At 42.1% G+C, this 126,358-nt stretch overlaps 1 protein-coding gene and 1 long non-coding RNA gene across 9 annotated transcripts; one reads left to right on the top strand and one right to left on the bottom strand.

The window, feature by feature from the left end:
* Nucleotides 1–11,839: 11,839 nt before the first annotated feature.
* On the bottom strand, nt 11,840–24,965 carry LOC125320514. Of its 2 annotated transcripts, none has more exons than XR_007201144.1 (3): nt 24,715–24,965; nt 22,532–22,816; nt 11,840–13,889 (listed from the first exon to the last, which is right to left on the bottom strand). It is a non-coding gene; the product is annotated as an uncharacterized LOC125320514 (long non-coding RNA). The 2 variants fall into 2 exon arrangements; XR_007201143.1 differs by having other exon boundaries at nt 24,879–24,965.
* Nucleotides 24,966–25,357: 392 nt separating this feature from the next.
* Nucleotides 25,358–111,035, top strand: PIGG (phosphatidylinositol glycan anchor biosynthesis class G). Of its 7 annotated transcripts, XM_048290775.1 has the most exons (14): nt 25,360–25,586; nt 28,722–28,927; nt 29,927–30,136; nt 31,601–31,789; nt 33,278–33,416; nt 37,000–37,212; nt 46,227–46,444; nt 48,637–48,918; nt 56,344–56,801; nt 64,321–64,512; nt 71,417–71,726; nt 81,843–82,006; nt 82,883–82,914; nt 109,366–109,503. In XM_048290775.1, exons 1-14 carry the CDS (start codon nt 25,427–25,429, stop codon nt 109,407–109,409), a joined length of 2,817 nt encoding a protein of 938 aa, XP_048146732.1. In that variant the 5' UTR covers nt 25,360–25,426; the 3' UTR covers nt 109,410–109,503. The 7 variants fall into 7 exon arrangements, with proteins under 7 accessions (XP_048146738.1, XP_048146734.1, XP_048146735.1 ...); XM_048290774.1 differs by lacking the exon at nt 82,883–82,914 and having other exon boundaries at nt 109,366–111,035; XM_048290776.1 differs by lacking the exons at nt 81,843–82,006; nt 82,883–82,914 and having other exon boundaries at nt 109,366–111,035.
* Nucleotides 111,036–126,358: the final 15,323 nt, after the last annotated feature.

Genomic DNA, 126,358 nt, shown 5'->3' with positions numbered 1-126,358 from the left:
GTGGGTTCAGCACACTTCTAATGTGCAAGAGGAAACCTGAAGAAACAGCTCATCCAGCTTGCTCAGGAAGCTACTTTAAATTACAAGCCTTGGTTTGCCATTGGAGGGGTGTTGCTGTGTGTACTGTGAAACACTGAGTGTTCCATAGTTTAGTGTGTGAGTTTGGTGCTCCTGCTGGATCTGCTCCTCTCCTGACCCCTGCTAGCCCAGTCATTAATGTCAGTCTCATTAGAAAACTCAAAAATGCTGACAGCATTCCTAGAAGGTGTTAGTGGAGTGTCTGATCCAAAGACTTTCCTCTTGTCACCAGTTCCAAGATTTCACATTACTTTGGGCTTCTGAAGCTTTTAAAGCAACGGATTCACTAGACTTCATGTGGAAACTGACCTCCAGGGAAGCAGAACCAGAAACCGTCACCTACAGCAGTTAGCTACTGTGATATCTCATAGCTCTTCCTTTCTTGCTGCACACCTGCTCTGTCCACATCCTAGCTGTGGCTCACCTTAGAGGCAACTAAGGTGCCAGGTTCTGTTCTAGGCATGTATGAACCACAATAACTGGCCTCCTACATCTTTTTTCAATGGATTGAATTAAGGCTGTTGAATCCAGTGTATATGCTATGTAATTTCATGCTGAGACATTTTTATATAGTATGGCTACACTTGTCGGTCGTACCTTTACTGACTCATCGTGAAACCAGGGATGAATGCAGGAGTTTTATAATATTTGTTTTATTACCAACATTTTTTTTCCCCTCAACTATCTTCACTGCCCTCCCTTTTTCTTCCCCCACTCACTTCTCCTCACAAGGCTTTTCTGCTGCTCTTACCATGAGCCTAACACGTTATTGGACCTGGAAATTCCTCACCTGCTTCTGTGCGCCCACTGCAGCTGTTGCCCCATGTGTGCAAGGTACGAGCCTCTGTCAGACCTCTTTATTTCTTCCCTTGTGTGTGGGACCACATGAGGACCACATCTCCTGTGGAGAGTTGAACTGCAATTGTTTACCATCTTCAGATATATTAAAGGATGTTTGGGGGTTTCTTCAAAAATCTTCCTAGGAGTTCATCCAAGGGGGAGAGGCAGAAAGGATGTCAATCTGTGCTCTGCTTTTTCTAATGCAGGCAGCTCTTCTTGGCCTGTCCTTGGCCCACCAACCCTCCACCATGTATAACCCCTCGTGGTGGGTGGCAACTTCATTGCTCCCCTGAATAAAATGCACCTGACTTCATGTGGAATTATTGCTCGTCAGTAACCATGTTTCTTTGTTTTGATTGCCATCTGCTGGCAGAATGATGCGTTCATCACCATTTCACACACCACATAGATTTTTTTACTACTAAGCCTTTTAAATGTGTTTGTGCAGTTTGTATGTGAATGTTGCAAAAAAGGGCTGCTTTTGGACATCTGAATTCACAGGCTGACAATGCCTGAGGCAGAACTCACAGCTCTCTGGAGCTGGAAGAGCAGCAGAGGCACACAGCTGCTCTACCCGAGCTCGGCTGGGGACTGTGCGGTGCAGCTGCTCCTTTTTCCAGAGAGGGCACTGCTGTCTCCTTTAGCCCTCCAGGAGCACACAGCTCCTTTTAACTCCTACACCATGAGAACAGGTGCTCCATTCCAAGTGGACAGAAGCAAGTAATCTATGCTGGAGAATGAGGCAGAGGAGACATGCAGCACACGAGTCCCGGAACTTTGGGTGGGGGGTTGGACGCACGGACTGGAAACAGCACAGGAGAGCACGGGGCTGTGCAGTAAGCACCCAGGTAGATCCCAGGGCTGTGCACTGCATGTGCTCAGCCTGTGGTGAGCAGATGTGACCGCAGCACACACAGGGAATATTTAGAATGCAGGTACTCAGAGAGCTGCACTGGGAGGAGGAAGGATAGACCAAAGCTTCCTGGCAGTGCGAAATGCTGTACTGTCCCAGCACCTGCTCTGAGTAAATGAGGCTGCCCTGACTGTTTGGCCCAGGCTGCTTCACCCATGTGAGGTTGTTGAGGTGACTGGGGTGAGGTTCCTGGGTGACTGCAAAGGGTACCTGCCTGCACGGTCCAGCACTACAGCCAGGGTTAGCAGCCTTAACAAGTGCTCTCAGAGAAAGGCCAATCTCTCACCAGTGTTCCTGTGCCCTACCATGAATGCCAGAAAATTCATCTGGTGGGCATCTTGAATACTCAAACTCAGGTTTTGAATCAAGTTCTGTCCTGGAATATTTCCTGTATGAAAAAAAAAGTCCACAGTTTCAAAGGAAAATTGATATGCATTTATTCATCCTTGTACAGAATGGTATAAAACTCAGCCTAACTGACAGCAATTCAAAAGGATTTGATACTAACAAGACCTTAAAAATAAAGTTTGAGTTTTACCTGGATAAATGATTGGAAACTGCATTTTAATATGATCAAGCATCTTGTGTAAGGTAAATAAAATCAGATGAGCTTCAACTTTTAATTCCATTGCTGTCAAGTGTAATGTGTCTGCTTCAACTGAGACGTGATAAATGAAGTTCTTTAATTTCAGTGCTATGCAAATAATATTAGAAGATTACTCCTGATGCTGGAAAATCAGAATCTGCTGAATTTTTCAGCAGATCTTTAGCATAGGCTGGAATTCCTGTTGCTGTCATCTGTGGTGGCATTTAATACTTCATATCCTTTTCCACAGGCAGACTGAAATGCAAATACATTTCCCAAAGACATTTCTCCTAGCAGTGTTAGCAATTTCTGCAGAAGCATGCATGTTAGCAGACCATGCTCTTATCCAGAATTGTGAAATGAAGCTCCAGTTCTGCGGAGCAGTGGTGTACCTTTTTACCCCTTAACAGGACAAAGGCTGCATCAGTTTTAGTGATCCCCACTGGACAATGAACAGGAGAAGGCACACAGCTACCTACTGTGCCAACCGTGTCCTCCTGCCAGACCCACCCCTGAATTTTCTCCCAGGAAGTCACTTGAGTTCAAGATAAAGAAAACCAAACAATTTTTCCTCACCTTCCTCTTAGAAATGGTTTGAGTGTTACGCATTCTCCCTCCCTACGTTGCTCTTGTGAGATGCCACCTGAAGTACTGAGTCCATCTCTGTAGTCCCCTGCATAAGGATATGGACCCGTTGGAGTGAGTTCCAAGGGGGGCCACAGAGATCATCAGAGGGCTGAAGCAGCTCTCCTGTGAAGACCTGGGATCGTTCAGCATGGAAAGAGAAGGCTCTGAGATGACCTCATTGTGGCCTTCCAGCACCTAAAGGATGCTTACAAAAAGGAGGGAGAGGGACTTTTGGAAAAAGCAGGTAGTGACAGGATAAGGGGCAGGAGTTTTATTGAAGCTCAAGAACCTGGACATGTCCTGGCTTCATCTGGGGCACAGCATTGCTCCTGAGCTGGCCTCTCCAACATAAGAAAAGGAAAAGAGCAAAAAGTTTGTCCTAAAAGGGACAATGCTTTGCTTGTAGCACTGGTTATTTCACCAGTATCTTGCCTTATCCCTTCCTGTACATTGCTCATTGGCATTTCACAGCATTTTCCAGGAAAATGCTTTGTGGATAATGGTTACTATTTTTCTTCTTTTTCTTGGGTACATTTAGGGAGATCTTTGTATGTATCAACCTCGCACATACTGGTAAGTTATACTTCCTTGTCTCCTGTGGGTCCACAGGATTAATTATATCATGATTATTCAGATTTGCTGTTTCTTTGTGTAAGAAACAATTTCTTAGGAAAGAAGAGCAACACAATTGCATGAACTAAACAAAACTTACACTAAAAGACATTTGAGGCAATAGCTCAAAGAAAAAAAGCTCAAAGCCACAGGACAAGAGCAGGCACAATTTTGCTGTTGCAGCTAAGACAAGCTAGATGCAGGTGATGCATCTTAACAGATTTTGCAAAGGTGGCCAAAATCAAGCAAAGATACATTTAAGGCCTGACAACTTGAGGTCTAATAAAGCAATGTCACGAAGCCCAAGATCTGTTGTTAGTATGTGTCATGGTTTAGTATAGTCTGGGTTTTTAGTTAGAGGTCTCCATCAGCCACGGAAGTGATTCTTTGCAAAGAGGTGCTTACAGCTTCCTCTATGACCTGACAGAACCAATCAATTGGCCAGTTTGAATATTGGCAACTTTGTTAAGCCACTTGAGAAGCTTGACACGCCTCTGTGATCCACATTTAAGAATGAACAAAGCACGGGAAAGCTCTCTTGCTTCTGGCTTTCAGACAGGTAACTGGGGAGCCTGTGCAGCCCAGCGGGGCCGGGCCAGGCCCTGTTCGGCCCAGGCCGGCCAGGAGAGCCATCCTGGAGCCGTGCGGCCCTGCGCCACCCACAGCCCCTCAGTGCAGGCCAGGCCCGCGGCCCTGCTCCGTGCGGGCTCCGTGCGGGCGGCGTGGCCCGGCTCCCCCCTCCAGTGCGGCCCAAATTCATCTCAGGCCGCTGCCCGCAAAGAGCAGGTGACCAACAGCGATAAGGGAATTCCAGCTGCGGGGCCGGGTGACATTAACCCTTGTAGGGCTGTAAGCTCCCTCCAGAACAGATGACGCCTGCAGACATCAATCCTCTCCCAAGTCGGAGGAAGAAGAGAGGTGGAGGCAAGTGAAGAAAACACCATAGAGACACCAAAGTCAGTGAAGAAAGAAGAGCTGAAACTCTGAGAGAGGAGAAAGAGGAGATGCTTCAAGCCTAGAAGCTGAAATTCTGTTGTAAAGCTATGGTGATGGACTATGACACATCAGAGTACCTGTTGTAATTTCATGAAAGCATGGGGGGGTGGAGCGTTCAAACTGCAATTGTGAGCAAAAGTACCTGTGCTGAAACCAGCAAATGATGAAGTAGCTGTGATTTGATGAGAAGCTTGAACAGAGAGAGATGGAAGTGATGAAGACCCTTGCTCCCAGGGAAGAAGACCTCTGTTCCTAGAGATGAAGAAGCTCCCAGAAGAGAACCTTTGCTTCTGAACAGCTCAACCTTAAAATGGTACCCCATCAGCTCAAGCTTGAACCCTCGAAAGCAGTTGTGGGGAAAGCTGTAAGACAAGGGAAGGGACTCTCACATGTGAGCAGAGAACCAACCCGGGCGGCTGTGTGGCTGTGACATTGAAGCCATGAGAGAACTGTTTCTTGTGGAGATGTCTCCATGAGCAAGAGAGACTCCTCTCCCTAAGTGAACTGAACAAGGTTATTATAGAAGTGGTAAACTGACTGAAAGTCTCAAGGGTTGTCTTTTTACATTGTCAGTGGGAGAAGGGAGAAAGGTGGGGGGCAGAGAAGTGTTCTGAAGGTTTAGTCTGACTTTTTTTCCTTCTTTTAGGTCTGTTAATAAACTTCTTTATATTCTTTTAAGTGTTGTGCCTGCTTTGCTTTCTCCTAATTCTTATCTCACAGAAGGAAAATAAGTAAGTAATGGATATTTTGAACCAAACCACTACACTTAATTGGTGTTTCTGCCCAGTTTACAAACTGAACCCGCTACAGTATGACTGAGCTACAAGGTTACAATTTCTAGGTGAGAGAAGGCAAATCCGAGGCCTCTTTGATATGGAAGATACGAAATGTCAGAAATTCTGTTTTCAGTGATATATTTGTGGAGAACAAACAGGCACTTTACTCTGTCAGGAGTTTCCAAAAGTTACAAGGAATTAAGCCCTTAAAGCAACCTACAGTACTGTGGACTTTGCAATGGGAGGTCAATACTTCTGATAACTTAGGCAGCTTCCAAAAAATCTAAGGTTTTTAGATTTTCATGCCTTTAGTACAGGCCCTACAGGCCTATGTATTTTGTATTTTCTGATGTTTGACTGTGTCTGAAGTAATGTTTGCCCTTGTTTTACGCATCCAGTTATCAATGCTGAAGCTATTTATTTTTGGAGAAGTAAGCATGAACAAGAAAGCAGCCCAGCACCCTAGGCAAATATGTGCTGAGGCAGAGACTTGTTTTCAGATATGTGGCTTTTGCAGAACTATCTGCTTATCAATCTCTGAAACTCCAGCATCAGAGTCATCTGAAATAGTGGTGATTTATCTGTTTTTCTCACTATGGTATTTTTTGAATTCTGAAGTGGTTCCCCTGGCATTAAGCACTATGGCAGGCACGTCCCCACTTATCTTTTTAGCTACAACTCAGGTTTCCACAGCAGTGATTGGCCAGTGCTGTGGGGTCCCTGGCTTGGGCAGATGTCTCTTTGGTGACACATGGACACTGTGTTGCCTGCGCCACCTGGAATGTGTTCCCAAGCCAGGCCCAGGAGTGGGGTCACAAGACTTCATGGAGGATAGAGAGAACTTCTGTGGCATTAGGAAAGTGCAGCCTTCCCAGCAGGAGAGTTTAGTAAGAAAATTATGCTTTGCATTTCTGCTTCTTGCTAAAGGGCAGAATAAATATTGGTGTGCTAGTAAGGTCCAGCTGAGCTGTCTGAATAATCCTCTAATAAATTGTATAATAAGGAAGTGAATTCAGTGGGAGATCAGCTGTTTATACTGATCTGTAATTGATCTCTAGCAAATAACACATGCATTTAGAATCTTTCTTGCTTTTAATATGGACATTTCAGCCCTGGGGACACGGAAGATGAGATGGCACAAGCCATTTCCTGCCTCTCTACTTGTAATATCACAGTTTGCATTGTCATCAGGACCAGGAGCATCCTGTGCAGTGGGAGCCACTGCTGGCCAACTGAACCCTGAGGCTCTGCATGAGCAGCATGCAGCTACACAGACTGATGTCAGGCAGAAATACCTCACTAGGCAGAATTGGTTCTGCTCCTGCTGCTGCAGGCTCAATAGGAGCTGACAAGGGAGCTGGCTCTGCATTGCTGCTGGGGGACTGTTTGCAGGAGCTTGCTCCAGGGCCGACAGAGGCTGCTGCAGGAAGCAGGGCAGCTCTGGAGTTCTGGGTACCTGCTGTGGTCTTGGATCTCTGACTTCAGAGCAGACCTTTTTGAAGCAAGGCACGTGACAGTTGGGAATCTGCACACTGCTTCCCCAGGGACCCTGAACTAGATCCACCTGCCTTGTGTGGTCTGGACCCCTGGAAGAGAGTCTTTGTATGTTTACTCTTTTGGCTGTGGGGCTATCATATCCTGGGGTTTCTGGGAAGCTTGATACAGTGTCTGTGATGTTGTGAGCCTGAAGCAGTGGAACAGCTGACCATGCAAATGCAGATCTAACAGCTCAGCATCAGAGAAGGGTTCTTCCCTTCCCCAGGGGCTGGTGTCGTGGTAATGTACCCATTTGTGCCATGGGACAATGAACTGAATAAAAGGAATCGGGTTCCTTCAACCAGCCCTCCAGGCTCTCCTTCTCCTGCTGTTTCCCCCTGACATACCTCATGCTGGGGCAGGAGACCAGAGGAACCTGCCTGTTGTTGCATGTCCTGTAAATCCTGCCCCAGGTGTCTTGGAGAGGCCTGCCCCTGCTCCTCTTACTGTCACAGCAGCTAAAAAGCAAGGGACACAATGTTCTCCTTATGGTCCAAAGCTGCACTTCTTAAGTTTTTTATGTGCCCTTCTGCAACAGACACACCTCTGTGTCGTACAACAGCACAAGAGGCCCTGCTGCTCAGCCTGGTTTTCCTTGGTACCACAGAGGGACAGGCACTTCCCACAGGCCTCCCTCCTGCTGCCCTGCCTGTGACAGCCATGCTGAGCTGCAGGGCACGACACCTTTTAAAGCTTCCCACCCACCCTCTGCTGAGGAGCTGCCCTGACGCCGGGCTTGAGGCGGCAGGGTTTGTGCCTAGCAGCAAGCACGGAGCGTGCTTTGGCCCCAGAACAGGTTTTATGTGTGTACTTTGAAGCCCTGGTGCGTGTCCGGGTGAAAGGCTTGTTGGGCTGCAAACGATGCCGAGCCCTGGGTCGACGCAGCCTGTCAGTGGGACCCAGCTGACAGCACCGCCTTCCTGTCATGCACAGCACGATCTGCCTCCTCCCGAGGCCACAGGCTCCATCTGCCAGTGAGCAGACGCCTCGGGAATGCAGAGCACGTTGCCATACACATGGCCAGCTTCACTGCTAGGAAGGCTTTATTTAGTGCCTGTGAAATGAGATAAGCCAGACAGCGCTACGTTGGTATCAGTGGACAAAAGAATTGAAAGTAAGGGCTCTGCATAACAGCAACAACAACAAAAAAAGATGTACCAAGTCTGATGTTAGATGATTCATAAAATAATTGGCGTTTCTGAGCGTGTCCTAATTTCAGACAAAAGTGAAAATACAACAAGATGAGCAGAAAATGATGGGTTATGCTTTTGGAACAAGGCACTTTAATTGAGCCAGATGGGCCCAGATGTTTCCTCACACTCTGACTGAAATGATCACCTATTCTGAGAGATATGTTGTGGGAGAAACTGTAACAAAGATGCAAGAGGAAATTTTCCACAAGCAATGATTACATTAAGGAAACTTGAGGCAGCTCTTACTGCTCTAGTGAGGCTAATTGTGTATGAAAATAGGAACATTTCACATCTGACTTAAAGAGGTGCTTGCTGCCGCTAATGCTTCAGTTTGCATTTTGATCCAAGAAAGACTTTATAATCACTCTCCTCTCTCATCAGCTGGTTTTCACTCCAGGTTTCCTTTTGGTCCTCTGCTCTTTCTGTTCTTGGTTAATGCAAGCAAATCTCTCCTCTCCATGCTTCAGCTTTCCTGATGAGTTTGGTAACAGTGACTGTTTTTCTTCTAACCTGTTTTTAGAGTTTCAGTTTGAAGTTACACCTGAGAGAAATGGCTTTATATGATTGCAGCATTTGACACGATCAACCTAACCACAGATCTCTGAAGTGTCTCACACTGTGAAGGCCTCCCTTCTTCCCTGCAGATGCACTTGGAGTTGCCAAGGGATTATGCATGTGTGAGGAGCTGTTAAGCATGTGTGCATTAATGCAGTCCACACAAGAGAATGGAAATTTAAGACTATAACACTAGGAGGCTAGTTGGTGTTAGGAAGACAGTGAGGCCATCAGGTCTGGAATGGGTCTGGGGATGCTTGATCTGTCTGTCCTGAGTGCTCCCTTGCTCCCTGCACTCCACTTCACCCTCTTGGCTGCAGTCAGTCACATGTGGTATGAGAAAGAAGGTTCGGTTTATTTTTCTGCTCCAGATGGTGGTGCTCAGGTGCACAGCTGTCTAGAAGTTGTCCTTGGACAGCCCTGACTGCATACCTCAGTATCCTGTTACTTGATCCTCTGCTTTGCTGTCCTCATCCTTCCCTTTTGCAGCTCAATCCCCTCTCAGATAAACAGAACATACAAAAATGACACTACAGGGGTGTGGCTGGGAAAGTGAGGCAACCATCTTCATCATAATGAAAGTCTTCTAAAGGAAGCCTCACAAGTCTGTGAGGCAATTCTCTTCTTCTAAATGCTCTCAGAGTGAGGAAAAGGGGCCTCTCCCACCTGGCCTAATCTTCAAAGTGCTCCACTGTCAGCCTCTGCATTGGAGCTGTGGCTCTTAGAGCCCACCACACACCAAGAAGGAGCTGATGGGCCTTGGATAACATGGAGTAGGGCGTCTGTCTCTTCAGAGAAGTTCATTGGGAGCTGTGTACCCCTCCTCCACGGGCTGTATCTCAGTCCAGCTCAGCTGGACAGGAAGGCAGGGTATAGTTTTTTAATATTAATGCTAATTCACATTGCATAGCAGTGTTTCTTTCTCAGGTGCACCTGACCCAGCTCCTCCACTGTTTGGAACTAGTTCCTGCTACAGAGGTTTTCCTCAGGATGGCAGAGCAAAAACCTCCAATGAGATCCAACGCTTCCTTCTCCTCCTTGCTTGATGAAAACGTTTGTCCCAGGGACCTGGATTTGCTTTACAGCCAAACAGGAGACCAGTTCCTGAGACTAACTTGGGCCAGCATGTTTCTCACCACATGCCTCAAATGCCATTGCAGAACGGCAGAGGACTTACACAAACACAGTGTCTGAGATGGTGCTTGAGGCACGAGAAGCTGCTGCACCCATCAAACACAGCCAGGTTCTTCTTGGGAAGGGATTCCCTAAAGGAGGGCAGTGGAGAGCTGAACAGCAGTACCAACAAACATTTCTGTGGAGGCTTGCTCCTCCTCAGCTTGGCAGCTTTCCTCTGAGCCCCCGTTGAGCACAACTGGTGTTCTGATTCTTGCTGTGGAGGCTGTTTGCAGGTCTCAAATTGTCTAGAGCTGTACTGGTAGCATAATAGTCCCTGAGGTGAATTGTCTTATCGTTTCTATTCTTCATATAAGAAAAGCTTAAAGTCGTTAGTCAAATCTTTAGCTGAGCTCTGGATCCCTGTATTGTGGATTAACCACTGAGAGCCCCAGTGAGCAGAGCTCACACGCATGTTCATTTGTTTCAAGCAATGCTACAAGCACACAGCTGTTAAAAAAATAATCTTATGCAGGTAGTAACTCCTCACCGCCCCCTCACACCTGCTACTTAGTAGCTTACAAAATCTCCTTTCTGCTGATGGGAATAAAGAGGATTTGTTCTTTCCTCCCTTTTCAGTAGGTTTCTGGGTAGGAGTTAGTTGTGCAGAAACAAAAATTACACGAGCTCCTGGCCTGATCTTGGTGTAGGAAGCAGCACCCTCCCCACGCTCTCCCTGGGCAGCTGCAACGCAGAGTGGATCAGCAAACGCAGCTGGGAGAGAGGGAGGGAGAGAAGAGGGAGGCGCAAAGGCTCCCTGGGCATCCTCAGGCACTATAGCAGCACAGAGACATAAACCTGCCTTGAAATATGCCTTGGTAGATGGTTACCTGCAGCTATTGGTACCACTGGACCTCAGGAATGATGGATATTTATTTAGGACTGGGTAACCACCAATCTTTCCTTCTGTTACAATGCACAGAAGTGCGTGAACCACAACTCCCAAATGCAAAGTATTTTTTGCACGCAGTCTGGGATGTGGGAACATTGTTCCCTCTGCCTTGGCAACCCAAATGCAACACTACTGATGATCTGGACAACCTCTCCCTTGCGACTGCATCACAAGCTTTCCTCGGTTTTGGGTTTTTTTCCTTGGAAATAGAGGGCAGTGAGAAGATGAGATAAAGACAAACTGCAGTGCTGTGAGACACAGTGGTTCCTCAGCAGATTCACAGAAACTCTCCCAGGAGTGCAAGAGCTGGTCTCAGATCTCTGTTTTATGCTGGTGTTTGAGCACTTACCATATGAGATACTGCAGGAGGCACTGAATCCTAGTCAAAGCAACTTTCAAAAAGAGAGGAGCTGCTTGACAACGAATCTGGACACAAGGGGTTCAGGCATTTTGAACCTGGCATTCAGCAGCTGTTACCTGGAGGGACTCCTCTAGAGGATCTGGTATTTCAGAGAACTCCTTTCAAAGAGTCAGTTGTTAAACTAGGCACAGGGGAGTCTGAATATTTATTCAGCCTTAGCTCTGCCCCTTTGAGCGTGACACAGCAGTTTGCTATTGTGAACACCCGCCTGCTGTCAAATTAGCAGGACTGCAGCTTAGACAGGGGGTTGTGTTCACAGAAATCCTGGGAAGCAGCTTTTCGTATGCTGAAAACACTGCACTCTGCTTCCTGGAAGCACAGAAACAGGCAATAATGTATTTGGTCACTCTAGTTTCTTCCAAATATATGGTGCATCCCACCACTGGTGGTAGAGGAATTGGCTTGCCTCACGGGGTATAAATACAGGTTTTGGGGGTTATTTTTGGATGCGGACACAGAAATTCTTCAGCAGTTCTTAATTTCTAAAATCATTTTAGTTCATAATGAATTGTAGTATTATAAAATCTTCCAGTGAAAATCTTTGTTGCTGTCACTGCCAGTTTAGGACATGCCTTCTCACATGGGACAGGTGTCAGTAAAGGCAAAAAGAAACTTTAAAAAACCCAAACCAAACCAAAACACAAGGTCAAGTCACTTTTATTAATGTTACCTGGTTACCGGCAATACAGTGTTGAGCAAACACAAGCCACTGATCAATAAATGATGACTAGCTCTTGGCTGTGGTTCAGTCCTGGAGGACACGTACAGTACATGGGACACTACCAAAATGAAAATGTCATGGGTCCTCATCTCCACACACAGCTGCACTCCAGTCTGTCCTGGGCTCTGCAGAACACTGCAGCTGGGGCTGTTTACTGCTCCCAAAGTGTTGGTGAATCCTCTTCAGTGAGGGCACCCACACGACTAAAAGGCATGTTCTTGTACCACCTGAACCCCAGGTATGGACTGAGCCCTCTTGTCTCCAAAGCCCTTGGGAAGGAAATCGGCTTTAAATGGATGATCAAAGGCTGCCAAGCAGTTAGCAGAAGTGGTGTCCTCAAGTCATGCCCAGTGCACGCCTCCTGCACAGTGGGCTGGGAAAGCGACCGGCCTGTGTGCTGTCATGGGGTGCCTGTGTACCTGGTGTGAACTATGAGGGGGTCTGCATGTGCTCTCAAGGGGCTTTGCAGGGGCCAGGGTAAGTGAGAGGCTCTGCAATGTCTGGCCTGGAGCTGAGACCTCTCCCTGAGACAAAGTCCTCTGGCGGCAGCATATGTGAACCCCTCCCACTGTCCCACCATTGTGGGGACTTCCAGTGTCCAGGAGAAAACATGCCTGAGCACCTCTACCAGAAACACATTTCTGAGGGTCCCCCCGAGGAGAAACCCCCCCTGATTTGGGTCAATTCTGCTTCCTGCATTTTGCAAACAACTGTTGTAAAGATGTGACTTATTTCTGTATGCCACCTGAAACAAGTCAAATGCCCTCAAAAACATCAGAGAAACCTCTGCCACCCTGGATTATCTGTGCGACCAATCCCCAACAGATCCTGCTCTAACAACAGCATCCTGTCTTCCTCCTTTTTCCCAGTTAGTGTCAGGTCTAACATTTATTAGATTTGGGAGTTCTTCTGTTTCAACAATATGATAATCATTCTCTCTCTGGCCTACTTCTAGGCTTTTTGGCATTCAGAAAGGTCAATAGTTTAATTCCTAAAGGAGCTGAACATGTATTTCTTTTGTACCTGAAGAACTGAATAAAACAGAGGATGATTTATTTTTGGACACTGTATATTGGGGCAGCCTAAAACTTTCTTGTTAGTGTAGTTCCCCTGGTATACCTGCACTGCGTGGACTTTGCAACTCCAGCAAGCAAAGAAGCTCTACCAGCAAAAAGCACCTTTTGCCAGCTGGTGTACAGCATCTGTTTTGCCCGTGGTAACACACTTTTTAAACAACACTCTTTTGAGAAAACAGAGGATGTAGCATCAATGTGCTGCAGGGGAGGGGTGTCAAACTGTCCAGGGAGCTGGTGCAAGAAGGAGGAGCAGTGGAGAGTGCAAGAGAGCTCAAGCATAAGAGCCCCTGTGAACATACCCACAGCTGTGCCTTACAGAGGATGCTGAGAGGAACTTCCCCAAGGACCTACGGGGCCTCTGGCTGAGGCTGAAGGGAGTTACTGAGTGCTGGTATGACATGTGTGCCATGGAACTGCCTACCGTGCCTGGAAACTGCTGCAAGCTGGAGGGAATTCATTTACTATGCCTTGATTTCTATTCATCTCGAGCAGGTTGTCCAGTGCCTGTTCTGACAAAAATGTGTCCCCAGTAAGGTTCATGGTATCTTCATGCACCACGGTGAGTGTAGCCACAACACAGAGATGGTGAAAACATCACTTACGTTTGTTCAGACTGAGTAGGAAGGTGGAAAAGTGGGGGTCACTCCACCGTAGTGGTTGGATGACTTGTTATGCTTCCCTTGCATAGGTAAGAGGGAGAGAAGTTGGCGCCTACTGTCCTCACTGCAGTCTCAGCAGGCTTAACATCAACATGGTGGTGACCTTAAATGTCAGGCAGTTTCATGAGGATGCAGAGCATGTGCTGTTGTTTTAGCAGATTTCCCAGGTGGTGGTCTCTGGCTAAGAACTCAATTCCAGGGGTTAGCTCAAGAGAAAGCAGACTTTGCAATGAAACTGAAATTAGAAATTATGTATTAAAAACCAGCTGTGTATTGCAGCAGGTGAATAGAAATGAATGCATTATAAATAATAAATAGAATAAATAGCATGTGATTTAAATACTATAAATGTAACAGAAGAGAATACACAAGTATTGAACATTTTGAAATCTTGAAAATGTTAAAATAACACGGATGGGTAGCCAAACATTGCACAGACTTCTGATGCAGCCCAGTTTTGTTACTTTGGTTTTACAAGAAGTAGCCTGGTTTGTAGACAGTCTGAGGGTAAAAATAAAAAAAGAGTCTACATTATTTCCATAGCTTCTTACTGAAGACCACATTCTCTGGTTCCTCTTTCCTCTTTGATCCAGCTTAAACTGAAGGTCTTAACATAATACTCATAATCCTTCAAAGAAATCTAAGGCTCTGAAAGAAATGCAAAAATTTACTGCCTTTGCTACTTTCCTACTTCCCTTTTTGTATAGGCAGCTTGGGATTAAAAGCAGCTGCTCTTTGGTTTTGTTTGCACAACACCCAAATCAGCAGATTTGGTCCCTCTCTGAGTTTTCTATATTCTGCTGAAAAGTCTGCATTTTCCAGGCAGCCATCAAACTTGCATTCCTGCAGGAGCCCAGACTGAACCTGTCTGCCTGAAGGCAGTACCAGGTGCTTTGCTCTTGCACCCTCCTTTGCCTCATGCCACTTCTGAAAACGACACAGCTGTCCTTACAAGATATCTCTGCTTCCATTTGTATCATCTGCACCATCCTGGAAAGCAGCATATTCCCACTGCTTGTACAAACAGCTACATGGTAGTGCTCGCTGCATCCCACGGCAGGGGGGTTGGAGCTAGATGATCTCTCCTGTCTCTTTCAACCCAAACCATTCTGATGATATGATTCCCTGATTTCACTGCAGTCCTTAAGCAAAGTCTCAGGCACTCATTTGAAAATATTTGCTTTAAATGGGGGATCACTGTGCCCTGGAGGCTTTGTGAAATAAAATTCTTTTGCATAGCATAGTGAAACAAGAAGCTCTGAAATCATTTCTCCACCAGTGCTACATCATATTGTCCTTTCCTTATTTTTCATGTCATTTCCCGTTTCTACAAGCTTCAAATTAAGAAATTCTTTGTATCAGGAACATATAACAAAGCTGCTGCTTGGCTACAGCTCTTGAATTTAGAGATGTCGGCATTCCTTTCCTGGAGCAGTCCTGACTCTTAATAGAACATTGTGTGCCACTCAGTGCCTGACCCCAAGACTGGCCCCGTGCAAATAATCAAAACTTCCCATGGAATAAAGTTCTGCTCATTCCAAGTAAAAAAGCAGCTCTTTCATTAACTTTACTGCCATTTACCCATGCTATTCTTGTGAGAGTAGTCCCCAGATGGCACTGTTTGGCCATTTAATGTGATTTTTTCTTGTCTGCCTTTTTTTTTTTTTTAAGTTCACATGCAATGTAGTCTTTGAAGAAATACTATACATTCCCTTCATACAGAAGGAAAGGACTGCTTCCTAGGAGTTGTGGCTTGATGATGGGATTATTTATTTCTTCTTGTTCTTAGAGTCTCCTCCATTGAAATGGCTTAATTCTTTTTGAATGCCAGTGTTCCACAGTTCTCTGCTCTCCTGGAGTCCCTTTCTCCCATGATAGATCTTCTCTCTTGCCTTTGAATGTTCTTCAAGTATTGCAGGCAGCATGAAGCTGACAGCAAGGCCCTGCTGTACTTGGCTAGGTGGTAGATGCTGAAGCATCATACTCACAACCCGCCATCCTTCTTTGCAGCGTCAGATTCCCATACTTACACTGCCAAGGGTGTTTATGTTTCTTTACTTTTTTTTAATGTCTTTTTTTTATGACTGCTTCCATTGTTAAGTCACACTTCGGCTACTTATAAGAAAACCAAGGTGACTTTGATACATTTTTCTCCAGACTTTCAAGCTAATAAAGGACTTCTAAACTGTTAATAACTAGTAAGATTGGTACTTTTTTGAGAAAAAGCCAAAGTATAATTTTTCTTGTTGCATTCAGTACTCAGGAAGGGGACACAGAACTAGATAAAAACAGGGTAACACAATGGACAGAAATATTCAGGGAAGGAGGCATAGTGGCAGTGAAACCCGTTCTCAGGTGGAAAGAATTAAGTTCCTCATCTAGTAAGGGAAATGATGAGCTTCAGAAAGAAAGAGCATGTCTATTCAGTAAAGTCATGTTAACCCAACAAAATGAAGGAGACAGATTTATTGGTACTCAGCTTGGGATTCTGAGGAGCAGCTGATTATGAGAAGTCAAAGGTGGTAGGTGCTGACTGCAATAGCCTATTCAGAGACAGGATTGATTTGTGCTGTCCTGTGGATGGTAACTTATTTACATCTTTACTGGTGATTTTTGGCACAAGAACTAGAACTGGATTATTTAAGGAGATGAGAGCAATTATACAAACGTGAGTTTCAGTAACCTAAAGTGATAAGATTATGGTCTTGAGAACCAGTGGCTAGAATCTTTGTGATCAGCTGGAAATACATCAGAGGTCGTGTAGGAGGAACAAAATACATGACAGCATGGCAGTTACAAAATAATCAGAGTACTGGTGGGGCACAGCTGGGAGAAATCTTCAGATATATCATGGCCACAGCCAGCAGAGAGGAAAGAGACTCTCAGGGTCCCTCAGGACCTACTGAGGCCTTCTTCAAAACACTGTGGGCAACGCTGGTCACTTGCAATACTGAAATGAGGCCCGGTGTGACGAACTATAATCTTGGTGGGTGCAGCACAGCCAAAAGGGGTCAAAGTGCAGTGACAGTGTTCTCTACAAAGTTACCAGTGTAGGGGGATGAAAAACCTGGTGAGAGTGAGAGGAGCTAAGCTGGATGACATGAAGTTCTGGCATATGAACAAGGGATCACCAATATGCTGAAGGTGGAAATTCATAGCTTCCCAGCAATGGCAATTCATCTTCTTGGAACCGCCTAAAGGACCAAATAACAACAAGATGGAGTGTGACAGGTTTAAGGAAGCCAGCATGTAAGATGATAGGAAAATGATGGTTTCAGTGTCTAAGGTGTGCCCTCTTAATCTATTTCCCTGTGCCATTTTGCTTAAAAAAAGCAGATGTGATTTGTCACAGTTCATTCTTCCTTGTAGAGTTTTTGGGATTGATCTTAATCACTGTTACAAGTAAAATAAAATGAAAAAAATCCTCCAGAAACAAAACAGAGGGGGAAAAAACAACTAAAAGAAATCTTGACCTGCTGTTGTACCTATTACACTGTGTAGTTTTGGTGTTCAGCCTGTGTTCATAATTAAACTCACAGTAGAGTCCGTCACAGTTTAAAATGGAGTGGGTAAGGAAGGCTCCAATAAAAGAGGATACTCAGATACCTGTCCTAATAATACAGGCATTCAAGGAATTGAAAACCTTTCTTACAAAGGGCTATATAGAAATCTCATCCTCTTGACAGTTTTTGATTCTTGGTTATAGTAATTCTGGTGCTCATTGAAAGCTTTCAAAATTCATTAAAATGGACACAAAACAGTACATTTTTTTTTCTTTTTCTACTGTCAGGAACACTGGTGATCTTTGAACATCTTCCAAAAGCTCAGCCAATTCCAGTGTTGCTGAGACCCAAGTCTCATTCTCCATCTACCTCCTGAGAAAACAGGCACTGAGAAGAGCCTAAGTGAGGAAGAAATCCTGCTTAATATTTGTTTAATTTGAGGGATATGCCTGAAGCTGTTTTGGAAATGAAAAAAAAAAAGCTCAGACAAGGAAACTTTTTCAGTTTACTAGTGCAGATAAGATAAGGAGCCTGCAATCAGATGTACGGAGTTCTTGACTGATTTCCTCTTGAAATAGGATTTACAGGCTTATAATGTCTCTATATATCACTGTCAGTCCATCTCAACATTTTATTCCCCTTATCAAGTACAAAGAAACATGCAGAAAGGCAGCAATGTCGCATGACTTGAGGAGACGGGTGGGTGAATAAGGTAGCGAGAACCTATGAAAGGCTGGAAGTAATATTGAGTCCTTCAAGATTTGAACCTCTCAAAATCTTAATCAAACTTCACAAATTTTTTTGTTGCTGTCAGTCAGTAGATGTAGCTAGACAGTTATGATTAAGCAATTGCATTGTGAACATTACATGCTTGGCTAATGTTTGTTTTAAGGAAAAGGGAAGACAATCCCAAGATGAATGGGCTGTCTGGATGAGAGCCACCAGGAGTAAGGTCAGGACTGAGCAGTAACTGGGAGAAAGGTAATTCCAGCAGTGGGAGATCTCGACCACCAACTCAAGGATCACCTCCTCCAAACAGACCCCAGGGCCAGACGGAGGGAAGAACTGTGCCTGCAGACTGATTAGCACGAGGAGCAAGAGACATAATGAGCAAACAGGGTGTTGAGTACTAATTAATGAAAAAGTCATGTAATCTGTAAGCAATGAATGCTGGTGCCTTTGTTAGAATTTACAAATGGTGCAAAGTTTTGATGACTGGGGAGCCAGCCTTCTGTGGGCTACCACCCTGCTGCCTTCTTTGCACAAACCAGAATAAAAGGTAGGAATACCTCGCCTGGGTGTGTGAGTTGGCACTGTGCGTCAGGGAAGAAGTCCGTGGTCCAGACAAGAGAAGCACTAAAGCAAACTTACATCTTATTAGACCTTAGGAATCCATGAGACATAATAATTGGGTCAATTATGAGGCAGGGGAAGCAAGAGGTCCAGCCATATAAAGAAATGAAACTCTGAAAAACCGAGATGGTTTCATTTTTCTGCCTGGCTCTGTTTTCTTGGCTGCAGGAGTCAGATGTGAACACAGGGACAGGTGACTCAAATGTGGTAATGCAGATAGTCTGTCTCAGGATCCTACTTCCATTGGGTGACACTACACCAGGCTTGGCTCCCTGCTACCACTCAGGCAGGTTAAGTTCCCTCTGATCCCCTATGCTCCTTCACAAGGCATGCAACAACGACAGCTTCCCCTCAAGGAAAACACAGCACTCTGCCATTGCAGCAAGCTGGGAAAACCCCAAAATCAATGTTCTTGGAGAGCTAGTTGATTCAGGGTGTGGAGGGGAGAGGGCCCAGGTGGGATGACTCTGGCTCATGAAGGGGCAGCCAACCTTTTCCCCCAGGGAAGGAAATGGGTACATCTGCATGACAGGCTGCTCCTCCATGACAAAACTATCAGAGCAAGAAATTCTAGGTACACAGCACTGGAAGAAATTTATCCTGAAAATATAAACACTTGAAAACCTTTTTCAGAATTTACTGATGCCGGGGCTTGATGATGCTGATTAATTACCCTAGGTGACTAAAGACAGCTAAATTGCTGTTTCCTCCCCTCTCACAAACACTTTTGCTTTGGTTAATTTACCAGCTGATAAGTTCTTGTTTCCCTGACCTCTCTGCAGCCACTAACACATAGTATTAAGGCCCCTTGTATAGTTTCAGCTTCTCCTTTGGCGATGATTTGGCTATTCAGCGTGAAATTTGACAAAATACACACTTCAGTTAGCAAGCGCACCAACAGCCTGCACTCTCAACGCCTGCCAGCCTTCCTCACTCTCTGCTTTCTTAGCTGCTTGGACAGCTGAAGAGCATCTGAACATTAAGCTGAGTAGGCTTATGATGCTGACTTGGTAGAGCATGGCAATTCCCTGCAGTAAAAGCAACACATAAAGACCTCTCTCCTGGAAACAAGTGCAGTAAGAGGTGTCAGAGAAGAAGTTGGTTTCTATATCAAGAAGCTCTTACATTATGCATTGGTATTTTTTAACACAATGTAGTGTTTGGCTAGTAAAAAATATCTAGGCCTAAAGTAAATAAAGGCAGTGTTACTGAACATCTGATACCTGCAGGTGAATCACTTTAAAAAGAAGGCTTGGGCTTACAGAACAGAGAGATGTGAGGCAAGAAGCCTATGAAGATAAAAATAAGCTTTACTAGGTTATTTTAGGAAGGTTATTTAGTTATTTTAGTAAAGTCATATGTCATGGAAGAATGTAGCTACATTTCCTACTTCATCATTGTAATTGTTTATCACTATTGCTCATAGGGACGCAGGAAAAGAGGATTTCTGCACCATGAGAAATTCTCAGTAGGACAAAGACCATGTGACTAAAGAAAGCCCTATAGAACTAGGCAGATCAGGCAAGCAAGGAGAACTGGAGGGAGCTAAAGTCATCACCAGCATGCTGAGTACAATGTACTAACGTCATGGAGAAGCAGTAGCTAAGCAGGAAAAGGGACAGCCCAGTTTCTCTTGCAGTTGCAGGCTGGAGTGGCTGGATTCCCTGGTAACCAAGATGCAAACATTTGGGTTTTGCACATGTTTCTGGATGGGGTGTTTTGGCACCTGATAAGGAGTCATCTTACACAATAGACAGTTTCCTTGGTGGGGACATGGACAAAGTCTGATTGCTGTTTGCAGTTCTCATTAAATATGGAAAAACCTAGTATCACTGGGTTCCTTGTTCATCACCTCTCTAAAAAATAGCTAAGACTGTCAGGAAGAGCAAGAGAGAGACTGTCAAACATAAAGCATGACTGCAAAAGCTTTTACTTTAGGAAGAAGAAGCAGATTAGGAAAGAAAATGGGATCAAAGGAAGGAACAGCAAGATAAGTGGGTAAAATTGTAGGGAGGAGAGATTATGGTTAGTTTTCATGTGTAATGAAAAGATGTTGTTTCAGCTGAGCCCTGATTTGGCTCTCAATGCCTGCCCTGAAGTCTAGATGACTGGCATTATTCTAACTTGTAGAGCCTGCTGACATTTGGGGGGAGTTTCAGAGACTTGTACTGCCAGAATAAGTCCATCTACTTAAGTGGTTTTGGAAATTTTCCTTGAGCTTTTACTCTTTTTCATTCATGTTTTAACCAGTCCATTTAGACTGGATGAAAAACTAACCTTGGGTCAGCATCCCATGATCTTCTCTAATCAGCAGCACATATGGGGTTCATGCTCAGTGATCCCAATTTATGGCTGCAGCTCTGAGAGAACTGGCCTGGGTGAGCGCACAAATGCAGCTCTAAAGCCAGGGCTTTCCTAAGCAGGAATGACTATTTACATCTCTGTACAACCCTGCGAGGAGAAAGGGGGATGCAGATATGACTACTAAACTATGTAAGGTTTGAGTGCAAGGCCCTAGGCGAAACTAACAAGCAGCCTCTTTCTTCAATTAGTTCTTGCTCTGCAGCTTTGCTTTCCCTTCAAAACCAAGTCATCTCATACTGCAGCAAGTAACGAGTTTGCAGTCTACAGAAACAATCCAGGCTTTGGCTCCCTACAGCTCACCAGCTCAGGGGTTATCAGGGGTTATCGTCTTCAGTGATCCCTGGTTGCCTCAATCTCAAATCCCATAAACTCTGCAAGCATGGTTTCCAAAATAGCTAAATCTGAAGGTAGACTTCTGTGCATGTGTGCACATGTGCGTGTGTGCACAAAGATAGATAATCAATTATTTGATGTGGATGAAGCTATTGAATTATTTCTTAACATGTTTTTTTTCTATATGAAGAAATTCCTGTTCAGTCTTGGATTTCAGAAGCTGGGTTTACAATGCAGTGCTTCTGCTTTGTCTTTTGCCTCAGCAACTACAAATCTCTGGAGGCTTTGCAGTGCACCAGAATGGAGGAGGGAGAGTCACACTTCAGCAGACAGTCTTTTATAACCTTTTCTGATGTTTTACTGTGGCTTAAATACAGCAGAGACCTGACATACATTCGAATTGCCATGTATTGAAGAATGGAGAAATGATAAGAGAGAAAAAATTACTATGTGTCCTTCTGATTTTCTAACTATATCACAGTGCTTTTGGAGTATCAGACCACCTTGGGAAGTCTTGTTTTTTATTACAGCTTCACTCAATTTTGAATTAATTTTGCCTCACACCCCCTGTAGGTAAAAATGGTTGCTTTTACTTATACATGTCAATTTTGTCACTGTCCATATTCCTGCTCCACTTGCGTGTTCCCCAATACATTATTAAATGCATTAGAGACAAGTTTAAGAGGTTCCACTGATTACAGAAAAGAGATGTTTGTTTAAACCATTGGCATGGGATGTTCACATATCTGACATTGTCAGTGTCAGAAGAGATGTGCAGGTTTCAAATAAACACACATATTCAGATGTGAAATCCTGTTAAATTAGATCCAGAGAGGGAGAATAATCGAGGCAGTTCAAAAAGCAAGGTGGTGAGCTGCAGATCCCCATAACTTACGAACATCAGGCCTGAGAGCAAAACTGCAAAGGAATCAGTCAAAATAAAGCAAAGAAAGAGAATGAGAAAGATGAAAAGAAACCTGAGAATACTGGCTGCATATTGTCTGTGTTTGAAACTAGACGAAAAGGGAAGATAGGGCCTGTTTTTCTAGCCAAATTGTGAAACATAAGAAGTGAAAGAATCAGGAGAAAAGGAGCTGAAGAAGCAGACATGCTGACTGCTGACCAATGGGCAGTGTTTCATTAAGTGCTGGCAGAGGACACAGAGACTGTTTGAAGGGGGTTTGCTCCTCCCTCACGGGACACACCAAATTTTTACCGTATCTGCTTTTTACTAGTTGCCTCAGTAAAGAAAAGACCTGTGGGATGCCAGAGAGACTAACAATATCACCTGGCTGCTTTAAATGTCGGTTGCAAAGATACTCACCAAAACATGCTCCTACTGGTTTAGTGGAACCAGTGGTACATATGCCTGTAGAAGACAAGGCTTGGATGGCTTTCGGTCTGCTGATTTCTCAGATTTGGAACAATGCCTCTAGAGAGGACTTTGCACAGAGCCTTAAATTCCTTCTTCTTCCTCAACACACAGAGATGAAAGTTGCTTGAGGGGCTCTTCACAACAGCAGCAGTAGCAACGTGCTCTCTTGTTGCGAAAGATGCAAATTCATCTCCCACAGGGATGGGTTGTACTGTGCTCTAAAATGCTTGCTGGCTGCGATGAAACAAAAACCTTCTGTATCACATTAATTGCACTATATTGCACCTTTCCTGACACTCTGACATGAACCTTTAACCTTCCAAAAGCTCTTTAAGTCGGCCAGCACCCCTTGACATAAATTGATGCACGCAACACTGTTTGTGCGCTTACAAACTGGGAAGCACACAAACATTTCCTCTAAATGCTCACAAAATGACCAGCTCTCAGGGCATAAATGTGTTATGCACAAAAGAGGAGGTTATACCCAAGAGCTTGTAAAACGGCCACAGCAGTGCACAGCAGTGATTGTCAATATATTATGTTGTAACATGCTTGTAGACTCATAGACAGTCAGACTTAAAGTCTTGTACAATGCTCAAGATTCTTCCTGCATTTGACCCCTGCAGTTAAGTGCTACAGTAATGGACTTCAAAGCATGTTGCTGCAAGAACTTGCCAAATGGTGATGGTACTCAGTAAATACCCAGTGATAGGACCCAGGGAGTGTGAATCACACGCTAGACAGTGTTTTTATGTCTGTGGAGAAATCCTTTTGCCTGAACACAGAAATTCTGATCTTATGTGGGAATTTGAAGGTTTGAATGATGGGATAAAGATGCAGTTTGGGGAATTTTGACTTTCTGAAAGGAAAAGTAAAATTCATGCCTGAAATAAAAAGAAGACAGACATTTCTTAGATGCTGTTTTGTGATTCATAAACACTGCCTACATTACGGTGATTTGTATTTGTTAGGCAACCTTTCCTAGTTTCTGGTTGGAGAGACTCACTCACTAGTTCAAGGTTTAAAGGAGAGGAAAAACACCTCTAAAAAGCAACAAATACAGCTTTTCTTGGACATACAAATACTGTAACTTTAAGGCACATTACCTAAAGCCATTTTAAAGTTTGAATACAATGGCCCAAAGTTTCCTTCTGCCCTTTCCTACTGATTCAAGCAACATTCCTTGCATGTTTTTTCTGAATTTCATTACACTGCTCATAGTCAGCTGAAGTTAATTACTGAATACTAACTTTCATGGGCCTTGAGAGTCATGCTTCTGCAAAGAAACAAGTGAATTGCAAAAATGCAATTTCTTTTTAACATAATTGTTTTGGATCATCTTAAGAAATGAAAATGTTAACAGCATTCTGAGTAGAAGCATAAAGTGGTAAGAGTGGCCAGAAAAACCACTTAGGTAAGTGGTAAAGGTAGCATAGTGCTCAGAGATGCTGAAATGTAAACAGCATGAATCCACAGGACCCCGTCTCCTTGATTTTTTTCTCTGTATTTGGAGACTCTAGGAAAGGCCAAATACAGAACTTTTATCCTGAACCCACTCACACATGCTTCTCACATCACGGCAACTTTGCCTTGTGGCAGGTGTTGCAAAAGCCCAGAATTAACCGGGCTGGCCAGTGGAAATGGCAGTAAAATGCAACGGCTACAGTAAGCACAGCCGGCAGGGTGCTGTGCCTGTTGGCTCAGGGAAAATGTGCCGCTCACAAGTAAAGTTACAGACTCATGTATGCTGCAGAAACATGTGCCACATCTTTCCAGCACAGTGGTGGGCCATACAGAAACTGCCTGGGTAGAAATGAGGAGCAGTTTTGTTTGGGAGAATGACATTTTCAGGCTATCTTCCTGTTTCAGTGAACACAACGAGACTGGTATAAACTCTGCTTCACTTTGCAGAGCGTCTTTGGTTTCCTTTCTCAGAAAATTTAAGTTTTAAAACTTACTTCTCCTCATTCCTCTGTCATGATCTGCCTGCTACAGTTTATTTCCATTCCAATTGAAGGACTAAAAGCTATCACTATTCAGTTTTATTAATAAGTGTGTGTGCTTGTGCGGGGAAAGATTCTGCTTGTCAAACACCTGCAACAGCCACTGTCCAGGACTCCTCCCTCACCTACCAAGCACTCTGCTGCAACATTGCATCAAACCTCCTTTTCCCTCCCGCCGGGGAACGCGGGTCGGGACGCGGGGTGGGATGAGGGCTTGGAATGCGGGGCTGGGTTGCAGGTGTGGGACGCGGAACCGGGATGTGGGAGTGGCAAGCAGGGGCTGGAATGCAGACCTAAGATGCGCGGTGGAACGCGGGGCCCTTACGTGGGTCCAGGAAGCGGGAGGTGGGGCCGGGAGATGGGGCCGAGAGGCGAAACGCAGGGGCGGGACGCGGAGCCGGGAGGCGGGGGGCGGGGGAGGCGGGGGAGGCGGGAGGTGGGTCCGGAGGCAGGGCCGGGAGGCGGGATGTGGGTCCGGAGGCGGGTCCGGGATGCGGGGCCGGGAGGCGGGGCCGGAGGCGGGGGCGGGAGGTGGGATGCGGGGGAGACGGGAGGTGGGTCCGGAGGCGGGTCCGGGAGGTGGGATGCGGAGCCGGAGGCGGGGCCGGGAGGCGGGGTTGTACTTCCGGTTCGGTGCTGCCGCTACGCGCTCGCGGAGGGGCAGCCTGGCCGCTGGCCAATAGCGAGGCTTGGCGGAAGCGCGTAGTGGCCGCTGGTTGGCCAACGGCGTGCAGGGGCGGGGCGAGGCGGGAGGGGCGGGGCGCCTCAGGTGCCGCCCCTCAGAGCCGGCGTAGCGCCGGCCGGGTCGGGTGGGTGCTGCTGTCGCCGGGGCCGAGCCAGGATGCGGCTGCGCTCGGGGGTGTTCGCCTCCTCCTGCCTCCTTGTGCAGGCTTTGGGCGTCGCGCTGTTCCTCCGCGGCTTCTTCCCGGTGCCCGTCAGGTCCCTGCCCCGCAGAGAGGCCCGCGCGGACCCTCCCGCCGAGCCGGCCCCGCCCGGCGCAGGTAACGCGAGCAGCTGCCGGGCGCGCCCCGTCGCTCGGCGTCGCGGGTCACCTTTCTGTAGCGCCCTCGTGTTTCCAGACCAGTTTCCGGAGTAGTTTAGAACTTAACTGCTTTTCACGTAGTTACGGATCACAGCCAGGGGAATCTGCTCGCAGTCGCAAAAAGCCTCAAGTGTCAGCTGTCACTTTTTTGAAGGGTGCGCTTTCCTGTCGTTTTATTTCCCTTTCCCGGACTCTGATTGAGCCGGGATACCCGGTTTTGTTTAATGGCAAGTTGTTTGCATTAAGTGATGCCGCCTCAGCTAAAACGCCTCACGCGTTTCTTGTGATAATTCGCTGGGTGTGTTGTGCCCGAGATTCATTGTTTCTGTGATATTTCGGTGGTGTTTGAGTGTCTTAATGCCACCTCAGGGAGACTTTTAACACCTCACTACTGACAAATGCGGTAGTAATGCACGTTGCAATATGCACAGTATCGCCGTTTCCGTGAAATCACGGTCTTTACAGGTCCTGCTGTGTTCCATAGATGAATTTGCGAAACTAGAAATTTCAAGACTCTTTTTAAGGAGTCAGTAGAGGATGTGCTAATAATGTAGTTGTCTTATATGTCCACTCACAAATTGTATTAAAGTAATGTGGAGAGGACTGTGTACTTGAGGGAGTGTTCTCCACCAGTGTTTGGAGGTTGTGGGGTGAAACTTCAGATTCACTTGACAGCTGGATCAGGTAGTATTTTGCTCGTAGAAAGCTCTTGCTTGGGACACCTACTTGTGGTTAACTTTGTGGAACAGGACTGTAACTGCCAAACTGGGTCTTTAGCTGCTTGATATTTATTGTTAATTCTTCTGAAGTGTGTGACGTGATGCGTGTGGGGACACGCTTACTTAAATTGTGAGACACAGTGAAGAGAACAGAATGTTGTGTGGTTTTAGAGTGTGGTTTGCTGGTATTGTTTAAGCAGGAGCACTGAAAGAATCTAATCTGTTAACATACTGAGTGGTTTCTGCTGAATGGCAGGTTGATTTTTAGCTGGAGTTTACCAAGATTGTCACAGATATTTGATAGGCTGCTGTGAGTGAAGTATTGCATTCACATGTGATATTAGCAGGAGACTAATGTAGAAGGAGACGGTTAAGGTGGGAAGCAGATGTCAGACAATTTCATTTTGAAAGGACTGGTTTGTGTTGAAGAGTGTAAGTGTGCACCACAGGGCTCTATGAGCAGTTTAAATTTAGGCATGTCACTAGCAAGCCTAGGTGTAGTAGGCAAAAATGGAGTGACAGTGGAAGAATACTTACTTTCTGTAGTTCTTGGTTATGATTTGCTTGCAGAGTGATGTCTGGATGATAAGGTCTAAAGGCAGGGAATTGCCTACTAAACCATGATGTAGAAGGCTTTCAACCTATGTTAGACATATTCAGAAAATAATATTTCTCCAATTCTTCTGTAACTCCTGAATGTTTTACTTTGTGAGTCCTGACTGCCATTGAGTGCATGCTGTCTTGGCTGTGAGAAGGTTGTGATACTGAATGCTTGCAGCACATTGTTGTAATAAGTTCTTGGTAGAGAACTTACAGTTTTCTTCACAGAAGTCTAGGTTCATTTCAAGTAACTTTTCTAAGTAACCCTGGCAGAAGTAGATAAGCATGCTGCATGGCAAGACTTGGACAATGTGTTGCTTTAGCTGTCTTAATAGTAATTATTTTCACGGGGCTTGTAAATGACTCCAGATTCATTTGAACTTCTTAATACTTTTGACTTTCTGATAAATTACACTGCAGGAGGAAGTTAGGAGTAGGATGTATGTGTTTGTGATCTGAACATTTTTTGTGTCCAGCAAGCAAGTGGATAGGAGAAAGGTTTAACTAACAGAACATCCAGTGGTGCCTTCTTGTTTTTCATGGAGAGCCAAAGTATGCCTGCTAAGTTGATAATTCAAGTCCTGGAAAAACAAAATTATCAGTTTAATTAGGATTGTTTGCAGTTAGCATTTTGTTGTTGAGATTTCCTCCTTCTCCCTGCTGTGTCCTCCTCCCCGATTTCCTGATCTGGAAAATCAGTAGCAGTAACTAGTCTGTGAATGTCAGTTTGTTGTGCTTATCTATGTACCCCAAAATACGGTTTCTGAGGTCGTTTCTGAGATTGTTTTGTTAGACACACCATTATTTCCAAATTGTCAACCACTTAGGCAGTTTACTCTAAAGATGTGTAAAACCCTAACTTTATATAATGCATGCTTCAACAATGATGTCTGGATAGAGGTCTGTGGGTAGGATACATTTTGCTTCCATTTTGCCCTTCTGTATTTTTTCCTGAAAGAGAAATGAGACCTGTAAAGCCTGGGGCAAAAATGCTGCTGTAAGTGGACCAAGTTCGCTGCAGATGAAGAGTTGCTGTGGCCAGAATTAAGTCCATGCAAAAGGAAGAGGTTGGCTTGAAGGCATGACATTGCCTCCTACTTGATGCACAGCCGTGTTTTTGTGTACACCTATATACTCTATCCAGGGAATTCTGGATTTGTATTTTTGCCCTGCAGCTGTCATCACTGAACTAGCCTGGCATACAGTCTTCTGTCTTGAAGGGAGTGAATGTGCACAAATCTTTTTCATACAAGTTTCAGTGAAATTGTCTCTTTCTTTGTAATCTTCCTGTTATCCTGTGGTGAGATTTGATAAAGAGGCATTGTTTATGTTGTGATGTGCAAAATTGGGTATTAGCACAAGTGAATGCTATTTCTTTTTTCTAACAAAAGTTGTCTGTCAGATGCAATTAGTTCAGCTTTACTGAATTAAAAAGAGAGAAGGTAGCAGCTATCCCATCTTATTACTTTGAACACTCTCCATTTCAAAGATTTTCCTTAGTTTTCCCAATTTCACATCACATATTCCGTTCACATTTTGTTTTACTTCTAGAGGTGGTATTGGAGTTGTGTTATTCCTGTGCTGGATGGCTTGAAGAACTCATCTTCCTCAGATTACTTCTTGTGTTTGCTGTTTGCAGCTTCTCATTTCTGGGTGTAAAATTAATAAAGAAGTTGAAAACACTTATTTATGTGGTGAAGTTGTCCTTTAACTTCCATCTAGTCTTTGGTAAAATTTGTTGATGACTTTTATATACTCTTGTTTTTGTTGCTTAGGAGTGGTTTCTAACTGGACCAAGATTCCTCCACCGCTTTTCAAAAAAGTTGTCATTGTGCTGATAGATGCTTTGAGAGATGACTTTGTGTTTGGATCCAAAGGGAAACAGTTCATGCCATATACTACGCAAGTTGTAGAAAAAGGGACTTCCTACAGTTTCATTGCTGAAGCCAAGCCACCCACTGTGACTATGCCTCGAATTAAGGTAAGTGGGGTTCTTTTCTGTCGTTTTTTTGGAGAAGCTTTTGAAATATGAGTTGTTTCACATGCTTGAAGTTGGTATAAAGGGCAGGTTTGTGGTGTTAGTGCAATCTATGGGTGAATCTCTCTTTGCTGTAGTAGTGCATGTCATAGAGTCCTGATTTGCAATGGCCAAGAGGTTAAGGACAGATAAGGCCCTAGTGCAGGCTTAAATGACTGACGTAGCCTTTTTATTTGTAATCATGGGAAGGCAGTAGCCTCTTAGTTGTTGAGTTTTCCAGTTGTCTTCTATCCAGGAATATTTTTATTGTATTTCTCCGTGTTCTTGTAACTTCTGAGAGAAAATCCAGTTTAGTATAAAATGGTTTCGTCATAGGGATGTTTTTGAAGAGCTTAAAAAGGAAACTGTGCCAAGTTCCAGGTAACTAAAAGATGAGTTGTGGTGGTGTCGTCAAAATGCATGATTGTCCAGGCTTGTCAGTGGTAAATCTGAGTAACACTTTTGCTCTGAAGAAGCTGAGGGAGGGATCACTGGTAGGTCAACTAGCACGTGAGTGAGAGAGTGAGGGGGAGACAGTCTGGTAACTCTTTATAGGTGGACCTCATTGCTTTTTCTAGAAGTTTCTTACTTACTCTCTTGAAGGTACTGTCATTGTTAATGTTGAGTCAGTTTACTTAGACCTAAACTGTCTTTTGGTGGTTTAATGACCTGTAAATGAAGCAAATTTCAACTGTCATAGAAAGTCTTTTTTCTGTCAATTAATTAAGACAGTATTATTTTTATCTTTTGTAAAGCAGTTGGCTCTGACATCAACTAGCACTGTGTTGTGGCAGATGAGATTATGTGGCAAGGGAGCTTGTGTTCTTTTACTTTGTTATGTTTCCTTACCAAAAATATAATTTGTCTGCCATCTGGCTTATTGCTTCCTCCCACTTACATTGCTGCTGTCTTCTGAGCACTGGAAGTTTCGTGTTTAATGTGTCTCTTTTCTTGTTTCATTAGGCTTTGATGACAGGTAGCATACCTGGTTTCATCGATGTTGTTGTGAACCTAAATTCTCCAGCTCTGTTGGATGACAATTTGATATGGCAGGCAAAAACAGCTGGGAAAAGAATAATATTTTACGGCGATGATACTTGGGTCAAATTGTTCCCAAAGCACTTTGTGGAATATGATGGAACAACATCGTTTTTTGTGTCAGACTTCACAGAGGTGAGAGGCTTTGTATGATCCCAAGTTAAATAAAGTGAGTACAAACAAACAGTGTCAGTTTCTGAGAATGAATGAGTAAAGCTACCCTTGTTCTGAAATATGTACCTGGCAATTAAACAGAAATTGGATTTGTATGTCTTTTTAGTATGGGCACTGTGAAGCTAAGCATTTCAGTCCCTCATGCATATACTGTAAGAAGTGTTGGGAGGATACAGTAATCATCAATGTATTACTCTATAACTTTCCTAAACATACCATTTTCTCACAAAACTTGTTGTGGTTGGAAGTTAGACCAGTTGCTTTGTTGAAAAATTCCACTATCTACATTTTCCGTTTGCTGTCAGATTTTTATTAGTTAGTGCAATCTGTAAGAGGCCCATTGATATATTACCTTGATCTCTTAGAGGCATACTTTTATAGTATTGCATCACTTGTGTAATTGCAATGGGAGTAGTGTTTCTTTATGTTATCAAACAGGGAGCATAGAAAGTAAGTGAAACAAATTCTGAAAATTCTTGCTCTGGTCACATTAGAAAAGCAAATGTAAAACCTCGAGCCATTGGCCTGCTGCTGCTGACTGAAGTATTTTATTATCTGAGGAAGTTAGAAAGGTCTAATGTGAATTGGAAGACATGTTTAATTGGTTATGCTAATAAGACTTACAAAAGCTTCAACCTGGAGTGAAAAGGACAAATGTTCTATGGGATCTGTGGTTATGTGGCCCTCAAGCTCTTTATGCAGTCCTTATGCTTTCTTAATATGGTCTGTTAAAAACACAGCTTTTTATAGTGTTTTTTGGTAGTTATATGCGGACTCAACAAAGTAATGTCACATGTGAAGTATTGTAGGGATTTTTAATAACCAAAGAGAATATACACAACTAAAAATGTATTGTCAACCTAAGAAGGAAAACAGGTGAGTTAGGCCCCAAGTAGTACTTTTCAAATAGTTTTTCTTTATCACTATGTCATCAGTTCTTTTACTCATAGCAAGTACATTCCTCTTGTGTTTGCACACTAGCAAAAATTGAGTTGAAAGACCAGGGTTTGTTGTACCCCTGGGCTTCCCATTGCTAAACTGAGGCTTTTTATTGTACTTGTGATACTTGATGTATCACATGTGAAGTAATAATCTGGAGTGTGAAGGATGAAAGTGACTGAAAAGTTCTAGAAACAGATTTAAAAGGTTCTGTGGAAGCTTGGCAACCCATTTACCTTGTCTGTATGTAAGCTGATGCATTATTACCAGAAAAGATTAAATGGGGTGAAGAACCTATTTTGTAAGACAAATATATTCGGCTGCCTGACATTGAAGTAAACAATTTTTTTTTCTTATTAACATTATGAGTGACTGTAATTCTCATCAACTTCTGTAGAATTTTCATGGGTAGTGTAGTTGATTTTCTTGTGCTTTTTACATCAGAGAATTTTTTTTTACCTTATAGTTGTTTTCATTTTCTTTGAGGTTGATGATAATGTTACCAGACATTTGGATAGAGTGTTAAAGAGAGAAGACTGGGATCTCCTAATTCTACATTACCTGGGGTTGGACCATATTGGTCATATGACTGGGCCTAACAGCCCATTAGTGGGACCAAAACTTCGTGAAATGGATAACATAGTGAAGAAGATTCATATTTCTCTTCTTTCAAAGGTAATACAACTTCCTCTTGGGTCAGTGTTTGTTAGCTGGGGACTGACATTAAAATGCTTTCAGATTGTTGTTGGTAGCTTCTTTATTCCTAGACTAAAGTGTATATTCCATTCTTGGCCTTCCTGGGCCATTTCCTAGTGTAACATTTTTAAGGATTTGCTGGTTGACCTTAGTAACATCTGTCTCTTCTGGGCAGCTGTGGGAAATAACACCCCCCTGGCGTGTGGGAAGATGAGAGGAATGCCTGCCAAAATTCTCTCATCACTTGTGAATTAAAATGGTTGTTGGTGTGCTTTCTGGTAATGAAATTCAGCAGAAGGAGTAATAGGCATGTGTAGCTAATGGCTCTGATGTCCAGAATTGTGAAAGCATACCTAATTCTTAGATATTTGGTGAATTCAAATGGAAGTGGTGGTCTTAAACTGCAATTTTTTGATGGTAAATGTGGTACATCTGAATCTGGTTTTAGATTTGTAAATACTGGTTGTCACTTACCTAAGCAGCCTGGGTTTTGAAATACCAAGTCTTAGTTCCAAGTGGCCTGAAGCTTTTTTGTTATTTGTTTTTGGCTACTGCAATTCAGAATAGCTGATCATGAAATTTCAATAGTATTTTTAGTCAACTGGATACTATTACATGAAAAGAGAGGTTAAATCCTGTGTGTGGAAGTTCCATGAATGTTACAGTGGTTTTGCTGCTGTTTTTTAGTATGTTTGCTTTTGCCGTTTATATTCAAGCCTTCATCTCAGTTTTAGAATACAGACATAATAAAAGCACTTTACTTTTTGGATAGAACAGGTACTGGTAGTAACTAGAGATGGCAAAAAGCTACTCTGTTGCTGAATGACTGTTAATTTTCTGCCACTTCAATTTGTTAGCTCAAAATTCTTGGACAGGCCTCACTTAAGTTTCTGATTCTCTTTATTCAGAAGCATACACATTGTTTAACATCAGCCTTGATTGACTGTCAGATTTCAACCCCTAAATCCCTTGGGAAACTAGTGACTGTTAGAAATTTAGAAATAGGATTATTTTAAAATATTGAATTGATATTATGTTAATATTTACAATACTAGTAGTTCAGCATGTCATATTAAAACTTAGTGAAGCTGAAGAAATGAAGAGGGAGAATATTTCTCTGTTAATGTTGTGGGATTCTTGATTTTCTTCTCACAGTGGGATAGCCTTTATTTAATCTTCCAGAGAGTTTCTAGTGACTCCATAAATTCAGGGTTTTTTTAAAGCTTTTTTGTGCTTTTTTTTTTTTTTGGCTAAGGTACTGTTAGTGTGTTAGACGTATATGTCTTAACTTCTAAGTAACACTTAATTGCAGCCATCTCTTGTTATCTGCTCCAGGGTGTTGTGAGCAAGTTTTAAAAATGAAATTATTTTGAGACATATTCATGTTTGAAAATGATGAATATAGTGAAATTATATAAATGAATTGTGTTTGTATGATAACTTAGATTTTTTTCCTGTGATTTACAGGAGGAAGCTTCTCTGCCCAATTTGCTAGTTGTTTGTGGGGATCACGGGATGTCTGAAACAGGCAGTCATGGTGGTTCTTCAGAAGGAGAAGTGCGCACACCACTGCTGTTTATCAGCTCTGCTTTTGAAAAGAGAAGTGGTAAGGATCAAAGAAGCATGACCTTTTCTAGACCTATCTTAGTTTCAGCTGGAGTAGAGTTAATTTTCTTCCTAGTAGCTGGTACAGGGCTGTTTTTTGGATTCAGTATGACAATAATGTTGATAACACACAGGTACTTTACTCTGAATCAAGGACTTGTCTGTTTCCCATGCTCTGCCAGTGAGCAGGTGCAAAAGGAGCCCTTAAGGAGCATAGCTAGGACAGCTGACCTGAACTGGCCAGAGAGATATTGCATACCATGGAACATCATGCCTAGGGTATAAACTGGGGCTGCCAGTTGCTGCTCGGGGATGGACTGGACATCGGTCAGCAGGTGGTTAAAATTTTATTGTGAATCACTTGTTTCTATTGGGTTTTATTCTTCTCCCTGTCCCCTTTTTAATTATTATTATTTCATTTTGTTTCAATTCTTAAATTGTTCTAGTCTCAACCCATGAGCTTTACCTTTTCTTTCTGGTTCTCCTCCCCACCAGGATGGGGGATATGAGTGAGCGAGTGGCTGCATCGTACTTGTTGTAAGGCTCCAGTAGATACCAGTGCATAGTGTACTCTAATAGGATGAGAACACTACTGTCTATAACTAACAAGAACAGCAATAATAATTATAGGTAGATTGTAGTAGTCATTATTGTAATGGAAAGGGGAGAGAGAGAGGAATAAAACCTAAGAGGGAGAGGAATAAAACCCAAGAGAAACATGTGATGCACAGTACTATTGCTCACCACCTGCTGATCGGTGCCCAGCCCATCTTCAAGCAACAATCCACAGACCCCAGTCAACTCCCTCTAGTTTGTATATGGGCTATGATTCTCTCGGGTATAGACTATTCCATTAACCAGTTCTGGTGAGCTGCCCCAACTGCCTTCCCTCCCAGCTCCTCATGCATCTGCTCACTGGCAGAGTACAGGAGGTGGAAAAGTTCTTGATTTAGAGAAAGCCCTCCTTGCCAGGAGCTAAAACATCAGTGTTTTATCAACATTATTCTCACAGTGAATCCAAAACACAGCCCCTGTACCAGATAACTCGGAAGAAAAGTAACTCTGTCCAGTTGAAACCAGGACAAGAACACACTGGCAACTCTAATTTATGATATTCTAGAATTCTTTCTGAAAAGTGCTTTGGTTTGTTCTACAGCTATTTGGGAAAGCCCATTCCGTGTGACCCAAACCTCTGGTTTTAGCCGAAGTTAGCATCTGTTTCTTGGTGAAACCATGAATCAAGCTTTGTAACCACTGAGAGAATTGTGTATTTCTTAGATGATAATCTTTTACAGCACTGTCCCATCTGAGTTTTGAGAGTAATGAGATCTGTTGTCAGGATTCTGGGCTAATTGTAAATGAGTAGGTTTAGATGTAAAATCCTTTTTGAAGTGAGCTTGAATTTTGTCTTTCATGGCCAGAATATTTCCTTGGCCTCCATTTTTCCCTCTCACACAGCTAGTTTAGAGGAATAATGAATGACAATTTCTCACACAGAGTTAACCAGAAAGAGGAAGAAAGCCCTTGGGAGACTAAAGACTATTAAAAATAGCATTATTTTTTAATATTAAATTTATCTGACTCTTGTGAAAGTGTGAGAGGTGATGGCAGTGATAACATGACTATTAATCACTAAGTCTTAAGGACAGAATATGGAGCGTGAGGTGTGTTTACTGTATGGGCCAGTTAATTTTATATCACTGATGTGAGTTTACATGTTTCTGAAGCTGATTTTCTATTTGTAGATAATAATAAAAAATAAAAGCAAGGTAGTTAAAGGCAAGAGGCAATAAAGAAATGGAGTGGTAGAGAATCTTTGGTCTACTTTGTAGAATCGTGCTTAAATAAACTCCTTGACTGAGTGAATCGGTGGAATGTAATTATACCAAGAGTGAATATTTTCCCCAAAATAATGCTCCCTTCTGCCTTTCATTCTGCCACTTGCTCATTTCCATCTGATTTCTTTTCTTCTGAAGGCTGTGTGCAGAACCTTGATTTATTTATCTTGCTGGAGGTTCCTGCAGCACAGTGGAGGTAGATTTTTCTGTCTGTCATTTATAAAGCTGTTATCCAGCTGCAATAGGAAGCATTGCTTGAGGAGTCATTGATCTCTTCTCAGGTGTGAAAACAAAACAAAGTCAAGAATGGATCAAAGCTCTTGACTAAGTTTTTATTTTATGAATTTCACTGGCAGTTGTTGACAGTCAGACCACAAGAGTATAGATTCTGCAAATGCAGTCTCCTGCTCATTGGAATTAGTTTCTATGAGGTTTAAACTGAACAAGCAGTTTTTACAATACAGTGAAATAGACATATTTACCTGTCTTTTGGGATAGAGTTTGGGATTTCTGATGCCTTCGTAAATATCCAGCAGTTTACTTTTCATCGGTAAAGTAATCAGGATTCTATTGACTGCTCCTTATGATCCTCCTGTAAACAAAATGTTCTGTGGTTAATTTGGTAGACCTCAAAATAGTAATCCTGTGGGCTTTTTGCATTTAGTATGCTGTCAGAGTATTACTTGTATAGCCTTCTACAGAGATGTGTCACCCATGAATGGCTAAATGTGTTTGGTAGTTCGGCTTTTTTTTAACCAGTTAAGAACTTGCCTTTAACGATAAAATCTGAAAACTGCTGACATACAGGCACTCATGCAAAGAGGCTTTACGGATTATAGATGCTATTCTGTACAAGTATGGGATTAATCGGAGCTAGATGAGAAATGAGGGAAATTTTAATGCTCTTAAAGGGAGCCTTGAGAGGAATAAAGACTATATAGAGTTCTTTCTATACAGTATTTAAGTCAAAACACTGAATGCCTGAAGTTACAAAGAGGATGAAATAACAGCATAATAGAAAAACACTGCTACCTAACTAGTTCAACAGGAAAAGTGTGTAGATTTCTGTGGGACTGACAGCTAATCCTGATAACTGCAGTAAGTTAATGGAATCCTACACAGGACGCTTTAAAAATCACTGGGTTTGCCTGCATGTAGCCGTGGATTTTGAGCCTCAGCTTTCTTTATCTGATCTCTGATTCTGTTTGCCTAGCAACCTGATATTAATTAAATCTTGAGTTGTTGTCATTATATTGAGAAGCTTCTAGAATGCTGTCAGCATTATTTTAGATTCTAATTCTTTATTCATACATTAAATTAGCCTACTGTAGTGCTTTCTATTATTTCTAATGTAAAAGTTATGAAACTCTCTTAGGATGTAGGCTGCAACTTGATAGTAAGGTGATCTTGTGGACCATCTGTTTCCTTACTTGTACTTGTTTAACATTTATGTTGTGTTTACAGTAGTTGTTAGCATTGAAGAGTCATGCTGGCTAAGAATTTAATAAATTTTGGATTTACAGCAGCAGAGGATAGCAGCTGAAAAAGATCAGTCAGCTCTCTGCAGACCACTTAAAACAGCTGATCTAACACCAATGAAATAATTTTGAAACTAATAAGGTACCAGCTGTCTCTGGAGAAATAGAATGGGCCTGTTACTGAAATACTTCTTTTCCTCTCTCTTTTTCTTTCTTGTTTTTTTTTGTTTTGTTTTGTTTGTTTGTTGTTTTTTGTTGTTGACTCTAGGTCCTCTGGCCCAACCTGAACATGTGCAGCAAACAGATTTAGCTAGCACACTGGCAATAGGTCTTGGTCTACCAATTTCAAGAAACAGTGTTGGGAACCTCATATTGCCGGTTGTTGGAGGCAAGACAATGAGAGAACAGCTACGTTTTGTGCACTTGAATGGGTTCCAGCTTAGCAGATTGCTGCAACAGAATACACTTGCATACGAAAAAGGTAAATTAGCTAAAAAAAAAAAAAGTTACAGATATACTAAAAGGAGATTGTTTATAAAACAGTTTGGACTTTTAAATTCAATAGTATGGCATTGCACTGCAAATTAGCTATTCTTTTGAGAGCAGTATTCAGAGCAATTGTACCGAATTCAATCTTTACTGCAACCTACTTTGATACACTGCTTCTGAATACAGGTCTTTTTAATGACTAGTAATATTCCTAGTAGGCAAAAGAACAAAAGTAATGATGGAGTAAGATTAAAGTAAAACTGCCGGTGTAGTTAAATCTCAGTGGTTTCATAACTGCTCTTTGTGAGGTGTCCTACATAGGGCACTGACTCTGAGCTATTTGGAGACTTAACACAATGGAGTGAATTTTCTAGTTTAAGTAAAAAGGTGCTTCAAGTAAGGCTGGGAGATAATTTAGGGTAAGTTATCTTTTTACTTTTTATGTATGAATTTACTTGGAGTGAGAACCTAGAGAACTGCTTATTAAAAACGCGTGTGTATATATGTATATCTGGAGGAAAGAATAAAAAACAAGTAGAAAAAATACACCAAACCTAGCAAAATGTGATATGTCATTAGGAAACGTGATACAAACTGCAGTATAAATAATGAAGTTAATATGATAATTTTGTGAAAAAAATTGAGTCGGGGGTGAAGGAGAATATTTTACCATTGACATTAGAAGATGTTGTTGTCTTAAAATGACTGTGAAGCTTGTCAATTGATTTATAATCTGTTGAATTATTAAAATAACTAGATGAGAATGCAGAGTTGTTTTACAGCTAGGAATAATTAAAGTGGATAGCAACATAAATTTAAGCAAGATGATTGCTGTAGGTCAAGAATCAATTATCTTTCAACATCACTGCTTCTAATCGTAATTAAACCTTGTCCAGGAATCTCAACAGAACAAATTCTGCTTGTTGCAGCAACATGCATATAGCAGGACCCATGTTCCATCTCTTCTCATATTTTTTTCTGCACAGATTTCCTCACTTAACCCGGTTGTGTCAAGTGAGGAAACTTGCCCTGTTGGGTGGTATAGGACTGTGTTGCCGAAAATGCCATCACAAAACTCCATCTGACAGTATTTCTGCAAACACTGATGAAACAGACTGAAGTTTCTGCCAGCTTCTGGTTTATATCTTCATTTTCATTTTATTTTTTGTCTGGGAGCAGCTTAATTTTTAACTTGTAGCTTTCGTCTGAGAAATGAAAGTTAAAATTCTGAGGATAAAAAGGTGAGAATTTTTTATGTAGCTTGCTTGTGACTGCAAACTTAATAGAGGTGCTGCTTTACTGAGATGAGGTTGAGAGGTAAAGCATCCACAGTGACTTTCTCTCCTTTTCTGAAAGTCTCAGTAACGTGGTGCAAGTCTAGGTCCAAGTCATGGTAGCTTTTTTTTCAGAGTCTTAATGTCAATTTCCCCTGTTTCTATAGTAGTACTGCAATCCTAGGGTATATCAGCATGTCCCGCAGCCATAGGGAGGAGGAGAGAAGATCCAGCAGGCAGGAATTGTGCAGCAAGATTGATTTATTTAATTATTTTACAAACTCCTTTATAGACTTTTTTCTTAATAGTCTAATTGGACAAAGGATCAGCCACCCCCTGGGGTGACTGGCGAAAATCCTAAAACATCCATTGTCAAAATATTTTTCTACTATACCATAAACAAGACTTCTCAAGGTTGCGGGTGTTTGGTTGTTTACATAACTCTGCTACCTCTTCTGTGAGAGAGAAAAGTCTCTCACGGACTTAGAAAATAGCAAGAAAATCCTTGCTAGCAGCATTTTTATATCTACACTGTAGACTTCTTGGAGGGGCCTTGTTTTTCTTGGAGTGCTCTAGATGTGCAAGACTATAGGTTAATGCTTTGGTCTGTGCATTTAAGATTGGCAGGGAAACAGTATGTTCTGTTTGTTTAGCGTTGTTTGCTTGATGTGGATACTTCAGGTTTAGAAATACTAAAGAAAATGTCACTAACTCAGTGACTAATATATGTAACTTAAGAGCATGCATGAATGGCCATTTATTTTGCATGGTTTTTAAGTGAAGATAAATGCCATCCCACTACTCCACTACAGGCACATACACATCTGACAGGATTCCCCTAGAAAGAGGTTACCTTGCAGAGGAGTCATTATATTCAGTAATCTGATTCATGTTCAAGAAGGTTGCCCTCTTTTTAAGAAAGGTAAAAAGGAGGATCCTGGGAACTGCTTAACCAGTCAGCCTCACCTCTTTGCTTGGTAACATCACAAAACAGATCTTCCTGGAAGATATATCAAAACACATGGAGGACAAAAAGGTTATTAGAGATGCCTGACACTACTTTGCCAAGGGCACATTGTGCCTGACTAATTTAGTGTCCTTCTGTGATGGAGTAAATCCATCAGTGGACAAAAGAAGATGTGTCATCTACTTAGACTTCTGTAAGGCCTTTGGTAAGGCCTCCCTCAACATTCCTGCTGCTGTTGTTAGAGTGATATGGTTTGACAAATGGACTCTAATGAATAAGAAATTGACTTCATGTCTGTAAAGTCAGTGGCATAATGTCTAATTGGAAACCAGTAATGAGTGGTGATCTGGTGAAAGATGTCTCCGTTAACAGTGCTGCAGATGAATGAGATAATCTTTAAAGCCACCTTCCAGCCTGAACAATTCTACAATTCTAAGATTGTGCATTGGGAATCTGAGGAGGGAAAATTGATCTTTATGTGAGAGAGTGGTGACAGGCATGGAGCTCTGCCTGTGAGTGGATGGTGAAATAGTTGAGAACTTCTGGCTTAGGATTGGTGCACAGACCAACAAGGGCAATATTGTTATGGGTGTCTAGTGCAGACAGTCCGATTGTAAGGGATTCGTAGATTTTCAGACAACTAGAGGAAGTCCTGTGTTCACCATCCATGGTTCTCATAGGGTGCTTCAGCCATCCTGTTGCATTTCAGGCTAGATAACTGGACAGTGAGATGGACTGAAAAGCTGCTCAGCTGCTGGGTTCATGTGAATGTGATCAGCAGCACAAAGTTGACCTGAAGGCTACTCATTTGTGATCAATACAGGGCTTGACTTGGGACAGAACTGTTGAACATCTTCATCAATGATCTGGGCGGTGGGACAAAGTGACCGGTCAGCAAGGGAAGGACACAATAGAAATCTTGGAGAAGTGCTTGATGCAGTAGGTGGGTCTGCTGCCTCTCAGAGGCACCTTGACAGGTGGAGGAATGGGGTGACAGGAAGCTCTTATGGTTCAGCAAAGGGAAATGGCAAATTCTGCACCTGGGAAGAAGTAATCCCAACATACCAGTGCAGATTGGATATTGACTGACTGGAAACAGCTTGCTGAAGAACCACCAAGGGGTGACTGAGACACCAAGTTGAGCATCAGGCAGCAGAGCACTGTCGTGACAGAATGGCAGTAACATCCAAGGTGGCATTAGGAGGACAGTCATCAGCAGGTCAATCCTTCCTCTTGTATCAGCTGTGGTGAGCCGACATGAGGAGTCTTGGGTCTGGTTCTGGGCTTCTCAGTACCATAATTTAGTGAATATAATGTAGTGAGTGCAGTGCATGGCCATGAAGGTGATAAAGGGATTGGAACATCTATCATACAAGGAGGGGCTGAGGGTGCAAGGACTGTTCAGCAGGGATCTTATCAATGTAGGTAATATGTGATGGGAGGGAATAAAAAAGAGGGAACTGGGGTCTAATTGGTGGTCCCCACAAAAAATTTAGAGGAAACATTTTTAGGTGAGGTTTGTCAAACACTAGAATGAGTTGGCAAGAGAGGTTGTGGAGACTTCATACCTGGAAACATTCAAGACCTGACTGGACACAGATCTGAGCAATCTTCTTTAGCTCACCCTGCTCAGAGCCTTTTGGTCTTTATTTGTAGAACATTTGAACATTCATCAGAGTTGTGCTGACAGCTCTTGGGCTATATCATTCCTGAATTCCACAGACAAGGTCTGCTGCCAGGTTTTTTGAGGGAAAGAAACCCCAGAAGATAGTCACTTGGACATCACTCATATTTGCTGGTGTAGTTTCAAGCTTTTCAATGCAGATTCTCAACTAGTAACAACTAGTGGATCATAACATTTCAGTTGAATGCTAAGAGAAATGCCTATGACTGGAACTTCAGTTTAAAGTGAAAGATATACTTGAAGTTACTTGCAAAGATAGCATAAGCCTTTTTTTAAAAAAAATATATATATTTTTTCAGCTCCTGAGGTCAAAACCAATAAGCTCTGCTGAAGGGGAAAACATGTCATTCCTGTCCAGTGTTGTAATTTACACACAGGGGTTAGAGCACCAGCTGTTGGGACCATGAGGAGGATGACTGAGTCAGTCATAGGAGGAAAAGATTCACCCATTGTGAGCTATAGCATAACATACACATTCATTTTTGGTGCAGTATTAGTTTCCTTCTTAACACAGTGAGATGAAGTCAGATGTCAGTTGAGTTGAATTGCAATCAGATGGGAAGGCAGCATGACCTTTACAAGCTGTTTCATAACGAAGCCGTAGAGTTCCCTGGATTCAGCTGCTCCAATGTTAAGAACAAACCATAACAGTACACAAAAATTTGTTTTCATCTTCAAGTGTCTGTTAATGAAGTGCAGAATGAAGGCAGGTCAGTAATTTTTTCCCCCCCACTGTTTGTTCATACAAACATGCGTTTTCAAACTAAGAGGTGTACAACATTTAATGGGACTTGGGCTTTGCTCTGTTGAGGTACAAAACAATCCTCCCAGTTAAACCTATCTTCAAGTAAATTAAATTTTACATGAGAAACTAGAAGCTTGACTAAGGGCTTTATTATTTTAAACATATCTTTTTGAAACATGCTAATGAATTATAATGTGAAGCATGAAGTTTTGATAGATGTGGATACATGCAGCTAAAGAAAAAGTCTGAAAAACGAGGATAAAAATAGCTGACAAAAATTAAGAAGCTGAAAGAAGAAGTATCTAAAAACACACTTTGGGGTTTCGAGCAAATTCATACCTCAGTGTGAGATAGGCAGCTCTAGGTATCTAGCAATGCTTCCCTCAAGTTCTGAACTTCTGAACATTGAACAATTGAATGTTTGGAATAGTTCAGTAGTAGCTGAATGGTAAACTAGGACTGTTTGTTTGGAAGACGTTTTAAAGTGGAATGAAGAGTCATGCTTGAGAGCAAGTTGGGTGTTGTTATTAAAATGAGTGCAAGCTTATCAATTTGGGACTGATCCTGAATTTGTATTAGATTGAAATAATTTGACTTTTACTGGGACGTTTATATATTGAAACTGGAGAAGTCACTTTTACATTATTCATTCTTTTCTTATAACTCTTTTTAAATGATTGCTGTCTGTGACTGTGGAACGAAGTGAAATTTTTGTCAAACAGATGATTGCAAAGCTTATCCATCTGCTTGTGATAAGGTGGTAGTGATGCTGAAGCACAAATTGCTAATGTAGTATTATGTAAGTAAAACATTTCCAGTGCTTTGGGAAATGTGCATCTGAGGAAGCTCGCTTTGGATTTTGCTTTAATTTTGACTTTTCTTATGAGTATCCCATGTGGGAGTGACTTGCCAATATTACCTGCCTGTTACCAAAATGCTTCTCCAACAACTTAGTGCCCATGACTCTTCTTATTTTATACTTCCTGCATATAAATGTGCCACTGAACCAATATTACTGGAGTTCTCAAATGAAATTTGGCAGCCATGGTCCTTTATTCCTGTCTGCAAGGTCTTTAAATCATTCACTCATGAGGGTTTGACTAGAAGTCATCTTTCATAACATGGACACAATAGTTTTGGTGAGCAGTTAGCGTGGCAAGCAGTAGATGAGAATGAAATAAAATTGCTAAAAAGAATGAAGAGGGAGACTAGTCAGAAGCATGAAAAGGGAGCAGAAGAGGAGAAGATGTGAAGGAAATTTATTTATGTTTCAAAATATAGCTTGAACTCATTTCAGTGTTCTGTATAATGAAAAAGTGTCATGTCAAATCTCAGTTTGATTAAAGCTCATTTTAGGTGATCCTTTATGGATGTCCTCAAACGTATGAATATTTAACTCTTATTTCAAATATACTGGAAGAGTCACTTTACAGGAAAGTTCAAAGAATTACAGGAAGGAAATTAAATCCTCTGTGTGCACTGGCAAATATCTTGATATACAAGTGTTTGCTGCTGGCTGTATTGTACTTTCTAGAGATCCCTGCAAGCCCCCTGCATAGCAGGATCAGCATGCCTAGAAGTCTTGGGAGAACAGAGTGGACATTCTGAGTTAAACATTGCCTTTTAAAATTCTCACTTGGAATTCAGTCCACAGTAGATGACAAAGTGTCTTTTATGATAAGAGACTTAGAAATAGTAAGCATGATTCCTTCATGGCTATACAAGAATTGTGAATAGAAATACTTCATTCATCTTCATTCACTTGAAATAAAATTTAAAACATTTCTGGATTTAATAATGTACTTTTGCTGAAAAGGCTTAACAAAAAATAAAGACTTTTTTCCAAGTAGGATGTACTGTTCATCTATGAGGAGTGAAAAAGAACTGTAACTGAAATCTTTGTGACACCAGTGTTATTTCAGTCATTGTTGTAACCTTTCTTGTCTGAAACTTTATAGCAAATGTTTCACCCTACTTTCAGCTAAGAAGGGAAGAGCTGCAAGTTATATAAAGATTTCCAAATTGACCTTTTGTACTTAAGTTATCATTACCTTTCAAGTCAAATTGCAGGGAAATAGCAAGTACTATTAGTGTGAAGTGAAATTAAACATTTATTTTTTGAAAAAAAGGCAGATAAATGTGAATATTCATTCATAGCATAATGTCCAGTGAGATGCAAGTTTCTGAAAGTTATGTTCTTGCTTTCCACGTGTTATATGGAAAACTTAATTTGTGTTGTGACCGCATACTGTATTCAATGACCAATATTTGAAAAGCAGAACCACAGATTAGATAAAGCAGAAATGGATCACTGCAGGTTATCTAGTCCAACCTCCCTGCTCAAGCAGGGTCCCCCACAGCACATTACTCAGGAATGTGTTCAGACAACTTTTGCATATTTTGAGAGAAGGATTCTGTACCCTCTCCATACAACTGGTTCCAGTGCTTGGCCACCCACAGAGTAAATAAGTTCTTCCTCAGGTTTAGGTAAAACTTCCTGTGTTCCACTTTCTGCCTGTTGCCTCTTGTCAACGGGCAGACAGCTGCCTGTTGCTGGGCACCATTGGGAAGAGCCTGGCTCTATCCTCTTGACACCCTCCCTTCAGATACTGACAGACATTGATGAGATCCCCTCTCAGCCATCTCTTCTCGAGGCTGAGCAGGCCCGGGTCCCTCAGCCTTTCCTCGTAAGAGAGATGCTTCAGTCCCCTAATCATCTTTGTTGCCCTCTGCTGGCCCTGCTCCAGTGCATCACTAGATTATGATTTTTTGCCTTTTTTTAAATATACCTTTTATATATCCTCAGTGCTTTTAGCATGCATACTTGTAATTCCTTCAGTCCAATAACTTAGCATAGTCCTAATATTCTCTTAAGCCAGGAGACCAGACATCCTGGAGGGCTCGTGGTTGGAGGCCAGAAAGTCTTATGCTATCCTGAGAAACCAAGGTCTTCTCTAGAACACATCCTGTAAACTAAAATAGGCCCATCCAGGGGGGAATTCCTTGGGATGAGGGGGTATCACACTATTCATTTAAGCTTCTCATTGGGGAATCTTTGATAGATATGCTAATTTGCAAGGTCTATAAATTGTATATGCGATCTAGCATGTGGGTGCATTTCGGCACATTCCACCATGGCAAAGTGGTGCACCTTAAGGATCCTTATTAAATACCAAGGTAAAAACCCCTTTTTCCATTAACTGTGTCTGGCTCTTAATTTTAAGACCAGGGAAAGGCAACACCAGGAGCTCCATGTCTCTCTTGTACTGAGGAGCCCAGACCTGGACACAGCACTTGGGATGTGCCTCACCAGGGTTGAGTAGAGGGTCATGATCAGCTCACTCAGCCTCCTGGCAATGCTATTCCTAGTGTACCCTAGGATCCCATCGGCCTTCTTGGCCCCCAGGACAGATTGCTGGCTCACGGACAGCATGTTGTCCACCAGGACCCCCAGGTCCTTCTCCCCAGAGCTGCTTTCCAGCAGGTCAGCCCCCAGCCTGTGCTGGTGCCTGGGGTTTTTTCTCCTCAGGTGCAGGACCCTGCACTTGCCTTTGTTGAATTTCAGATGGTTCTTGCCGTCCTGTCCCTCCAGCCTGTCCAGTCCTTCTGAAGGGCTGCCCAGCCCTCTGGCATATTGGCCACTCCTCCCAGCTTTGTGTCATTGGGGAGCTTGCTGAGGAGGCCTCTGTTCCTTCATCCAAGTCATTGGTGAATAAATTGAACTACAGTGTACTCAGTGTTGACCCTTAGGGGACACTGCTACTAACAGGCCTCCAACTAGATAGATCTTACTTACACTGCTTATTAAAACCCTCTGAGCTCTGCCATTCATTCAGTTCTCAGTCCACCTCACCATCTGCTCATCCAGCCCTCACTACCAAGTGATGCAATGCATGTGTTGTCTCTGGTGTTTTCCCTAGACATCAGCTATTTGATAATTTCCCACTTAGCTTACACAATGTGTTCTGGATAATGAGTAGTTCCAGTGGAAAACATTGCTTCCTTTTTTTCCCCTCCCCCCATAGTATCTGAAGCATTTGAATTGCTTGTACTGGAAACCCTCTGTAAAAAAGAATGGTTATTTTAATAAGTTCGTCAATTGTTAGAGGTCTTGACCGTTTATTAGATTAGAATTAATTGCTTTTATTCCAAGTAAGTGGTATTGCTGCAGGAAGATAGTGTAATTTTGTACCTGTGAAAAAAGTTTCAACTGCCATAGCAATTATATATTTTTATACGCTATACAAGCAAATATAAAAATACGATCACATTTCCGAGTAATCTTTCTCTGTTCATGGATCCTCTTGCTTCTTTTCTTTTCTCCCCTTCTCTTCAGATCCTGGATATGAACATTTTAAGATAGCAGAAAAATCCCATGGTAATTGGATCAAACTGTATTTAGAGGGGAATAATTCAGAAATACTCTTAAATCTTGGCAAGAAGGTCCTGAAGCAATACTTGGAGGCTCTCAAGACTTTGAGTTCTTCATTAAGCAAACAAGTGGCACAATATGACATGTATTCGATGATGGTGGGGACTGTGATCATTATGGAGGTATGAAAATAGATCTTCCTGTGAAAAAGTTAAGTGCACAAAAGTAAAAGTATCTTGATTTCGGATATGTAATGTATACACTTACTGGTCTTTAAAATTACTGCGTATGGATTTTTAGGGTTGACTGACATTCTGCTTGGATGAGATTAATACTCTTTTAAAAGTAAAATCTGGCCTTTAAAATGATTCAGGAGTGCTTTTGATACGAATTACTTAAGTTTTAGTGTAGGTAGTTACAGTCGATATGCAGATGTGCTACAACTTAAATTACTCCCATATCAGTTAGTCTTCTATTTTTGAATAGCTTTATTGCATTAGGAAAAAAAAAAAGGTCTGGCAAATAAATTCCTGGCTGTTCCTCTTTATCTAACATTGAGAATAGCTGCTTCAAACAGGCAATACCTTATATGGAAAACTTTCACCGTTCCAGGAATTGTTCTTTGTACTGATAGATTTAGAGCCCTGAAATAAATGCTTGCTTTAGGGTCACCTCTTCATATCTCCTGTAGTTACAAGGATAAGAGGATCTCTCCAGCTGATGTTTTGGGCAAAACTCAAGCGCTGGAAATAGTCTCAAAAGCTTGGAAATATTAATGCTTTGAGAACTTTCAGAAGGGATGCCGTGATACCATGTCTGGACTCTGAAGTGCCAAAGTTTGTACTGACCTTTTAGATTACAGGATTGCCAGCTTTTCTAACACTGTTCTCTAGAATGGAAGTACCTACCAGAAGCTTAACTAAGTCCTTGAATGTGTGTAGTTCTGTACAAGACTCTACGTGCTATAGCTCTGTTCCTGTTCTGGGCTTAGAACTAATAACAAAGTGTGAGCAGCCAGCTGATATTTGAGTCTCCTTTGTCCTAGCAGGGCTCTGAGCCTTGTCTCCCATGCACTGGTCTCTGCATGCAGAGTGCTTCTGAAATGGCTTTCTGGTAGACTGCTCAGTGGGGTTTGTCACTCTGCTGATCGCTTCACCGGAATGAGTTCCACGGTGCCCTTGGGGAGATGAGACAGTGGGTTCTGTTCCTGCTCCAGAGCTGAAAGATCTGGAGGTGGATGAAGTTCGGCGCAAAGCTGAAGGTGCTTATCATTCTTCAGTCCTTTGTTTTCAGAACCTGTGCATTCAAGGTGTTTACAGTTACTTTAGACCTGAAGCACTGGATTTCTTTTTTTTCTGGAATGCAGTTGTAGATGGTTATATATAGCCATCTACATATATAGCCTTGAAATAATTTCTAGAAAACAAATCTTAGGTGTTATATGCAATCAGCCTTCATTTAAGAAATGCAGCCACTAATCACAGAAATTTCTATTGAGAAGTGTATGCTCAGCATCACTGTAAGACTCCAGCAAAATGGCTGGGGTTTTTTCTTTTCTCCAGTGCAATACTCAGGAAACTGCCTTGCTTTCTAAAATGTTTTGTCTTAATATCGATTTTCCACCTTCACTCAATAAGTAAGTGTACACATGTCACTTCAAACTATGCTATGCTATAAATGCCAATTATCCTGTATTTTACATGAGGACAATACCTCTGGGATATGAACTGATAACACTGCTTTTGCTCAAAAGACCTAAATTTAGTCTGGTAGATATCTACAGTTTGAGCGTTTTCCTGCCATGAGTGCTGTCTTAGTTTTAATTTTAAGTGCTGGGCTGAAATATAAGACTTAAGCCAGTATGATACTCAAAACTGCATATTTTCATAGTTAAATGAAATACAAAGTAGAATATAAAGAAGCAGCAGACTACTGCAAAGCATTTGACTTCTTTTGGTCTGCTTTACTATGTCTCACTGTAGTGTGAGGAAAATTTTAGGCATAGGTCATTGCAAGTGACAGTGAAAGATTACAGGTCGGCAGTGGTCTGATACAGTTGTTTTTATTTTGATTTGTTTTAATCTTGCCCTAGCACAAGCTGATGAGGTCCGTCTAGTCCTAGTTCCATCTCTGCAGCTTGCAAAGCATTTTAGCATGTGGCTGAGCTTTCCCATTTTTTTGTAAAGGTTTGTATACAAGTAGCAGAAAGTTTCATTGTATTGTTCATCTCTGTTGCAGCACTTACATAAGAGGAAGATTGGAGTTCTGCTTGGTCTATGTGAGACATGGATGACAACAGCATGATTTTTTTGTGTGAATTCTTACTGTATGTTTTAGCTAACTCCAATTTATTAATCCTCTGTTTTTTTCCTAGGTTCTGCTACTGCTTTTGCTCAGTGTTCCTAAAGCCCTGAGCAAGCGGGCAGAATTTGAAGTGCCCCTCTCCCCTCCGCTATTCTCTCTGCTGTTTTACTTGATGTGTCTGCTGCTGTGTGCTGTTCATGTCATTGTATGCACATCAGCAGAAAGTTTGTGCTATTTCTGCAGTATGTCCTGGTTAACAGCAGTTGGAGTGATGATGCTGATTTCTGCGCTCATGTGTGGTATTTTATCTGCTATTGCAAAGATCTTTGAGAATTCCAGACCTCCACCAAAGGTAAGAGCATGCATTAATTAGGGTTAAATAGGTTTTGTTTTTCATGGTATACTGTCAGTTAAAATTTTGTTTTCTCTGGGTATGCTTAAAGAAATTCTTGTTTGTAAAGTAGTTAGAATAGTGTAAAACTGTAATTGAAATGGGCTGCTTTCACTGTGGCATGATGCCTACTGATGAAGATCTAAGAAGTGCTTATTTTGACATAATTGAAGGAATGTTTTAAATACTGTACAATATTTTTCAGTTGACTTTGTGAGATTGGAAACAGTTATGCTGTGTACAAATCCTATGCTGTTACACAGTTACATTTCACAATTGTAATTAAAGCAAGATGTATAGTACTTTACAGCAATATGCACAAAGTACAGTGATGATCTGTCCTTTCCCATATTCAACAGACAGTAATGCTCTAAAAAGAATTTGTTCTGCCAGTATACCTTTTCTTATATTGGTATTATTAATGCTTGGGGTTTTTTTTTTTAATAGTTTTGAAAATGCAACAGCGGGAGCTAATTTGATCTGTCTTTTCTACTTTTTAAGTTTAAGAAATAGAGTTTGTTAAAACCTTTGGCATTGTCAAAGCGTTCTCAGTGCAAGGAGTTACCTTCTGTAAGTTACTTGATGAGTTTTATTGTTATGTTGAATAGAATACAGGTAATTCCAAGGAAATAGAATTTGCAATGTCCTTTCTTCCACTGTGAATGTTAGTGTGCCAAGAGCTGTCAGTCACACCATAAAATAAGCTTCTAGCTGTTTTTTCTACTGCTTGTTAGTCATAGTTTTCAAAGGTCTCTGATGTTCAATAGCTTCACTGCTCATAGTACTCCGTTGGATGGTGCAGCCTCTGTGTAGTACAGTCCTTCATCAACCTGTGTTTCTTAGAATCATGCTTGGGGGTTTAGTACCTTTTTTTAAAATGTGTGACAAAGTATGGCAAGTACATTGCTTTAATGATATGATGACATATTCCATCAGGATAAAAAGCAAACTTTCTGACTGGAAGAAACATTTAGAAACAGCTGTATTTCTTACAGTTCAGAAAATTCAGTATTCCTGAGTAAAGATTAATTTTTCACTCTGTGCAGATATGTGCTGTAATTTCTGAGTGTAGATTTAAATCTAAATTCTTAAAAGTAAGGTTGCTAATATTTTTTATCCAGACTATACCAGATTATAATTTTGTTTCTGTAATTTCTGATTCTTTTTCTTAGAAAAAGAAGACGAATACAGCCTTGAAATAATAATTAATGTCCCAGTGTATTCTGTAGAGATCTCACATGTACTTGGTGTGCAATGACAAACAAACACAACTAAGAAAGATAAACTTGTTTTTCATTGTGTTACCAGTTTTTCTAATTTTAGTAAACAGTAAAAATCTAGCTATGTTGAGTTTTGTAGACCTGCATAAAATTTACATACATTCCACTTCAAAAGCATGGAGAGCAATGACAACAGATTTCTTCTCCAGGTGGATAGTCTCAAAGAATCACAGAATGTTAGAATGGTCTGGATTGGAAGAGACCTGAAAGATTCTCCGCTTCCAGATCCCTTCCATGGGCAGGCACACCTTCTACTGGACCAGGTTGCTCAGACCTCTGTGTAGCCTGACCTTGAACACTTCCAGGGATGGGGCATCCACAGCTTCTCTGGGCAACCTGTTGTAGTGTCTCACCACACTGAGATAATCTGCTTCAAGTTGATAATACACAAATGAGATTTTCAGCAACATTTTCCAGATTTGTATGTGTGTTTGTTTTTTCAGGGCTGGGGCAGATAGAAATAAAAAATACTGGATTCTCCATCCCCGGTTGGTCCGTGATCATATTCCTGTCTGAGATATATCTGAAAATGTGGGAAGCTTAAGTATGTCTTATGAAGTATAGGCAATAGTAATTCTGATTGAGGCAGACATGACTTTGTATTCAGACCTGTAGAAACACATTTTTGTCATCCTGTCTTCACTCCTATTCCATAGGTGACTGAATTTCTGAATGTATGTCTCATCTCATCAGTCAGGGAGGCTTTGCTGTCTCTGTTCAAGTTCCAAAGAAAGCTTGAAATATTTCGTAGGTTTAGTTACTATGTAACTTAATTCCAGACATGTATAAAAGCAGTGTCTTGGTTCTCATTAATATTTTTACCAGTCTCAGGGCTGCTGTAGAATGTTATGGTGGGGTTGTTTTGGGTCACTGTTTAGACAGAAACGGAGTCTGGAGAAGGTGAAAGGAGCTGTGTATAAATCTGGTGCTGCTCGTAATGCAAATGTGTTCCAAACATTCATCTCTGCCTTTCATCACCTTTCCAGTAGAATGCCTAGATTTTGGGGGAGAAACAGATTGTTTTTATATGCTGTGTGTTGATCTCGAAGGGCCTGCGGTGTGAGTTATGAGTATCACTTATGCTAAAATATCTTTGAATCTAAGTGTTTTGTGACCTGTACACCTCCACATTGTGAATCTGTGTGTGGGGTTGACTTCTAAAAGAATTCTGAAGCCCTGGTCTTCTAATGGTGGGAGTAGAATCCTGAATCGTGGTCTTTCTGGTTAAAAAAAAAAAGCCTAAAAAGCCTTTTCTAAGCTGAAGCTCTACGATAAAATGTAGGTATTTTAAAAGTAATTAAGATAAGCTCTCCTGTTAATGGCTTCAGAGCTTTCTTCCTTCAAATTGTTTCCGTTCACATCTAGAGATTTCTCTGAAGTGCTTCTCATTTGTAATGCTTTTTTTTCCCCACTGTGGCTGAATATAGAAACTGATTACCAAGTTCATGAATTTTCTGAAGACCAGTGCAGGCAGTGTTAGCATCTGCTTCCTGACTGTTATTTATAGATTCTGATTGCTATGTTTCTAGCAGCACCAGTCCCTTCTTTTAATGATACTTCAGGCTTTAAATAGTTTTGCAGCCCTTTATGAATTCCAGAAAATGTTAAAAATTTTAACTTCTTGTTCATAGTTTCAGTGTAATTGCTTGGTAGTTGATTGAAGTGTGTTATTTACTACTACTAGTTGTGGTTTTTTTCCCCCCATTTCTGATAGAAATAAAAACGAACTTTTTTTTTGAAACTAGAACACAAAAGTTAAGGCTTATCAAGTAGAGGTCTTGAGAATTTTCATTATGCAGAATTTTAGTGGGTTTTTATTACATCTACAAAATGTCCTTCTTTCTGTTTATTTTAAAGCACCTGTTCATTTAACAGTATTTTTGGTTTTCCTCCTTTATTTGATATTCTTGATGAGTTGAACAATGTTACATTTTTATGCAATTGCACCTAAAATATTTTTGGCATTTTTTGACTTGGGGAGAAGAAAGCTGATTGGGTGGTGTCTTTACCAGATAGCTTTCAAAAATGATCCCAAACTACTGTGAAAATGTAGGAGCATCTGTGATCTGTAGTACTTTGTCATGGAAAAGTTACCGTCATGGAGAATCAAGACTGGGTTCTGGGAGCTCAAGTATCAGAAGGGAACATACTGATAAGTGTTTAAATTGTGAGCATGAAAAACAGAATGTTTCTCACCTGAAATGTAGTTGCAGAATTTCTCAGGCATTGACTGTGGATGGTTAACCAAAAAAAAAACCCCTGATAACTGGAATAAGACTCAGAACATAGACTACAGGAGGTCTTATTTCAAAGTGAAGAAGTTTCAAAATTTAATGGTCAAAGGTGCATATATTCCATCATTTATGTACTGGCACTTCTGCAAGCTAGCAAGGTATGTTCAAAGATAGGGCAGAGAGGTCAGTTTCTGTATTGCTTGAATACTAGTGCTACCAGTTGTTGAAGCTGCCTTAGTTTGGGAGATGATATGCTTACATCATTTGCAGCCTGGGATTTAAAAATTTCTAAACAAAAGATTCTGTATTGTTTGCCAAGATATCAAACAAGCTGAGAGTCATACAGGTTTTTTAGTATCTGGAGTGTCTGCTGAGTTCGTGAGGGTTGGACATGTTCAGCAGCTGGGAAAACAGAGCTGTGAGTATCAGAGTAAGACCTACGTTTCAGTGCCTTTAAACCAAATCTAAAAACTAGGTACAATCTAAGTAATCTAAGGTCAGACTGTATATGACACCATACTCATGGCATTCCTAATAAGGCGCAGTTCATATATAAGGGATTAGACATAAATTTAGAAAACTTTGATGGAGGTATTTCCAGAATTTCTTAAGATTATCAAGTCTCAGGAGATTATAATAGCATCATAATTTTTAATTTTGTGTAGTGATTTAACTCTGATCTGAAATGTGGTTTATCAGTAAATGTCATTCAATTTTAATCCTTTGATGTGAATGTAAGAGTCATTTTTTTTCTCTTTTCACTGAAGTTGTAAGAGACAAGCAGGCAAGAAATACGGATTTCTAATCCTGGGACATTTCACATTAGTGCCATCATTTTAATGAGGTTTTTGTATGTTCCCTATTGATAATGCATCACTTCTTCAGTTTTCATATCAGTTGCTGACAGCAACCAGGTACAAGATACCAATCCTTCTATAGATTTTATGTTTTGTCTTACAAAGAAGACAAATTATATCACAGACTTGTTCATTCTTATTTATTTAGGATCTCAGATTCCTTTGTCTCTGCAAGCAGATGGTGCTTACATGCTCATTTATTTAGTTAGCCAAGATCTTTAAGGTCAGCATGGTAGAATTATTGGAATTTAAACTTGCTGAAGATCAGTCATGTACTGTTCTTGTCTCAGCTTTGTGAATTTCATGCTCTTTGGTCTTTGCACAGACAACCTTGTCCTTTTGTTCCAAATACCAGCTTATGGTATTTACTTTTCAGAATAGCATACTAAACAAACCTGAGTGGTCTTTAGAACAGCAAAGAAATTTCAAATGCTAGTAAATTTAGATTGAAACAGGGCATTTTTTCAGATTATTAGTATTTTTTCCCCCATTATTGTTGTGTGTAACCTCATAGGGGCTTTTTTGGTTGTGTGGGGTTTTGTTTGTGTGTTTGTTTGTTTGTTTGTGTTGTTGGTTTCTTTTAAGTGAAATGACTTTGGTGTAATGTATTCTTTAACAGCACAAGAAATGAAGGAGATGTGAATAGTTTATATTTGTAACTATAGCTCCTGCATTCTTTCACATGTCTCATAAAATTTCGGTTTTGCAAAAGTTTTTTTCCCCTAAAGCAAAATTTCTAGTAATGTTAACTGTCTTCTTGCATTGTGTATTTGTTGTCTTCTCTGTATTACATACTCTTGGTTATTGAACAAAAATATGTATGCTGCTGTCAGTAAGTCATAAACACAAGTGAGATTTGCATCTAAGATGCTCAGAGATACTGGTATTGTTTATACCTGCTCTCTTGTTACCTGCTCAAACGTCAGTTTGTTTCAATTTTCTTTCAACATGATTTATACCGTGCAGGAATTTTAGTACACTGTGCATCTTTTAATGTAGCATGTTCTCTGTGAAATTTATCCCTGTGAATATTCAAGATTTTTTTTAAAGTTTGTTCATAGGTCAAATGTAGGAGGATGATGTGGTTAAAATACACAGTTAAAGAAATAAATGTGAAAGTAGTTTCAGAGATCTTTGTTCTGGAGTAAAAATGGCATGCAGTAATTTAGATCTGGCTTTTAAATTTTTGTTTTATTAGGTGCTTAAAATACCAGTTTAAGAGATGCTCTATGATATTCTCTAATAGAGCAAAAATAGAGAAAATTAAATAGTAATGTATGATTTTCGACAGTGTCTTTCCCAAAATTCTTCACAAGTATGTATATTATCCTATTTGTTAAGGTATGTTAGGAAGCTCCTGCTGTCCTCTAGGGCTGGGGTGTTTGTCTTGCCTTGCTGTTGGAGCACAGCTGTGCATGCCCATCCTGGGTCACTGTCCCCACCTCTGGCTCTGACTTTGAGGGGAGGTTAAACAGACAGGTGTTTCCAGTCAGTCGCCCTGTGACCGCCCACACATAGGTGTGTACTCTGGGCCCTCCAGTTAATAATGCTGTCCTACAAGCTTGGTGATCCACTGTCTCTTTTCCCGTTGCTGACACCCTTACCTGTCTTGTATGTACTCTGATCCCTCCAGCTGCTGGCACCTTGGGCTTATGGTCCTGGTGGCCAGTAGTACCCCCTCCAGTGACTCTGGCACATGCTGCAGTCATGGCACTGCAGATGTGTGGGTCCGGTGACCCATGATCACTCTGCAGCTGCTGGCACCTGCTTTTACTTGCTCTGGTCTCAGGTTGCTGACATGCAGGCTTGTCCCCAGCTGCTTGCAGTGGTGTCTCGCAACACCCACATTTGGGACAGGGTGTGGAGTTGCACAGAAAGATAGGAGAAGATTTAATAAGACAGGATAGGCCACAGAGACCAGGCACAGGGCTCAGTCAGAAAAGTGCACTGACTCCTGCTTATATGTAACTTTCCCCTTTCTCCTCTTACTTTGCCCCTGTTTCCAGCATGTTCCTCATTGCCTCCTCTTCTCCACCCTTGATGCTTTCTTGAAGCTTTGCTTTATGAGTTGGTACAGATCCACAGGTGCCATTGGATATCTGTAACACCCATGTACTGTCACTTCCCACTTACCTGTTACAGAGTCCAGACTGATGCTCTTCAGAGCTATGCCTGTGATTTCTTATTGCCCTGTCAGTTAATGGCTGAAGAGTTTTGGTCATCTTTTTGGTCTCCCTTAGTGCTTACTTATCATGGTTGTGTCTCTGTGTGGTCTTTTTATAGCTTTCTCTGTGTGCTGAAAAGGTTCTTTACCTGATAACATCAATGAACCAGGTGCTCTCAACTTCCTCATGCCTTTATGCTTTATCTTAAGCCCTGTCATTGAAGGTAGTGATGATAAGGCAATTCCAATTAGCTGCTGAGAACAGAAAATTGACCTAATGGAGGCATTAGACAAAAAATATTGTGGTTTTAGATAGGCATGGTGTGTGAATAAATAATAAAAAGGTAAAGATTTAAAGTAGATTTTATGATGAAAGACTCATTTCACGCTAAGCAAGGTCAAGGAGTGCCATCAGGCAGTAACTTTGTTAACTTGAGTAGTGAAGGCTGTCACTATATTGAGTTGAAGATATCACGGATTTGAACTACTAGAGAATTACCTATTATCTATATCTCAGGTTTGATTTCTGCAGGATTTCTATTTTTACTTCTACAAATATGCAACAGGGCATGAACTTACAGGGTGATAGGGAATCTTAATCTGTACAGTTGTGATGTTTATTCATAGAGAAGTTTTATTCCTTAAACAAAATGCAGTTTTAAAAATTACTACTATGTTGTAGTGCTAAGTATGCTTAACTGAAATGATTCTTCTATAAATTTTTGAGATTTCTTAAGATAGAAATGTTATCCTGCTGTATATTTTGTTTTCATTGCTGTAAGCACTCTATGAATACTTACAAATGAAATTTTTACTCCTTCACCATGGCTTTTTTGTTTGTTTGTTTACAGAATCCTACTGTGTCCAGTTCTAGCTGGTCAGAAATAGATGTGCTGATTCTGGCTGGAACTATTGGCCATGTTTTGAGCTTGGGGGCAAGCAGTTTTATAGAAGAGGAACATCAAACCTGGTATTTCCTTATCAATACTCTTTGTTTGGTGCTGTGTCAGGAACTTTGTAGAAATTATTTTCTTCTGAAAGAATGTGACCCTCAACATAGCACCAATGTGAAACAAAATTTTGATAGTATTGGGGAAACCTCTGAGTACAAGAATATAGACATTCCAGCAGCAAGTAATTCAAAACTGGGCAAGGCCACCTCTTCATCTGAATTCGTAAAAGGATCAGATAAGTGGATAAGTGTAGCAACTCCATGGATCATCCTTATTTGCTGTCGGCTGCTTCGATCCTTGAATCAGACAGGTGTCCAGTGGGCTCATCGGCCAGACTTTGGACACTGGTTGACAAGGTGGGTATCTGATTTATTGTCACACTTTCTGCCTCATTTAAAAATTAATGTGTGTTTCATTTGGTGAAATATGTATATATTTCTGTATGGTCTCTGACCAGAAAGTGCTGCAGACATACAAAACAGATAAACAGTGAAGTGACATAAGAAATTTTTCATTTCTATTTCACGCAGGAGTAATTCCTTGTGTGTTATCAATAGTTTATAATCTTTGCCCTGCACCATGACTTATCTAATTAATGCCAATTATACATGATAGGTTTATCAGAAGCAAAAAGTAAATATTTTCCTTACATAAGTCAACAGTGTCTGGTTTGAGAAATTTAAAAATCACTTAATAGAATTAAACTCTTGAAATTAAGACAGTAAGGTTCTGCATAATTCCAAACTTTATGAAGTCACAGGAGAAGATGCCACACATAGAATTCTTCCTTGTCTATCACATGCTTGTAATGTGTGAGTGAAAAGCTGAAGGAATTTTTTGAGTGTATGTAATATGATAAACTAGAAAAGGACTTTTTTATAACTGAAGGTACAGCGGAGAAGGGCTTCTGCTTTTTCTAATACTTTCAGTACTTTTGAGAACTACAGTTACTATTCAGTGATACTTGAACTGTCTCATGTAGTTCAGTTGGTACATGGAGAAGCAATACTTTCTGACTGTCTAGTCAGGGTTTTGGAAACAGCAGATGAAGAGGCTCTGCTGTGTAAGATAAATAGATTTCTTGCCAGTATCTTACAATACCTGGATGAAATGTCATTCGTCATTCATTAAAAATTACATGAGCAAATGGACTAATATGAGACTTGTTTTTTATTGGCAGCCTCACAGATGAAATGCTAATTGCAGTGACAGGCATGAGTGCTGAAAAACATGAGTTATGAGGGAATTTATTGTATTATAGCGATTGTTCTATACCAGAGTTTTTACCATGCATTTTTGCTCTTGAGGGGAGGAAATGAGGAAAAAATGTTGTGTTTCCTACATCAAGACTGTGTGATAGGTAACTCACTCCTTCATTGTGAGCTAAGCCAATGTGTGAGCAGTATGAGATGTAATTTGGTGTGACTGTGAGGATTTTTACAATTAATCCTGAGCATCTGTGAAAGATTTATTTGCCCAATAATGTCCTGAGCCAATTTTTTCTTCAGACTGTCAGTCCTTTTCTTTGGAGTGTGCTGGTGCTACAAAGCCATGAAACAAGGACCTTATAAAGCTGAAAAATTTGGTTTGTTTCAAATATATCAAATATATGCTTTTACTCATGTGGTCCCCCAGAGATGTTTATTGACTCTTGGAAATGTTACCAGACTTCTAATAATTGTGTGTGCATTTATGGACTTAACTTTCAAAGATCCTGTCTCACTTTAATACGCTCCCACCTCTGATTTTGTGGCGCTAAGTATGCCTATAGAGCAGTGAAACGTTTTACAGCCTTGGGCTGTGGGTGCCTCAGGGAGATAACACAGGTGGAGTGTAGACTGCAGGTAGACCAGGTGCTTCCTGATTTATAACAAAAGTGGGAAATCCTGTGTGCCCAGCTGTAACACTGTTGCCTGTCAGGAACGTAGAAGCAACCTGCTCAGGTAGACCCAAGGTTTTTTACACCTGTTCTGTCTTACTCTGTGTTTTTTTTTGTTGTTGTTGAGGAAGGAGGGGGGACAAGGAAGGGAGGAGGCTATTTTTGTGTTTGATTTTTGTCCCTGTGGATTGGAATTAATGTGGATTTGAATTATGTCCATATCTTTCTCTGTATTGGGTAATGCATAACTGGACCCCTGGCTGAACACAGAGTAAGAAATAACCTTTCTCTGTCTTCTGGTAATGTTCTTCATATGCAGCTCCAAATGCTGTTGGTTGCCTTTGCTACAAGGGCATGTTGTGTGCTGACTGTCGAGCTGGGGTCCACCCAGGCACTCAGAGTCACCTCTGAAAAGTTGGACAACCCCCAGTCTGTCCTGATGTGTGTAGCTATTTGTTCCAAGGTGCAGGACTTGCTTCTTGCCCTTGTTGAACTTCGTAAGATGCCTGGTGGTCCATTTCTCCAGCCTATCAAGGGGCCTTTGAGTTCTGTATTGTGTGCAGACTTGTGGAGGGAGCACTGCCCCATCGCCCAGGTCATTAGTGAAGACATCAAACAGTATAGGCCCCAGTGGGGGCCAACCCATATGTCCTGGGGTTGACAGATAGTGACTGGTCTCCAGGTGGACTTTGTGCTGCTTATGGCAACCCTGTGAATCCATCATTTGAGTACTTTCCAGTCCACCTAACTGTCCACTTTTCTAGCATGAGATTTCCTATGGGGATGTTACGGGAGCTGGTGTTAAAAGCCTTGTTAAAGCACAGAGAAACAACAATGCCTGCTTTATGCTCTTCCACTGAGTTTATCTCATCACAAAAATCTGTCAGGTTGATAAAGTATTGTCCTTTATAAAGCCATCACAACCCTATTATTAAAGCTGTCTGCCTCCCCCTTCAGTAAGGCTGAAGTACAGCAGCTAGATATCAAAACAAAAACATCAGAATTTTACAGGCGAATTTCTTCCTCTGTTCACTATCAAAGTGGCCTCACATTGAGTGTATTTGCTTGGGTCTTGAAGCAGGTAGAAGAGAGAAGATTCTACAGCTATACTCTTAGGCTATGACTGATTATTTGGCTAAAACAGTATACTGTAGGAGCTTTTGCCATACAACGCAAGGAACCTGCTCTCTTTCTACTTGCCTCACTTGCCCTGTATTTTATGTGTTCCCGTGTCAGTATGGTGAACTAAATCACTGAATAGACGTGTCTGGAAAAATAACTCAAGATGGCATGAGAAACTCTTGGCTTTCAGTTGGATCACTTCTCACTCTGATTTACCATCAGTCTTCACAGGCAAATGGGCTGGCTTGGTAACAGGAATGCAGGACGGGAAGAGTGTACAAGTCAGCAGTGCTGCTGTTGAGATTACTGTAAGAAGAGAATGTGGAAATATCTGGATCTTTTGAAGTGTTGCAGACAAAACAGATTTTTCTTTCTGCCACTGTCAAGCATTCCTTAAAAAAACCCCCTTGCCTTTCAAATCTAATTGAGAAAGAAGTAGTGATTCCCGACCCTGTACTTTGGGAGGCTTAAAAAGATTATGCAACAGTCCGGAGTGTTGTGCCATGGCAGGATAAGAGGATGTGTGATTAGGACTGTCACTGTCACAGTTCTGCCTTCTCCCTTCCATTGATGTGTACTAGTTTGAAAACAAGCCAGTGGGAGGCACCAAGTCAGAATAACAATTTAATGGGGAAATTTAAAAAAAGGGGGAAAAAAACTAAAAGAAAACACTGGTTCAAACTGACAGAGTCAAGATACAACCTGAGTCCCTGTTAGGCAGGGTGGTGGTAGCAGTCTGGGAGAAGTGATCCTGTAGAAAAAAGGGTCTGCTCTTCCTCAGAAGGTCTAGTGGTGGCTGTGTAGCTCCTGTCCTCTGGAAATCCAGTGGAAAGAGTTCCCTCGGGTGTTCAGAGTCCCAGATTATATCCACGATGGGATGCTTGGTTCCTCCCTCTGGGTGGAGCATCTCACAATGGGGTAATGAGTCATGAGGCCAAGTGTTGATTAGGCTCATTAACAGAAGATAGTCCAGAGGGAGTTATCTCTGAGTCAGGCGGCAGGACAATGATGGGCCATTAACAGAAAGATGGTCTGGGGGGAGGAGGCAAGGAAACACTGCCCCACCTGATTTCAACAGCTCATGAGGATGGTAATAGAGTACACTGCAACCCAGGACAGGTGTAACTACTTCTGCTGTGCCTAGGGAGCAGGTGAAAGAATGGAACCCTGGCAGCCCTGGCACAGGTTGGCTCATGCTGCTGTGGAGCTACATCCTGATTTAAAACAAAGGAGCAGTTTTCAGCCTAACAGGAGAATATTATGTATGTCTCCATGCTGACAGATACTTCAGTTGCAATATAGGGTTAAAAGATGAGTAGTATTTGAAGTATTACAGTTTTTGGACTTGAGTAATAGGATGTAGTTGAGTTCTTGTCTCTGTTATGGCTCACTGAACAAGCTTTAGAAAGATTAGTCAATGATGCAACTAAATCTTTACACATCCTGTGGTCTGTAAAGTGTCTAGGAATTCCTATTTGGCCAGCTTGCTTGCATTTTCTTTGGTTGCAGGTTTTAACATCTGTGTTCCTTTTCCTTCACACAATAACAGGGTTGTAGAAATGTCTGTTTCCCTAGTGATTTGATCAGGGTTGAGATTATGTGTTTTCCTTGTAGCATGAATTGAAAGTTGGTGATAAACTGAGTTGCATAAAGCACTTACTCCTCTTCCCAAAGTGCTTTGCTAGTCTGTAAGGTTGATAGTTATTCTATTTTTAGTATTAGTTTAATTGGCATAGTTATGTCTTAATAGCATGTTTTTTGCTAATAAGAATTTAGAACCTTACTTAGATCATTAGCCCTTACTTAGCCCTTGTTAGTTTGAGTTCAGGCTGCTTAGGCCTTTTCTAGCCAGCCTTGTCTCAAAGACAAACTAATGAACAAATGGCCCTCTTTTTTTATTCCCCTGTATTGATCTTTTGGACATCTGTGTTCATGCTCAGACTAGTATTTTGCTTAATTAGACAATGCTTAAGAGGCTCAACATTTGAGACAGAGGCCCTGTTGTTCAGGTTTTCCTGTTTGATGTAAGCATCAAAACACAGAAAATCAATCCTATCTATAGTGTGTTGAAATTGGGTACTAGGAATGTATTCAGCAGTGCTGAAATAAGGAAAGTGTTCTTTTGTTATTTGCAGACAGACTGTGAAACCTGAAAAATACTTTGTTGGGAAAAAGAGCAAAAGAAAATCAGACAGTAGATGAAGTGGAAGAAAACATGCAATCTAAATCTCACTGGAAATCAGGTTTTCTTTTTTATTGGTTGGTACTCAGCTTTATTTGGCTGTTAATCTTGGTCAGTGCTGATACTTGAAAGCTGTCAGAGCTGCTACATGGCAGTGTCAGCTTGAAGAGAAGTGACAAGAAGCATCAGCATGGGAAGATGATAACGTTTTCTTTTACTAATGTACTTAACCATCCCCAATGCCCTTCCCCTCAAAGCTAGCACACCTTGTGACTTCTCTGTATCCAGTTGTAAAATGAAAGAAACAATTTAAAAAGGCCATATATACCTAAGTTATTAATCATGCACATTTGTAATGCCTTTCACTCTACTTGTATTTACAGTAATGAGGTGAAGTCCAAGCAGTGGAAGAAAATGTCTTCAACCTTCATTCTATTACCAGAAGTATGAATGTAGACCACAAGCTGTTACAGTAGAAAGATAGAGCCAAAGTTATCTTTTTTCCTTCACTTCTCAACAGGTTTTCTTTCAGGAAGTTATTGGTTCTTCGCTTTCAATTTTGTGGTTTGTGCAAAACCCACTACATTGCAGCTGAGATCAGAGTAGCTTGTTTGTGCATGTGTTTGTGAGCAGACTATCAAAATCATTTAGGACTTTGCTAAATGACTGGACTCTGTGTTCAGCAGCTACCATCTCCTTTCAAAATATATGCTAATTACATATGCTTTTAGCTGCCTAAGTGTCAGAACCTTGGCTGGAAAACTTTGAAACTGTAGGTGATTTGTGCTGACCTGACTTTGCTTGCTGTAAATCCTTTTCTTGTTTCTTCAGCAAATGCTATGAAACACTCGGGTAGGGGTTTTTTAAACAACTTTGTATGGCTCAAAAAAATTCCAAATGGAGATCACGGAGGACTGTTACCAGAAAACCTGGACATGAGATGTGTATTAGTCCCTGTGCTAGGGGTCAAGTATGCAAACTCAAAGTGTATTGAATTTTTTAGATAAAGAGACAAAGATGATGATGATGAGGATGTACTGTTATTTATCCCTGATTTGTCTTGCTCTCATACAATGAATAGCCAAGGAGAATATGACCTGAAGACTTAAAATTTTCTGTAATGCTCATTTGAAAGGTTTAGTGTCTACTAGATTAGTTAATTATGTTTTGATCATAAAGGAAGTGGTGCTTGAGTTACCTTCACAGCTTGCTGCAGAAATCTATTCACTGCTTCTGCTGTCTCCTTCTGTAGAGGAATAACAATTGTGAGGAGAAACATCAAAACTACATTTTCTGTCTCATAGCATTCTAGATCTTATTCCTCTCACTTTTCACCCCTGGCTTTCAGAGAGCAGTGCATCTCTTGGGAATCTTGTTAAGGTGTACGAACTATGTGACTGGGTCCTGCATGCAGAACTGATGTGACAATTTATCTGCCCTGCAACCTTTCCTCTGTGACTTTTCAAGCACGATAGCTGGAACATACATTGATCAAGCTCCTGATAAAGTGTATACTAAGGAATAGGAAAGCAAACCTGTTTGAAGTACAATAATTTTTATTAAATCAGAGATAAAATTGGAATTTGGTGTGATTAGATTCAATGCAGGTAACAGCCCAGGCACACTGTTAGTTTCCTGAAGTTAGTGATCTTTTATCATGGGATTTTGAGTTGTGGAAAACAGAAGATGGAGCCCTTAGCTCTCAAAATCTACATGATGTTCTTAACTCAAAGCAAATGTAACAAAATTAGTGGTTTTATATCATTTGGGATACTGGGAGTATTTTCAGGAGGCATGGGTTGGCAATTCTTGTACTACAGTAGGCTTACTGAAACTACGTGTTAGGGGATGGTTGCAGATCTTTGTCTTACCCCTTACATTTTGCAGTGCTAATTCGTATTACTGAAGATTTAAATACATAACACTGGCAGCATGCTCAGTGAAATGCCCTTGATTCTGGAACGAGTGTTGCCTATTTAGGATGCAGGGGAACAAACAAACAAACTGTATCTGTAATCTTCTCTGCCAGTGATGCAGATTTTGTGTCTATCTCTTGTATGTATTGACACAGTACGAGGTGCCGTAGTTGCATAAGGGAATCATATTGTGCTAATGAGTTTGTGTGTGTGTTTTAAACTATGTAAGTATATTTTTGGTCATTTTGGGTAGGTAGTGTATTCTATAGGTAGTAGGGTAGCTAATGTGTCTAAAATTAAACAAATACATATGCAGTTATTTCAAAAGACAGAATAGTTCTAATCCTGTAGTGCAAAAATCTTTTCTGTTGTGCTAGAAAATGAAATGCTGTAGTATAAGCAAAACACACTTAAAAAAAAATGTATAAATAACAAACCCCTAGTTTAAAAGCAGTAGACTCTTTTCCATTATGCAATATGCATCTCAGTTTTTATATAATTAACAAAATAACTAGCATATGGTGGAACACAATAATTACACTTTTAAATATGCATGCTCGAATAGAAAACCTCATTAATAAAACTTTTCTAAAAATACTAAAATATTTTACCATACCTCTTAGAAAGTTCATAACAGGTACCACTGCAGTGATTAATTTGCTCCTGCATCAATTAATATGGTTTATTTAATACAGTGCTGTAGCTAAGCCTCTATCAAATGCGTTTGGCACTAATTACTGTTTTAAAAGGGGTTTTTTTTGTTTGTTTTTTCCCAGCTCTGAACATAAATCTGAACTCTCCTTCCTGGCTGCAGTCTCCCTACTTACGATCTTCTTTCTGGTTCAGAGAAGATGCTCCCTAGTTTCAAAAATTGCTATGGCACTCGGGCTCCTGGGAGTCTACAGTTACCGGGCAGCTATTGGAAATGTCATATTTCCATGGCAACATGGTGGCAGAGATATTTCCAAGTAAGTTAATCAACAGATAAGTAACTGTTTCTAGCGAGGTGTTGAACGCTTTGGCTATCAGGGGATGAGGTGGATGGGATGTTCTAGGTTGGAATTACATTCTTACGAATAGAACTGTAGTTTGTAGGTGACCAGCACTGAATTTTTGTGATGTGTGCCTAATTTTAAGCCCCATGAAGTGTCTTTTGACTGTGACAGATGAGAAGCCAGTCAGATAAGAATTAATATGAGGAAAATCTAGTATTTATACCCTATGTTTTTGCTACAAAGAAACTGTGCCATATCTTGTTGTTTTAGATGGACTTGCCACATCTAGCAGAGCACAAACCAAGCTCATGTAGCTGTTTCTTAGTTTCGAAAGTGCTTAGGCAGTAGTTCAGAGAGCTGCTTTTCCATACCTTGCTTTTGCAGTTGAGTATTCTATAACATGGGCTTTCAAGATGTAACCATGTGCTTCTCAAGGTTTCACCTGTGCAGCACACTGCATACTAGGATTTTTGGTTTGATGTTAAGTTTCCTAAAGAACTAGTCAGTAACTGTAAGGAAGTTATTAACTCTTTCACCAATGACTACTTCTGGAATGTAGATAAGTGGCTTTACACCTGGCTCTGCAGCCCCAAGGTTTACTAAATGTCAAAGAGTTGTGGAAAACTTCCAGAGTCGGAAAATTTGATGAGAAGTAGGAGATTATGGAAGAGAAGCTGTTGAAACCATTGTCTTCTGGATGTAATAAACTTTCTCTCACACTTGTTTTGAATTTTATATCAATACAAATGGTTTCTGTTGGAGCTTCTTAGTCAGAGGCCAGAGATTCACAAGATGTGTAGAGATGGAAAAAGGCCTGCAGGGTAAGATGTTAGGACATAAAGAAGATCAGGTTTGCTAGCATGGCATTTTTACAAGAAATATTTGTTTGTATGTGTATCTGGATATATTTACATACATTCCATCTCTCCAAATACTGAAGATAACAGAAGTATACAACTAGAATTAAGTTAACTTTGTGTGTTAGTCATGCTGCATGACAAAGTAATGATAATCTTTACTTAGTGTGCAGGATTTGGGTCTATGCTTGAAACATGCCTGATTTTTGAGTGTGATCTCTAGTTTTGCTTTGTGTTTGAGTAAAATCCTTGGAGAATAATACTGTCCTTGCAGCATGAGACAGAACATTAAATACAGAAATTGAGCCACAAATAAAATGCAATAAGAGAAATAAATGCTGTACTTAAATACTGAAGTCAAACATTTACTTGAAACTTGTTCATTCTATAGTCAGCATATTAATCTCAATTATTACAAGATACAAAGCTTTTTGTATTATTTCTATCATTAAATAAATAACGAACACAGTGATTTACTTAAGTTATGTCAGAGCTCTATATAAACCCCAAGTGAACCTTCCCATGGCACACTGTGGCACATGGGTCCCATCTGAAGAGAGGTTCTGCTTCCCTCCCATACCATGGTGCCTTTTATTTCACATAAAAATGAACCAGCAAACATTCCAAAATGAACTCATGTGTCTATGCCTGCCAGATCAGAACATTGTCTCTGCCATAATGCCTACCAGTGCACAGCACAGGCTGGCTTAGGGCTTCCAGCATGCTCCCTGGCAGTGGCCACTCATGTGCTAATATGTGGGCTTCTCAGGAGTAAAGTACAAGTCCTGATAAGGAGACATGGTTTGCCCAAGATCACTGACTCATCAAACATTATCTTCAGCAAGGCTCCCAGTCTTAGTCAAAAGAGATGGTAGGCAAATCTTAGTAGATTGATAGGTGACATGTTGACACAGTGATACTAGCTTGTCTTTTTTAGGTGGTTGATGTGATGTATGTGTTAAAAGCCTTTTAAAAATGCCCCCCAAAACCACAGAACTTTCCTTTAAATAGGTTTAGAGGTATCTTCAGTGTCTTCATGATCTGGAATAGCTCCAGATCCAGGTGCAAGGTAGAGGTATTTTTGTGTAATATGAGAAAAAGCTGTAGGCAGCCACTGTGTTTTCCATGCATAGTGAGTGCATTCTTCTCTAAGATGGAGAATCTTTGCTCTGAAGCTCTGTTCCCTCTCTGAAGATTTTCTCTGAACGTGACAACTGCTGGGAGGTGGATGAGGGAGAAGAGGCATTTTAAGAGTTCTGTGTTTTTTGTGGCTTACACTAAGAAAACCTGTAAATTAAAAAATGTGAAGAAGTGATTTGGCCTTCTTTTTACCTCAGTTATTTTTTTAAAAAAATGTAGTCTGTACAAAGAAAAAGATGAGTATGTAGTGTACTAAAACAAACAAAATAATAGTAGTGCGTTTGCTGAGGGATACTTTCTCTAGTTTGAATTAACCATCAACTGGTTAATTCCAGTTTTCACTCAACCTACTGAATAGGGAAATACCCCAAGCTATTTCCTAAAGTTTTACTTACAAAGTAAATATGTGGTAATAATGACATCAGACTTACCAGAGACACTGAAAAGGGGCACTGAATTTCTGCATTAGCCAGAAACACAGGAATTCTCTAAACTTCTCTAAAAGGCTTTTACCTTTATTTTTTTTTCTCTAAAGGAAAAATGCAATGGTCATTACAGGGTTTTTACAAAGGTTGCTATGTAAGGGAATAAAATAGTAAAGCCCTTTTGCATAGGCTGTTAAGTATAATTTTGAACCGTTGAAAGGTAAACAACAGAACAGTGTACTGTATTCAGGTTTAGGAAAATCACATTACTGTTGTGTCATGGTTTTGCCTTTTTTCTTGGTTCTATACATGCAAAAAGAAAATTGAATATGTAAATGCTCTTGTTTATTATTTCTCCTCTTGCTTTTTCTTTCCTGTATTTGAAAAGAAAGATTGAATTCATGCTTATTTTTTAATAATTGGTTGAGAAGGATCGTGACCTAAGACTGAAAAAAAAAATTATATTTATAAAACTTCTTTTAGAAATTTTGACTAGTGGCATCTTTTTGTGGTCAGTTGGTTACATTGGTTATGTGAGTATAACTATGCTTTTACTATTTTTAGAGTCCTGGTCTAATCCTCTACGTATTGCTGAGTGTAGATGACTCAGGAATCCTCACTTCTGAGTGAATTATATTAACTATGTAGGAGACCATGTTCACTCATTACTCAGGTATAGGGAAGACTGGTAATAAGAGATTGGCTGGTGGAGGCGCACTCTGCCGTGCCTCAGACAAACAGACCTGACATCCAATTCACAAGAAGCAATGGACCCCCCACCCTCTCACCACCAGCCAGAAGGAGCTTGGGGTGGAGGGGAATGAAAATGCGTTTCTGCTTTGGGTGGCAGGTGAAACCCCTCCTGACCTCTCTCACCTCCTCAGGTGTCCATATGCAATAGATACGAGGCCCTGGAATCTGAGAAGCAGGGAAATGAGGACCAGAGAAATGAGAATGTGGGTGACAGTCCATCCGGGTTGATGAGGCTGCCTATGGCACAGCAGCTTACCCCCCACATCACAGCCTCCTCAGCTAAGAAGAAGAAGAGTAGTCATTGGTGACTCCCTTTTGAGAGGAATGGAGGGCCTGATGTGCCAGCTGGATCCAATCCGTAGGGAGGTATGTTGCCTCTCTGGGGCCTAGGTAAGGGACATCACCAAGAAACTTCCCAGCCTGCTACAGCCCACTGATGATTACCCACTGCTGGTTTTCCAGGTGGGTAATGACCAAGTCCAAACAACAAGGATGAAGATGATCAAAAGGGACCTCAGGGGCTTGGGGACAGCTGGTCAAGGGCTCTGGAGCACCAGTTGTGTTCTCTTCTATCCTGCCAGTTTCAGGGATTGATGGAGCAAGAAACTGGAAAACCAGGCAGATGAACACCTGGCTTTGAAACTGGTATTACCAGCAGAGTTCTGAAGGTTTTTACCACAGGTCAGTTTATAAGATGCCAAGCCTGCTGATGATAAATGGGGTCCACCTGCCTTAAGGAGGCAATCTTAGCTCAGAATTTAGCAGGGCTCATTGAGAGAGCTTTAAACTAGATTTGAAGGCAGATGTGGACGTAGGCTTGGCAGAGATAAGGTTACAAAGACATGGTGGGGTACCTCGCATGACTGAAATATTGTCATGAAGGGCCACACGTTGCTTATCAAAGAGACCAGGAAGGTGCATTGGTGGAGCTTCCCTCTATGTGAGGAAACACTTGGAATATATCAAGCTCTATCTGGGGTGGATGTTGAGATAATCGAGAGCTTATGGGTCAGGATAAAAGAGCAGACTAGGATGATTTTGTTGTGGGTGTTTGCTACAGGCCACCTGATCAGGAAGAAGTGGATGAGGATTTCTACAGGCAGCTTGAAGCAGCCTCAAAGTCACAGGTTCTTGTGGGGGACTTTAACTACCCTGACATCTGCTGGATAAGCAACACAACAAAGCACAAACAGTTCAGGAGGTTTCTGGAAAGCACTGATGGCAACATTCTGACACAGGTAGTGGAGGATCCCACAAGGAATGGTGTGCTGCTCAACTTCCTAACAACAAACAGAGGAGGCCTTGTTGGAGATGTGAAAGTTGGGGGCAGCCTTAGCTGTAGTGATCATGAGATTGTGGAGTTCAGTGTTGGGCAAAGAGGAAGCAGGGCAACAAGCAATCATGGACTTCCGGAGAGCTAATGTTAGCCTCTTTAGAGATCTTCTTGGAAGTATCCCATGGGAACAGGCCATGCCAGGAAGAGAGGCCCAAGAGAGTTGGTTGATATTCAAGGGTTATGTCCTCCAGGCTTAAGAATGACACATCCTGATGAGCAAGAAATTGGGGAAATAGGGTAAGAGACCTGTGTGGATGATCAAGGAACTCCTGACGTTGCTGAAGTGTAAGCAGGAAATACACAGGAGGTGAAAGCAGGGTCAGACCACTTGGAATGAGTATAGAGAGGTTGTCAGAGAAGGTAGAAATGAGAAAGGAAGTCCAAGGCTCATCTGGAACTAAAACTGGCTGAGGACGTCAAAGAGAACAAAAAGGGCTTTTTCAAATACATGAAAAACAAAAGAAAAACCAGGGATAGTGTGGGCCATGTACTAGATGGAGCAGGGGCCCCTGTAACAGAGAACATAGAGAAATCAGAATTACTGAACGCCTTCTTTGTACTCGTCTTCGCTGACAAGACCAGCCAGGGATCTCTGACCCAGGAGACCATGGTAAAAGAATGTTGAAAGAAAGACTTTCCCTTGGTCAAGGAGGATTAGGTTAGAGAACGTGTAGGCAAACCTGACATCCGCAAACTCATGGGTCCTGATGGAAAGCATCCACAGGTGCTGAGGGAGCTGATGGACACAGTGAGGCTTTTAATGATCGTCTTTGAAAGGTCATAGCAATCAGGAGAGATGCCTCAGGACTGGAAGAAAGAAAATGTCACCCCCATCTTCAAAAAGGGCATGAAGGAGGATCCAGAAGTCAGCCTTACCGTAGTCCCTGGAAAGGTGATGGAGCACCTCATTCTGAAATGAGGCCAGCTCTATCCACATGAATGACAAGAACATGATCAGGAGTAGTCAGCCTGGATTCACTAAAGGGAAATCATGCTTGACCAACCTGCCTGCCTTCTGCAATGAAACAAATACCAGATTGAACAAGGGGAAAGCAGTGGTTGTTGTCTACCCTGACTTCAGCAGGGAATTGAACACTGTCTCTCACAATACTCTTACAGACAAACTCAAGAAGTGTGGACTGGATGAGTGGACGCTGAGGTCCTGGCTGAATGGCAGATCTGTGCAGCCCTTCAGAAGGACCTCGACAGGCTGGAGAGTTGGGCAGAGAAGTGTCCAAAGTTCAACAAAGGCAAGTGCAGAGTCCTGCATCTGGGGAGGAATAACCTCAGGCACCAGCACAGGCTGGGGGCTGACCTGCTGGAAAGCAGCTCTGGGGAGAAGGACCTGGGGGTCCTGGTGGACAACAAGCTGTCCATGAGCCAGCAGTGTCCTGGGGGCCAGGAAAGCCAATGGGATCCTGGGGAATAGGATGAGCATTGCCAGCAGGTTGAGGGAGGTGATCCTGCCCCTTCACTCAGCCCTGGTGAGGCACATCTGGAGTGCTGTGTCCAGGTCTGGGCTCCTCAGTACAAGAGAGACATGGAGGTCCTAGAGTGGGTCCAGAGCTGAACTCTGAAAGTGGTTAAGGGACTGGAGCATCTCTTTTATGAGGAAGCTGGGCCGGTTCAGCCTTGAGAAGAGAACGACTGAGAGACAACCTCAGTAATGTCTCTGAAGGAAGGCTGTCAGAGGATGGATCCAGGCTCTTCTTGGTAGTGCCAAGCAATGGGACAAGAGACAATGGGCAGAAACTGGTGCACAGGAAGTTCCACCTGAATATGAGGAAGAACTTCTTTACTGTGAGGGTGACCAGGCACTGGAAGAGATTGCATGGAGATGTTGTGGGATCTCCCTCACAGGTGATACTCAAGAACTGTCTGAACACAATCCTGTGCAATGTGCTCTAGGATGACCCTGCTTGAGCCTTGAGCAGGAAGATTGGACCAGGTAACTTGCTGTAGTCCATTTCAGTCTTAGTTTCTCAGACCCTTCACTTCTAGAATACGAGGTCACAGTGTTTAAGCTTACTGGTCCTTGTCCTTGTCAGCTTTTTTGGGCAATGTTTTGTGTTTCCTTCAGAAGCTTGCTTTCACGGGAAATGAAGAGGCAAATGAATTTATAGGTGGTTTGAAGATAATGTAACTGCTAATTACTCTTACAACTTAAAACATGGTTTGGTTTTTTTTTTTTTTTTGGTAATGGAATTGCTTAGGGATTTGAAAAATACTAGCCTTGGATTTTAACCTGTTAGGCAGAACTGGTTGGTTTTGACTTCTCTTGAAAGACTCTGAAATAGATATTAGTAAGTAACTAATTTTTCTGTTTTATTTATTAATTTTTTTTTTCAATTTTATTTTCTCTTTAGGGGGATTACTGAAGCTCGTTTTGTTTATGTCTTTGTTCTTGGCATAGTCTTCACTGGCACTAAAGATTTACTAAAGTCACAGGTTATTTCTACAGACTCCAGCATGAAGAGCACAGGATTATGGGAAGTGTATAGCGGATTGGTTCTACTAGCAGCTCTTCTATTTAGACCTCACAATTTACCAGTCTTGCTGTTTTGTCTGCTGATTCAGACAATGATGACAAAATATATTTGGAGACCTTTGAAATTTGATGCAGCACAGATTACTATCATGCACTACTGGTTTGGCCAAGCTTTCTTCTATTTTCAGGTAAGCTGAATGCTCTCTCTGCTGCCTAGGAGGGAAAGGGAATAGTTTTTCAAAAAAATATTGTCCATTGTAAATAAAATGCTAATTAAATATTACAGTGGAAACTTTACTGAGTTCTCAGAAGGGTTTAGTTTCTAAATGTTTTACTAATGTTTTGTTTTCAGAATCGGGGAAAGATGCATACCTTAGTGTCTTATCCTCTGTGTAGATTTCCAAAAGTGTTACAAGGATCAGGGACCTATACCAGGATGATTTTGGTCTGTTAACGGACCTTGTAAGTACTTTTCAGGTGATAATTAATTTAAAAATGTTGTCTGAACTGATTAATACCAGTAAAAGGCGGGTGGCTTTTGTCACTGGTTCTTGAGGCTTACAGTAGGTCTACATACTGTTTAAGACTGAAGGAAAGTTCTGTGGTATGTAATACCTCTTATGAGAACCAGAACCAATCTTCTTTCTTAGTATATCAAATGATACCTTCTTTCCTGAGAAGCCTTACTAGCTTCAATAACGTAGTTCTCTGCACTGCAAATAAGGTTGCAATTCCACAAAAATTTTACTTTGCATTGAAGCTGGAGAGGTTCTTTCTGCTTCTAGTATTGTTGGAACCTTACCATAGCAGGCTGTCTAAAGAGGGCATTTGTTGAGAATCAGGTTTAAGAGGTGGGGTTTGCAAAATTTCAGTGTGGGACCTGTGTTGACTTCACCTCTGAGGCATGGCTGGGGATGTTAAAACTCTGGTCAAGCTTAGGGCACTTCCTATTCTGTTTCTGATCCGGTAACTGCAGACTGAGGATTGGCTTGATTGAGAGTGTATGTCCAGATAGGGAATTGCTAATGCAGGTAAGATCATATGATTCATCCCTTCCTACCCACTTTTCCTGTTCAGGGGGCACAGCATGTCTTGGTTGAATGGCTTTTGCATGTTTTGAACGTTACTGTTCAGGCAGCCAGCTTTGATTATAGCCTTCTGAGAGCACTCCTTGGTGCAGTTGGCAAAATGCTGAAGATGGAGCCCTCTGTACTGAGGTACCAAATTAAAACAGCTGCCAGAAATTTAATGGTGGGGAGGCTGGCAAGAAAATCCTAGTTATGGAAAAGAGACTAATAAAGAATGGTTCAGATGTTTTCATAAAGCAGCAAATGGTTCATAAATGTTTTCAGAGATGCTGAATTCTTGGTACACTTGGCCGAGAATTTCACAGAACTCTGAAATTACTGGTGAGTTGAATTTGGAAGATGTCTCCGGAGATCATTCAATCCAAGCGGACCCCATGAAACAGCAGGTCAAACAGACCAGGTTGGTCTGAACTGTGTCTATTCCCTATTTTGAATACCTGAAAGGGTGAGGACTGCAAGATCTCTGGGCAGATGATCCCAGGGCTTGACCACCCTAGCTAGTAAAAAAAAAAAAAAAGCTTTTTCTAATTTTAATTAGAACTTCTTGTATTTCTGTTTCTGTGTGTTGCTTTTTATCCCTTTGCTAGTCACTATTGGGTGACCAAGGAAGTCACAGTCTGGTTACATTTTGTGTACTTCCCCATATCAGGTATTTATACATGTTGTTATGATCCCTGCTGAGCTTTCTCCTCTTGAGAGTAAACAGACCCAGAGAGTTGCTTGTATGACAGGTGCTTTGTTCCCATCATCATCTGTGGTGCTTCAGTGGATTTTTTCTGATGCACCCATGGGTTTTTTGTGGTGTCAAGCCCAGAACTGGACCCAGGCAGGCACCCAAATGGGGATCTCACCACTGCTTATTAGAGAGAATGGAGCATCTCCCTTAAACAGCTAGTAAGGCTCTCCCTAATGGAATCCCAGGTGCTGTTGGTCTTTGCACAAAAAGGACAGTGACTGGCTGATCTCTTCCAAGCAGCTTTTCATATGATTGATTTCTGGTGTGACCAAAGGCATGGTTTTATTCCTCCCCAAGTGCTGGATTTGACATTTCCCTTTGGTGCACTTTCTGAATGTCTTGTCATTTCATTTCTTCAGCCTGTTGAGGTGCCTCTGAGTGGCAGCAGACCCATCTGCTATATCAACCGCTCTTCTGTATTGTGTGCAGACTTCCTGAGAAGACTCTCGGTCCCATTGCTCACGTCATTGATAAAGATGTTAATATCAGCCCCAGTGTCAGTCCTTGTGGCTAATCACTAGTGATTGGCCTCCCGATGGGCTTCAAGCTGCTGATGGCAGCTTTGTGAGCTCAACAATTGAGCAGTTTCCAGTCCACGTGATTGTCCAGCTTCCTAGCCTGGACTGCATCCATTTGTTTGCCTGAGGAGATGCTTAAAAGTGCTTGTGAGGCGAAAGCGCGTTAGATAGATGTAGCCCATGTATCTTCAGCCAGTACAGCGTGATGCAATAGAAAATAAGAACTTCTTGAAGAAATAGTTTTGTCTTGGAAGTGTAATGTGGCAGGTTAAATGTGTTTTTTCTACTCTGAATGATGCCAAAAATGTGGTACTAAATTTTCTGGAAAAATTTAGGTGAACTTTGAAGCAGCTGTAAACGTTTTCCAGAAGTAAGCTATTAGAGCTGTCAAGAGCTTGATACATCTTTCTATTTGACTCTGCTGTGTCAAAGGGTTTTTTCTTACACCAATAAAAATGTATTTATGCAAGACCAATAGAAGGTAACAGGATCTGGTAACAACTGTTTTGGCTTTCTAGTTGTCTTAAACTGGTGTTATTGGAAAGACTTTCCTTTTTCATGACTAATGTTTTGCAGTTTCAACTACCCTTGCAATTGAGGATTTTTTTTGTTTTTAGAAGACTGGAAGAAGTGATTTCCATTTTACTTGGCTACAAATTGTGTTTTTGGATATCCTGCAGTTTCAGAGCATCTGGCTAGGCCCCATCACTCTGCTGGCAATTTTGACATTTCTTCTAGAAGTGCTTCCTTTGGAAATAATAACTTCCAGTATGATACAGATTTCAATAAACTTTAGGATATTTGAAAAATTAGTTCTGACAAGGGAATTTCTTCCGTGTAATGTGTTGCTAAGTCACAGCATCCAAACCTTGTAAATGAGAAATTTTCCATTGCTTTGTTATGAGCCAGATTTCTGCATCTTGTAAGACTGTAAGATCTGGAAAATGATCTGGGTGATAGTTATTTACCAGAACTATTGTTAGAAGCACAGCAAAGCTTTTTCCCCCATGTTGTCTCCCATGATGGTTTGTATGAAATAGAAAAGGTCCAGATAAGAAGCTGCCTTTTTTGTCCCATCACATGTCCCAAAGCTCCAGCTTTGAAAAGATTATTTTGAATTAGCAATGGCTTAGCAAAAATTCTGGGAAGTCATTTTAGCACAGGACCTTTAAAAATGTATCAGTTGTGGAAGAACATGCTAACAGTCTTCCAGAATTTTTTTGTGTGTTTCTCCACTTGAAAAATCAAGGTGTGTGCATGTTCACCATGCCCAAGACTGATTAAAATGACAAATGAATTATAATAGAACAGGAAGGATTTCTTCCATTTTCTCTCTTTATTTCTCTTTTTATTTTTCTATTTTCAGAATATCTTAGAAATGTTTCAGAAATAGAGAAGTCAATTCTACTAGTGAAAAAAGTGCTTTTAAGAGTTGACAGATGGAATTTTCTTTCACAATCCCTCCCCCCACTCCTTAGAGAACAAGTTTTTGATTCTCTTTTAAAATTATTGTAAGTACCTTCATATTAGATGCCTTTTTAGGATGGAGATTAAGAGTTTGACAAAAATACCTGTCTTTAGATGTTAGCTTGTTCTTTTATTCTCTGATGAAAAAACTGTTCTGAAGGTATGGAAAGAAACAAATCTAATCATACAAAGCTAGCACGGACCTCTTTTTTTTGCATTTCACAATTGAAAGCAGTTATCTGATATACAAAATATTAGCACAGAAAAGTAGAATGGCTGAGCTGATAATTCATAAATTACAGAGGCTACAGAGGTGCCTCAAAATCTAATTAATGCTCTCTCTTCAATTCATAAATTTCCCTCATTTTATTCTGAGAATAGCTTTTCCAGTCTGGGGTGGTGTTTCCAAGGGTTGAAGGAACTTCTTCCAGAAATGATGTGTAATTTCGTTCCTCTTTTATGTTGTTTTTCTCAGTATGTGGCATTCTGATCTGCATTATCTCGGAAAATCAAAAAGCTAACAATATACAAAACCGAATTCTTCATTATTGGTTTTTTAAAAATATATTTAAGTATCTCCTTCCCTTTCCTTTGAGTTCTGTCTGGGGTATGAACGACTTGTTGCAAAGGGAAAACTCAGTTTGTATAACTTAAAATCAGGATTGAAATGTTTCTTTGGTTTATTAGTAACACATAATTAACTGACAACTATATATTGATAATTAACTGTCAGTCACTGAACCATAGATGCAGGACCCATACCAGATAGAACTTTTTCACTACAGGTGAACTTTTACCAATGTGTACATGCACAAAAAAAACCCCTTTCCCCTGCACTGGGACACCCATCTCCCAAACACATGGAGGTAATCTCTCCCCTTGAGGTGTGTTTCAGTCTCTTCTCATGGCAGTGCAGATTTCCCTGTTTACTCACAGCTCCTGTGACAAGTGCAGGCACTCAAGCTTTAAGTCTTTATATATCTCAAGAGTACCATAGACAAGTGACTCAGGTGAAGCTATAGATGATTCTGCATGGTTGTGTACATTTTCCAGCTTTTCCTTAAGTGAGTGATGAATGGTGGAGCTCTGGATGTACCCATACTGGTTTAGTAACAGATATTAATTGTTTGAATAAGCCATTTAATCTTTTTCCTTTATGTTGTGGGAAAACCAGGAAGGTCTTTTCTTGATGACAGCTTCCAGATCCTCGCCTTACTTCTGTGCCTTCCAGTGAAGTGACACTGTGCTTACTGAGTAAAGTTCAGGTGTCCCAGGTTTAGCAACTACCTGTCCTGTCCATGACCATCAGTGCTGGGTGCTTACATTTTGACTGACTTAGGACAGGGTTGTGTTTCAGACAAAGCATGTATGATTTGTTCTGAGATACTGAATAAATATTAAGGAAGCACATCTGGGCTGTTTCTGCTGGAGCAGTCCATCAAATTCTCACCTTCATATTGACCTCTGTTCAGCTTGTCTTGGTAACAGATTGTCACTTGTTTACTTCCTCAGGAGCGAGCAATATCTATGCTAAAATTCTAGAGGAGAGATGTGAAGGAAGCACAACTGTATTATTAGGCATGATGTGTACTGGTGGCATAGATTTAATTGTCTTCCCTGACTTTGTTTCTTTAAGTTTTGTGGTCACTAGAGCTATCACTATTAAACTGCCTGGGTTCAGAGTGGTACTAGGGTTTTAATTTCCAGACAGGTGTAAAGCTCTAATGTAGCATTCAAAAAAATAGCAGGCTTATGGTTGAAATACAAAAATTGAAAACCAGTGAAATTTGTTGGTGATACAGATCACATTGGATGCTAAATTTAAACTGTGCTAGCTAAATGAGGCAAGAGAAGAGAAATATAAATGAAATGTGGAACACTTCCATCTGGAAATAGGAGAGAGGTTTGGAGAACTACTTTTTGCACATATCTAGGTGTGATTATGAAGAAAATGAGACTTGCCCATGTTGCTGAGCCTTTATTAAATCTTGGTAGACAATACGGTACATAATGATTAAACCAGTAACTCTGTCTTGCTGTGTGTGGCTTGTAAGTGATGGTCTTTTGAATAAGATAGTAAAAATAGCCTCGTTCAGGATAGCATATTTAATGAATGAGGCACTGTTCTTTCAAAAAAGTTTTGTAGGGTCCTTCAAGACTTTATGGAAGTAGATCTGTGAAAATCTTAAGTGTACAGAGTGAGCAAGGCTGATAGGAATGGATACTACTCTTCATTAGTCAGTTGCTGTAGCTGATGAACATGGGGAAAGAAATGAAGTGCCTGGGTGTGGAAGCTAATCTTTTGATTTTGAATGTAAGTATGAAAAAAAAAAAATTAAGGGTGGGTTGGAAACAAATGCCTTGATCTTACACTTGGTTTTGCATTCTACACTTCACTGTGCCAGAACCCTGAGTGCCTCTCCTGTCTCAGACTTTAGTTGGCAGACTTCAAGGTCATCTCCTTGACTGAGAGAGGAGCTGATGGGAGAAAAGCAGAGCGAGGGGCCTTGCCCTTCTTTCTGTTTGGTTCTGCTTTAATCCGATGCTTTACTGCCTGTGTTGTATCCCAGCTATGTAAGCAGGTATGTGTGTGCCTATCTTGTTGTTTCTTGATCCTGGCCTGGACCTGGACCTGGACCTGGTGGCTGGCCTTTCTGGCCTAGTCTTGGACTTGCCTTGTCACTACAGACTTGCAGTTCCTGGACTGTATCTAGCCCTGATCACTGTCTCTGGATCCAGCCCTGACCTGGACATGCCACTGAAGAATCCTGACTTAGTGCTCTCACCTGCCTTGTTCTCACACTCATTTCCCAGCTTACCTTCCTTGGCAGAACCAGCTGTCCCTTTCTGCTGACAATTTGAATCTAAAAGGCAAATTTATTAAACGGTTTTAACTTAAATGGGTAGACTGTGCATGATGTCATTTTTCCAGCATTTTAGCAAGATTTTTGTGAATAGTAAGCAGAGGAAAAGGTTGCTCACACAGGTTGTGCGGTCTTCATGCTTAGAGGTTTTTAGAGATTGTCTGGATAAAGTGCTGTGTTATTAATGTGGAAGCTGGGTAAACCCAATTTGTTTTCTAGTCTTGTTTTAGTAATTAAGGTCTTTGCTTTATTTATCACTTTGTGTAAATTGATGAAGAGAAGCAAAGTCTAAAATACTCCAGTATTGTCAAAAATAGATGAAATTAATACATTTAGTCAGAATGCTACTTATTTATCAGGATATTATTGCAAGCTTGAGAATCTCTTGATGAATTTTTCAATGAGCTTGAATAATTGATTGTCTTCTCCTAAGCCCTGAGTTGTCCGTGTCTCATAACTCAGCAGTCATTTCCCAAAAGTATGTTGTATCTTTATCATTACTATTTGTCCTTAAAATGCAGTGAGAATAGAAATAAATAACTTGGTGGTTCCTCTTTAATAAACCAGCTCTTAAAAAATTTATTTTGCAGTAAATATTGCTAAAAATATTTTCATTACCTTGCATGAAAACTCATAAATGAACAAAAATGCCATGTATTTATTTATTAGTCTTGTGGGGACTTGTTGCCATGCTTAGAGCAGTGTATCTGCAGAACGGGAGAAGGAAAATACAGTTCCAGTTTCTGGTGGTTTTTATCACTGGAGGAAACCAGAATAGATTTGTACATTTTTAGAATCATTTATATCTAATTCGTCTTGCCTTTAGGTAAAGAGATGGACTGAGTGACATTTTAAAGTGACGTTAACTTTTTCTTGTTATGATTTCAAAGCACTGTAGGATAATTTACATTGGAAAGGACTTCAGCAGGTTCACAGTTCAGTCCCATTTTCACAACAGCATCAGCTGTGAGGTCACAGGGTGTTGAAACCTCCAAGGTCTGTCCAGAGGCAGAGAACCTTTCTGGCCAACATTTTCTGAAATACTAGAGTGATATGTTAAAATAAAAGGAGGCACTCTGAATTGTCAGTTATTTATGCATTGTGTGGAGTATTAGAGTTTATAAGCTATGAAAATTTAGTGTAAATACACGGATTTGTCTTGGAGAAAGATACCTAATGTGAAGAAAAACTGCTTCTTACCACTTAGCAGGGCTCTTCCAGTATTGGTGGCAGTAGTATCCATCAGGCTTGGTAGATTCATGGTAGGAGTAAGATGTTTGGACACTTCTCAGTGTGACTGGAGTTGTAAGTTTGTGGATCCAAATGTGTGCATCCTTGTTCTACAGCTATGTCACTTTAAACAATGTCAAAGCCAGATGGAGTGAACCCTGTGGGGAAGCAACTCAGGGAGTTGGGAGAAGGGGGAAAGCACTGTTCCTTCCTCCAGGTTCCTTACTTTGTCCTGACGTGCTTCCAGAGAGGAGTACATCTTCTTGCCTGCACTTTTTCTGCAGGACCAGTGGCATGCACTGCAGTGCTATATTTATTCTTGCGTCTTCTCACATACAGTGTGATGGGGAGTTGCCTCAAGGTGCCAAAGATCAACCATGTGCATGTGCCCGTGGAGTAAACTGTAAAGACACCTTTCCGCTCTTCCTGACATGAGCAGGGAGGATCTCCTGATATCTCAGCTTTTCTACTCTGCACGCATCATGCAGAGGAGAAAGAGAGGAATGAAAAATAAATAGATATGATGGGCAAAAGGCCTGGTGCTGTGGACAGGGACTGGGGGAAAAGAGAGCAGGTTCCCTCCCTACCTGTCCCTGTCAAACTCTTGCTTGTTGAGAAGCAGCACCCTGCCCAGCACTCAATGCTACACTTAACTTTCTGTTCTTTCCCATGACCTCAGTTTGTTAAACCTGAGGAGTTGAACCTGAGGAGTAGCCTTATCTTACAGCTTTCTTTTCCAGTCCCATAGTATGGATTCTAGGGCGCAGATATGCTTTTATTTAGCTGCTTATCCTTAGTTGTGCTTTGCTTTGCTCCCCTGGCATTGCTGGACATTACATTAAGTGCTTAACAATATTTGGTTACACTGGTGCAGTGATTTACTACAGTGGTGCATGATGAAAGTCAAAGTGAGGAAGACTAATTGCCATAAGTCAAGATTCTTCTATTGTATGATATCTTTGTAAAATCCATGCCATATTGCCCTCTTACAGTTTCAGATTCGACTTAAATTCTGGGGATGCCTTCATGGTGGGATTCATGGGGACAGTAGCTGCCTGTAATGAGCTCTGAATGGTTCTGTCAACACAGATGGGTTTTTTTCTCTTGAGATTTTAGAGCTGTTTCAGGAACAGTTTTTTTGCTGGTGCCTAGTTAGCTGTGTAGCTGAAAAAGCTACCTATCTTTTGTGGTTCCCTGTGTGCTCTGGTCTTTGTGACAGAAGTGTGTATTTGATGATGGCACTTCCTTGCTAGGGTAACTTGCAGTTCAAGAGGACTGCTGCCACTAAGGTGAGCTGAGGTCAGGTTTGAAGAAAGTGGGGAGCCACCACACCTCATATGCTCTGCTGGGATTGAGTCTGAGGCAATTGGTGGTGACGGCCCTTACATTTGTGTTGTTCTGGAATTCTGTAGGTGGAAAAGGAGGGGTTTATGGCTGTTAGAATATCGGTGCTGCAGAAATTGATCAGTTTCTCACGGTACAGCAAGAATATCTGAGAGCTTTCTCACTAGTCTGAGGAAACCTGTCTGTTACCTGTTAATTTAAGAAATTTTATGCCTTCATAGGGTGTGTTTGCTACTTTAGATATTTGGGTAAAGTTAAATACTTTGGGATTTTCAGTGGAAGACACTTCCTTCAGTTTTACATTGTTCCTTGTTATTTAGTGGTCTTGGTCACTGGAAAAGAAAACTAGGTAAAACATACTGGACTTTGACAGCTCTTGATACTTTAATTGCTGTATGTTCCTTCTATTTTTCTCTTGGTAGGTTTAAATGCCTTTTATTTATGATTCAGGCTATCTAGACTGACTTCTGGTCTATTTCAATGCAACCTTATGTGGTATAGAGACTTGGGAAGGAGAAACCTCTCTAAATTTGCTTGTCTTAATCTGTGTACATGTGGGAACTTGTGCCGTGAGGCAGGCAGGTGGGCGATGTAGTGTTCCATTACAGCTCTAATTTAGAGTCCTGTTGTGTCTAAGGGCAAGAAATATTTATTTCCTGGTGTAATTTTAGGCAGCAGGCCTAAAATCTTGTATTTGAACATGGTGTGATGAAAAATGCATCCTTTTCATTAATGTGACTGAAGTGTAGCTGTTTATTTTTAATTCTTTTTTAAAATGTAACTTATTAAACAATGGACATGTTAGCTTGCAGACAAAATAAGGCAAGCAAAATAGCATGCTGTTTATGCCTTTGTTAATCTGTAAATCGTTACTAAAAGCACTGGTTTGGTAAGCTGTTTTATGGAAATTCAGATGTAAAGAATATCGGTCAGTGTACACTAAAGCAATTTAAAGAGTAAGTCATTAATGGGTGCAATAATTAATATTATATTCTAATGCATTCTAAATATATCTTTGGAGATATTTAGATATTTACTATTTTATCCCTATTTTCAGGGAAATTCAAATGGCATTGCTACGGTGGATGTTTCAGCAGGTTTTGTGGGACTAGACAGCTATGTGGAGATACCAGCTATCTTCCTCACAGCATTTGCAACATATGCGGGACCTTTGCTTTGGGCCATCCATCTGCTGTGCTACTTGAGTTCTGAAGTTAGCAGGTAATAATTTTTGAACTGAAGTAATACTTCTCTTATGTACTGCAGATATAAATACCATCCTTAAAATGTATACCTTTTCAAAGAAATTTTTGTTCACATAATCTTTTTCCCTGAAAGTTAGTTCTGTATTAAAAAAATGCATGTTCTTTTTTTCGGTATTTGTTTGTATCACCTAACTCTTCCAGTTTCATTTTATCTGCAGAAGTTTTGCTCTGGGAATTTACATGTATGTTTTACTAATTTTGTTTCTTAATGAGTTCTCAGTTTGCTGTGCTAAATTACTTAAAATTTTCTTATGCTTTTATGACAGCATGTTCTGCCTAAAAACATTTTTCTTGAAACCTTTTAAGTCAGAGACCTGAGAAGGACTTTTTAAAGTAATAGAATAGAATTCAAATTTAACTAACATGATGTTCTTTGAATGTCCCTCTTTGACAGAGTGACATGCAAGGTTTAATTAATAAAATGTACTAATATTATTGTATGTTACTGGTTATTGCAGTCATTTATAGCTAAAATATTTGTACTTCTGGGTGTCTTGTGTGGTGAATGAGTTAAAGTAAAATGAATTAATGCATTGGAATTTTAAGAAGACAGTTGTAAAATGCTAATGGAATTTAAGAGTATGCATATAAAATCCAATTTGACTCTCTAAAATTGCTTTTACCTCCTCATTCGGGGTATTTAAACTGAGTGATACAATATGTTAAAATAGAAGAGTTGTGAATTCCATATTGTATCGTATCAGTGCACAAATGCCAGAACTTGATGTATTTTCACAGAATTAACATTTGACAGTGACTAAATTCTTGCCATCTCAGAGTCTTTTCTCTATTATCTGTGGAATTTAAATCTACTTTTTTTTTTTTTTTTTAGTGATGAAAAGAATATTGCAGTAGGCTTGGCAGGTGGGATTTTAGACAGTATTTAGTTTATCACAACTTTTTGCTTTACACATTCTCATCCTCTCTAAACCTCTGACTTCTTTTTATCTACACAGTGTCATCTGGTCTCACCCTGTCAGTGACTTGTTTTCTGGCTTCTCTCTTCTCCTCTTGCTCGTTTGTTTTGGGCTATGCCTGCACTGTGTACTTGTGTTAGCTCGGTTGTGTTCATTAATGGTGTAAGGAGATGGGATCACCAGCTGCACAGACCAGTGGAGGTTTTTGAGCCAGGAGGCACCTGTTCTAACAGACTAATTCCTGCACAGTCACTGTGTCCACTTTCTGTATTAACAGGCTCATTTAACAGGTATTCACAGTGATTAACCTTTGTTTACTGATTTGCCTGTCTGCTACATGGCTCTCTAAAGATGTCTAGCGCTCTGCTTGGTTGCTGTGGATTTATGCAGCCTAGTGCTGGGCCATTGATCTACTCATGCACTCCTTAGTGTAAATTGAGATGCCCTGTAGAACTTTACCTCTTAGTCTGAGGCCAGTTACCCTGAAGTCATCTTTGGTCTTAAATAGATTGATACGGTCTAAGTACTTGTGTTTGAGTATAATACTTCTGAAAGCCAGACTTTACTCTGTTTTTTTGCTTCAGGAGGAGTAGATGTGGAGTACACTAGTTATTGATATCTTGATTTGTGTAATCTCAGAAAGCCCTTTCTTGAATTTTCCTTACTACCTGCTGACTTGACACCAAACTGAGTTTTAACTCTGTTTCTAATGCTTCCCAATTTAGCTTTAGTTACTGCTTTGCTCAGTCAATAAATTTTTCCAGTATCCAAACTCTTCAAGTTTTCTCCATTCTTTCTGCTCTATTTAAGAAAAGCGTGACCATGTACATACAAAAAGTGTTGCTACTTGTTTTCTGGTAAATATGTGACCCATGAATCTGGGTATTGCTTGCATTCTATGAATGTGCTGTTTTTCCCAATTCCTGTATACCTCTGCCATGATTTGTTTCAAATAGCACGGTGCCATTTAACTGTTTACATCAGTGTTTCTGCCGTGGTGGCTTTTTTTAGTGGTCCCCCTCTCTGTTCTTCATCATTACACTGTAGGTGCTTTGGAACTGACACTTTTTGCTTGAGCTTGGAGGCTTCTGAGCACTGTAGAGGACAATGCCTTGGTGGCATTGTATGGGGAAGGAGAAGAAAAAAAAAATGAGCTCCCGTAATTTAAAGAACTGCCGTTTTATTGTTGTTTAAAATCTAGACTGCATGAACACTAGTGATGAACACTACCATACAATGAAGAGAAAATTATAACATACAGCATGTTTTTGGAAAGCTCTTCTAACAAAATAATGAAAAAATTTCAGAGACAAAATCTTTGAGTATCTGTACTTGTTTAATAGTGCTTCAAATAATATGCCTCTACAGTAGTGCTGGTTGTTGTTCTGATGTTTTCCTGGTTGAATTTTTGCAGATTAAACCTCAGCTAGTAGTGTTGCCAGGTACAGTGCTGGCTTAACCTGCTCTCAAGTGGGTAGCTATGGCCTGTAACACCCACATCACTTATGTAAGTAGATTCCATCAAGCAGCTTGTGTCTGTAGCCATTTTAAGGTTCATTTGGGTCAAGTGGTTAGGCTGTTTCCTCAACAAAACTACGTAAATATGGACTGGAATCTCTAGCTGCTGGGACTTGCTTAAATTGGTATGTTAATCTGCTCAGAACTCTGTATGCTTTTTATTTTACTCTTGTGCTTTGCCATTGCTGTCCAAATAATTGTCTTATTACTTGGTTGTTACTTCTTGGAACCTAAGCTGAAACTGCAGAAGGCGGGGGGTCTGCTGCTTCATGTGTTTTGTTAAATATATGGGAGACTGAACTTTAAAAAAAAATGTGCTAGATGCTTTAGGATGTTCTTTATAAAAGCTTCTTATTAACTGTTTCATAGCAATGTGCCTTGGTCAGTGGAATTCAAACCCCTACTTTTTACTGTGGTCCTGAGAGCAAGATGAAGATGTGCCCAGAGCCACTCAGCAGTGTCACTCTTAGCAAAAAGCCTTGCATTCTGCAGCCTGTTTTAGAGCTGTTGCATCTGAGGAGGTTGGCCTGGATAGGAAGGCCTGGCTTCAGGGCTGTCTTTGTTAATTTCAGCCACTTGCAGAGCCCATGTAATTTACAGCTGCTTCAGTTGGGTTGGCTTACCAGAGCTTCTTGCTGAAATTCTTTAAAGCCACGTTGTATTGGGCATCACTGCCTAGGGGCAAGTATGCACTCATACCATTCCCCCTTTTGGCACTTTGCATTTATGCAGCCGCAGAATACTTGAGTCTGGAGTCCAACCCTCCTGTCCAAAGGAGGGTCAGCCAGAGCAAGCAGAGATACTCCAGGGTCTTCTTGAGCAACTTGTTCCAGCATATAGCAACACTTGGAGTTAACAGTTGTTCACTGGTGTTTAAGGGGAATGTGTTGTATATCATTCATCCTTTCACTGAGCACCAGTGAGAAGAGTCTGAGTACATCTTCTTTACTTCCGCCCATGAGACGTTTGTGAACATTGGTGAGAACCCTGCCAAACTTTCTCTGCTCAAATTAAACAATCCTGGCTTTCTCAGCCTCTCACTTTGTCAGATGCTCCAGTCCCTGAGACATCTTTGTGAGCTTTTGGATTTGCTCCAGGACACCCATGTCTGTCTCGTACTGGGGACCCCAAAACTGGATCCAGAACCCCGTATGTGATCTCACAACTGCTCAACAGAGAGGAAAGATCACCTCCTTCAACCTGCTGGCTCTGCCTTTTGCACTACAGCCCTAGGTTGGTTCATGGGAACATTGCTTGCTCGTGCTCAATTTGTTGTCCAGCAGGAGTGACGTATGTCCTTCTCTACTTACCTGCTTTCCAGATGGTCAACCCCAAGCCTGTTCTGGTGCAGGATTTGGTGTCTCCCTTTGTTAAACTTACTGAGTTTCTTGTTGGTCCATTTCTCCAGCCTGTCAAGATGCCCCTGAGCAGCAGCAGACCCATCTGCAGACCCAGTTCCTGCGCAAACTGCTCCTCCCAGTTCTGCATTGTGAGCAGACTTGCTGAGGGCGCACTGCCCCATTGCCTAGTTTATTAGTGAAGACATTAAGCAGTACTGGCCTCTGTGTGACATCCTGTGGTTGATCACCGGTGACTGGCCTTCAGATGGAATTTCTGCAGCATCTAAATAGTTTTTCAGTTCACCTGAATGTCCACTTTTCCTAGCCTGGATTGCATCCGTTTGCCTGTGATGGGATGAGAGACATTAAGAGCCTACTTGTGAGATGAAAGTGCATTAGGTACACGTAGCCCGTATGTATTTTGCCGGTATGGTAAGGTGGAATAGAACGTAAGGAGGTTTTTGGATAATACATTTGCTGTGGAAATGTAGTTTGGAAGTCCTTAAATAATTTGCTTTCATCTGAACAAATTTGTGAAACTATAAGATATTCTCCTCATATGGAAAGGTAAATGTGTTTCTAAAATAATTAAGTGGCATGTGATAGACACTAACATGGATATTACTGCCACTTTTAATCCTTCAGGCTCTCCTGAGAAACTTGGCAGCATAAATGTGAAGGGATTTTCACAGACAGAAATAGAAAGAACTCTTTGGGTTCAGTCTCCATGGAAACTTGCAATAACTCTTGAAACTATTTTTGAGATGGGGAGTACTGATTAAACTGATGCCTGAACTTAACCAAGTGTTCTGTGTGTGACTTGCATAAATTCCCGTGAGCACCTGGTTCATGTAGAAGGTAGTTTTTACAGTGACCACTCTATTGCTCTGGTCTGAAGTAGAATTTTGGATTTTTGGGTCCTTATGACTGGAAAAGGGCCATGTTGTTGGATAATTTGACCTATATTATATGACCTCACTGTGCGTACACTCCAGATGGATTCAGTTTCCAAGCTCCTACCCAAACAAAATTGTCATGTGGGTGATGTTCACAGTGTTGTGTAATTACCACTCTTCAGTTAGGCATCGTGATAGTTTTCAGGTTACCAGCACATTAAAATCTGTGTTTTAGTTGGTTTCGTTAGTTAGGTGTCAGGGTGAACTGGTGGGCGTTTCCTAGCACTAGAAGGCTGTGTGCCTGTTCGTTTTTCTTCTTCAGTTATCAAATGTTGTAACAGTGTTTTCACATTAGCAAGTGGCTTTCAGATACCGAAAATGAATGCACGCCCAACAGGAGGGTGTTAATAGTTGCATAACTTTATTGTTATGCCTTGACTTTGTTAATGTAGAACTCCAGCACAGCAAACTTAAATTTTGCTGTGAATTCTTTTATAATGCTAATCTAAACAGAATTAGGAAGGTGTGCTAGCTAAAGGAATTTCAGCAGTTAACGTCAGCTTTTGCCATCTTCAGCCTGATGTGTTTGATTGATCGAGTCCCCCATTCACTACCCATGTTAGTGCATTAATAATTGTTCTTTCTGATGTAAGCTGGACATGCAGTGAGTGTTTCAATATACCTTTCTTTTTGAGTCCTAGGTAGAAAGTGCAGCCTTCCTTAAATACAAAGGAACAATCCAAACATTTTCCACTGAACCCTTCAGTATTTTATACAAGTAGATTTTAATTCTTCTATTTAACTCCATTCTGTCTTACTTTGGTTAACTAAAGCTGAAAAAAATGTTTGCATCTAAGAGTGTATGCTGCTGCATTCTCTAGAATTGTAATCCTTGTTATCTGTTGTACTGCCAGCAGTCTCATTCTCTAAATAAATTTTAAAAAAAGATACAGAGGTCATCTACTTGTTTGTTGATATGCATGGAAATTTGGAAGTGATTGGCTAAAACTGGGCTGGGGTTTTATTGCCACCAGCTGGAAGAGTATTCTACTCACTTAGATTTTTCCTGAGATGCTGTCATTGTATAAATGGCTAAAGATTTCTCTTGGACTTTGTTACTGCTCTATGATGGATACCTGTTCATTCATTCCTTTTTCATGTTGTCAAGACCCTGACTTTTCCTATGAGACTTCCTCCAGGCAGCCATGACTCTCAGTATTGGAAAGTATTTTCTAATTGGAAAGTGATCCAGCAAAATAGGGTTGCCTCTGTTATAAATAAATAACAAATTGCTTCAAAGCCTTTTGCAACATAAATGTCATCGTTTTGCTCCATGGACCAATTTTAGGCACTGAAGCACTTTCTGTGTAAATATTAAGGAATGTTGTGTGTGCACAGAATTTATAAAAACACAGATTTGGGGTAGGTTAGGTTATTTTTGTTTTCTGTAGATGAAAGTAAGCATCCAAATAGATTTGGAACTTAAAAAATAATGATCTAATTTTCAGTAGAGTTAGCATATCCAGCATGAGGTTTGCTTTCCAGTAGTGACTGATGACCCTAATTGAGAACTTGTCCTCCAGCGTGCTAGCTACTGCCCAAGTTGTTGTAGAGTTATCCACTTGGCTTTTAAATGCTCTTACTGGTGCTATTTATTGCCATTGCTATGAGATTTATTCTCATTGGCAGAACTGCAATCTGAGGTAGAGACCACTTCGAGTAACATCAAAAAAGCTGTACTTTATAATTTAAGTAGTCTAACACTTATTCTTTGTGGATAATACTGATTTGAAAGGGTTCTGAAAATCTTTTTGATTTCTGCCCAAGCTCTGATTTGAGGTTGTCATGGTTACATTGTCTTCTTCCTCTTGTTCTTCTGGTTTTCATGTGACTTATGCTCAAGAGCACATAGCTGAGTTGTCAGTTCTCATTGCACCTGTAGAGCTGCAACTACCTAGAGTGCAGGTATGCAGTACCACTTTGCTCTGCAAAAGGATAGTATTTGTCCTTTATTTTCGTTTGGAACCTCTGTGTTGTGAGACAGTGTTTTTCTGCCATCCTGTATGGTTAGATTTCCAAATGTTGCTTACAAAGAGCAACATTTTAAAGAGTTCATAAAATGTTAATACATGCAGAGCGTACTGAATACATTAAGACAATCAGTATTAACAATGTTGGACATGGGTAACATAGAGGAAATTTTGTGTTCCAATGGTAAGCATACAGATTATCCTCAAAGAATAATGACAGTCCAGTCAGAAACTGTTAGCAGTACTCTAAAAAGACTTGAAAAGCTGAAAAGATAATAATGAAACATTGGTTAAGTTTTTTGTCTGTAAATAAACTTATGGCAGTCCTTCCTATTGTTACTGAACTATGGCTACTGAAACTTAACAAAGGAAAGCTAACTTTCATCAAAATTGCAGGATAATAGGTGGTAATGCAGCGTTTTATTTTCAAAAACCACATCATTCCACAATAAACAGAATTTTAGTAAATTATTATGAAAGGGCTTAGGTTTTTCTACACTGCCATGTAAGAAAATGTTGATTAGTCAGCCTAGCTGATAGTAGATGAAGGACTGTGAAGCTTGGTGCTGCTGTAAAATGAAGTTTCATTTTCCTGTGTGCTTTCCCACTGTCTCTGACTCACTGTTCTTCATTATCTCTTGCTTGCTATCTCTCCTCTCATTCCTCTCTATCCCTTTCTTTACCTTGATTTCCTATCCCTCTCTTGTTATCCTCTTGCCACCACCACACCATCCCTTTCCAAACTTCCCTTCTCTCTTGGACACACTTTGTACCTGTTTCTCTTTGTCTCACTTGCATGTGCATCACCTCTCTCCCTCTCACACTTGCATCAAGACAAGAGTGTTCCATGTAGACTGAGAGACCAAGGTGGAAGGCACAGAATTACAAGAGTAAATATTTAGTTATGCATATGAGGTGCCCCAGTCAAACTGAGGCACCTGGATGTGGTTTAACACCTTTGTTCATGCTCCTTTCTCACTGTCCCAGTCTCTCTCTCTCTCTCTCTCAGTCTAGTGCTACACCTGTCTTGTGTCCACCCCCCTCAATTGTTACTCCCTCTTGCTTTCCTACTGTGTCAGATGCTTGCCCTTCTTGTGCACTTTGCCTGTCTCTCCTGGCTGTGCTTTCATCACCCCTCATGGTTGGGTTTCCCACCTTTTTAATGTGCAGACTTTTCCCACTTGCCACATGCGTGTGCTTCTTGTCTCTTGTGCATGAACTTCCGGTCCTTGCCATGCTTACCTCTCTCTTATGGGCTTCCCCACTCTTGTGTTCTCCTCCTCTGTGCACTCCTGTCACTCTCATGCTTCTGACCCCTTGCAAGCATGCTTCTCCCCGTCTTGTGCATCTGCACGAGCTTTCCTCCCCGTGCTCTTCCTCACTCACACTTCATGGCTCCCTGACTCTCCATCATGGCTTTTCTCCCTTTCTCATGGTCACTTTCTCCACCTCCCATATATGCTTCTCACATATATGTTCTTCCTGCTTTATGTGCTTTTTCTACCTTCTCTCACATACCTTTCTCCCTCTCTCTCATCTGCTTCCCTCACCTTTATGCTCTTCCCCTGGCTGGCCCAGTTCTCTTCTCTTTTGTGTGTTCTCGTCTTGCAGCTCTCCCCTTATGTGCTTCCCTGTCTCGTGCATGCAACTCTCCTTGCTCATGCGCTTTCTCCCTTTTGCAGGCATGCAAATGCTCTCTCCCTCTCTCATTTCAATGTGCTTTGTTTTTCTCTTGCTTTCTTGTACATGTTTGGTCTCTTGTGTCTTTGTCTTGTGCATCCTTCTGTCTCTTGTTTTTCCTTTTTGTGTCTTCCTTTCCCTTCTGTGGCTTTTCTCCTTTCTTGCATGCTTTGCCATGTTTCACAGATTTTCCAGCTCTCACATGCACTCAAATACTTTCAAATGCAAATTGCTTGCACTCTCCCTCTCTGTCCAATGGTAAATATTTTACTTGGGTCCTCCTCTCCCACCCTTCTTCTTTTACATGCCTTTTCTTCCTGTAGCACTTCCCTCCCTCATTCCCTTTGCCTCTTTGTCTTCTACCTTCTCCTCTATATGCTTTCCAGTCTCTTGACAGACATACTTTCTTGCATGCACTCCGCCTCTTCTGAGCTTGCGCTTGTGCTTTCTCCTCCCCACTTGTTCTCTGTCCTTTCTATCTCTATAGTTCTTCTAAATCTGTAGAGCTTCCCCCAGCCATACGCTGCTTTCGGCTTGCGTTGAACCTGCTTTTCCTCCCTCTTAGATTTGCATTTATTCTCTCTTGGGGATTTCCTATTTGTCTTTCATCTTTCTTGAGTCCTTTCCAAAACAGAGTGGCTTCCTCTTCTCTGTTATTCCTTTCCCACATCTCTTCCCCCTCTCACTGTGAGGCTTCTTCTCTCTCTCTGCACGCATATTTCCCTCTCTCTGATAGGCTTTGCCTTTTTCTCATGTGCTTTGCTTTGCCTGTTCCTCATCTGTATCTTCAGTGATCTATACAAGGGGATCAAGTCACCTTTAGTCAATTTGGAGATGACACCAAGTTGGGCAGGAGTGTTGATCTGCTGGAGGGCAGGAAGGCTGTGCAGAAGGATCTGGACAGGCTGGATTGATGGGCCAAGGCCAGTGGTATGAGACTCAATAAGGCCAAGTGCTGGGTCCTGCCCTTTGGTCACAACAGCCCCATGCAGTGCTATAGGCTGGGGGCAGAGTGGCTGGAAAGCTGCCCGATGGAAAAGGACCTGGGGGTGCCGGTTGGCAGCAGCTGAACATGAACCATTGAGTGCTCAGGTGGCCAAGAAGGCCAATGGCATCCTGACCTGTATCAGCACTAGAGTGGCCAGCAGGACCAGGGCAGGGATTGTCCCAGTGTACTTGACACTGGTGAGACTGCACTGTGAGTTCTATGTCCAGGTCTGAGCCCTGCACTACAGGAAGGACATAGAGGTGCTGGAGCATGTCCTGAGAAGGGCAAGGGAGCTGGTGAAGGGTCTGGAGCACAAGTCCTATGAGGAGCAGCTGAGAGAATGGGATTATTTAGCCCAAAGGAAAGGAGGCTCTCTACAATTACCAGAAAGGAAGTTGTAACAAGGTGGGTGTCAGTCTCTACTCCCAAGTAGCAAGTCATAGGACAAAAGGAAGTGGCCTCAAGTTGTGCCAGGGGAAGTTTGGATTGGATATTAAGAAAAAGTTTCTTCACTGAAATGATTGTCAAGGATTGGAACAAGCTGCCCAGGGAAGTAGCTGAGTCACCACCCCTAGAGGTATTTAGATGTGCAGATGTGGCACTTTGGGACATGGTTTAGGGGTGGACTTGACAGTTCATTGTTGTACTCAAAGATCCTAAGAGTCTTTTCCGACCTAAGAGATTTTATATGCTTTTTGCTTAAATGTTCCCTCTCATGCTTTCCCTGCTATCCAGTGCTTGCTTTCTCCTGCATGTTTTGCCTCTCCTGCCTTTCACCTGTGTATTGTGCTGGGCCTCTCTCACGTGCCTTTTTTTTCTTCTAATTCCAAACTTCCCTTTCTCATTCTGTCACTTTGTCCTTGTGCTTTGACCTTTGCGTCTTGTGTGTACTTCTCTCCACTTGTATTGTTCTTCTTGCACGCATTTTCCCTCCTTTTTACATTTCTCCCCTTACATACATTTCATTCCCTTCTGCGTGTTGTCATCCTTATGTGCACGTTGCTTCTCTCTCACGCACTTTGTCTTCCATGTGGGCTTTACCTGTCACATGCTCTGCTGTTCCCTCATTTGAGCTTTCTTGTGTCATGCACTTTGCCGTTCTCTTTTTTTTTCTCTCTTTCTCTCTGCTTCTCTCTCCTCAGTGTTTTGTGCTCTTGCTTACCTCTTGTGCATGTGAGTTTTGTCTCTTGTGTGCGTGCTTTGCCATTCTGTCTCCCTCATATGCATTTTGCAGCTCTGTCCTCTGTGCTTTGCAGTCAATGTGTTGATTTAGGCACTTTCCACTCCTAGTCTCTCTTGCTATAGTGTCTAACATTCTTCTCTCTCATGCATTTTCATCTTCCAGTTTTTCCCTATTTGCACTTTGTCTCTCTCACTACAGCTTTCTGTCTCTCACTATCCCCCTTGTCTCACTTGCTGTCCCACTCTCTGCCTCACTGTACTTCTGCCTTCTGCTCGCTGTCCCTCCCTCTCAATCACACCTCCCAACCATTCCTCTCCTTCCTGAACTTTCCATCTCTCTCTGCATCTCTTTTTGCCTCCCTCTTCCCCATTAATCTATCTCTCTCTGGCCTCTTTCCTTCTCTTCCTTCATTTCTTCTGCTCTGTCTTATCTTTCCCTCTCCCTGAGATGGGCTTTTCCTCTCTCATTTGTGTCCCTGCTCCACAGCTTTTCTTGTCTTCCAGACGTGTTTTGCCTCTCACTCACTTTGCTTCTCGCATGATGTATTTTCCTGTGCTTGCCTTTTTACATTCTCCCTTGCTTTGCCTCTTTCACTTTCTCCGTTCCTCATGTGCTTTCTCACGTCTTTGACACATTCTCGCATGCACTTTCCCTCTCTTTCATGCTTTCATTCCCTTGTGCTTTCCCTACACTGCTTGCTATTTCTTGCTCTCAGCATCCCACTGTCTTCTGGTCTCTATCCATCTGTCTCTTGGGCTTTCCCTTTGTCTTAGATGAGTTTTTTCTCCCTCCCCTCCTCACAAATGACCTCCCAGTCTCACTCTTATTTTTCTTCTCTTTGTGTAGCTTTTGCCTTTGTCTCTCTTGTCTTAGGCTTTCTCTGGACACCTCTCTGCCCTTCCGCTTGTCTCTCTCCCTCCCTGTTTTCTCTCTTAGCAGTGTGCTTTTTTCGGTCAGTTCCCTCTGACCTCTCAACCTTTGCCTCCCTCTTGGCCATGTCACCCCTTTCTCACAGAAACTCTGTCTCCTTCTTGTAGGTGTGCTTTCTCTCCCATTCTGATCAGCCTTCTCTTTCACAGACCCCTCCCCTCTCCTACAACTTTAAACACACCTGCTTTCTCTCACATATGTTGCCTTTCACACACATGTTGTTTTTCTCTTGGTTTCCTTTTCTCTTATATTCTTGTGAACATTCATGCTCTTGTATGTTTCTTCTCTATTTTTTCTGTGTTCCTCACTTTTCTTCCCTGTTGTCATCCCATGGACTTCTCTTTCTTTTTCTCTCACTTTACCTATGTATTTTTCTCTCTTCTGTCTCCAAATTCCCCTTCTTTCTGAGATGTGCTTTCCTTCTCTTGAATAGGTTTTTCCTCTTTCTCTAATGTGTTCCTGCTTTGGCTGTTTTCCTCTTTTACTTGCACTTTCATACTTGTGCTTTCTTGTTCTTGTGCTATTCCTTACTATCTGTTGCTGTCCCTCTCTCATGTTTCCCTTTTTTCTCTCTTTCCCTTTCATCTTCTCATTCCCTTTCCCCATCCCTTGGCCTTCCTACCCACTTTGTTTTGCCTGGTTTTCTGTCTTCAACTGCCTTGTTCCCCCGCCTCCTTGTACCTCTCTCTCAAACTGTCTTTGCCTGTGACTCACGTGCTATTCCATCACTGAGAATTTTCTGCTTTCTTGTGCATGCTCTCACACTCATGCTTGTGGCTTCTTATTTGTCCTCTGTTCACTATTTCATTCTCAATTGCTCACTTCCTCCCTCTCTTGTTTACTCTCTCCTGAGCCTTCCATTTGTCTCAGACACATTTTCCCTCTCTTTTGGATGTGCTTTGCCATTCTATTGGACATACTTTCCCACTCTCTGGCAAGCTTTCCCTCCTGCTTTTGCTTTTCTTCTCTGTCCTGCTTTCCTCATCTCCCTGAGGCACTCACACTCACCAGCACTCCCTCTAGCATGCTTATTTTCTCATGGTTTCTCACTTTCTCCCTGTCTTGCATATTTTCTCTCCTCTCTTCCATGCACGCATTCCAGCTAGCTCACCTTTACTTGTGCTTCTGCTCCCTTTCATGTTTTCCCCTCCTGTTGTACCTCTCCGTGACACACATTCCCTTTCTCATAGATGGCTCACTTCTCTCTCATGTTACCTGCCTCTCTGAATGTTGCATCATCGTGGTGTGTGTTTTTGTATCTCCATGCACTTTCCTTCTCTTGACCCCCTTCCCTTCGCTTGTCTTCTCCCTTGGACACACTCTTCCCCCCATTTTGTCTTTCCTGTTTTTTGCATTTTTCTTCCTTGTTCTGCTTCACTTTCCCTCTCCCTCTTTTGCTCTGCTGCTCAGTCTTAAGTTTTTCTCATCCCTTGCATACTTTTCCATCTCTGAAACGTCCTTTATTGTCCTCATTTATACTTTTAGTCTCCCTTTCTCATGTCTTGCCCTCTCTTTGGTCCATTATCATGCATGCCCCGCACTATCCGTGTGTCTCTTGGCTGCATTGTCACTTTCTTGCACATACTTTTAACACTCTCTTACGCTTTCCTTTTGTGTCTCATGTGCTTTGATTCTGTTGTATGTTTCTTTTTCTCGTTTCCTTCTCACTCTTTTGCTTTGTCTTTCTCTGCCTTGCATGCCCAGTCTCACTTTCCTCATGTTGCATGCTTTCTCCCTGTTCCACAATTTTCCTATCTCCTGCTTTCAGTTTTCCTTTTGCTTATGCTTCCTGTACTTGGTGATTTTCCTTTGTGCTTCCCTTTCTTGCATGAGTCCTTGCTAACCCTTATATATAACCGTTATATCCATATATCTGTTTTGCTTCCTCCCTTCACCCACTCTCTTCCTTTCTCCCCCACACTCTTCTCTCTCTCCCAGCTTGATTTATTTTCCTTTTATTTTTATTTTTTCTTACTACCCCCCTCATTTGCTCTCTCTGTGTCTCTGGCTTACCTTTCAACTGTATAATCTTTCCCCTGGCTTATTTTTGCTCCCTTTCCCATACTTTCCCAAAGTTGTCTGCTTTCTTCTCTCTTAGCTTACCCTCTTTCAGGTGCTTTTTTTCTGTCATATGCACTTTGCATCTCTTTGTAGTTTCCCAGCCTTGCATGTGCTTCTTCTTTCTCTTGCCCTTGCTTATTCCTCTCTCTTCCTCTCCCTAACATGCTTTCTATTGCACAATCCCTTTCTCTCCTGCTAGTACCTTGCCTCTCTCATATTTTGCCTCTTGTGCTTCCCCACCTTCTTTCATGCTATCCCCCTCTCCCACAATCCTTCTTTCTCAACCCCCTTCTTTCTCTCACTTTCCCCCTTTCAATCTCTTGTTTCTTTTTCCTCCCCTCCCTTCCCCCTCACTCTATCCCTCCTTTCATATTCCCACTCTGTGTCTCTCTTTACCCTTTACTCCATCTCAGGCATTTTCCCTTTTGCATTCACTCTCTCACATGGTCTTCCTTCTTTACTTTCTTTGCCTCTCTCACACTGCTTCTGACATGTCCTTTGTCCCCTCTCTCACATGCTTTGCTTTTCTTGAGTGCTGTTACTTTCTTCTGCACTTCCTTCTTCCCACTCTTACTTCTCTCTGTCATTCTTTCCTCCCCTTTGGGTGCTTTTCTACCTCAGACACATTTTTCTACTTTGATGAGTGCGCTTTTCCTCTTGCTCATGCTTACAGTCTCTTGCTCATACTTCCCCTACTCCTGTTGCTTGCCATCTCTTCCCATTGCTTGCTAGCCTTACTTCTCTCTAAGTATCCTTGTCTTTTCTCCTTGTTATCCCTTTCTTTTCATCTCTATCATTTGCTCATTAGCCTCAGGTATGCTTTTCCTCTTCGATGTGCTTGTTTTCCCCTTTCCTCACAGATTTCTCTCTCAAGCATTCCCCCTGTCTTGGTCACCCCATCTGACATGATTCATCTCTTGTATGCACTTTGCCTGCTGTGCTCCTGCCTTGCCTCATTCAGATGCTTCCCTGCTCTTTTGGGTTTGCTTCGCCTCTCTCTCATGCAGTTGCATTCTCTGGCATACTTGCCCTCTCTCTGATGTGATTTCCTGCTTGCTCCTGCATTCCTGATGTGATTTCCCTCTCGCCTGTGCTTTCAGTCTCTTACATGTGCTTTTCTTCTTTCTCTCCTGCTTTGCATCTGTTGCCACGCTCTCTCTGGTTCCTTTTCCCCCCCCAGTGCTCACCAGCACTCCTCCTTTCCCTCCACCTGTCTTCTCTCCTTTCATTGTCCTACATATATTCCCTTTCTAACTGGCACACTTCACATGTCTCCATCATCCCATCTGCATGTCTCTCTCATGAATCTCACCTCTCTGTCTTCTTTCTCAGAGGCCTTACCTCACTCTTTCTAGTGTTTTCCCTCTCACTTTCACTTTGCCTCTCTCATTTGGCATTTTTCTTTTGCCTTTGCTGTCCTGTATATTTACTCTTTCTCAGGTGCTTCCTTGTCTCAGTGTCTGTTGTTCTAATCTCTTCATCTCGCATCCCCCTCTCTCATGTACTTCATCCCTCTTTCACACACTTCTCTCTTTTGATTTCATTTTCCTCTTGCTTCCACTTTTACCTGTTCTTTTCCTTCCTTCACCTCCTGGTATTCCTGTTTGCTTTGCCTTTCTTGTACTTTGCCTCTTTCCCTCTTCTGCACTTCTTTTTCCTCACAGTTTCCCTTTCACAGGCTTCCCACACCCTTTTCTTCTCTCTGTTGTGCCCTTTACCCTTGTGTGGTGGACCTTGTGCCTGTCTGTCTCTCTCACATGCATCCTCCTCACTCTCGTGTGTTTCCCCTCTCACATGAATTCTGCCTGTCATGCCTACAGTATCTCCAATGCATGCTTTTCCTTGCTTGCTGTTCTTATTCTCTGGCACTCCCCTCGCTCACGTGTATTACTGTTCTTCATTTCTATGTCTTCCTCTCTCTCTTGGATGCTTTCTATCTCACAAAATTACCCTTCGTGTTTGCACTTCCAATGCCACTTGTGGTGTCTTGTCTAGTGTCATTGTTCCCTCTCTCTTGCTGTCACTATCCCTCTATCTTGCTCCTTCTCTTTTTCTCTAGCTTTCTCTCTCTCGTCATTCCCTCTTTCTTATTGTCCTCAGTTCCCCCTTACCTCTCTCTTTCTTCAACTCCCACCCTCTCTGTCACTTGCCTCGTCTTTCTTACACACCTTCCCAGCAGCACACGATTTGCTTCCCTTTCACCTGCCATGCCTCTCTCTGTCATGTGCTTCCACTGAACTTACCGTGGTTAACTGATGTCATGTTCTCCTCACCTCGCACTTTCTCACACCCTTTTCCCATCTTCATACTCCCTCTCTCATGCACATCTTCCTTCCTGTTGTCATTCAGTTTTATTGTCTGGCATGTGTTTTTTTTGTCTTGGGCATGCACTTCGTGCTCGCTCTCTAATACGTCGCTTCCCTTGCATGCTTTTTCTTTCCCCTGTGCTTTACTGTTTCCTTTTTTATCTCATGTCAAATCACTCTCTCTCACTAGCCTTCTCTCTCATGCTTTCCCACCTTTCTCACATTTTTTCTCTTTCTTGGATTTCCTTCTTCTTTACGCTTCTAGTCTCTGGGTAATGCTTTCCCCCTCTAGCTTGCTACGTCCCTCTCTATTGCTCTCTGTCCTTGTCCCACTTGCTGCCTTTCACACTTCCTCTAGCTTTACATCTCTCACAGTATGTTTCCCTCTCTGCCATATGCCCTTACTGCTGTCCTGGATGTTCATGTCCTCTCTTTTGAATGTGCATTTTCTCTCTCTTGGATGCACTTTGACTCCTTCTCTTGCTATCTCTCACTTCCATGCCTTCGCTCAATTGTGTGTCATCTTTCTCTTGCACACCCTTGCCCTCTCTGTTGTTTTGCTCTTCTGCTGCCCCGCTTTCTTGCATTGCTGTACAAGGCACACAGTTCTCCTCTCTTCTGCTTGCACTTCCTCTCTTACTCATACTCTCAATTTCCTGTCCTCCTTTCCTCCCTTTCTCTCATGCTGCCTCTTTTGATCTTTTATTATCTCTACTTGCTTCCTCTTCTCCCTTCTTTATTTCTTTCTCATCCTCCTGTTTTCCTTCCCTCTCTCACATGCTTTCCTGTTTTTCCCCATCTTTCCCACACTCTTCCCCCTACCATGCTCTCTCACTTTGCCATCTTGTAGTTTTTTCCCTTGCGTGCTTCATGTAACTCACTTGCACTTTACCCCCTGCACATGCTGTCACTCTTGGTTGTGCTTCCTGTGTGTCTCTCACTCAGTAGCACTCCTCTCACTGTCTGCTTGCTAGTTCCCTCTCTCTTTGTGTTCCTCTCCTCCACAATTTTATTCATCTTGATGCCCCCTCACTTCCCCTCCAAAACTTGCCGTAACACTCCCTCTCTTGCTTCCCTACTCTTGCCTCTCACGCACCTTGGCACTCACTGGCATACACAGGTTCTGTCACACCCACATGCTCCTTCCCCGTCTGTCTGTCTTCGGGTCTTTCCCTCTCCCTTGCACTCCCTTCACCCCCCTCTGGACATCCTTTCCCTCCCACCCACTGTACCTTTGGCTCCCCCTATTAGACATTTCTCACACTCTTACCCTCTTTTACTTTTTCACACACTTCCCTCTATCGCTTGCTTGCGTTCTCGCACTTGCCTCACAGGGCTTCCCCTTCTACCATGCTTTCCTTGGCTCCTACTGTTCTGCATATGCTCTTCCTTATCACTACTGCACTCATTACTTTTTTTTTTCCTTTTCTTGTGGGTTCTCTCACACATTTTGTTTCTCTTTTATGCTTCATTGTCTTTAATGCTTTCCCTTTACCATGTTTAGTTTCGATTGAACAATATCCCAATCTCTCTTGCTTGTACTTTTCTAAGTTCATGCCCACTGCCCCTTTCTTCCCCATGCTTTCACTTGCTCTTTCACTTCCCCTCTTCTCCTCTTTCCTTGTGCCTTCTGTCCCTCTTTTACACATTCCATCCCTGTTTATTTTTTATGCTTTCCTTTTAGTTAATGTTTTCAGTTCCTAGAATACTCCCTCTCTCATGCCTTTACTTTGTTGCAGGTACTTTTCCTTTTGTCTACTGCAGTTTTCCTTCCATGCCCTTGTACACTTTTCTCCCTTGTTTATACTTCCACTCCCTCTTTGCCTCATACTCTGTTGTTGGTTTCCTCATCTCTCAAGTTTCCACTCCCTTGCATCCATGCCTTTCTTCTCTCTCTATAGCACGTCCCCCTTCTTCTGCATGTATTTTCCTCTTTGGTACACTTTCTCCACCTCACAGCCTTCTGCTTTCTCTCTATTGATTATTTTTATCCTCTCGCTTTTACTTTCCCTCTCTTGGGCATAGTTTCCCTCCCTTATGCAGCTGTTTTCCTTCCTCCCTGTGCTGACTTGGTAACTTTCCCTCTCACTTGTGTACTTTCCTGTTCTGTCACATGCTTGTGATCTTCCACATGTGTATTCCTAATAAAAATATCTTGTTTTTTCTATACATAAATTCCCTCTCATTTTTTCATCCATTTCCCCCCGCCTTTCCCCTCTGACACCATTTCATTCTTTCCGTTGCACCTTTCCTCTCTCTTGTGCACACTCTCATTTTCTCTCTTGCTTCCCCATATGCACACACCCACAGACACATTCAGTATGCTGGTATGCTTTCCCTCTTTTTCCCTGATGTTTTTCATCTTCCCTCATACTTTTCATACTTCTCTCATGTGCCTTCCCTTCCTCGGTTTCTTGCTCTATCGTGCACATTCCCTCTCTGATAGGCTCTTTCACTTTCTCATACACACTTTACCTTGTTTGCTCAAGCCTCGCTTGTCTCTCCTGTGGATATTTATCACTTTTGCGTTCTCTTGGTGTCTCTCATTCAACATATGTTCCCCTCTTGTGCCTATTTCCCCTCTCACATAGTTTCCTTCTTGATTCAATGTCTGTCTGATCCTATTTCAGTCCCTGTTGCATGCTTTCTCTACTTTCCTGTAATGAAAGGTTTCCTGTCCTCTCTTATGTGCTTTACCTCTGTCCTGTGCATCTCTTCCTCTCTCAGACCCTCTTGACACTTTCCAATAATTTCTTGATTTCTCTTTTCCGCTTTCTCTCTTCTAACCACTTTTCTGTCATGCAGGATTCCTTTAAGGTGTGAGCTTTTCCTTCCTCCTTGGCACACAATACATGTCCTCTCTCCTGCACCATCGCTTGCTCATTGATGTGCTTTCCTGCACTTTCTTCTTATGATTTCTTTCTCTAAGGCACATTTATCCTTTCTCTGTCACATGCCTTATTACAATTGCTGTCTCATCATGCTTTCCCTTTTTCCTTTGCCTGTTTCCCTGCTCTGTCTGCACCTTCCCCTGTACTTCGCATGTGTTACATGCCAGATGTCTCACTTTTTGTCTGCCTTCCACTTTCTTTTGTTAACAGTCTCACTTTCCCTTCTTACATGCTTCCTCTGTGTCAGTTTCCTTGTATCTCATGTTTACCTCTTGTACTTTCTGTCTTGCATTGTTCCCCCCTTATGCATGCTCTCTCTGACTCTCTTGTGTCTGCTTTATAGTTTCTTACAGATTTTGTGTAATTCTGCTCTCTTGTGTGTTCTTTTCATTAATTTTGAGCACTTTCTTGCACATACACATGCTGTCCCTTTCTCTTACATGCACTTTTCCTCTTTTTCTTTCTTGTGCTCCCTCTCTGTTGTGCCTCTTTCTTCTTTTTGTCAAGCTCTTTGCCTCTTCTTGCATGTGAGGGCTTTCCTCTCTCCTGTGCACATCCTCTTTTGCTTCTATTTCTTGCTGTTCTGGGCATTTTTATGTCTCCCTCATGCAACTTTCCTTCTTTACCTCATGTCATGCTTGCCATCTTACCTGCTACCTCTTTTCTGTGTCCTTCACTCTTGTTTCCCCCCTGTCAGTCTCTGCCTATGCTTGCCCTTTCCCTCTTACTCTCCTTTCCACCTTGCTTGCTCTCTTACCTTTGCTTTTCTTCCCCTCTGCCTGATTGACTTTATTCCTTTCTCACTCTTTTCTGTCTGATCTTTTTTCTCTCCCAATTCCACTCTGGCTTTCTTTGCCCTGCTTCTGTTTATGTTTCTTTGGATCTCAGTCAGTCTGTCTATCCCACATGCTCCTTTCCAAGTCTCTGAAATTCTCATTCTCACTTTCCTTCTTTCCTTTGCATATCTTGTTGTCTTTGCTTGCTCCTTCTGCCATTTCTGTTCCACTACACCTTTGTATCTTCCTCTTTAGTGCCTTCTTTTTCAATCCCGTTTTCTCTCCTCCTCTCCTCCTTTCCCCTTAGTCCCCTCATTGCTCTCACACTCCCTCTACTCATTGTCATGTCACCCACAGCCATCCATTCTTTTCCTTACCTCACTCTCTTCCTATCTGTCCCTCTCTCCCTTTTTTCTGCACTCCCTTCTTTCTCCACCTCACCTCCACGTCATCTCCCTCTCATGCCAACCTTTGCTCATCTAACTTCCCCTCTCTCCCTCCAGTGCTCTTCCCCACCCTCTCACTTGCCCAGTTTCTCCACTTTCCTTATCTTACTTCCATTGCATGTGTAGTTTCCTTCATGCACATTCTTTCCACCTTTGTATTAGCCTCTTTTCCATTCTTTCCCTTCCTTCCTTCCTTCCGTCCGTCCGTCCGTCTGTCCGTCCCCTTACTCAAAGTGCAAATTAACATCTGCAGTCTTCTGAAAGTTGTATCCTGTCTGCTTTACGTTTTCTGTCTCAGAGCCAGGATTACAATTACAGTATCACCAAAACTATGGCATAAAAAATCCTTTGCTGATTTTTCTGTCTTCTCAGCTAGAGTCCAGGGAGGAAGAGGGTCTGCAGCTACTAAATCAAGGTATCTTCATCAAAAATCAGATCGGTCTTGCGATTAATTACTTCCCGAGATGAAACCATTTTTGTTTACTGTTCCTTTTATGCGTAATGGTGTTAGCGTCATCTCATCCTTTGCACAGATCTTAGGGTATGGGTTTACAGGTCATGCTGGAATCCATTTTGTCTTCAGGAGAAAGTACGTGGGGCTCTCCAGTCTTTATCCTAATTGAGTATTGTTCTTAAAAGTAATTTGCACAAAGCTGAATTACTAAGAAGTCCAACACTCCTATAAACTTACCAAAGTAAAAAGTGTGTATGATGCTATGCTTGGGCTTAGTAAGAGTATTCCTGTGTAATCCTGGAAGATATCTCATTGCACCACAAGGAATAGAGTCTCTGAAGATGAATGTGCTGTGCATTGTGCTAGAAAAAGCTGTGAAGAAAGTTGGGAGCAATATTCTGATACAATGCATGAAGTATACACAGTGCACTGAAGAAATTACCCCCTTTCTCTTCAGTACTTGCATATTCCTTCCTCTTTATTCTGACACAGATTGGAGCATAGTACCAACTTTGTTTCCCCTCTTAAATTAGCAAGAGCTGCATGATGATGTTGGACTCTGAGTGGTTTATGCTGCTGCTCAAGCAGAAGCAGAGTTATTCAGAAGAACACTTCTGGAAGGAGAGGGTCATATTTGTAGGCTTTTGCTTACATACTTCTTTATTGTAGCAATGTTTCTAGATGTAACCTGTACTTTTGCTGGTATTGGCCTAGTCCTAGTATTATTACAGTTTTTTCCTTTTTCACCATTAGTTTTCTTTCTCCTCTGCTGTATGGCCAACGTAACTGACTGCTTGGTTCTGGTAGCTGTGGATAGGACTGTACATGAGATACTGTCCTTCTGCATTTTTCTAGGATTTTTCTATCTTTTCTCACACCTTTTCTTGAAGTTAACAAATTCTTCTTGAATGTATGTGTTACTGGGATGGCAGGAGTAATTTGAGGAGAGAGCTGTTATTTTATTTAAGTCGCAAGTTTAAAAATAGTTACTGTAGTGGAAAAATACAAGAAAGAATTGACTCTGCCCTCAGTGCAGAAAAGTGAGCATTGCTTCACAGAACCAAAGAAGGCACCCCAGGTTGGAGATGCCCTTAAAAGAGCATCTGGTTCAACCTTTTCTGGGAGCAGGAGCCTCCATGAGATCATCTAGCATGCTGTCCAGTCTTTTCTTGAAAATCTGCAGTGATGAGGACTCTACCACATCCCTGGCAAGATTGTATCAGTGATTTGATTGTTCTCACTCTAGAACATGTCTTTCTTACACTGAAACCTCTCCCAGTGCAACTTTACCCATTGCCCTGTGTTTTCTCCATGTACTACCTGGTGAGGAGAGCACCTCTATCCTTTGTAGCCATCTTTAAGTACTTAAGTACTGGAATGCTGTGATGAAGTCTCTCTGAGCCTTCTCCATGAAGAAGAGACTTAACTCCTACAGTCTTACCAGAGCTCTTTCATCCTCTCCAGTCCTTCTTGAGAGCCTCTCCAGCCTGTCCATGTCTTTTTGGAAGGGTGGGGACCAGAACTGAACATAGTACTACAGGCATGGCCCAACAAGCACTCAATAGAGTGGGATAATCACATCTCTCCCTGCTAGTCATGCCCCTGAGGATGCAGCCTCAACATGATACCTGTTGCTGCAGCAGTGCTCTGCTGACTCACGTTTAGCTTGTTGTCCCCCAATACCCCCAGGTCTCTTTCAGCAACACTGTTCCGCAGCCACATGCATCCTAGGCCTCCTACTGGGCCCTTCGGACATTGTGACCAGGTGTAAGACTTTGCATTTGTCTTTGTTAAGCTTCATACAGGTCTCGGTAGCCTGACCAGATCTCACTGTAAGACAGCTTCTGATGTCTCTACCTTGACACCCAGTTTAGTGTCAACAGCACATCAGTGGAGGTGCTTTCAGTCCTACCATCTAGATAATTTATGGAAATGTTGAGCAGTTTGGGGTTCAGTAACATTCACTGTGGGACCCTACACCTGTGACTGGGTGCCACAATGAGTAAAAAACACAGATCACCACCCTTTGTGGCCTTGTTGGCCAGTTTCCTACCCGTACTTTAAAAATTGTGCTTCATCTTTCTAGAAATGCCTTGTGTCACTGTCGATGTGTCTTGTTATACTGGTATATTTTAACCTGTTAAGTCTGAATTTAATTGAATAACGTGGACACTAACAGTCTGTGTTAAATTTCTTCAGATCCCATCTGTCAGTAACAATTGTTGGATGCAATTTTTCTTTACCCCTTTAGCTATGATCATGAAGAATAACTGTTTGTTTACAAAGATGGGCAGGAAAGCCTGCAGATGCACCTTAACAGAAAATCAAGCTATAAATTTCCTTGTTACTCCTTGCATGTATGACACCAGTGTAAAATGCTTTGGGTTTTTTTCCTACTGGAAGACTTCGGAAGTGTTAAGTGAATTTTGGAAGAGTACTCACAAAAAATTGCCCAATGCTGGGCTTTGAAGTACTTAAGATTTGTGTTTTTCATGTTAGGATGGCTTTTTTAGCTTATTTTGCTGACATGAAGCCCACAGTGCAACTGATTATGCCAGCAGTGAGAACAGGAAAAAACATTGATACAATTCTATTTTTCCTACTCTTGGTGCTGAAATGAAGAGAATTAAAGTTGCAAGTCCTAATAGCTTTTTACAGCTAAATCTTTGTGAGAACCTGCTGAACCCTTCCTGCAGTCCACATGGGCTACAGTCCCCAATAACTTAACTGCCACAGACACGACCTTGCTTGGGTAGTTGTACCTTCTCTGCCTTTCTTACTGGGAGAGAGAATGGAGAGGGCAGAGAAAAATCAGTCATCCCCAAGTTCCATAATTTCCATGGTAACAGAATATACTTTACAGCCCTTTTATCTTGCTGGCAACCACCATTTTTGGCGTCTATCCATTGATAGGGTGTGGTGACAAAAATTGTGACTTCATAGCATTATAAATGTTGTTCTGATTGGTAATCTCTACCAGAGTTGATTATGTAAATTTCCAGAGGACTGTTGATTCCCTTGAAACTGCTAAAAATATAGTGTTTTTCCATGACAATCCAGGATTGCATTCTATAATCTAAAATAGTATTGTAGAATTATACTAGGTGAGAGTGGGACATGTGGGAGAGACATAGCAAATTTATTGTTGCTGCTGAACTGATTGATATTTGCTTAGATGAGAGAAATTTCTTACACATTGCAGATACTCTTAAGATGTTGGAAACATTTGGTGTGCTACAGAGTTTGTTTCTGAGTGCAACCCTTCATAAGTATATATAGGGCAGATGACCAAAATGCCAAGTATTTTTCAGAGGGCACTAAACAGGGAGATCTTTGAAACTGCAGAATGCCTAGGAAAAAAAAGTGATGCTTAATACTGTAGAAAATGTTAATACGGTAAAAATTGCCTTCAATTAGGCAAATTCAGTATCTCCAGTAGGAGATAACTTAGGCAGTGATATTCATCTAGAAAAGGGGGGATGGAAGGGCAAAAATGCTGGAGGGTAACTTGCATTGAAAGGATTCAGCACTTCTCATACTGAAACCCTCCAGACATGACCCTCCTCCTCCAACCTAGGAAAGTGACAATACTGGGGTATTCCTCCCTCATATACTTGCATATTTCTAAACTGTTTATTTGATATGGTGTGTTGGAAGAAGGGTTGGAACACTGTAAACTAGTGTATTTTAAAATCCGCATGGATGCACTTGTAGGGCTGTCTGTGGAGATTTTTTCCTTGATTTTTAAGCTACAAAACTTGTTGCCATCAGCTGCCAAGTATCCTATATAACTAGGAGACATGTTTTCACAAGAAAAGAGTTTTCTTTCTTTCTTTCTTTCTTTCTTTCTTTCTGCATCATAATTTTTCATTTTGCAAGCCTTGTATTTACTCATTTTAGCGGCACCTTAGAGATGGATTGAGAGGTGAAAGATTTGTTGACAAAACATCGACAGTTAGGGTTTAGGATATCCAAAGAAGCAGCAAACCTATTAATGTAGCAGCTTCTGGGCCATAGTTTTGTACATATTAAATATCTTCCATTAAAAGAGGCAGTTTTTGTTTAAAGCCAGTATGTTCTCTAGGCCGTGCTTAATGTTTGCATTCTAATTACATCATGTTTCATGATTTGTGTCTGTAGTGTTCTTTGCTTCAGAAGTCTCCAAAGACATTGTTTTTTCCTGTATCTCACATGAAGTTTGGATATGCTTTGTCAGCTGTAACACATATGGATTTCTCTTTCAAGTCCCCATAAAGCTAACTTCCTAAATGAGCTGAATGTTAGAGGCTGAATATTCCTTTTTGTTACTCGTGCATTGTGCAGGAGCCTTCGTAGTGGGCTGGTGTTGTCAGAACATGGAGGTAGTGTGCGCAGTTTATATCTCTCTATGCTCTTCTCCTTTAAATAATGAAAGGTATTAATTGCTGAAGAGACAGTTCAGTATGGACTAGTTACAGGTTGATACTTTAGATGTATCCTGTAGTCTTCCATTATTTTAATTGAAACAGCACTGAGAGTTTGCAAGGTTATTCATTACTGGCTGATCCAGATCATAAATGTTAGGATTCATGAGTGGCATCCCACATCCAGCCTTCTCTGTTCTCCTGATGAATTCATTTGGAATAACTCGGATTGTCATGGTCATGTTATCGGTAGCTGCCTGATCCCTGGCTGCTGCCTGCCGTGTGGCCTGGAGATGCTGTGGTTACTGTGTCTGTGGGATGAGGAGAAGGAGCACACAAAGGCATAATTCTTAGCTGTTCAAATTTTGTCCCTGGACGAAGCAAGAGGAAAGAATGATGATGTGCTTGAAGAGTTAAGTTGTTGCTTTAGGATCAGAATGGCCAAATAGATCTAACTGCTTGTGCTCAGTCATTCCAGTGATCTGTCTGCAGCAATGCATGTGTGAACGCTTTCACCAGCTCTGAAATAAACCCAATTACTCTGCTGTTGAGTCCCACTAACAGTTTAACTTTGTGGATACAGTGTGCTTTTGTTGCCTTCTCTAAATTGCACCACTGCATTATACTGTGAAACTGCCCAGGTTTTCCCTCTGAAGGGTAGGTGTGATGTTATCTTGAGAGCTGAGGTGAGTACTGAGAGCTTTTGTAAGTAAAGGTACCTTATAAGTAAAAACAGTTAGCTATTTTTATGATACCAGAATACAGAAGGAATTGTATCATTGACCTGGGGATTCATCTATGTGGTCTATCAAGTGCATTTTTTAACTCTAGAAAATGGTTTAAAAAATGCCTGTTTGTCTGATGGAAAAGCCATTTCCTATCTTTATTCAGTGGTCATCTGACTATTACAAATACTATTTTTACTACAAATACTATTTTTACTCGTTACCAGCATGAAAACAGCTAAGACTGAGTGAACTTCACTTTGTTTAATCCTTGCCAACAGACTCAGTTATTAAACATAAAGCTGGTTATTTATACAAGTTCACTGACGATTAAGATAGTTATGCAGAAGCAGGAAGCAGTCTAGTTCAGTCCCATGTCTCAGTTTCCTTGGCTAAGCAGCAAGGGAGATAGTTTTCTGTGAACTGAATGTATGTTTTTCAGTCATTCATGCCTGCTGTTCTTGATTTTGTAACTCTGCTTTCATGACCTGTTCTTCCTTCTACTGAAAGCCTTGGTAATTTAAATCTTGACTTTGCTGGAAAATAGGGCTGTATCCCAGTTATTTTTATTCAAAGAGTAAGAAGTTTAGTGGTTTATGTAAAATACTGCATTCTGTAGCTTACTTAGTCATAAGTGACTAATTAACATCTTGCAGAAGTGCTAGCCATGTTAAATTTTTATTACTTGGAACAAGATTAGTATTAAAAACTGGGAGGAGCAGAACAGATTCTCAGATCAGGATTTCACTGTTAAACAGTTCCACTCTTTGCCAGTGTGTTCTTTTGGGAACTGATGATGTAAAATATTTTGATGGGAGAGGAAAATGTTCTGCTTATTATTCCAGTGAAACAGTTTTTTCCTTCCTTTTGTTTGAAGGGGTAAACATCTGAATTTGGTGTAAATTAGTCTCTGCACATGAATTTTGGGGAAATTGAACAGGTGCCAACCCAGCATCATTGCTTCAAGTTGGTGCCTCAGGAGAGGGAGGACAATCAAAGTGCAGAAAACCTTTTCACTTCCAGTTTCACCTGATTCTTGTCACCCACCAAAATAAAAAAGTGTGGCAAATTTGGACCATGTAGGTTACATGTGGGGCTGACATTTCTTGGGATGCAGTGGACCCAGCTAAGCTAAGTGGCTGTGACAGAAATGCAGTGTATCACTCCTGTGAGCCTGAGAATATGGTATTCTTTGGAGAATATTATGTTAGTTAGCTTTGCAAAGTTTTCCAATAGCACCATTTCTATGTTGTTTTGTACAGTGTTGCTGGCTATGGACAGCAGTGTACTCTGACAAATTTTATGCTCTTTACAAGGGGGTTGCAGACTCCCTCTGATTATCTGTTGAATGGGCTAGGAAGCTTTGTGAAGAGTATTGAAGTCCTCTCTTCCTCTTACCATTCAGGTTCTCTGGAAAGGCACTGTAAGGCCAACAGGAGACAAAGCTGTCTAGAAACTGCTTAATAGAGACTTTGACAATTAGAATAAAATATATTAAAGCACAGAACAATTGAAGTGTGAAGTGAACTACTGGGGGCACCTTTATTGCAATGACAGTTGCTATGCTTACACCGACATACACATTCTAGGATATATAGAGGTGACAAGAACAAACTTACTTAGTTCATTGTTGCATTAACATTCAGTTTTCTAACACAAAGTGGAGATCTCTGAATACTCTTTGTGTTGTGAAATAATGCTAAAGAGTGGGGGAACTCCAATGTCTTTTCTGAGTTTGCCTGAGAATGAACTCCTCTGTTTTTGTTACCAGGAATCCTGCAGCAGTGGGTCATGGCTGTTTCTGCTACGCCCTAATGCGTTCAATTCCAGTTGCCATCTACGTTGTTTTGGTAACAGGTCTGCGCTACCACCTGTTCATATGGAGCGTCTTCTCGCCAAAGCTGCTGTATGAGGGAGTGCATGTGTTCATCACAGCTGCTGTCTGCCTGTTCTTCACAGCAATGGATCAGAACCACTCCTACAGAGTGCAAGACTGACGATAAGTGTGTGGTATGTGGTTCTGCATTGCAATGTCCAGTGTGCCACTGGAATGGAAGAAGGAAAATACCAGCTTTAAATTGTTGTGCAGATTTTGAAGAGTAAATTGTTAAAAGGGTTGTTTATTTTAGTCAAGATCAGGATTTGAAAGGTCTGTCCTGTGTTAAAACTGAGTTTGCTAAAGTGTTGAATTGAAATAAACTGTTTTTTCATTGATACCTTTTGTTCTGCAGCTGGCATTATAGCACTCTCCAAATAACAGAATGGTGATATTACATGTTTTGAATTTAAAAATATACATCTTAATATAAATACAGACCAGTCCCTCATGGGCACAGAAAAAATCTTTTGTGCATACATTTTTTTTACCTTCTTAGACTACAGAATCCTAAAAATGTACAGGATTTCTCGGTGCTGTTCGCAAGATCCTGAATCTGTTAGCCTCAGGGGGTTTTTGTGTTTGTTTTCTTTCTAATGGATGCATTGAAATTATTATTAAATTATTATTGTACACACGTCCCAGGTAAAAGATTTTGTTTGTTTTGCATAGGCAGCAAGCATTTCTATTTAAAAGCAGCATTTTCTTTGTAAGACGAGTGCAGTCATTTTGTGTAATGGATTTCGATCTGCACTTCAGACACTGAATAAGAAACACTTATTGTCTAACAGAGTAATGAATCTTCTATGAAGTCCATTCACTGCTAAAATGTTGTTTCTTCTTATCAATGTATAAATGATAAATCAGGTCGGTGGCAGCCACGTTGAACATTTGATCATGTTTTCCACACATGGGTAGAGGGTTGTGAGCAGTGAAGAGGAAAACAGTTTAATGGACTAAGTTACCAGCAGAATAAAAGGTGCAAAAGGTGTGTTTGCAGTTTGCATCACCATCCCCCTAGTGACCTGTCTAGCCATCTCACTTGAATGCTGTAATTAAGTTCTAACAATGTTGTTTTCCTTGCTTCTGTCAAGAAGATACATGTTAATGACTATACTATCAGTATTCATGTGGGGTTTTTTTGCCTGATAGTTTTGTCCATGTTAGGAGCTAATATGAGTTAGTCTAAATGTGTTCAAGGTATATCAGAAGAGAAGCATACAGAGAACTTTTAAATTTTGTTATAAATATGAAAAAATAAAGCTTTCAAGACCTATATAGCTGACAGAACAGTTGTTAAATTTACTGGTGCACTTTTTGTTTCATGTTTCAGACAATGGAAATCTCAAAATGTAGTCCTTTAGTTTTTATACATTAATAATACTCCATCTTGATTACTAATAATGAAATATTTTTTCAGCTATAAAACAACCAAAATTTTCAATACACTGGCAACATATTGCTCTTTACCTGAAGGAGAGATTACTGGATCTTAATGTCATTTACTGTGACCTGCTGGAAGATTGAAAATTAAATACTTTTAATAAATCACTTTTTACTGCCAACTATGGTTATTTAAAGCAGTTTGTGTTTGTGAATGTGCATCTACCATTTTCACAGTTCTCAGTATTTTTTTGGTTACCTGCTGGCTAGCAGCTGTGTTGGCATTGTCAACATATTCTCTGTTTACTTACATGGTTAATTTGTAAGCAGTCCTCCCTATAATTCATACAGAGTGTGCTTATAAGATATTTGAGTCAGAGAGAAAGGGTGCTAATAAAGAGGTGGAAGGAATAGAGCAGAAGTTGCTTGTGGTATAGAGTATCCTAAATGAATGTGGGATGACATTCACAAGATCCTTTATTCCTTCCTTCTGATTTGGTTTTTTTTTGTGTGTGTTTTGGGTTTTTTTTGTTTTGTTTTGGTTTTTGGTTTTTTTTTGTTTTCTTTCTTCTAGTATATCTCTTTTATCCAATAGTGGAATCTAAACTACTGTGTGTGTATTAAAATTGCATTTTTTCAGATTACTTAGTTAAATAATCAGTGTCCCCCTTCTCCTCTGAAGTTGAAAGATGTCCAGATTGGATCCAGGATAAAATAAATGGCTTGGGAAACCTGTTATTTAGGTCTTCAAGACCAGGAAAGGAAGGAAGAAGAAGAGACTGCATGTCTGTCTCAAGGAGACTCATGAGTTTGCATGATATGTGAAAGAAACATGGTGCTTTCAACTTCAGAATCGACATTTTTATTCTTTTTCACCCTTTCCCCTTGGGTGTAGGCAATGAAATAATACTTTAGCTTCATGAGCTTATGGGCTGTAGCATTGCAAAGCTGAAGCAGTGAAGAAATGAATTAGTTCTTGCTGCAGGCAAATAGGCTTTAACTGGGGGATTATGTTACAATAATTTTATTTTAAATCTACATAAAATTTTGGCATTTGATCTGAATGTACAGAGAAAGCAAATGCTGAACACAAATTCTTATCTCACTAGTTAGTTGTTCCACCTCACTTCTTGTCATGTTTAGCATGTTTCAAACCCTCAGACAAGGAGACAAGTGACGTGGGAAGCAGGAATGGTACTGGGGATGTTTTTTGCAATTCTGAGCATACCAGTTTCTTCTGTCCAAGTCATCTGTAGTCCCTGCTCCAGTGTGGGATCAGCCTGGGCTGCAGCTTCCTCGGTAGTGCCATGCGCACGGGCACAAACTCGTCCTTAAATACCTTCTGAGCAGGGATGTTTTCTCTCTTTGGATAAAGTTTTGCCATGTTAAATATTTCTGCTCAGCACCTTCATGGTGGGTCAGAGACAGGTTCATCCAGTTACTGTGGTCTACAGCCTGCTCTGCTAGATTTCGCTAGATCACCATCAGTCAGCACAGCTCAAAGCTTGTAACTATGTCCAGTATGGTCCCACAGATTCGCAGTGGTGAAACTTGAGCTTCATTCTTGTAAATGAATTCATGTTTAAGAAAAAATTATTAAATCTATTTGTATTTCAGATACTAGATATCTGTATTTCTGCTCTCTAGGAGGAAAAGCCTCTGTTTTCCTTGCCTCTACATAAGTCAGCAGAAAATCCACAGCGTGAACCCCAGCCTTTCCAGCAGGCAGGGCATGTGTAGTAGGCCACTGTTCCTCCGTGGTTTTCTCTCTAAGCGTCAGCGCAGTTTCTGGAATCCCTCACATAAGGCATTTGCAAACGAAACAAGATTTAGCTCCACAACTGCATAGTTGCAGGAGGAGGGGCCATCGTTGCAAGTTACCATGAAGGGCTTCCTCTGAAAAATCAAGGTTTCCCTGGCTGCTTCACCAGCAGAAGGAGGGGAAAGAAGCTGTGATCCCACTGATCAGTGGGGCAGGAGAAGAAGCTGGCTGGTGTCATTATAGGCCTCCCACTCTCCTGACTATGAAAGACTGTAATCAGGAGGTGCTTGTGAGCCTGGCATTGCACCATCCAGCAGAAGTAAGGAAAGTCTGGGAAACAGCCTCTCTTCAGTCCACAGGCAGATAATATATAGGGAGACTTAGTCAAGAACTAGGTGGAGGGAAAATGACTGAGGGAGATTGCAGGACAACTTGTGCCTGGCCTGTTGGTACCTGATCTCTTTACTTAAGAGATGACAGACTCTGGGGAGAAGGGAAGAGCACTGCATGTTGGACAACTTCAGCAAGGCCTTCAGCAGGGTGTACTTGGCCACAACACGCTGAGCTAATAGATGAGTGGGCTTGAAGGTGGGCTGGATCTCTGGGCTCTGACTTCAGTAGTCTGAGTCTTAGTTGGCTGAGAAGAAGTGATGTGATACTACAACAAAGCCCTTTGGGATCATTCTTAAGCTGGATGAGGGGAGAGACCAGAGCAAATCTGGAAATGAAAAATAGGAGGAGTGGTGTATATGCTGGAGGGGAGGACCATGTTGCAGTGGGGATCCTGCAACACGCATATATCAAACCAGGAGTCCCGTGGAAAGGAAATATATATGGACAGACAGATTCTTGCTAGCTGTTTCAGAGATGTTTATTTCTCCAGCCGCATGGCCGGAGCTCTGCCCAGGAACTGTTCCAGTCACGGGACCAAGGGTCCTTCTGCCCGCGCAGGGAACACAAACCAACCAATGGGAACGAGGCTGAGCAGGGGCAGGGAAACCCCGTGTCTGTGCCCTCAGGGCCCCTCTCCCAGGGCTACACGGCAGGGGAGGGACCCCAACACCTCACCCGCTTTATTTTAATAGAAGGAGAATGAAAACAACTGGATAAACATAACAAGAACAGTTTCAAGACAAAACAAGCCACCCTCCTGAGTCTTTAAATGTCCAAACAGATTCTGTGGAACATCTTAGGGCTGACAGAAGGGAGACAGAATTCTCTGAGCATGCTTTGTGGGGAAACTGAGGCAGGAGAGGGTTTAACTTCTTCCCTCCCCCTTTTCATCCCCCACTCGGCATTGGAAAGGGATTTTTGGGGAAACAATTGGCAAAAGCATGGTTTTGTGAGGGAAACCATGGATGAAAAAACGGATTGGGAATACACTGGGGGTAATAGGACATAGGGTAAAAGGGAAAGGTGGGATTAGGAAAGGGAAACTGTAGGGGGGGCTTACAATAGAGATACTGTCTAACATGACTACGATTTTTTGCATATATACTGCCTTTTACAGAAACACCATCAGGCCCAGTGACCTGCGATGCTTGTAACCCTTTTCTCCCTAGTACAATATTAAATTCCACCACTTCTCCATCTCCCAAGCTTGGGATCCATTTTTCAGGGTTATTCTTTTTAATAGCAGTTCTATGCACGAATATGTCTTGCTGGTTGTCACACCTTGTTATAAAACCATAATTTTGCTTAACATTATACCATTTTACTATCCCTAAGGTCTTAGTTACTATGATCTTTTCCTTTTTCCTAGTGGCTGCTGTTTTCTGTCTCGCTGCGTCTTTGCTCTCTCCTTTGGTCGCTCCCGTGTTGGAATTCTCGGGGCTGCTGGTGCCTGCGCGCTCTTCCCGGGGTCGCGTTCGGGGCTGCGCGGGCCGGGCCGGGCCACGCCGCTCAGTTCTCCGTGCGTCGCCTCCTCTGGTCGCAGCTTCGCTGCTGCTGTCGGGCGCTGCACCCACATCTCGGCCGGGCCCCCGAGCGATGACCCCCCCGCGCTCCGCTCCAGCGCGCGTCTCGGCTGGGCGCGGCTCCGTTCCACCGCCATCGCCGCCAGCCGCTGCCCGCGCGCCGCCCCTCTCGGTCGGGCGTTCACGGGGCTCGCTCCACCACGCGCTGCACAGGACCGGGCGGGCACCGCCGGGTCCCGCCGCGCCTCGCTCCGCCACCGACACTGCGGCTCGCGTGGCTCCGCCCGCGCGCGGGAACTGCCTCGCTGCTGCTCTCAGAGCGCTCGGTGCACGTGGCCTGGGCCGCACGGTCCCTGCGCCAGGATTCCCTTCGCCAGGACACAGCTGACATTGCTCAACAGTCTCGGTAACTAAATAATATTCACGAAAATATTCTTCCATCGGCATATATTTTGACTCCAGTATTAACTGTGTCCAAACGGTTTTCCAAAAGCCCTTGGTAAGAATTAAATCCCAAGAAACATAGAAAAAGTTCTTAAACAACCATGCCAGGAAGTGTTTCAGTTCTTTTTGAGCTTGAATCAAGCTAAAATTTACAAATCGTTGTTCAAGAATCATTTTAAGTTTAAGATAAATGTCCATATGCGGCTCTGAGAGCCAAGAGTCTTCCCACGGTTCCTCCATAGTTTAGATATGGAATAGCAAAGCAAAACCAAGAAGAGGAATCCAAAGTTTCCAGGGTTTACTCACACAAATCAGTCGCTTAGGGATCGGGGATCGTTCTGCTCTCAAATCTCCACCATTTGTTGCAGTGGGGATCCTGCAACACGCATATATCAAACCAGGAGTCCCGTGGAAAGGAAATATATATGGACAGACAGATTCTTGCTAGCTGTTTCAGAGATGTTTATTTCTCCAGCCGCATGGCCGGAGCTCTGCTCAGGAACTGTTCCAGTCACGGGACCAAGGGTCCTTCTGCCCGCGCAGGGAACACAAACCAACCAATGGGAACGAGGCTGAGCAGGGGCAGGAAACCCCGTGTCTGTGCCCTCAGGGCCCCTCTCCCAGGGCTACACGGCAGGGGAGGGACCCCAACAGGACCACCCTGTGGAGGGAGCACTGGAGAAATGGGCTGCTGACAACCTGCAGTACAGCCTAGGCACATGCCCCTGGCTGGTGATGGTGCAGGATGGTGCCCATGGGCTGCTGAGCAGCCCTGACAGCCTAATCCTATTGCCCTGCTCATCATTGTTCAAGGACAAAACATCCCCCCATGTGTTTATTCAGTACCTGGCCCAGATCCCAGTGGCCTGCCCTACTGCTGTCACCCAGACAAGGGTACCCCAGAGGTTTCCAGCTTCTGTTGCTGGTATCCAGACCTCTTCTCTTACGAATGAGTCCAGTTTGGAGGTCACTGCTGTTCACACACACCTACCAAGCGCAGAGGATGCACTCACAAAAAAGTAGGATTTAATGAGAGGATGAGGCACTCAGCAGTGATGAAGTGAAGGACTCACACAGAGAAACACACACACTAGAGGCCTGTTTATATGGAGCCAGCACTTTTTCTCCACTTTTTCCTCTGCTTTCCCATGTTTATTCCTTTCTGAGCCATCTTGGTCTTTCCTTTTCCTGTCCTTTTGTCTCTTCCCTAAGTATTATGTAATGACTTGCATGTCCCATCAATCCCCTTAAACACATGCCATAAGTTTTACTGAATCCTGAAGTGCTTTTCCCTGTGCATCCCATGAGTCCTATGCTCCTTCAGGAAGTAAATTCCTTGAGTCTGCAAGATACTTAGGGGGAGGTGTTTCTTTTTTTGACTAATCTTGGTGCACTTCACACCAGGGGTAATTGTCCAGTTGCTTAGTAAGTGGTTATTTATATTGTCATCTAAATAAATTACTGTAATTTGCTGATTGAGCAATTAGGTTAGCAGAGATCCTCAGCAAGTCCTTGCCCTTCTGACCTTTGTGCAATCATGAACAGTCTGTTGTCACCTAAGTTGACAGTGATTTGTGCCTTGTTTCAGCCTGGGGATGAGGAAGCATCAGAGACCTGTTGGCTGCAGTCAGCTCCAAGGAGGGGAGGCATGGGGATAATGGAGGTGAATTCTTCTCAGAAGGGCATGGGGAGAGCCTCAAAGGCAACAGGCGCAAGCTGCAGTACAATACGTTTCCAGGTCAGATTTTTTTCTTACCTGAGTGTTTACTGTGGGGATGGGGCCCAGGCCTCCACCCTGGGAGATCTTCCAACATTAGAGCAACCTCATTTAATTGCCCCCTGCTGTGGGCTGGAAGTTGTACTGTGTGTGCTCCAAAGATCTCTTCCAGCCAGCGTTCGGCAAGGATTCTGTGGTTTTGTTGTGTTTGAAGTTGTCTCTGCAATTTCTTACTGACCATTTCACAGGTTATTTCTTGAAGTAAAAAAGCTTTGTAATTGATTTCATAATAAAAAAAAAATTAAAAAAATAAACCAACAAAAAAAGAAAATGTCTGTGTCATTTTTTTAAAAGAGATAAACATCACAGCTGAAAACTGTTTTTAATTTTGGTTTTATTTACTGTAGCCATGCATTTACACGTTAGTTGCAATGTCACCTGCCCTTCAGTGCCTCCATAGCTTGAGGATTCCCAGACTTGATGACAAAAGGTGTCCTATTCTGCCATTTCCTCTGTTACGATTCAGATGGTTCCCCAAAATGTTCAGCTTGCCTATCAGGACTGAAGTGATAGTTATGGCCTGGCTGTGATTTCTGCAGGTCCATGCTGGGTATGTTTGGTAGGACACACATAGGTGACTAACTTTCTGAAGTTGTTTCTTTGTTTTCAGATTGAGAAATAGGCCTGTGGACATTAATTCCATTTGTTTTGCCTGATGGGGGACAGAGGGTCATCCCAAAGGACCTGTTATCTGTCTCTCAACATTTGATGAAAAGCTTGGGTTGCCATGAGAAATAGCCCTGTTCCTTCAGCATCTGTCTCTCCCACTCAGTGTAATACCATTGTCCTCCCCTCCTTTGCAGGGTACTGAGGACACATTTTCAGTGTGGTACTAGGTTAAGGTGGTACTAGGTTAAGGTGTAACTCGGTGGGATGTTCCATCTGTTGCTCAAAGCACCACTGTTTTTGCATGACATCATTATCATCTGAAGAATTACGGATGCTAGCCACTAGAGATGGGCCTTAAGCATCAGACTTAGTCTCAAGAAGAACTATACATAGCAAAAATTTAATCCCCTATGCGTTTTTTAGATCTCTGATTTTACTACTGCAATGTGTTGTATTTGGTGATGTCTGTTGCAAAGACCACTGGTGATGGAGAACCTGACCCAGCTGCACTTACACAGAAAATGTGCTCCCAGTACTGCATGTTGGTGTATTGCTCACCAGCAGGAAGACATGAGGTTCCAAACACTCAGAAGACCCTGCACCTGTTATTCTGAGAGCTGGTTATATCTGTCAAGACAGGAAGACTTGAGCTCAGCTTTTCTTAATAGAAAAAAACTGAAAGCTGCTGTCTTTGGAGGCTGAAGGACTTCACATGATAGCCCTTCTTGGTCTTAAGCTTTTGCTGACCTGCAAAGGCTGTTTGTATGGGGTCATTGAGTCACAGGGACAGCACTGGAAAGCAGTGTAGTGCCTGCAGTTGTTCAGGCTTGCTGGTTTGGTACGAGTTGGTTTGTCACCATTGGTGCACAGCAGTTGTTGAGCAGGGTTAGTCCATAGATCTTTCAGTGGCTGGGCACAAGATCACATTAAAGAAAACATGCTGCTGAATCATACCTTGGGCTGTAGAAATCAACATGTTATTCTCTGGAGAAAATAAAAAGTGGGAGTTAAAAGGAAAAGGGACAAACGGATCCACTGGTTCCAGTTCTGCCTCGGTCCTAGCATGTTGGCTGTAGACTCCCAGAGGTGCTTGACTGATGAGAAATGTAAGATGTGGGAACAGAAAGGAAATTTTGAGGCAATATTTGTTTGTATTGTGGGTGGCTTTTTGTTTTGAATAAATCCTTAATAGACTGACATGAGTGGAGTCAACAGCCCAGAGCAGCAAACGGCTTAGGAGTGGGTGAACAGCTTCTTAGATCTTGGCTGCACATGAACTCACCCTGCACATCATTGCTCAGGACTTTTGGCAGTGGCACTGAAGGCCTAGTTCTTCCACAAAAGCCATGTTGGAGGGGCCTTGTCAGTGGACTAAAATCCTTAGTCCTTCCCTTTCACAACTGGAACACAAGGCAGCTCCTGAGAAAAGACAGAGGATAGAGAGGATTTCCACAGCTGGAGATACAGTTATGACGGGGGTTTTGTTGTCCACAGCTCTGACAAAGACATGCTTCTGGGAATGTGAACACCTCCTTTCTGCTCTGTGTAGGCAGAAAGTCTCCAACGTTGCCTGTTTAATGCTGCCCAACAGTGTGCCACAGCACGTAAGTACTGGCTTCCCTCCTGCTTTGCCACAAGCGTTCAGGGCAACCCTGTGGAGATCCACTGTGGGAGGGAAACGGGTAGCACTGCCTCAGGGACCACAGCACAGCACAACACTTAGTGTTGGCACTTGCACTGAGATTCCTGCATGTGATAAATCCTTTGGTGAACAGCAGCATGGGGCACGGCTTTGGTTTGCAAAGCACAGTCTGATGTGTGAAGTGTGTGAAAGATTAATATGTGGAGAGCCACTCTCAGCTGTGTGTGATTAGAAGCTTGATGCCTGGCAGGCCTGGATGCACAGAGGGCAGCCTGGGGAACCCCTGTGAGGGCACTGGGGCTCCTTCCCAAGGCTCTGAGACTGAGATGATATCCTGATGGGATGTGAAGAACACTTAAAGGAAAGTATAGCTGTGGTAAGGGATGTGCAAGGACAAAACACAATCATAGTTATTGGGAGCAACTGAGATTAATTTTTCTGTTGTGGGGTAGTTTTTGTAGGGTGGGCTTTGCTGTCAATCCCATCTACCCTTTCAACACATGTAGCATCTCAGAGCGAGCCAAAATGAATCCCTTTTATGAAAACTCCGGAATTAAAAAGAAAAGAAAAACCAACTAAGCAAAAAACCCAAAACCAAAACAAACCAAAACTCAACTAGAGAAACCCAACCACAATAATCAAGACAGTTCCCTGACTGGAACTACATATAAATTCACAACAGGTGACTTCCAATAGACTTTCATTTCAACATCCTACTCGGAGAGTTTTGGTAGTGGAGAGAAAAGGGAACAGAAGGAAACAAAATGTGTGTGACCTTTTTGGTACTGCTGACCTGTTTGAATCAAACCTGGAGCAAAACAGAGGTCACAGGATATTTTGAGTTCCCATATCTCTTGGCTAAACATCCACAATATTTCAATTATAAAGTCCCCAGGGCAGGCCTCTGCTACCTTGACTTCAGCAATGCTTTTGTCACTGTCTCCCATAACATCCTTGCAGGTAAGCTCAGGAAATGTGGGTTAGCTGAACAGACAGTGAGCTGGATCAAGAACTGGCTGAATGGCAGAGCTCAGAGGGTTGTGATCTGCAGAGTGGGAGCCGGTTGAAGGCCTGGAGTGGTGGCATTCCCCAGGGATCAATACTGGGTCCAGTCTTACTCAGCTTGTTTATCAACAACTGGGGTGAAGGGATAGAAAGAACCCTAAGCCAGTTTGCAGCTGATACAAAACTGGGGGGAGTGGCTGACACACCTGAAGGCTTTGCTGCCACTCAGAGGGACCTTGATAGGCTGGAGAATTGGGCAGAGGGAAACCTAATGGGGTCCAACAGGGGCAAGTTTAGGGTCCTGCACCTGGGGAGAACAACCCCAGGCACCAGCACAGGCTGGGGACTGACCTGCTGGAAAGCAGCGCTGCGGAGAAGGACCTGGGGGTCCTGGTGGACAACATGCTGTCCATGAGCCAGCAGCGCCCTCGCAGCCAGGAGGGCCAGTGGGATCCTGGGGGGCATCGGGAAGAGTGTGGCCAGCAGGTCAAGGGAGATGATTGTCCCCCATACTCAGCTGTAGTGAGGCCACATCTGGAGTGCTGTGTCCAGGTCTGGGCTCCACAGTACAAGAAAGACAAGGAGCTACTGGAGAAGGTCCAGTGGAGAGTCACTAAGATGGTTTGGAGTCTGGAGCATGTCTCTTAGGAGAGGAGAGAGGGAGAGAGAGAGCAGGAGCTGGGCCTGTTTAGTCCAGAGAAGAGAAGACTGAGAGGGGATCTCATCAATACATACAAATATCTCCAAGGCGGATGCCAAGAGGATGGTGCCAGACCCTTCTCAGTGGTGCCAGCAACAGAGCAAGGATTAATGGCCATAACCAAAACACAAGAAATTCCACCTCAACATGAGGAAGAACTTCTTTCCATTGAGGGTGGCAGAGCACTGGAAGAGGCTGCCCAGGGAGGTCATGGATTCTCCCTCTCTGGGGACATTCAAACCCCACCTGGACATGTTCCTGTGTCACCTGCTCAGGGTGACCCTGCTTTGGCAGCAGGGCTGGACTGGATGATCTTCTGAGGTCCCTTCCAACCTTAAAAATTCTGTGATTCTGTAAGGACTGGGCAGTCAAGACTTGGCTGGTGTCCATTCCACGTAACAGCAGCTTGACCAGTCCATGCACATGGGCTTTGGGCAAAGAACAGGTGTTGAAACCTGGCTTTGCTCATTCTCCTGGTCCTGGAGCAACCTTATTTAAATGCAAAGTGAAGAAGCTCCTACTAGTTCCTCCTTACTCACTCTAAAGAGACTGTCATCTGACAAACATGCCTCAGTATCAGAATTTTACCGGGCTTTTGATGAAGGCTCTCATCTACAGCCATGGTCAACACCTGCAACTCTGCCTTAGCATCCTTGTGATGGAGTCTGGACAGCTGCTGCCTGTTTTGATTCCTGAGTACAAGTGCAGGATAGAAATGAGTCACCCCTTCCCTCTTTCCTTCATGCTGCTGCATCTGTCAGGGTATGTGACACTGTCTGCACTGGATTCCCATTTCAGCAGAAAGGGAGCCAGGAGTGTCACGTAGCCTGCCTGAGACTTGGACTGTGAGTTGGGAATGAAAGCTTTTTCCTCTTCACTGAATGCTGTAGGGACATGACTGGGGGCTGTCTGCTACCTGAAGGGACATGCAACACTCTCTTATCTCACAGATCAGCAGAGATAGACAGATAAAGGTCTGACTTTCCTTTGCATTTTGTGGAAAACTTGTGTGGAGCCTGCTTGCTTGCCCTAGGGTGAATTTTGCAGAGTGAATGTCATGATACCAAAAGTATACCATGTGCTGTACCACAGCTAGCAGACAGGTATACACAAACAAGATATTTAAAGCCTGAAACTCAGATGATAAAATACTAGTTGATTAGCAAAGTAATTTTACTCCATTTGTAACAAATGTGCTCATTTGCATGAGGAGTGCAATGAACGTAGATTAGATGAAACAAAAGCACAGAGATTGGGCAGTTTTCCTCTTTTATGCAAAGACTATAATTAGTCTGTATTTTGGTATGTGATGGTTTGAAAATGTCTTAGCTGAATACAGAGCAAGTGTAACTTCCCTGGAAGGGTTTCACCTGCTGTTAGATGCTGAAATCAAATTGCTGGATTCTTTTCATCAGACCAATTAGATTATCTTACATGCTTACATGTGACATGCCCCCCCAAAACCCCTCTAAACATACTCTTTCCCTGGAATGGGCTTTTAAATTGAGCCTTGCTCATTCTCACTGAAATCAGGGAAATTTTGCTCATACCAAGAGACCCCTAATGTGCAAATCATTTCCAGTTGCCATCACTGAAATCTCTTACTTGCCTGATGCTGTATTGCTTAAGATCTATGAAGTACTCTTAGAAAATAAAGACCAAATCAGTTTAATTCTGCATTTGAAATGTCAATGCCATGCTGCTTGTATGTAGGCATATACATATTGAGTATTATTTTCTGAGTGTAATTGCCTTAAGTGCTGTTGATTGTGCAAAGAGAATGGTGCATTCATTCAAGGGTATCAAAGATCCAGCTCCTGAAAATGCTTAAGCATGTGGAGTAGGCCTTCTCAAGGGATGACACAGACATCCAGCTACTCTTGTTTTCAAGGCTGGGGTCTGCATGTAGCAGACTGATACTAGGAGAAGCAATCTGCATCTTATCCCTGAGCAGTGCTGGTCTTTGGAGGGAGAGACATGGCAGGAGAGAAGTGGTGAGAACAAGTGCAGGCAGGAAAAGAGCAGTGTGGATGGAGTGTTTGGAATCAGATGGAAGTAGCCAGATGGGACATAGAAAGCACCAGGAAGGCAAATGAACAGAGGAAAAAGAGGAAGACTAAAATATGTGAATCCAGTGTCTGGCAGCAATCCTTATTGGATCCTTATTAAATTATCGGTGGCAATGTGAAAAAGCTAGGTTGAAATCTGTTTTCAAGGTGTTTCTTGAGGGCTTGTGACTAACTTCAATCCACTCTATTTCTGAATTGAAATGCAGAGAAAATGAAAGGGGGCTTGAAAGCATAGGCTGGACAAAATGACCAGTGCTGGAAAATCAGTCTAGTTTGAAGACCAGTAGCATTTTTAAGAACTGCCAATTCAAACTACCTGCTCTTACTGAGAACTCTCCCCCTCCATCTCATGGAACATTCATTCTGTTCCATGCTGGATGACTTCTTACGAGCAGCATCCCACAGTACAATATTAGAGTGCTGAGATCTCATTATCTTCAGCCTTGCTTGCTGACTAGAAAGCACTTCATGGGATCCTGTCATGATCACCCTCGCAGCTTCAGACCTGCACAGAGCAGCGTGTCTTGAGGTAGTGGAGGCAGAAAGACAGTACAAGAAAACATGGACCTAAGCAGATCCACCTAGTGGGTCCGGAGAAGAGCCATAAAAATGATCAGAGGAGCACTTCTAGGAGGACAGGATGAGAGAGTTTGGGCTGTTCAGCCTGGAGAAGAAAAACCTCTAAGAAGACTTACAGTGCCACCCAGTACTTAAAAGGAGTTTGTAAGAAAGATGTGGACAAACATTTTAGTACAGCCTGTAGCAATGATTTTAAACAAAAAGAAGGTGGATTTGGGATTAAGAAAAAATTCTTCTCTGTGAGGGTGGTGCTCAGAGAATCTGTGGATGCCCCATCCCTGGCAGCAATCAAGGTCAGGCTGGGTGGAACTCTGAGCCATCTGGTCTCCTGAAATGTGTCCAGGCCCATGGCAAGGGGGTTGGAACCAGATGATCTTTGAGATCCCTTCAAACTCAAACCATTCCATGATTCTATGACTCTATGAGATTTAGACTAGATATAGGAACAAATATTTCATGATGAGGGTGGTGAAACAATGGCACAGGTTTCCCACGGAGGTGGTGGATGCCCCATTCCCAGAAACTTTCAAGGCCAAGTTGGACAGGTCTCTGAGCTACCTGGTAGAGTTGAAGATGTCCCTGCTGATTGCAGGGGTCTTGGGCCACAGGATCTTTAAATATCCCTTACAAGCGAAATCTTTCGATGATGCTATGAAAAAGCAGGAATAGGGCAGGAAAGCTGTAAATGTCATGTACGAATATCCATAGACATTGCACCCTGAGCATTGCTGGAATTGATAGTACTGAGCAATTTCCTTTTTCATGCATGAATGTTTTACAAAACACTCATTTTATGGCTCCTACTTCACAGAGCTGCTTGCTTCCTTACAGTAACATCTGAAGAAAGGTCCTTCCACAGCTTGTGAATGAAGGAGGGAAGCTTGTGTTAAGAAGGAAAAAGCCAAAATTCTAGAAAGCGGTTGAGAATTTCTTTGCTTTAAAGAGAGAGGGTTTTACTGGTGAAAGAAAAACACAGCAAGTCTGTGAACAGGTATATATCTGGAAATCCCTTATTTTCTGAACACAGCCTCTTACAGGAACATGTAAGACTGCTCCAAATGGAAGACAGCACCTGTTTTTGCTTGTCTTGCTCGTTTCTGTGTCATCACTTCTAGCTTTCAGGCAACTTCTACCCTCTCTTGCTTTAACTACTGCAGCTGCTGAGTCCTTGCACCACTCAGCTGCACACAAGCCAGCTTGTGGGAACATCAGTATCATGTGCTTCTTTCAGGGTGCATCTCAAAACTTTATGCATGCCTTTCTGTGTATGTGTTTGTCCATCTGCTGCAATTCACATCGCTGTGTTGAGAGAAACTAAACTACGCTTCAAGAAGGGAAAAAGCTCTTTTAGATTAGTAGTGTTGTGCCTCTACTTTCACAGGGAGATTTCTGCCTTGTTGGTATGTAGACAAATGCAGCAGGGGGAAGTTTTGGGATTCTACTCCTTTAAATGACAAATTAAATTCTTTCCCAAATAAAATGACAGATATCAAACTCATCCTCTTCTGCATACCTCTCCATAACTGCTGTCTATTGTGTGAAACAACACTTACGAAAACTCGAGTATTTCAGTCTGGTAACTGATAAGGCTGGCAGCATGCTATGGCCTGGAAACTGCAGCTGGTCCAGCTCTGATCCTGCAGGAGGAGGCATGAGGAGGGTAAAAGGGGAAGATTTAGTCTATCCTTTCTTCTGCTCTGCAGTGTTTTCACAGGAAAATGAGCTTCTACCCATGCTTAGCTTCCCCAGTCCAGGCTGAATTCACAGCATTGATTTTATGGTTAAAGTGGAAAATTTGGCGATCAGTCACAAAATGGAACAGAAAACTGGCAGTCTTTCTCCAGAGCCCTCTGATTAGAGCTTCAACATGGCCAAGATGAGGGGACAGTTGTCTGAGTCCCCTCAGCTCTGGGCAGTCAGGAGCTTTAATTGAAGTGTGTTTTTACCCTTGTAGTGGTTTGACCCTGGCTGGATGCCAGGCACCTACCAAAGGCACTCTCTCACTCCAACAGTGCACAGGGGAAAGAAAATACAACAAAGGGTTAATGAGTTGAGATAAGGACTGGGAGAGATCACTCACCAAATACTGTCATGGGCAAAACTGACTCAGCTTGAGGATATTAATTGAATTTATTACTAGCAAAATCAGAGCAGGACAATGAGAAATAAAGTAAGTCTTCAAAAACAATCTTCCCCTCCTCTCCCCCTGTCCCTTCCCAGCTCTACCTCCTTTCCCAGAGGAGCAGGGAGACAGTGAATGGGGGTCAGTTCATTGCATGTTGTTTCTGCTGCTGCTCAGGGACAGGAGTCCTTCCCCTGCTCCAGCATGGCATCCCTCTCACTGGAGACAGTTCTCCATGAACTGCAGCAATGTGGGTCACTCTTCCATAGGGTGCAGTCCTTCAGGCACAGTCTGATGCAGCATGGGTACTCTGCAGGGTCACAAGTCTTACCAGGAAATCTGCTCCAGCTCATCTCTGCATGGGTCTTCCAGGATCCTGCCCCAGCACGGCCTCCCAAGGGGTCACAGCCTCCTCCAGGCATCCACCTGCTCTAGCGTGTGGCTCCTCCATGGGCTGTGGGTAAATTTCTGCATCTCCTATGGATCCCCATGGGCTGTAGGGGCACAGCTGCTTCACCATGGCCTGCACCACGGGCTGCACCAGGGGCTGCAGGGGAATCCCAGCTCTGGCGCCTGGGGGACCTCCTGCCCCTCCTTCTCCACTGACCTTGGTGTCTGCAGAGATGTTCCTCTTAGATATTCTCACCCCGCCCTTCTCTGGCCACAATTACACCTGCAGAGTAACTTTTTTTTCCTTCTAAAGTATGTTATCACAGAAGCATTGCTATAATTCCTGAGTGGCTCAGCGCTGGCCAGTGGCAGGTCCATCCTGGAGCCATCTGGCATTGGCTCTGTCGGACATGGGGCCACCCTTGTAGTCCCCCCGCTACAAAAGCTGTCCACACAAACCCAATACAACCCCCTTCTGCTGACTCTCTTT

Source organism: Corvus hawaiiensis, chromosome Z, assembly GCF_020740725.1.
Source record: "Corvus hawaiiensis isolate bCorHaw1 chromosome Z, bCorHaw1.pri.cur, whole genome shotgun sequence".
NCBI classification, from domain to species: domain Eukaryota; kingdom Metazoa; phylum Chordata; class Aves; order Passeriformes; family Corvidae; genus Corvus; species Corvus hawaiiensis.
This window is presented reverse-complemented; position numbering and strand designations above follow the sequence as displayed.

Coding starts and splice junctions, on each gene's coding strand:
- PIGG (XM_048290774.1), top strand. CDS start 25,427: ATGCGGCTGCGCTCGGGGGTGTTCGCCTCCTCCTGCCTCCTTGTGCAG. Junction 25,587..28,721: donor GCCGGCCCCGCCCGGCGCAG/GTAACGCGAGCA, acceptor TTTGTTGCTTAG/GAGTGGTTTCTAACTGGACC. Junction 64,513..71,416: donor GGTGGCAGAGATATTTCCAA/GTAAGTTAATCA, acceptor TTTTCTCTTTAG/GGGGATTACTGAAGCTCGTT.